This window comes from Paroedura picta, chromosome 2 (assembly GCF_049243985.1).
Source record: "Paroedura picta isolate Pp20150507F chromosome 2, Ppicta_v3.0, whole genome shotgun sequence".
Classification (NCBI taxonomy): Eukaryota; Metazoa; Chordata; class Lepidosauria; order Squamata; family Gekkonidae; genus Paroedura; species Paroedura picta.
This window is the reverse complement of record NC_135370.1, coordinates 147128470-147272648: the sequence shown is the minus strand read 5'-3', so window position 1 is coordinate 147272648 and position 144179 is coordinate 147128470. Positions and strand designations below refer to the sequence as shown.

The 144179-nt window shown below is 43.3% G+C and overlaps 2 protein-coding genes across 5 annotated transcripts; one reads left to right on the top strand and one right to left on the bottom strand.

The window, feature by feature from the left end:
* Positions 1-25592: 25592 nt before the first annotated feature.
* On the bottom strand, positions 25593-121497 carry TTC6 (tetratricopeptide repeat domain 6). Of its 4 annotated transcripts, none has more exons than XM_077323156.1 (35): positions 121340-121497; positions 118974-120003; positions 115218-115283; positions 114989-115078; positions 112033-112104; positions 111167-111256; positions 109674-109832; positions 107010-107149; positions 100461-100670; positions 95824-95983; positions 93934-94038; positions 93203-93301; positions 92362-92424; positions 87208-87656; positions 80387-80852; positions 79479-79608; positions 79131-79306; positions 75739-75875; positions 72638-72807; positions 70198-70318; positions 69295-69445; positions 64431-64513; positions 62880-62956; positions 61121-61281; positions 53576-53710; positions 50408-50557; positions 49274-49414; positions 48083-48196; positions 44551-44670; positions 43506-43579; positions 40565-40775; positions 33135-33287; positions 31892-32062; positions 28794-29019; positions 25593-25871 (listed from the first exon to the last, which is right to left on the bottom strand). In XM_077323156.1, exons 2-35 carry the CDS (start codon positions 119982-119984, stop codon positions 25735-25737), a joined length of 6018 nt encoding a protein of 2005 aa, XP_077179271.1. In that variant the 5' UTR covers positions 119985-120003; positions 121340-121497; the 3' UTR covers positions 25593-25734. The 4 variants fall into 4 exon arrangements, with proteins under 4 accessions (XP_077179271.1, XP_077179272.1, XP_077179273.1 ...); XM_077323157.1 differs by lacking the exon at positions 121340-121497 and adding an exon at positions 121020-121159; XM_077323158.1 differs by lacking the exon at positions 44551-44670.
* A 16706-nt stretch (positions 121498-138203) lies between these two features.
* On the top strand, positions 138204-143335 carry FOXA1 (forkhead box A1). Its single transcript, XM_077323154.1, has 2 exons — positions 138204-138699; positions 140802-143335. Exons 1-2 carry the CDS (start codon positions 138625-138627, stop codon positions 142062-142064), a joined length of 1338 nt encoding a protein of 445 aa, XP_077179269.1. The 5' UTR covers positions 138204-138624; the 3' UTR covers positions 142065-143335.
* The last annotated feature ends 844 nt before the right edge of the window (positions 143336-144179 follow it).

Below are 144179 nucleotides of genomic sequence, written 5' to 3'. Positions count from 1 at the left end.
AATGTTGACAGAGTTTAAATTTGCAAAGAAGTATAAAGCACCAGACTACTTAAAGAATAAAATAGTTTTATTTAGAAGGGAAACAATTTTGTATAGAAAAGTGGAGGAGAGAAAGTCCTAGAAATCTAACTAACTGTTGTCTGCAGCCATTCTGTCTTCCGAGGAAGCAAGCAGAAAGGAAGAATGCTCCAAGGAGCAGGAAGTCTCCAAAGAATTTGAAAAAACATCTAGAAGTTCCTAAGCTAACTATGCTAAATACACATCTAAGATGCCCTCTGCAGGACATTGTTCGTGTTTCTGAATAATGCACACTACAATCTTGCCTGTTCCAACACTTACTATCATCATTGACTAGGTGTCATTTTTGTTTTAATAATTTCCATCAGTTTAGGATTTAGGCCTAGGAAGCCAAAGGTTACTGAGCATGAGCAGTGAGTAAGTTGCTCATATATTAGTGCAAAAGCCCCACCCCTCAGTCAGTCTGGCCCTGCAGCAGGAGAGGGAAGGCCCAGAGCTTGACTGAGGGAACTGCTAATTCTTTTGCAGGTACTTGGTGGGCATAATGGCCAGGGGGGAAGGTTGCACCTTATAATTTCTTCTTTTCAATTGTGTACTGTTTGGAAGTAAGGCTTTTCCCCTCTGAGTCAGTCTGGCCCTGCAGCAGCAGAGAGAAGGCCCAGAGCTTGTCTGAGGGAACTGCTCACTCTTTTGCAGGCCCAAGCCAGGGAGTGAGTCCCTGAGCAGCAGCAGCAGCAAGCCAGCTCCTGAAGTGGAAGATAAGAAGCAGCAGCCATGCACTTCTATAATTTCAAGTTGGACTTTCTCCTTCCAGTGTGTTAGGATTGATTCTGTGCTGAGTGCCGTTTTTGAAGGACACTGAAGATTTTGTTCCCATTAATGTTGCTATGCTCATAGCCATTGTGATTTTGTTATATATCTAGTTTTACAGTTCTGGGGTTGATGATAAATATTGTTATAGTTAAATTTATCCAATGCCTGAAATGGTTTCTTTTCTTTTGAAGTAATTTCTCATTTTGTCAGGCCATAAAGGTGCTGTCTTTTATTGAATTGAACCTTCCCCATTACAAAGGGTTACATAGGCACAGTTTAAGAAACCAAATCAATTTATTAATTGTTGTGGAATGGAGCAGCTTAGCATAAGTCAAAATAAATCTAAAATACTGTTGTTTTGGAGCGCCTAGGAAAACACGGTATCCTTGGAGGTTGCAAGGATTGGAGTTTGAACAAGATTATTCGTACAAATATCTCAGAATGCCTTTTGATGTTCTAATGAAATTGAAAAATCACCTAAGTCCTAAAACATCAGAAGTAGCTTTCAACTTCTGTCCATTTCACTGAAGAAATTTTATTTTACAAAAGGTAATTGCTCAAATTATACAATTCCAAGATTTCACCTGTATCCACAAAATGGGGCAACATTATGGCATTATGTAATAGCTAAAGATCTTGACAGACTGCAAACTAGCTTCTTCTGGACCAACCTGGGGATTCCCAGTTGTGTCCCCAACTCAGTAATGAGATTAGAAATTGGACTCTGCTCCTTACAATCAATCACATGGAAATATGCCATTAAGATGTAGTTAAAAATATTCTTATAGAACCCCTGAGTCAACTAATACATCTAATGAGGCAAGACTTATTTTTTATCATCAAGCGCAAATGTCTTCTTTGACAAATTGTGTGAACTGGAATTTCCATTAGATGTTAACTAATTTAATTACTACTCAGATCACCTTTTGAAAACAATAACAAAATAATTTTCCCCTATGATTGATCTGGTACACAATGATTGAAAACAAAGTAAGTTTATTGAATAAGAGAACAAACTTTTTAGGAAAGAGGAGAGACAGAAGCCTGTCTGTCTGCTCCAGCTGGAGAGAGGAAGAGAACTAACTAACTATTGTAATGAAATTAATAAAACAAGGAATCTTACAACTTTCCTGAGTAGCTGATTTGGAACAGCAGATGTAGTCATAGATCTTATAAATTGGAGATATCCAGGGCCACCAACAGGAGGCCCAAGTCAGATGGAGGGCCCCAGAGTCATGCTGCTTCCAGCAGACAGTCCTTCCATTCCAGCTCCAGCTACTAGGGGCACAGGGAAGCCTCAGCGCAGTAAAGGACTAGACTTCAGAAACACACTATGCCTTTCTCCAGGGTGTAAACTGCACGGAGCTTTTATTCCAACCCCAGATAGATTCAGTCCCTGCCCTCTACACAGAATGCGATTTCCGTTTGAATTTGGGGCGATTTAAAATTTCCTTCTGCAGCAAGAAAGTTTGATCCGGAGTGACCCTACCTTTATTGTGCAATATCAGAGTGCTTTTAATGCTCAATATTTAAAGGCTGTTTTGAATCTGGGCTCTCCTCCGCGGTAGAGGACCCGTGATTGGCCACAGGTGGTCATGTGACAAACTTGCCTTAAAGGAGAAGCCCCTAATTTCTCTCAACTTCTGTCGGTCCTGGATTTTTTCTCCCTTCTCTGCCTTTTCCAATCCTCTCCCACCCCCACCCCCTTCCAAGAAAAGAAATAGGCTCCTTGCTTGGCTTCCCCCCCCCTCCAAGAAAAGAAAGAGGCTCCCTGCTTGGCTTCCCCCCCCCCCTTCAAGAAAAGAAAGAAAGAGGCTTGGCTCCCCCCCCCCTTCTGAACTACCCTAACCATGCGCAGAAGACTTTCCTGTTTCAATGGGGGGGGGAGAGGAAGACTCGAGTTCAAAGCAATCTGAATTCAACAGGATTGACAATGGAACAAAGTAAGTGCAGACTCTGCCCAGCTCATCAAGCAAAACAGCACGGGTGCAAAATAAAACAGCTTGCTGAAAGCTGCTACAGGAATTGCCAGCTCACAGCCTGCTAACAGCCTAGCCTTCCTCTATTCACCCAACCCAATCAGGTCCTGCAAAGCTTCAGTTAGAATGTTATATCTCTCTCTTCTCTTAATCTCTCTCCATCTTTCCCACACTTTTCTCATGCAGTTGCTAGAACAAAGCTTACAGACTGCTATACAATATACAGTTCAGTGTCATTCAAAGTAGATTTACTTCATGAAGTATATTTACTTCAACAAAATGGTGTATCTCAGCTTAGGATGGCAGTTAGTTGTTTTTACTATTAAGGATATTCTAAGTGACTCTTCATTATGGTATGTGAACCCGGAAATATTACCACACATTATTAGTTACAGATGTCCAAGTATGATGCAAATGCTCACATTTTTGCAAGATGCCCAATCTAATACAATGGGTAGCTTCTCAGTAGCTTGATTTACTTACTGAAAATAATTACTGCTTCCTCTCTCTGCAAATCAGACTCCTTGTCTGATGTGTTTCCTTAGAACTCTTGAATAGTAGATCCTTATGTCTCCTAAGCAAACATGATATGAAGAAAGTCTCCATCTGTGCCACCTTCAGTTTCTTTTTTTCCTTGTCAGTGAATCTGTATATCTTGGGTTATCATGAGCCTTCACAGTGGTTGGTGATATCAGGTAATACTAAGATGGATTCCCCACCCCTGCCCCAGAAGCTTCAATATTGCTTTCTTATGCAGAGAGAAAAGGCAAAGGCTGGACTTTCATTAATAAGGTCACCCACAAACAAAACCACCTAGTGCTTATCAGCCAGAACTCATTATCTATTGTCTCAGGATGATGTTTCGATGAATGGGCATAATAATGATATTCTCACACCTCAGGCTTGTTTGTTAAAATGCCAGGTAGTAGGTAATATATAAGGCAGTTCAGAAAAGTAAAGTCCAGTTTTGAAAGTCATTTGATTTGTTTTCTGATTATCATGTAGAATTTTAAAGGAAGTATTTGGATTAAGCATTAAATTGGAGAGGAAATAAAGTACAAAGTATAGTACTGCTCTTCCCTTTTTTCTGTCAGTTTCATAGTAATTTTCTGTTGCTTCATTAAATTGCTCATTTCCTTTAGAATTTAATAAAATAAAAGTCTGCACACTATACACAAGATGAAAACTTTGAAGTAATAATTTCTAACTATGCATCTATCTAAATTCATATGAATAATTATTGCTTACACTTCCAACACTGAATTTGCAGAACTGTAATTTTTGTTCAGTGGTAATTAACTCTTCTTTAAACAGATGGCTCATAATATATCTTGCTACCTTGAAGGTTTCTATTATGCCACTCCTTCAAAAAGGATGGTCTTCATCTGGGTAACATTTTCCAGTTGGTTTATAGCTTTTTTGGATTGCCCTCGGAAATATAAATGCCTTTCATCTGAATTATTCTGTGATATCTTTGCATTGTAGTTGCATTGCTAAAACTAGGGACGTTGATCAGTTAAATGAGATGTTTCAGAAGCAATGCAGTGAAATATGAAGAAGAAGAAGAAGAAGAAGAAGAAGAGTTGGATCTTATATGCTGCTTTTCTCTACCCGAAGGAGTCTCAGATCGGCTTACATTCACCTTCCCTTTCCTCTCCCCACAACAGACACACACAACCCTTTTCACAACCCTTTCATTGTGTTGTGCATACTCAAAAATCTACATTCTTAATCTTCGAATCCACAAATTGTCCATCCATTTTTCCCTTTCCTGTAAAATGCAATAAAAGGTTTCTACTATGTCACAAAAGCAGATGTTTTTTTCTCTAACCAATGTGATAAGCTTAGCCAATTCTAACAATTTAACAATCCAATCTTCTTTTGTTGATAAATTTGTATTTTTCTAGTTCTATGCATATTAGCGGCTAATATTTCCAGAACTAAAATAAACAATAAAGGTGAGTTCCTTTTTCAGTTTTGATTTTCTCTGAAGATCCATTTATTATAATTATTGTATATTGTTTTGAATTTATGTATGTATGTATGTATGTATTATATTTATATAGAAGGAGGTGAAGAAGAGTTGGTTCTTATATGCCGCTTTTCCCTACCCGAAGGAGGATCAAAGCGGCTTACAGTCGCCTTCCCTTTCCTCTCCCCACAACAGACACCCTGTGAGGTGGGTGAGGCTGAGAGAAACCTGATATCACTGCTCGGTCAGAACAGTTTTATCAGTGCCGTGGCGAGCCCAAGGTCACCCAGCTGGCTGCATATGGGGGAGCGCAGAATCGAACCCCACATACCAGATTAGAAGTCCTCACTCCTAACCACTACACCAAACTGACTCTCTAAGAAATCCCTTTAAAATATTAATTTCTGATTAGGTTATAAACTTTATGATTTTTTAATTTATGCTATCCTTCCTGTAAATTCCCTTAGCATTTCTAAACCTGTCTCATCAGAAGTGTGAAGCTATATCCTGTCCCACTTTTTACTGCCTTATAGTTGCCACAATATATTTAGATTCTCTGGTGGTATATACATGTTAGGAGCAGTGCAGCAACAGTTGACTTCCTACCCAGAGCTGGCTTTGTGCAAGTCAGAGATTTTCACTTTTCTGCAAACAAACAGCTGGCAACAAAGAAAAGTTACAAGATCATATATTCCTTCTACAGAGCAATAGCTGTGCTGGCATTTTGCCAAGTTCTGCTTGTTTGAAGTCAAGAAAAAGAAATTCAGCTCAGAAAAAGAACGTCTGGGAACAGACAAAGCCTGCTAGAATGATTTGTATGCACATATCTAAAACTTCCTTTTCTGGCCCTAGACAATTTGGCACCTGAAGGTGGGAGTTTAATTGATTTCCATCCCTCACACTAGGTAATGTCACCAGAGGAGATCCAGGCCCTGCCGGAGTTAGCGTAGTTCCGCAGGGCCCACAAAACGGAGCTCTTCCACCAAGCTTTTGGTTGGGGCCAGTGAGCTAACAACATCTACTGGGCCCTAGAGAACTCCCTCCTGTCACTTATGTCCACTGGACACACCGTGGGGCAATTTGATCTGACCAATCTGATGGGTTATGGTCAAAATGTTAAATGGTTTAGTTAATGATTAAATGTTCAGTGTTGTTGATGGTGATGCAGTTACTGTTGGATTCATGTTCTCTGTGAACTGCCCTGAGCCACTTTTCTGTAACATTAAGAACCCTCTGCACCACCACTCCCACCATGTCGGAACCATTCTATCACTGCCGTGTTTCCCAGGGGCACACATTTTGGAGCCAGAGCAGCTCTGGCACTGAAATGTGTCCCCCATGTGCAGCAATGGAGTGGCAGTGGCTTGATGTGGCCTGCACCGTGCGGAATGGACCTGTGAAGGGCCAGGGTGATGTATTGGTTGGACTAGGACCTAGAACTTTGGGCAGGTCAGCGGAGCAGCAGCACTGAAATGCTCTGAATTAATAAATAGGAGAGCTGGGTTCACTCCCTGTTCAGCTGCAAAGCTCACCAGGTGACTCTCAGTCTAATCCAGTTCACAGAGTTCTCATAAACATAAAGGAAGGGACAATCATGCATACTGGTATAAGCTCCTTGAAAGAATGGGCAGGATTAAAATACTAGGCCAAGATCTGTGGCCACTCCAGTATTGATGCCGTATCACCACCAGTCATAGGGGTGCTCTTCAGGGTCTCAGGATAGGAAAGTAGCAGGCAACTTGCCCTGGTGCTGTTCTTCCCTGGCTGAGAGCATATGTCATCTGCCACAATTCTCACACCTTTTTATCCTCCCTTCCTCTCCCTTGGCTCTACTCACTTCCCTTCAAAACCCACCCTCCAGACCTCCTGTGGCTCTGGCCTCAGCCCCTGCCTAGACTGTCTCCCTGTAGGCTAGGTTCTTCCCAACCTCACTTGCAGCCCTGTTTCCTCTTGCCCGCCTGCCAGCTGTCTCCACTCCCTCTCAGCCTCTGCTGAAGTCATCATTGCTAGGACTGGTTGGGAGGTTGTGCCTTCCCTGTTGTGTGCCTGGGTGTTACTAGAGCAGCCTTGGAGACGGTGTACCTATCTTTCCTCTAGGCTGCTGGAATCAGCCCTGAAATGGAGTCCTGGCTTTCCTCCCCATTGTGGGCTCAAGCACCACCTCCTCTGACCAGGGCGTTGGTTGCTGGGGCCTCTCTCCCACTATGAGTATTGCAGGAAGGCTCCCTGTCAGGGTTCTGGGCATGGTCATTTGCCTACTGGAAAGGCCAGGAGCACAATCCAGGATATGTTACAGACAGGTAGACTGGAAATTTCATAACTGGACCACCACTGTTGCTCCTATAACTGTGATGGCATGGTTTACCCAAAATGTTTCCCTGGAAGAGTACAATACACAGGTAGGCATACATAGAAGGACATGGAAAGCCAGCACAATCTCCATTCCAATTCATTCACTTTGATTTTCAGTCACATGTTTACAAAGGAGTGAATTAATGCTTAATAATTTATGATCTGAGAACTGAATGCAAGAAAAATTTGTGATATGGGAGCATATAGCAACATTGCCATATGTGAAGCACATAATAGTTCTAGATTATTGCTTCAACCCAGGGAATTGGAAACACAGTGGAGAGCTGCATATGCACTAATTGTAGTTAGTAGGGGGGGAAATGCTGTCTTGGGATCTGAATGTTGCCATGCATACAGATCCATAGATATTATAGCATTGCTTAATACAGTAGTTTGTATTCTACTGCTTGGCTCTGCAGTGTTGGAAGTCTTCTTCCTTTAGAAACAGCTCTTCCACCAGAGGAATGAATGTTTTGTTGAAAGAAGACTTTCACAAGGCATCCTGCCTTGTGGCCCCAGATTTCTGGTCACTTTAAAGTATACTGTTATTAGTTACCTTTGTGGATGAGGCACAGATCCAGACTCACAGCGCTTTGAGGTTTAAAATAGAGAATCTTTACTAGGAAAGATTATTTACAAATATATATCATATCCAACTGTTTCAGTCTCCTTACTGGAGAACAGTACAAAAGCTTAAAGAGTAGTTAGAACAGCATTGCAAGCCTCCATTGCTGGACTGAAAGCAGGACATCTTACACATCAGCAGATGGAGAGAGCAGAGAGCCTTAATGGAGGATGTTTGCTTCAGCAAAGCACACACTGAGCTGTTCTTCCTGAAGAAAGAGGAAGTGGAAGGGAGTGCAGGTTAAACAAATGGAATCCCAGCTATGTGCTTGAGATTTCTCCACTGCAACTCCACAGTGACCATTAGGTGTCACTAATGAGCACACAGATACTGCTCAGCTGCTTAAACAGCTTAACAACAGCCCTTCAAGGATGACTTCACCAAATTACTTGCTAATTGCAATTCCAACAGGATTAAATGGAGTAAACCATCCCTCTGGAGGACTATAGAAATGGTATACAAGTTACTTCTTTATAGCAAGGGAGGTACTTGGCTGTCATCAAAGGCGTGGCTGTCACCAAAGATTCAACATCCTATCATGTACTCACAACAAGCTTTGTGCAGGAGTACCAGAAGAATAGTGCTGCACTTTCAACCAAAGCCAACACAGGGAGAAAGATAACTCATGCATTAGAGAGCAATATACTGGGAGGTGCTTGAACACTGAGGAGGGGGCGGGTAGAAAATTGTTTTTGAGCCACAAAGAATCTAAAATGATTTTTGCATGCATCAGATTATGTAGCATCTTTTGTAGCCATAAACCTTTGCCATAGAAATCCATCATGTATATCATTGTAGGAACTAATCCAGATTGGCAGAAATGCTGTGGAACTCCAGGTACCTCCTGGTAACAGCAGCTGATATTTAATATATGCACTTAAATATATCCTTACAGGTACATTAATATAAAAGGATAAATAATGGTAACAGATGAAGAAGTGGATCAAGTGCTGGACTTTGGTCAGAGAAACTCTAGATCAAATTCCTGTTCAGCCTACGCAGTGGCTTAGAAAAGGAGGCCATTTATCACTCTATTGCTGCCTTCCAACAGTTACAATTCTCCCCTTTAGAAATCCACATAAAAACATTTCAGTTCAGTCTCAGGAAGAGAAATAAGGGAAGTGGAAAACAAACCATGCCTCAAGTAACTGCAGAGGTGATTTTGGAACAATACCAATGAAAGCCTCAGAAATAGGTTGCCAGGTAGAAGTGAGGTTCCCCAGCTTTCAGGCTCTGCCCCCCCCCCCCCAAGCTATTGACCAGCTGGTCAGTTAGGGGGAGACTTACTCATGGAAAGATGAAGGCCTAGACCACACTGCTAGCATCACACAGAAAGTGACATCATGCCAGCATTTGGGAGGAAATTCTATTGTAGAATCCAGTTTTACCATAGAGGTTTTGCCAAATACCAGCGCATCAACCAGAAGTCGCTGATATGACATCACTTCCTCTGCAATGCCAGCAATATGCATAGTGTCACAGGAACATTGAAGGGGTAGACCAAGTAACTGCTCTGCAGATGTCATCTAAGGCAGATTGAAGGTAAACGCAGCTGAAGAGGCCTGGGCTGTAGTTGAGTATTTTTATTATTATTATTATTTATTTATTCAATTTATAGACCACCACTCCCAGCAAGCTGGCTCGTGGCAGTTAACAATAAAATGTCATAACAATTTAAACACCCCATAAAACGATAATAAAATCCCCAAAAATTACAATTACAATTTCAATTACCATGAAGATAGCGACAATAGATATAAAACTCCTTTCCCATGACTAATAACTGAGGTCTCTGGTATGGTTAACAATGCTCTGGATGTAAATTGGGTGTTATGATCTAGGTCTGGTCTAGCAACAAGCTCAGGAAGCCAGGGAGAGGGAAGACCCAATCAAATACCTCGGGGCTTCAGCCCAACCTCAATGATAAGCACATCAATTTTTGGCGTTGCTTCTAGAAGGTGTTGTAGGGCTTCATAGAACTGCTCAACTTCCAGATAATAATCATTGTTTATTACGGACAAAATCCAACTATCATTTGTTATTTCTTCCTGAGCATGAATGAAAACTGGCAGAACTTCAGAAATAGTGGAATTCACTTGGGGATGCTTGAATAGGTAAGCACAGCCATCTTCTTTAACTCTATAAAGGTTCTCTAGTTTCTTTGCAGAGACTGGCTTCGAAGCTGGTTTTGGCCACATGGTCAAATCAGTGTTCTGAACTTTTTATACGAAGGCCAGTGCAACTGGAACAGATTCTGGATTGAACAAGACCTCCAAAGTGGGGTCAGTTGACTTTGGGTCAGTGCCTTTACCATCCTTATAATCTATTCAGAGTACATTTTCAGATATTCAGTGGCGAGAGGCACCAAAGGTTCTCCCACTGTTTTGTCTGAGGATAGCATTGAGGTGTCTTCAGATTTGAGCTCTGATACCTTGTTGGTATCAATTCTGAACCATACCACACTGCACTGATGATGGAACAGTGGGACAGATCCCACCTTGATCTCTTCTTGGTGATTAATGCTGAAGGTGGAAACCATGGTGGCATCTGTTGTTTGTCCCAATTACCCCATTGAGGCAGAAACCTCACTGAGGCAGTGGGAATCATGATGTCGAATGATGATCTGGTGAGAGACTCCCTGCTCAGCATCACCGTTTGGGCAGAGGTTTTGGTGCAACTTTGAAGCCATCATTGTCAGATAGACCAGAGGACAACTGGAGGTGTTTTAACACTGATAGCATTCTCCAAACTAGGAATTACCTGGGCTGCCTCATCAATGAAGATCTAGTTCTCCCTCAGAATCAACACTGATGTTGAATGCCAGTGATTTTTGATGCCAAGAATTTGTATGGCTCACATGGGACACACCTCTCAGCATGAAGTGGAGGGTGATTGTCAGTGCTGAGACAATGTTTGACTTTGAGGTGAAATTAAACAGCATGGAATCCAAACCAATACTTCTGCTTGTCTGTATAAGTTTATATTTGGTACTGCAAGTCCTCCCCTTTTTGTCATTTATGGAAAAATTTAAATGTTATCCTTGACTTGTCCTGTTGTTACCATATGTTATCTGTATCTTTTTCCTGTTTCCTATAACCGCCCTGAGCCTTCAGAAAGAGCCAGTTTGGTGTAGTGGTTAGGAGTGCGGACTTCTAATCTGGCATGCCGGGTTCGATTCTGCGCTCCCCCACATGCAACCAGCTGGGTGACCTTGGGCTCGCCACGGCACTGATAAAACTGTTCTGACCAAGCAGTGATATCAGGGCTCTCTCAGCCTCACCCACCTCACAGGGTGTCTGTTGTGGGGAAAGGAATGGGAAAGTGACTGTAAGCCGCTTTGAGCCTCCTTCAGGTAGGGAAAAGCGGCATATAAGAACCAACTCTTCTTCTTCTCCTTCTATATAAATATAATAAATACATACATACATACATACATACATACATACATACATACATACATAAATTCAAAACAATATACAATAATTATAATAAATGGATCTTCAGAGAAAATCAAAACTGAAAAAGGAACTCACCTTTATTGTTTATTTTAGTTCTGGAAATATTAGCCACTAATATGCATAGAACTAGAAAAATACAAATTTATCAACAAAAGAAGATTGGATTGTTAAATTGTTAGAATTGGCTAAGCTTATCACATTGGTTAGAGAAAAAAACATCTGCTTTTGTGACATAGTAGAAACCTTTTATTGCATTTTACAGGAAAGGGAAAAAATGGATGGACAATTTGTGGATTTGAAGATTAAGAATGTAGATTTTTGAGTATGCACAACACAATGAATAGGGATTAATGACTAGCGGGTTGAAAAGATTTAAACTGGTTAGAAGTGAAGTAAGATATTGCAATATCCATCAACTAATTTAATCTTGTATCGTAACATGAAAGATGTAAGATGCCTGTTCTTTTTCTTATAATTTTTTTCGTATGTGTTCTATTTTATATTAAAAATAAAAAAAATTGGGGGAAAATAACTGTTTTTCTGGACAAGCAAGGACACCCCCCCACACACACACACACATTACATTTCTTGAACTCTGGTACTCAGTACCTGATGCGATATAGACAAATGGGACCAACAGCTCAGTGGTATGGCATGATTTCTAAACAGAAGCCAAATAGGTTCAATTTCTGATAACTTCAATGTGTTAGTGAATGCTTGTTTGACCTTCAGACTCTGGAGAGCTGCTATTGGTCAGAAGAGAATACTGAACTGATGGACCAGTAGTCTGATTTGGTATAAGGAAGTTTGGAATGTTCATAGACTCAGTCACTTTTGATATATCTTCCATTTGCTGTTCTTGGTTATTTCTTCTCCCTTGTGCCACAGTGCATCTCAGTTCTCCAAGCTTAATTTCTCTCAGAAATCATAAGCCATAACCGTGTTATTAACAGTATTCCAAAAATATTTCTTCAGAATTCTTTGGTGCTAATAAGAGTTTGAAAGGATGAACACAGGAATTTCTAGTACAGGGAACAAAATGGAAATGTCTTTGTCTGAACATGGAGAATTGTTACCTAAAACTTGATTAAAATACTACAAACCATTGGTTTAATTTTATGTGGATGTAATGTTCTCCATTTGAAATCTTATTAAGTAAATTTATGTGCTCAGAATCACAGGAGCTGGTCAGCCGTGTGAGAGCCTGTACTGCTAATAGCAATGATTGGGCGATGTTCTTTCCAAGCAAGAAATCATCCTTAAGGATCCCAATCAAGGGCATGAAATTCTTTTCAATGGTGTGATTCAGAACTGAAGTAGAAATAATAAATGTCAGAGCCTGGGGAGATGCAGAAATGGGCCATCATGAAATCAGTTCATTGTACATTTGGTACAAGACTGAATTAATGACTCCTGTGGCGGTAAAAAGATCAATGGAGGTAGAACAACAGATTAGAGGCCTTCAAGCAAGGAATTGGCTGGTTTGTTCAAATCTGTCTCACCCACTGCTTCTTGGCTGTGGTTGGCCCCTCACAGTCAGATCTTATGCATGTGCTTAATGGGAGGAGATGAACCCCACTGTGTTTGGTAGAATAGTTGTGCAGGACTGCAGCCTTAGAGTTGCTGAGCAACCTGGGCAGCAATGCTGCAGTGACAATCAAAGCCATAATTACAGAAAACTGCTATCTGGGTCTAGACCAGTAGTACTCACTCCAGTAACAGAGAGCCACGTTCACAATTACCAACAACTAAAGAACCATGTGGGATCACCATGGGTGGGCAGTTGTGAGTTTCTGCATTGTGCAGGGGATTGGACTAGATGACCCTGGAGGACCCTTCCAACTCTATTATTCTATGTGGCATTGTCTCAGTTCTACTTGTTCTTCATTCTTCAGCTCCATGTCTTCTCCACTCAGTGTTCAGGCAATGGACCAATCTCCCACATCCTTTAACCACTGTGCCTGCCCTGGCTAACCTCCCAAGTAATCCTTTATGCCAGAATGAAGTCATTAGTTCTTAAGAGATATTTCTTACCCGGACAAGGCTTAGGTGCTCTTCCCCTTGCAGTGTTGTTCTCTCTAAAAGAAAGGTGATGTGACTTCTAAGTCTTTCCCAGCAACAAAGCTGGAGTGATTTTCATCTCAGTATGAAGTCACCAATGCAACAAAATTCTTTCTAGTAACAATAGAAGGGAGCAATCTCCCAGGAATACTTATCTGGCTGATGGTAAGAGCCAGCTGATCATCCTCCAGATGGACATCAGGGTGGCATGTCCCAGTGGCCCTCCAGTAGATGACAGAGGCCAGAGAAACCTTTGCCTTGGTTTAGCTCATTAGTATTTCCTGTTGTTATCAAGCAGGAGTGACTGTGGAACTTGAGGGAATCTAAAAGACTAAGGCTGCTATATGTAATATTGTTTTTTTATATTATGGCTTGGATCCAATAAATTATTTCCATACAGAGGATGATTTCCTTCTTATCTTCTACCTTTTGCTGCAGCTCAACTTGCAGCAGGAAGGTCAGGCGAGAAAGTAGTGCTCTGTTGGCAGAAATTATTTAGTCTGAAGAACTACTCCATTGGGTCAGAACCAACATATTGTGTTTCCATCGTATTTTCACTATTTAGCTGTTCACACTTCCTTCAGCTCTCTACTGAGACAGTAATCAAATAATTGCATGATGCATGGGAGACTTCTTTGAATTAGTAATGTCTAAAAGACTGTTTATGACATCAGTAATTAAGAGACTGGAGGCCTTATTTCCATCTAATTAGAGTTCTCCCAATCTCCACTCCTACTAAGAAAGTTGCCAGGTAATGAAAAGAAATTGCCGTTTTACAAAAGCACACTGGATACCTAGAAGCTCTACAGAATGAAAAGTAGGAGCAGAAGGAGGGTAATCATTCTTCACACTCATTAGCCTTGCAATTTACATCTCTTTCTTAAAGCCAAAATTGGGCACTGACCAAGCTAATGTGCATCCACTAATTATATTGTAACTGCATGTCAAAACAGGCACTTGCTCCTGTTTTTCTCTCTTCGACCCATTATGCACGGGGGTTTTAGCGCACATTCGGGGTGGAATGGCGGCGACTAAAATCACGGATAACGCACGGAGCCGGCTGCAACCGGCTGCAGCTTCGGTGCATGCCGCCGAAAAAGCCGCGTCAGTGAAACGCGGAAGAAAGCGCAGCTTCCGGGTGAGCGGGGCGCAACCAGAAGCGGCGCCCGGATCGGCGCGTGCATAATCGGTTACTCTGGGTTTTGCCGCCGTCGCGCCCCGCCCCGTGCATAACCGGTATGCGTCGCGTCTTCCCCCTCCGCGTTTTCCACGTGACCCGAAATCGCCGTTTCGGCGGCCGTGCATAATGGGCCATTTTGAGGCATGCTCACTCCAATGAGAAACTGCAAGTGCACATAATGTAACACTGACTCTGTAACATGTCCTTGTTAGACCAGTCTAGGGCCAGTCTGAAGTCTCCTGTCTATATGGAAGTACCATTAGAGAGATAGGGGTTTGGATTCAATGAAGGATTTTCATCTATTCCCATTTCCTATTGCCAAACTCTGATTCCCCTAGCATGTTGCTCCTATCTCCTAGGAGCAGCAGTTGTGGGCATTTTGAGCTGTAGCAGAAGAGCAGAAGCAAGGAAGTTGTACTGTACAGGTTAAAAAAAAAAAGAAACTCCCATACACAGATGTTATCAGTGGATCCAAGCCCCAAACCTCAGCTACTTAAACTAGAACCACAAGGTAATTTTTAATGTGGATGTTAGCAATAATGTTTTGTCATAATTCATGCTCATTCTGGTTCTGGTTCTCCTCAGTTGGACAGGACAATCAGTTTTTTAATAAACCCTTTTTGACTTAACTCTGCTTTTTAGCAATAAGAACATAAGGACACAAGCAGAATCTGCCGGATCTGACCAATGGTCCGTCATCCTATTTCACATAACAGCCAACCAGTTGCCAAAACAGGGCTTAGAGGCTGAGGCCCTTCCCTGATCTTGCCCCTCAGCACTGGTATTCAAGAGGTGTGTTGCTTCTGTAGATGGAAGCTACCTTCAGTCACCATGGCTAGTAGCCATTGATGGACCTTTATTTATTGATGGACCTGCACTTACTAACCAACAGTGTAATTGGGTGCTCATGAGTTCTAGAACTGAGAGGTAGAAAAAGTTTCCTTAATTCAATTTCCCTTCCTCTTGCATAATTTTTAAACCTCTGTTATGTCTCTCCTTAGCCATCCTTTTTCTAGACTGAAAAGACTCATACTCTTCAGCCTTTCCTTATAGGAAAGGGATTCCAACCCCTCCTAGTGCAACCACTATAGAAATACACTTTGCTTTTCATGTTTGTTTCACAGTTTCTCAACCAGGGTTTTGTGAGAAACTATGTTTCTTGGCAGACCTGGAAGGGTTTCCCAAATGAATGGGAGTTAATTATTTTTAATATATTTTTAAAATCTGTTAAAACATTTATCAAGTGATTTGACCATATATGGTCATGTTGACCTGCTCCCTCCTCCCAAAATGGCCAATGATAGGCCTGGATGGGGTGGGAAGGGGAGGGGTCCCCTACACTTCCCAACCATATTCTGCATGATCATGCCACTTCTGGGGTTTCTTAAAGCCTGAAGAATGTTTCAGAGGGTTCTCAATGGTAAAAATGCTGAGAAAGACTCATCTATAGTGTACATAAAGAGCAGACCAGGAAGTGAAAATGGCCCTTTAGCGCTTCAAGCCAACACTACAGCAACCCAGCTCAGCAACACAAACAATGAGTATTAGCTCATCCATTGCTTCCTTACAAAAACTGCTAGCAGTGTACATTTAGATAATCTGACACCAACCAGAATTATTAACAAAACAATATTATTTTTTAAACTAATTTTAATTAATATAAATCTTCCTTTAATGTTAGCTAGGCTCCATGCAGCTGCTTTGGGGTGTGGGTTAGAAATACTGTTCATCAGGATGGATAGTTTTTCAAATGAACTTTTCTCCAAAGAGAAAGAAAAAACAATGATTTGCTAACTCAGTATAATCCACATCTGACTGCATAACCAATTTCTCCTTGGCAACGTCATTATGTCAATAGCATGTCGAATGTACTGCCAAGGAATAATTGGTGTGTCAACACTATTGGCAATGAATTAATATTGGCATCCTTGGCTGCTCTAATGAAGTAATCCATTTGTTGTCATTTTCTATAATTTAGAGAAACTAAGGAAAAGATCGAATAAAATGCTGTTTCTCCAGCTATGAGTTCATTCATTGCAAACCGAGTGTTGAACAGATGATACGTTTTTTTACTTATTTATTACTGTGCTATACCACCCTCTCAAGTAAGCCAGCTCAGAGCAAGGTACATCATATTAAAACCCCATATCATCACAGTAACAACATAAATAGTAATTTATTAAAGTCTCTAAGCATTTAACATTTAAAATTAAATTGAAGCAACAATGTAAGACAGTATCAACACCAGCTCCAGCACCAGCACCAGCAGTCCCGGGTTGGGTCATTGTCAGTGCTCCTGGAACTAGACTAGTTGGGCAAGTAAAGGCGACATGATTGCAATTGTTTCCCTGATATATGCCTAACCAGATTTATACTATTTGAGTATGCCATGTAGACCACGGAGTATAAAACTCTATCATCTTTGAGGATTTCTAATACATTTTGGCCCATGATACCCTTACTACAGAGCCTCTTGTGGTGCAGAGTAGTAAGGCAGCAGACATGCAGTCTGAAAGCTCTGCCCATGAGGCTGGGAGTTTGATCCCAGCAGCCGGCTCATGGTTGACTCAGCCTTCCAGCCTTCCGAGGTTGGTAAAATGAGTACCCAGCTTGCTGGGGGGTAAACGGTAATGACTGGGGAAGGCACTGGCAACCCACCCCGTACTGAGTCTGCCATGAAAACGCTGGAGGGCGTCACCCCAAGGGTCAGACATGACTCGGTGCTTGCACAGGGAATACCTTTACCTTTTTTTTTTTTACCCTTACTACCGAATTCATATGGTATATCCCACAGTTTCTGTAGTCTCCAAAATTCTAAATCACTGTATCTTCTGTTAAATGAATACACTTTTTAACTTTTTAACCAGATGAAATTGGCTATAAATTTACATTTGAGATTGTACTAATTTATGCAAATATATTGTACTAAATTTATTGTACTTAAAAAAAAATCTAGCAGAGCTCTGCATTTGGCAGAAGGATTGTCACAGCAAGGGTACCATTCCCTATTCACACTGATATGCCCAGCTGCTACTTTATATAAATATATAAAAGTAATATGGACATAAAATTTACAACCCATATATTCCCTCTATAGTTTCTTGACATTTCTCTGATAATTCTACGAAAACATTAGAATTTTAGGATTCATTCAAATCAAGATAGTAGGATTTAAAAGAATTTTAATTTTTTTAAACGAGGTAATTATTTTTCAGCTTTCAGATGTGTCTGTCTGGAATGCTTACTTGTTCTTACTGAAATTATGAATCCTGCTGCAATTGTTTTGAGAACTTCATTCATTAGAAGTCCGCACTCCTAACCACTACACCAGACTGAGGGAGGAATGCTCGCCCCTCCCACATTACATGACTTTTGGGCAGGAAAGTCAGCCTCTTCTGTGAGGGAGGGGGCAGAACTCCTGGGATGTAAAAACATCATTTTAAAGCTTGCTAGCTCTTCTCTGCAGCAGGCCCACAAAAGCACAGTCTCCATGGACCCCTGCCAGCCAGTAAGCAGGCCTGACTAGCCTTCCTTATTCTGTGCAATTCAGCTTGACAGAAGCCACTGGTAAAACCTGAACAGCTGCTGCGGCCTCAGCTCAAACTCCACTCTTCCCCCCACCCATTCTATTGTATTCCTGATCAAGTGGCCAGCAGAGCCTTTTTGTTCAAGGGCTTCCTTGCCCAAGCTCCCTGTCTCATACCTATGACTCATTCTAGCCACTCAGCTAGGAAGGAATTGCCCCCCCCCTCTAGATACTAGTTAGTCTCTAGAGGCCCCTGGAAGATTCCCGTTGTTTTTTCTTAATTAACGCACCTCACCTGAACACATCAAGAACCATCTCACTATTGTCTCAATTCTGGGCCAACCCATCTTGTGTACATGCAATTTCCAGCATGCACAACCCTACAACGGGGTCTAAAAATCCCTTCCCTGGCAAGCCAAATTGCTACTCCGGAATCTCTGATTGGTCCAGATTTCCCTTCACATCACTGGTTGCTGTGTCGCTTTGACTGTCTCCATCTCTTTAAGACTGGTAAACATCTCTTCCACCGACCTCCTTCCTCAGGTTCTATTCTTTTCCAAGCTGTTAGCATGTTAGTGTATCTGTTATATGTTGGTCTACACCTATTTTATTGTATTTTCTGTTAAATAAAGACTGCTTATTATTTTATTTAATATCTGTTATCTGCCTCAAGTTCTTAATGGGTCAGCTACCTCGTAAACATAGGCAATTCAATCCTACTCTAAGCTAAGCGACCTCTTGCTAGCTATTCCCCATTTAACACGTGTCTCCTGTAATGCATTTCAGGTAATCTATGTTTTTGTTTTTTGACAAATGAAAACTGGAATTCAATGAAAGCTGGAATGCAGAGAATCAGTCCTATTGTTTCACTGATGTAATGATACTTAATTGCCAATTTAAAAAAAACACACACCCTAAAGCTATGCACTGGTAAGGGGAGGAAATGGCCACCAGGGCAGGAACATTATTGAGACAAATCAAAATAATAACAATGGCATATAAGCTTTTGAGTTCTCCAGAAAACAGAGAAACATATATACAGCAGAACCAAAACCATCAGACAAAATCTGGCTAGGGAAAGCTACAGATTATGGTACAATCAAATGTGTAAATTTTACTACAGCTTTCACAGTGCTGTTTATAAGCCTCCTTATATAGAGATTCCATGCTGCCATCTGCTGGTACGTTATAGGAAATATTGTTTTATAACTGCTTTTAGTTCAGACAGTATATTTTCTCTTATAGAACACAAGAAAACCTCTGTCCTTAAGGTTAATTTTCCTAATTTATTTTCAGCCTCTAAATTCAGGATTGGAATCTACAAACCAACATCTTCCCAGCAGGCTGCTGCTGGAGAGGTCTAGGGCAGGGGTAGTCAACCTGTGGTCCTCCAGATGTTCATGGACTACAATTCACATGAGCCCCTGCCAGCAAATTCTGGCATTGGCTCATGGGAATTGTAGTCCATGAACATCTGGAGGACCACAGGTTGACTACCCCTGGTCTAGGGCATTTCTGCTTTCATTTGGCCGGTGTTATGACTACCCTCCGGGTTGCTCTTTCCTTACTTCTGGTGATTTTTGTCATTTCCTGGTTAAATGGAGACACACATTCTGAGATGCAACTACTATATTTCAGAGTGTTTCTTGGCCAAACCAAATAAATCTGCAAGTATGCATATTGTGGGGGAATTAAATGAATCCTGTTCCTCTGTAATAAATACAAGAGCTGAGATTAGAAGACTGAAAGAGTGTTACTCTCTCCATCTGCCCTTCAAGGGGGATTTCTTATTGATTTACAGAAATGCCACTTTAAGAATCAGCATATAGGCTTCCTCAAACATGTTCAACCTAAGTAGCCATCTTCACTGAGATTGTGATCTCCTTTTAAAAGTCTCTGATGCTATGCACTATTCACTTGGAAGGAAGTTCCAGTTCACATGTGCATGGACACTTCGCAGAATGTATAAATATTGCAGTTTTAAATTATGCAAGTTCACCTGAAAATTTCATCTGTGATAATTGACACAAAAGGTTCATGTATATATGCAAACAGCCACTGATTCTGGCAGTCATCAAGAAATGATATACATATGTGGCCCAGCCAAAGTTTCATAGAAGTCTAAAAGGTAAAGGTAAAGGTATCCCCTGTGCAAGCACCGAGTCATGTCTGACCCTTGGGGTGACGCCCTCCAGCGTTTTCATGGCAGACTCAATACGGGGTGGTTTGCCTTCCCCAGTCATTACCGTTTACCCCCCAGCAAGCTGGGTACTCATTTTACTGACCTTGGAAGGACGGAAGGCTGAGTCAACCTTGAGACAGCTGCTGGGATCGAACTCCCAGCCTCATAGGCAGAGCTTTCAGACAGCATGTCGCTGCCTTACCACTCTGCGCCACAAGAGGCTTTCATAGAAGTCTAGCTATTAACAAAATGTGTGGATCAGCAGGTCATTTATGATCAACTCAAAAAGTGCATTTAAATTATACAAGCATTTCTAATTGGACTTAAACACATCACATTTCCACTCTTATCCATGTACTGACAATGAGATTTGATGTTGCCTCTCCACAGCATGCAATATAACTATACAATTATAAAAATTGTATTTAGTCTTCCGGGGGTGAAATTTCTAGAAGAGTCCATTGTTGATTTCTTAAAATCCAGTTTCTAGTTTCCATTTGTCCCAAGATATTGTTTTGCCTGTATTTCTTCCTGTTCTGAGCTCTGAGAATGAGTGCTCACTGCATCCTTTAGATGTTAGGAGGGTATTGTTATTTTACTTCAAGAGAGGCCCTGGGAGTTCTCCATAAGGATCAGAAATCATGAGGCCAAAAGGGTTGCTACTAGGATCATGTTTGATCTCTCCCTCCTGGTTTTCTCCTTGATAAGGAGCAGGGATGGAGGGGAAGCGTAAAACGGGGCTCACTGCCAGCACAGCTAAAATGCATCCCCTAGGCCAGGGAACCAGCTCCTGCTGCTGCTCAGGAACAGTACCCTACAGCCTTCTCATTTTCTCACATTGCAAAAAGGTCAATGTCTGGAACCCCCAGAGGGTAAAAAGCGGCTCCAGGTAAGTGGTCTTTATGGACTGGCCCACTTGTGAGAGAGTGGGCCAGCCCTGCTCAATCTATTGGTTTCCGTTTGAACCCCCAGTGGTGAGGATAGCTTAAATGGAAACATTGGCCTTCACTGACATGTCCCATTAAAGTGTGACTTCTGGACCCTAGACCCCCCTGGCTTGTTTAAACAAAACATTATAACTGGACAAGAATAGATCCATTCCAAAAAATATCTGAGGAACATAACAAACTATTTGTAATTCTAAAATGTTAAAGGGCAGCAGCAGGGTAGGGGGTACTGCTGCACAGGAGCAACTTTGTGTATTTTTTAACTAAAAATCTCAGTTCCTTTGGCTTTTTGGATTCTTCTGTGTGATTCTGAGGGACCTCACTGCTGTTATCAAGCATTGTCTTCTTATACACTGTCTCTCCCTGGATTTGTGGAGGATTCTTCAGCATGGCCTTCAACTTAGCTGCTGCTGACTAATCCTTTGGAAATGATCTCACCCAATTATACTTACACTCAGCAGCTTGTGTTCCTCCTGCCGTCTGTTATGAATTACCAACCAACTCAGATGGATTCTATTTTAGGTGCTCTCCAAACAAAAATAAGGAAAATGCTATGCTTCCCCCCCCCCTTAATCTGAGGAAATCGATTAAAATATTCACTCTTCTACCAGGCATACGGGGCCCCCTGCCTGAGTTGAAATTCTGATCCACCTGTCCCCAAGTTTGGAGTGTTTTTCCTTTGTTTTAATTGACTGTTTTAAATGTACATTGTTTTATTCTTTGTATGAACCTTTAACTGTTTAGCCACTGCAAGACTGTTGCTGGAGAGGGGTAGCCTAGAAATAAAAATATAATAACAACAAGGCATGCCCAGAACTCTTCAAAGAACTCTGGAATCCACCACAACTGGTCCCATTGAGTGATCTGGACACCATACTTCTTTTAAGACAGCCCAAAATCCTGTTTGCCTTCTTAGCCACCAAGTCACACTGCTGACTCATGTTGTATATGTTCCTACACAGAAACTTTTAAAGCGAAAATGAAGTGCATTCAAGACTCGTACCTGTCCATCTTCTCTGCTACAGAGACCATAGAAACCCAACTGATATCCATCAGGACCTTCAAAGGTTGAATGTCTATATCAATATTAAAATTACGTAACTTTTATTGTGCACAATTTTTAAAAACTTCTACAAAATTGAAAACATATATACAGCCCACAGGCCACTGCAAAACAGTGTGCTATGCACAGATCTAACATGTTTCAGCCGGTATAGGGCCTTTTTCAGAGGTCTCATCATCACACACCAATTAATTACACAAGAAATATATATAGCAGCCAATAAAATCACCAAAGTAACTGGTGCATTACTTTGGATTGTTTATATATATTGTAATATATAACACATAATTCTAAATAATCCAAGGTAATACATAACAGAAGAAATTATAAAGTCACAAAAGTTACTGTAAAATACCAAAGTCAATCAATGAATGATGTCTATTTATCAGCCATTAGCTCTCTATAGAAAATTAATTATGGAAAATTTAATCAAACTGTTAACAACTTATAATGGAAAGGGAAAAAATGGAATGAAAATTACCTTCCAAAGGCTGCCAAAAATTTCAGTGGTGTGTTCTCTTATTAGTGCATTTATTGCAATGAGTGAAGTGGTTAGCCGATGGGGGAGGAAATCTTTAAAAGTTAGAGGTTAATGCAACAGTGGTGATGGAAAGTCATTTCTGACCAGCTGCAACAGGCCAGAGCCAGAAGGATGGGTGGTGGTGGGTGACTTTATATCGTGTATCTGAAAATAGACATCTTCCCATGTATAAATGAATCAAGGAGAAGAAGAAACAGAGAAAGCCACAACAGCATTTTGTGCTTACACACATATCCAGTCAATCGATCTACACATGCTGGTTCCAAAGTCCCAAGGGTGAATATCCAAAAGTTCTTTCTTCTCTTTAGGGCAGATATCAGATATTCCTTGGGCACTGCAATCTTCTCAATGCCATAAAACCAAAGATCTTTCATGATTTGTTGAGTTGTTCTAAAGTGTTGGACCATTGGTACAGAGGTTCAATGATTTTTAAGATTGCTTAAGTGCTCAAAAGAGTCTCTTGTGGTGCAGGGTGGTAAGGTAGCCAACATGCTGAGGCGCTGACCATGAGGCTGGGAGTCTGATCCCAGCAGCCAGCTCAAGGTTCACTCAGCCTTCCATCCTTCCGAGGTCGGTAAAATGAGTACCCAGCTTGTGGGGGGTAAAACGGTAATGACTGGGGAAGGCACTGGCAAACCACCCCGTGTTGAGTCTGCCATGAAAACGCTAGAGGGCGTCATCCCAGGGGTCAGATATGACTCAGTGCTTGCACAGGGGGTAACTTTACCTTTACCTAAGTGCTCAAGGATACGTACTCTTAAAGGTCATAAAACCTATGTATTTCTATGTATTTCATAAAACTTATGTATTTCTTTTATTTACTTTCCACTAAATAGAACACCAGATGTAGCACAATTTATATACTGATTGATAAAAAAAGTTCTATCATTGGAACCCTTAAAGCTTTGCATTTTGTAGCATTATGACCGGCTGTCAGGATCAGTCCCTCTGATCTCTGCCATGATTTGTAATTGACCTGAGAGACTCCATGTTGGTTTGCTGTGTGCTGTTTGAAGTAACCTTTTATAACCCTTTTATAACCCTGAACTATTTTGTCACTGCCCTGTGTGTCTGCTTCATGCTGTACTCCCATCTTGCAAATGTTCCTCTATACTTTGTTATCAGGAAGGGAGGGCTGTTTGTCACCCAAGGTCAGACAGCCTGGCGAGGATCTGGAGGTGCACCCAAGATGGCACCTGTGGGGAGGGGGGAACTTCTCTCCCTGGGAATGGGGGGTGTTTGGGCAGGAATGAACCATTGATAAGTGCTAGCTTTCCATGTATCAATCAGAATCGACTATGAACGTTGGAGTGATCGGAAATGCTATCAATAAAGCTTTCTTTTAATTCAGAAGCCTAGTTGTTAGTCTGTCTGCCTCCGACACCAGCCTTACACTGCTGGCAAGGGGGGGAAAATCTCTTGGAAATCCTTTTCCATTTACAGTGTTTACTGTCAGTTCTTTGTGAGATTGGAGAAGCTGCCGTGAACAAGCATGTCCTTGAGATTTTTCATTCGTTTATGGGCAAACAAAGGAATTGACTTGCACCTTGGAATGTTAGAGAGGAGATGCCAATACTTATAATATTTCTAATTTTATTGTAATGTTTGTTGAATGCAACAGTGGATGGTGTTTGAAGGTGCAATCCCATATTGTAGTTAATCCAGGTAGAGTTAAGAACTAAGGGTATTCAATTCTTTTTTCTTAGTATTTTTCAGTTCAGGTCTACTGGCCCCCCAAATGTTGGGGATTCCTGAAAAAAACTGGATTCCAATAAGGTAAAGTATTTGGGATCCAGGTAAGGTAAAGTATTTGGGATCCAGGAGTTTTCAGAAAACACAATTGGGGGTGGCAATAGAGGTGTCTCAGCTGAGAGGCAGCTCAGTTCAGGCTCTTTTGGATAGTCCATTTAAACTGGACTGCCAAAAAAGCTCACAAAGCAGCTGAACTTGCAGGGAGAATTCTCCCAATGGGCTCAGCTGGACTACCCAACAGATCCTGTAAAGCAGCTGATCCTGCAGGTTCAATTTAAACCAGGCTGGACTCAAACTCAGTTCTCACATTTGTTTGTTAAGTTTTATTTGAATAATATTTTACTGCTACTCATAGATCTTATCAACTACTTTAATTCAACTTCAGCTATAATCACCAAGCTATTTATGCATTTTAACTCTAATTAGCCCTTCCTGTCAACTAACCCCTCCCCGCAATCCAATATCTATATGTAATGGCTGAAGATGTCTTGTTTCACTGAATCTGAAGAAATGTGCATGCACATGAAAGCTTACGCCTTGAAAAAAACTATGCTGGTAATTCTATCTTTCAGTACAGTTTCTCTTAATTTGCTTGGAACGTAAGTCAGGCTGGCTGGTCTGTAATTTCCTGGTTCCCCTCTAGATCCCTTTTTTAAAAACTGGTGTCACAATTGCTATTCTCCAGTCTTTTTACGCAGCAGCTGGATTTAGTGATATCGTAAATCAATGATCTCACATCTGAATTCCTCAGGAATTACCTTGAGACTTGTGATTTTTAATTTCCCTGGTAAGTCTAGAATTTCATCTGGGTTTACCTCAATTTGTCTGTTCTTCAGACTCCCTTCCTGAAAGCAGGTGCAGTGGCATGGGTGCATGCCCCACATTCAAAGAAGCTTTCAAATTGCAACACAAGAAAAATACAGTATTACAACCCAAATATTAAAAACAGTCAACTCCCTCAGGAGAAAATAGATCAAAAACATTCTGTATGAATTCTAACGCACAGTGGTTTTTAATTTCTGCATTATAACATAAACAACATTTATGAACATGAATACAAATTCAACTCAAAAGAATTTCAGGAAATATTGTTCTGAGAATATAAGTACACATTTTTCTGTAATATAGGAAACATGTTTGAGTTGTACACTGTTTATTTCAATAAATACAAAATTATGGCCACAAATTTAATACATTAGTGACAATAATACAGGTAGCGGCAAAAAACAAACAAACCAGAACTAGAGAAATCAGTGTAACATTTCTCACCCTGTGAAGATAAGTTCTTGTATATTGATAGCCTTCTTATAATCAGCAATAGCTTCTTTAATGAAACCCAGTTTGCCACGAATATCAGCTCTAAGTTTGTACATCAGGGGATCATAAGGCTGAATTTCAAGAGCTGTAAAGAGAATTAAGTGTTTTTATGAGGTGATTTAAAAATAATAATAAACGTGTGCTTAGAACTTATCTGAAAACTGAAGTGCATGCATAATTTGGACATGACATGACCTTTGGATGCAATACAGCTAGTTGATGCATATCTTTCTTTCACTCCTACTTACTACACCAACTTCTTGAGACCTGCAAAAAGTTGATACAGGAGCTTGTGGAACCCACATGAACAAAATGTCACATGTCTCTGGAAGATACAGTGAGAAGGGGAAACCAGGGCAGAGTCTGCACTTACTTTGTTTATTCCATTGTCAATTCTGTTGAATTCAGATCGCTTTGAACACGGATCTTCCTCTTCCCCTGCCCCCCATTGAAACAGGATAGTGTTCTCACATGGTTAGAGTAGTTCAGAAGAGGGGGGGGGGAGCCAAGCCTCTTTCTTTCTTTTCTTGAAGGGGGGGGGGGAGAAGCAAAGCAGGGAGCCTCTTTCTTTTCTTGGAGGGGGGTCGGGGGTGGGAGAGGACCGAAAAAGGCAGAGAAGGGAGAAAAAATCCAGGACCGACAGAAGTTGAGAGAAATTAGGGGCAAGTTTGTCACATGACCACCTGTGGCCAATCACAGGTCCTCTACCACGGAGGAGAGCCCAGATTCAAAACCGCCTTTAAATATTGAGGGTTAAAAGCACTCTAGGATATCACACAATAAAGGCAGGGTCACCCCGGATCAATCCTTCTTGCTGCAGAAGGAAATTTTAAATTACCCGAAATCCAAACGGCAATCGCATTCTGTGTAGAGGACAGGGACTGAATCGATCTGGGGTTGGAATAAAAGCTCCGTGCAGTTTACACCCAGGTCTTCTTCCACCACCAATTTGACAACTGTGCAAAGCGTCCTTTGGTGCAAGAGTGAAGTACAAGTAATTTTGCCCAGTTCCCTCTCTTCACTGCAATGCCACTGGCCCCACAGCCTTTTGATTACAAGAACCTGTAACCTTGAATCAGGTTCCTGGTAATCTTATGGTAGGTTCTGGGGAGAAGAGAGAAGAATTCCTCATACTTTATAGGATCCCACTATATAAAACATATGGCTAGATTCAATACTTGTGAAGTGGGTAAATACTTTTTTTTTCATTCCTTCAGTAAATCTGCCATTGGCCCTCCTCCTTTTTATTGTTATATATGTGTTTTATTTGAAATGTTGTTTTGATGTTTATATGTTTTAATATTTCGATTTTTGTTGCACTGGGTAAGTAGAAAAGCAGCCCAGATATGGTCTAAATAAATAAATAAATAAAGTTCACAGAAGCTATATAGGGAGGGAGTGGATCCCACAATCCTATACATGCTTCTCCCAGCAGCCCTGTGAGCCACCCCAAAAGCTGATGTTGAGGATTAGAGGGCACTTTAGAACAAATATGTGGCAGGGAAATGTGTAAAGAAGGAACCATGTCTTGGCAACAAGCCCCTTTCATGAACAAAGTCAAGCAGAGAGGGTGTTGATTACTATTGAATCTTTCTTCCTGCTACAATCCCTCATGCCACATTGTATACTATACTGGAGAGTCCCTAAACCACCACAGTGGCTTTTCATAAGGATGCTGTGTCAGGGGGAAGCCAATAAGCATGGAAACTGTGAACCCACTCTATTCACAGAAGTGTTGAATCCAATGCAGTTTGCACACAAATATTACCTTATTCCTTCTTGATTAACCCAATTAAAGAAGGATTTCTCTATTTTCAGAAGAAACCTGGAATTGCTAATTCTTTCAGGATACTGCACATTGTAATTCAACAGTTGAAACCTTTAAAAGCATCTAAGACAGTGGTCCCCAACCTGCGGGCTGCGGCCCGGTGCGGCCGCGGTTCCCTCTCCCTGCCCCCTCCGCAGCTTCTTACTGCGGGAGGGCGGGGAGAGGGAATCAGGGCCGCGCACGCAAATGCGCAAATGCGTCATGCGCGGCCGAAATCGCACATGCGCGGCACTTTTGCGCATGCGCGAAAGTGATGCGCATGCACGAAAGTGACGCACATGCGCGAAAGTGCCGCGCATGACGCATAACGTGGGCACGGCTCGCTGCCCTGCCGGTCCCCAGCCTCAGAAAGGTTGGGGACCACTGATCTAAGATATCAAGAGATACTTATACATAGCTGCTGGTTTAATAAATGTGGCTAAGTACATGGATCTCCCCAAATGAACAGACATATGGAGCTGTCAACATGAGTGCCAATTATCTATTTGTGAAGGTATAAAAGAGATATTGAGAGCCAATACATACCTTTTATTTGTTTTGTGTTTGTGTGTGTGTGTGAGAGAGAATTGGGGGAGGGGGAGAAGAGATGTGGCTGAAGCTCCATGCTGGGAACTAAGTTCTCAGGCTGACAGGAGACCAATTTAGAATGGCATTACAGTCTGCACAGAGAAGGGGCTTAAGGCTCAGTCCCATTTCTGCGACATGAAACAGCCCCCAAGGGAGAACATATGTGAACTACGTGTAAGCTTTCCCAATACTGATCTCTTCTCTGTTTTTCTGACTGTGCAAAGCTTACGGTCCTTCTACCCTGCACCAATGTCATGATATGAATCAGGCCCTGTGAGGCTGAGAACTCCATTCCCAGCACAGAACTCCAGGTGCACTTCTGTTGACAATCCATGTGTCTACCACATGAACTTTGTGATGTGTGAATTGTTCAAGAGAATGGAGTTCTCAGACATGAAGTATCAACCAGCTGTTCAGTCATGCACAATTAAAGCAAGAGCATCATGTATTGTTGATGAGTCCATCCTTCCCACCTCTTAGGTGTGACTGGAATTTTCTTCTGGCTCAGCAATTTACATCTCTATGTTGGCATCCTGCAATATCTTTTTAAAATAAAGAAGCATAAAGGCAAGCATCAGTAAGTAACTGCAGACTCCCAGGCACTGGGCATACCTTTTGAAATGTCCTCCTCAGCTTGCTCATATTGCTTTAATGTGCTGTAGAGGTTTGCCTTGTTATAATATATAGCTGCAGAGAAAGGGCTGAGACAAATGGCCTTCTCAAAATCTGCTTGTGCTTCCTCAAAGTTTTGCAATAATGTATTTGTAATAGCTCGATTCAAGAATGCAGATTCATTCTTAGCATCAAGTGACAGTGCCTTGGAATAATAGTCTTTTGCCTGTGGAATGAGTTAGATACAAAATTAATGCTACTGTTTTGAACTTTTAAATGTATTTAGTCTTGTTTCAGAAATAATTACTATGTTGAAAAATACCTCTAATGGTGACCTGATCTAAATTACTCTTTGAGAATAATAATAGCACCTCCATTAAACTTACTGTATTGAATTTTCCCCCTTTCAAGTATTTTTTCCATCTACAGTACTAATATACTGTACTAATGTACTATAGAATAATGTACTGTATACTAATGTACTATATAATGTACTATAGTAGAAAAAATACTTGAGGGGAAAAATTCAATACTATAACTTTAACAGAGGTGTGTGAGCTTGGTTAATTATTGACAGCCCTTGTTAGTTCATTTATTTCTGAAAATCCAAATAGTATCTGTCCTCCTCTAATACATTACCATATTCTTCCTTTTGCTACTGTTTCATGCATTTTAAACTCCTACTACAACTGCATTACAGTCCTTTCTGTTTGTTTCTTCAGAACACAAAAAAGTGGTTTTGAGGCATTCTGAAAATGACTACCCAGTCTATTCACAACCCTTTTACAGATTTATTATGCACCACAGTTGCATTACCAACTCTTCTATGTACCCGATTAGATACTTTACAGTGTACTGGTTTCAATGAGATTGTAAAAAATTACTAGTATAGCATGTCATGGGATGCATAAGTGGCGCAAAATAAAAAATGGCACTGGGCAGATTCTAAGTCCATGTTTTTGTTGCTTAAAAAAGAAATCAGTAGATAGAGACTTGCCATAGAAACATGTATTAATAAGCCCATTTCTCCCTTATACAAATGTCACTGTTATTCTTCTGTGTCCCCCCTCCCCTCTTTATTTTCACTTCTTAGTCTCAAGACATTCTCATCCTTATCCTACTTGGGTTCATTCCACAAAAGGCAAAAGACGTTCAGATGTGGTTTGCCATTGCTTGCCTCCACACTGGTCCTGCTTAGATCCTGAGATCTGACAAGATCAGTCTATCCTGGAGTTAATCAGATCAGGGTTAGGTCAAGGTGCAGTCTTGTCTCACGCCTTATTCAACATCTTCATGGTCCCTCTTGTCTGGCTGGTTTGGGGAGTTGGACTTAGGTGCCATCAATATGCTGATGATCCCCAATTCTACATCCTAATGGCTGCCGCCAGACTCACCCCTTGAGACTTTTGCTGCTTGAAGCAGTAATGGAGGACCTCTGGCTGGGTAGGAAGGGGCCAAGCGAAAGGAGGGCCTAGATGGAGCGCAACTGATGGTGACACAATCTGCTGAGAAACTGGGTGTGCTTTTTGATGCAGCCCTACCTATGGCAGCTCAAGTCACCAGAGTACCGCAGCTGGTGTTTTTCCATCTTCACCAAGCTAAGCTACTAGCACCCTACAAGTACCCAGAGCACCTAGCCACAGTGATCCTTGAGATTGTCACCTCCAGGCTGGATTACTGTAACTCACTCTACACTGGCCTACCCTTGACCATGATCTGGAGACTACAACAGGTCCAAAATGCAGTAGTGAGGGTTCTCCTCAGAATATCATGGAGAGCCCACATCCAACCTGTTCTCAGGCAGCTGCAAAGGCTCCTGATTGAATTCTGGATCAACTTCAATGTTCTGGTATTGACCTGTAAGGCCATTCATGGCTTGGGCCCCATGTACCTGAGGGACCACCTAGTTGACTATCCTCCTCCCCCACCAATTCTAACTGGCTGATGGTTCCTGGCCTCCGAGATGTATGTTTGGCTTCAACCAGGGTCAGGGACTTTTTGGTCCAGACTCATGGAATGAGCTCTAGGAAGGCATCCCTCTGGAATAAAAAGAATAATGGGTATGTAATGGAATATTTGCAACAATATTTGCTACATTTGCATTCTCGGAATTCATAGACTTTATAATTTTAACTGTTTTAATTGACTGTTTTATTGTAACTTATATAATGTAAACTACCCTGAGCCGGTATCCGAGAGGGCGGTATATAAATCTAAGTCCAAATGTTCCCAAGGTCATCCAGCAATCTTCCATTGCAAGAGTGGAGATTTGCTCCTGGATTTCCTAGATCCTAGTCCAACACTTAGGCACTGCACCATGCTGCCTCTCATGATGGAATAGCTTGTTGGAATTTGAAATTGTTTTTGCTGGCATATATGTACAAAGTTAAATACAAGACATTTTTCTTTTCTTTTCTTTTCTAGCCACTGCATACAAAGTTTGGATTCAGGGGTACCTGTAAGACCAAACTTTGTTCTGCTGCTTCAGACCAACATGGATATTCACCTGAATCTATTTTCTGGCTGCTATTATTATTCATTTTATTTCATTAATGAGAATAATTTTGTCATTTAGAGGAGGGACCCTGACCTGGATAGCCGCAGCCTAGCCTAATAAGTTAAGCAAGGCTGAGACAGACAATGGCAAACTACCTCTGGAGGTCTTTTGTCTTGAAAACCCTACAGGGTCACCATAAGTCAGCTGTGACTTAATGGCAAAAAATTAATAAACAGAGGATACGTATGTAAAGAATTATCTGCCACAAGCACCAAATAGGCAAGGCATGCCACTGGATCTAACATAACCTTCTCTCCTTTCCCTCCTTCTCTACATATGTATAAGGTCAACTTGGTGGTCTGGGGTTTCCTTGTTCTTGAGCTTTATGTTTTAAGACTGCAGTGAAATCTTTGTTAAAAAAAAAACTAAACATACCCAACTAAAATCAGGCCTTCCTAGTAGGTGTGAATGTGTCTTGATGGTGTGGGTTAATTTTTATTGGGGGGGCCATGGTAGCTCTTTGCAGCCCAAAATGAAATCATTATTAATGCCAAGGGGGAAATGTTCTGGGAACTAGGAAACCACAGAATAAAATACAGACCTGTGAAAATTGCCTGTTAAGAAAGTAAATATTTGCTGCATTGAAATATGCTAAAGCATAGTCAGGATCAATAGTGATTGCCTGCTGATAGTCTTTCATGGCACAGCTTACATATCCCATAAACTGATTAATGACGCCTCGATTTGTAAGCATTTCTGCATTTGTAGTAACCTGCAATGTATTCAGAGAGAAATATTTGATAAAAACGAACTCTAGTTAGTTTCCAATAATGGCCTCAGCCTCAAAATACTTACGTTTGGCACAATGCTACTTGTTTGTTTACATCTAGAAAATCAATTTACATTTGGAAATTCCTCTCCAAGCATAAGTTCTTGGTGAACTGGGCAAGGCAAGCATCACTGACAAGTCTGAAGAATGATACATTTGTAGGTCATCAGCTATGAATAAATACCATTTCCAGGAAATTCTAGTTATTCATTAAAACAGAAAACCTGTTCACAAAATTAAAAGCTGTAATTCAATATGAAAATATGGTGATTTGCATGCAGAAACTTGTTAGGGTACTTCAAAAATGATAGTATGCTAAAATAAAACATTAAAAATATCAAGCAATATCAATAGTATCACAATGCTAAAACGTACCATTTTGCTTTTTTCATACATTTCATTATTCTTCCCTTATTCCCTACCACACAAGTGTATCATAATAGTTCAGGTTTTAATATGAGAATTTGTGCTCTTCTCTGTTTTAAAATAACTAGGGGAGTTAGGAGGAAGTCCTAACCATCTGTGAAGAATATGTAGGTCATACAATTTATTTTCTGTTTCTAATTCCTATTTCTCATTCATTTTTTGCCATTGTGATACATCATAAGCTCTGATACTGATATCGCATGTACATTAAACATGAAGAAAGGTTAGGATGCAACAATGAATCCAGCTTCCTACATGGCCATCAATGGGTCAGAAACCTGATATGGACCGTTTACGCACTGGAGGTTTCGTGCTGGGCTGTAGGCTGGAGTTTTAGTCATGGCAGGTTGCCCTACCTCTTCCTGCACCCACACAGGGGAGCACCTCATCCGCCCCTGATTTGTGTTCCTTCATGGGAACTGGGGCAGTGAAGTTCCCAGTGCATAAACAGTCATGGGGAAAGGGATTAGTAATAGGAAGAAAGAACTGTAACTACTGGGAAAGGATAACTGGAATCAGCAAGGGAGAACACTTTAATCCTGAAGGAAGGAAACAGCTGAACAGTAGCAGAAATATTATAATTCATTACCTTTAGTGCAGTATTTATATCCTGAAAGGCAGCAAACGTATTGCCCATCTGAAGACAAACTATAGCACGCCCATCATAAGCAATGTGACATTCTGGATCGATGTTAATTGCTGCTGAAAACTGGTGCCAAGCTTTTTGAAACTTCCCAAGGCTCTAAAATAAGTTAACATCACCATGAACATAACTGGCTGCTTCACTTTTGTCTAGAATAACTATCTGCACAGAAGGAATTGCCAAAATTAAGTATTAAGCATTCCATCCTAATGAGGAAAACATCTTACATCCAAACTCTTAACTGTAGAACTTCGAGACCATGGGAGGCCAGTAACAAAAGTACCAGGTGTTGATTGGATGGTGGTTTAGAATTGCCTCTGTCTGCTCCAGGATACTGATATTCACTGGATGGCTGACAGACTCCATCATCATCATCATAATTATTATTCAATTTAATTTCTGTACCGCCCCTCCCCACAAGTAGACTCAGGGCAGGTTACAATAACAAAAGCACAGCTGAAAATCCATTCTGCACAGCTGGTAGAAATCCGTGATCAGCACTGAATATTCCAGTGCTATTTTTTGTAGCATCTCATTGTCATTTCACACCTGGCCAAAATCTCCGTTCTTGTAGCACTATCGTTTCTTCTACTTCCGGTTCTTGCCAAGGAGCTACGAAAAATGCCAAGGACTTGCCTGGCTGCCCCAGCTCAAGCATGCCAATCAACTTGACAACCAATCAGCATCGCTCAGCTGCACAGAGCCCATCAGCAACCCCCCCTTTTTTTAAACACCAAATTAATCATTGAAATGCATATTCATTTATTAACAGAGGCATAGGTTATCTGTCACATCTCCATTTCCTAGTGCAGGCTTATTTTTAGACACTAATCACACCCATGTAACACCCAGGGTGGGCGGTCCCGACATTAGATCTGGGCTCCCTGGGTTCAAATGAATGATCTGATTGCCTCACTGCCATATTACAGTACTACCTTTCAACGTTCCGCAGGGCCTGCAAGATGGAGCTCTTCCGCCAGGTCTATGGTTGAGGCTGGGGCTGCTGTGGTACATCGACTGCTCTCCCCTGGGCTTCTTCTTGAACACCATTGATCTCCTTCTCCTCCACCCCCCTTTTTTTTAGGAAGGGGGGTAGGAAGGGGATTTGATTATTGTGCCGCCATGCTGTGATATTTTTAAGTCTTTTAATGGGAGTTTTAATGGGGTTTTTAAGACACTGTAATCCGCCACGAGCCATTTGGGAGTGGTGGGAAACAAATCGAAATAATAATAATAAATAATAATACAGTATTAGCAACCTGATGTCCCTCGGCTAACGTGGGGCAGTTTGGGGGGGCGAGTTAGTGGGGTTAGTTAGTGTTCGCCTGTTGCCTAACATTGATAATGTTAATAGTGTGGATTGGTTTTAATGGTTTTAACTATGGGTTTTATTGCAATTTTTATCTTGTAAACCGTCATGAGCCTAAGGGAACGGTGGTCTAAAAGTTTAATAATAAATAAATATATAGATAAATAAATGAATAAATAAATTTAAAAAAATAAAAGGAGGGGGGAAAGTCCTAAGCTCTCATCAGAATATTTTTAGAGATCAACGTGCCCTGCATTTTCAAGCCATGGGTGGGGGGAGAAAGAGGGGGGGTGCTGATTGATCTCAGTCAAAAACAGAAAGGGCGGCGGAAGATCTCACTTCAGTTTTGCCTCTTATATCACCACTAGTAATAAAGCCTGCTGTATGAGGAATACAGCGGGCGCTAGCAACTTACAGTTTGTCGTGTCCCCCGGCGGCGGCTCTCTGGGGCGGCGGCTCTCTGGGGCGGCAGCTGTGTGTGGCGGCGGCCTGACGCGGCGAGAGGTGCTTTGCGCCTCTCGCCGCGTCAGGCCACTGGGCAGGGAGCCCCCAGCAGCCGCACTCCACGCGACTGCTGGGGGCTCCCTCGGGCAGCAGCCTGACATGGTGAGAGGCGCTTTGCGCCTCTCGCCGCGTCAGGCCACCGGGCAGGGAGCCCCCGGCAGCCGCGCTCTGTGCGACTGCCGGGGGCTCCCTGGGGTGGCGGCCTGACGGGACAAGAGGCGCTTTGTGCCTCTCGCTGCGTCAGGCCGGGAGCAACTACGAGCTGCGAACTGCAAACTGCAAACTGCGGGCTCCCTGGGGGCGGCGGCCTGACGCAGCAAGAGGCGCTTCGCGCCTATCGCCGCATCAGGCCAGGAGCAACTGCGAGCTGTGCTGCACGCGGCTCGCAGTTGCTGGGGCTGGGAATCAGAGGGACCAATCGGCAGGCGCTTTGCATCTGCCGATTGATCCCTCCGATTGTCTGTCCAGAGGAAGGGTCCAATCCGGACCCTTCCTCATCATGGACACATCCCGCCCCAGAACCCCTTAGCGTTTTATTTAGTACGTGGCGCCCGTGGCACCGCAGGCGGCCTTTAGAGGCTGAGATCACAATAAGGAGCTGATTGTTGGTCAAATGTCAAGGAGACTTTGAGCACACGTAACTCAGTCAAACACAGAAGGGGGGGAGACAGGTTTCCATAGGGATCACAATATTGGGCGAGATTCTCAGAGCTCAGACAACTGAGAGCACGTGGAGAGAGCTACTGGGGAGAGTTGCTGCTGACCAGGTGAGGCTATTGTTCTGCCTGGGTGAGGTGATTGCTGGGTAATTGTTGGGAGGCTTAAAAAGGGCTGCTCCTCGCCAGAGGCAGAGCTCAGACAACTGAGAGCACGTGGAGAGAGCTACTGGGGAGAGTTGCTGCTGACCAGGTGAGGCTATTGTTCTGCCTGGCTGAGGTGATTGCTGGGTAATTGTTGGGAGGCTTAAAAAGGGCTGCTCCTCACCAGAGGCGAGAGCCGAAGGGCGAGAGACAAAGGGCTCTTGGCCTGTGGCTCTTAGCCTGGGGTTCTTGGCCGAGCAATTAGAATCAGTAGATTATATCAGTAGATTATATTTCCCTAGTACTTCCACTGCCTAGACATTACAATGGACCTCCAGGACACTCATCCCATCATCTGCAGTGAGTGTGACATGATTGCCTTCCTCCCAGAAGACATGATGGACTACAGCTGCCCCAAGTGTAAGCTGGTAAGACTTTTGGAGGAAAAGATTAGAGGACTAGAAAACAGAATTATTACTCTGACCCAAAGTAAGAAAGGGGAGGAGTTCATAGTCCAGAGCTCTGCAACATGGAATAAAGAGAATACAACCAGTCCTGAAGAGGACAAGGAGATTGACCACAATAGGGAGCCTCTGCAGGCAATTCGGAAAAAGACTGAACGGCGAAGGGCGAGACAGTTCTCAGGGCCTTTGGTGCTCCAGAATAGATTTCAGGCCCTTGCAGAGGAGGTGCAAGGGTCAACAAGGGAAGAGGTCCCAAAACAAACTCTAAGACAAAGGGAAGAGGCCACGGGGACAGAAGGAAATGGAGTTGAGAAGAAGAAAAAAAGGAGAGTACTGGTAATTGGAGACTCCCTGCTAAGAGGAATGGATCGCCATGTGGCTGGGCCCGACCCCCTAACCCGAGAGGTGTGTTGCTTGCCAGGGGCAAAAATTAAAAATGTTTCAGAAAGGCTGCCCAAACTCCTCAAATCTACGGATCGCTACCCATTTGTGATGGTCCATGTGGGAACGAATGACATGTCCCTGAATACCATCGCTCCTATTAAAAAAGACTATCAAGATCTGGGGAGGAAGCTCAAGCAAATGGGGGCACAAGTGGTATTCTCTTCAATCTTGCCTGTCAAGGGAAGAGGAATGCATCGGGAGAGGAAGATAATGGAGGTGAATCACTGGCTGCGTAGTTGGTGCCGGCAGGAGAGATTTGGTTTCTGGGACCATGGGATAGGCTTTCTTGAGGAAGGCCTACTAGCACCTGATGGACTGCACTTATCGAAACTGGGGAAGAATGTGTTTGGCAGGAACCTGGGGAGATTCATCAGGAGAGCTTTAAACTAAAGCCACTAGGGGAAGGAGACGATCAACATAGGGAGTGTATGGAAGGAATACGATCGGAGGCAGCCCAACCGGCAAGGCCAGCTCATAGGGAACCAAAAGTAAAAGGATTCAGTTGTCTTTATACTAACGCCTGAAGCATGGGCAATAAAAAGGAAGAGCTGGAACTTCTCATGCTGATGGAAAGGTATGATCTAGTAGGCATCACAGAAACTTGGTGAAATGATTCTCATGACTGGAATGTAATGGTGGATGGATATGAACTGTTCAGAAAAAACAGAATAGATCGAAGAGGTGGAGGAGTGGCACTGTATGTGAGGAAAGGGCTTACCTGTCAGGAAATGCTAGTAAAGGAGAGCATATCTGCAGTGGAAAGCATCTGGGTGAAAATAAGCGAGGGGAAAACAAACAGTGTGGTGGTTGGTGTCTGCTACCGACCGCCTGACCAACGAGAGGATGTGGATGATGCACTTTGTGAGCAGCTTGAGAAAATATCCAAACGGCAGGACCTTGTCATCATGGGTGACTTCAATTTCCCAGATGTGTGCTGGGAAACTAACTCTGCGAAGCGTCCTCAGTCATGCAAGTTTCTGACCTGCCTGGCTGACAATTTCATTTATCAAATGGTAGATGAACCCACAAGAGGTTCAGCCATACTGGACTTAATACTGACCAACAGGCAAGAGTTGGTGGATGAGGTGAAGGAGGTGGGGACCCTAGGGGGAAGTGACCATGTCCTCATAGAATTCCTTTTGAGATGGGGAGCCAAGGAAGCTTGTAGCCAGACGCAGATGTTGGATTTTCGTAGGGCAAACTTTAATAAACTCAGAGACATGATGAGTGTCATACCATGGACGAGAATGCTGGAAGGGAAGGGAGCATGTGAAGGGTGGGCGCTACTCAAACAAGAGCTATTGCATGCTCAATCAATGACTATTCCAGAAATACGAAAACACTGCAGGAGCTCTAAGAAGCCTATTTGGATGAACAGAGAACTTCAAGAGGAACTAAGAAAGAAAAGGAAAATGTTCAGGAAATGGAAGGAAGGACAGAGCTCTAAAGAAGAGTACCTACAGGTTACTAGGCACTGTAGATCAATCATCAGAAAGGCCAAAGCTGAGAGTGAGCTAAGATTGGCCAGGGAAGCCCATTGTAACAAGAAAAGATTTTTCAGTTATGTGAGGAGCAAACGTAAAGTCAAGGAGGCAATAGGCCCACTGTTGGGTGCAGATGGACAAACTCTAACGAAAGATGCAGAGAAAGCAGAAAGGCTTAGTGCCTATTTTACATCAGTTTTTTCCCACAGGTCAAAGTGTTTAGGCACATCTAGAGATGGCTGTAGCCAAAAGGATAGTGTCTGGGTGGCAGGTTAACATGGATAGAGAGGTTGTCGAGAGGCATTTAGCTGCACTGGATGAGTTCAAATCCCCTGGTCCAGATGAAATGCACCCGAGAGTACTCAAAGAACTTTCCAGAGAACTTGCACAGCCCTTGTCCATCATCTTTGGAACCTCTTTAAGGACTGGAGATGTCCCGGAGGACTGGAAAAGAGCAAACGTTATTTCGATCTACAAAAAAGGGAGGAAGGATGACCCAGGAAACTACAGACCAGTGAGTCTGACCTCTGTTGTGGGGAAGATAATGGAGCAGATATTAAAGAGAGCGATCTGCAAACATCTGGAGGACAATTTGGTGATCCAAGGAAGTCAGCATGGATTTGTCTCCAACAGGTCCTGCCAGACCAACCTAGTTTCTTTTTTTGACCAAGTAACAGGTTTGCAGGATCGGGGAAATTCGGTTGATGTCATTTACTTGGATTTTAGTAAAGCTTTTGACAAGGTTCCCCATGATGTTCTGATGGATAAGTTGAAGGACTGCAATCTGGATTTTCAGATAGTTAGGTGGATAGGGAATTGGTTAGAGAACCGCACTCAAAGAGTTGTTGTGAATGGTGTTTCATCAGACTGGAGAGAGGTGAGTAGCGGGGTACCTCAGGGCTCGGTGCTCGGACCGGTACTTTTTAACATATTTATTAATGATCTAGATGAGGGGGTGGAGGGACTACTCATCAAGTTTGCAGATTACACCAAATTGGGAGGACTGGCAAATACTCCGGAAGATAGAGACAGAGTTCAACGAGATCTGAACACAATGGAAAAATGGGCAAATGAGAACAAGATGCAATTCAATAAAGATAAGTGTAAAATTCTGAATCTGGGTCAGAAAAATGAAAAGCATGCCTACTGGATGGGGGATACGCTTCTAGGTAGCACTGTGTGTGAACGAGACCTTGGGGTACTTGTGGATTGTAAACTAAACATGAGCAGGCAGTGTGATGCAGCAGTAAAAAAGGCAAATGCCATTTTGGGCTGTATCAACAGAGGCATCACATCAAAATCACAAGATGTCATAGTCCCATTGTATACGGCACTGGTCAGACTACACCTGGAGTACTGTGTGCAGTTCTGGAGGCCTCACTTCAAGAAGGACGTAGATAAAATTGAAAGGGTACAGAGGAGAGCGACGAAGATGATCTGGGGCCAAGGGACCAAGACCTATGAAGATAGGTTGAGGGACTTGGGAATGTTCAGCCTGGAGAAAAGGAGGTTGAGAGGGGACATGATAGCCCTCTTTAAGTATTTGAAAGGTTGTCACTTGGAGGAGGGCAGGATGCTGTTTCTGCTGGCTGCAGAGGAGAGGACACGCAGTAATGGGTTTAAACTTCAAGTACAACGATATAGGCTAGATATCAGGAAAAAGTTTTTCACAGTCAGAGTAGTTCAGCAGTGGAATAGGCTGCCTAAGGAGGTGGTGAGCTCCCCCTCACTGGAAGTCTTCAAGCAAAGGTTGGATACACACTTTTCTTGGATGCTTTAGGATGCTTAGGGCTAATCCTGCGTTGAGCAGGGGGTTGGACTAGATGGCCTGTATGGCCCCTTCCAACTCTATGATTCTATGATTCTATTCTGGTGAGACTAGCGAGTCTGTGTTGCTATGTGACGTTTGCCATTTTTAAAAAACAGTCCTGTCCCATCCTGGAAGCCATGGAGGAGGGAGCAGAGGTGGGACATATTCCTAGTGTTAAGAATACTGCTGTCGCCTCTTCACTTTAACTGGGCAGCTGATTGCGGCATCTGTCGGGATTCTGCCCAGGTGAATGCACTTTTCCTGCATATACTGCTATCGCTACAAATCGGCAGATGTAACGACATCAGTGCTGGGAAGGAGGGGGAGGCTGACGGCATCATCTGGAACCCTGAATTTAAAGTGTCAGCATCAGGTGATGATTGTGCTACATTTCCCTTGTGCAAAATGACCCTCAGTTACCCTTCCCCCATCCTCTTAAAAAACCCACTGCCAGCTACCCAGACTTTACCAACAGTTTCCGTCTGATTAATTAATTAATTAATTAATTAGCTTTGCTTTTAATGGTAACATAGTATTATGACATAGGTGTGCATAAATTACCTGTAGGTTGTATCCTAAGCAAATTCTGGCCTTTATGCATAATGGATTCATGTGAATGGCTTTCAAGAAATCCTTTTGGGCTTGTTTTAAACCAGCCAAATGACCATATTCCATGTATGAATTCCCTCGTCCAATATAACCATCCAGAGAAAAAGGATTTAATTTAAGCACTGCAGAAAATGACTTCACAGCTTCTTCATATTTTTGAAGCCTAAAATCAACATGGATCTGATAGTTAATATTTCATTAGCAACACTGTTATTAAATATTATTTTACTTACAACAGAAGACATCATATTAACATAATTCCTTGAAACTAAAATGTAAACTATATAAAATTATAATTAATTTCATGGCCGGTTTCTGAGTCAGTATTGTTTTCAGATAAATGCCACATGAAATGATTTATCAATAGCAGATGTTCATTGACAGTTATCTACTTCCTCTGTTACAATGTGCTCATTTTACAAAGAAGGCAAGCACTAGCGCAGAAATATGGGCCTAAATACAATTTTGACAAGTTTTTGAAAGCAGTTTCATCAAGGAGTGTGTGTACATATGTATGTGTGTATATATGTATATATGTATATGTGTGTGCATGTATATGATGATGATATCTGTTTACGTGTGTCTGTCCCTCAGCGATTATATGTATATGTGTGTGTGTGTGTGTGTGTGTATATATGTATATGTGTGTGTGTGTATGTGTGTGCGCGCGTGTGTATTACTGTCTTCAGTTGTGTTTGCTACCCCTCCCAGTTTAGTATCATCTGCAAATTTAATAAGTATCCCCTCTAATCCCTCATCCAAATAATTTATAAATATGTTGAACAACACAGGCCCAGGACAGGTCCTTGGGGTACTCCATTTGTCACTCTTTTCCAAGAAGATGCTGAACCATTAACAAGTACCCTCTGGGTACGATTTGTCAACCAGTTATTGATCCACCTGTCAGAATTAGAATTCATACCGCATTTTACCAACTTGTCAACAAGAATATCATGTGGAACCTTATCAAAAGCTTTACTGAAATCCAAATAAACTATGTCTACGGCATTCCCCTGATCCAGCAAGGTAGTCATTTCTTGAAAAAAAAGAGATAAGGTTGGTCTGACATGACTTGTTCTTGCGAAACCCATGCTGAATCTTAGAAATCTCAGCTCTCAGTTCCAGCTGCTCAAGGGCTGAGTGTTTGATTATTTGTTCCAAAATGTTGCCAGCTACAGATGTCAAGCTGACGGGTCGATAATTACCCGGATCCTCCTTTTTCCCTTTCTTGAATATGGGGACAATATTTGCCTGCCTCCAATCGTCTGGCGCCTCACCTGTTCTCCAAGAAGTGTCAAAAATAATGGACAGAGATTCAGAGATGACATCTGCAAGTTCTTATAGTATCCTTGGATGCAGTTCATCTGGCCCAGAAGACTTTGTTTCATTTAAAGAAACTAGGTGTTTGAGGACTGCTCCAACAGTGATCCTAGGCCACCATTCCCATCCCCCGTGTTGTGTTACGTTTTTGCCACATTGATCACTATTTCCCTCATAAGAGAAGACTGAGGAGAAATAGTAGTTAAGCAGTTCAGCCCTCTCTTCATCATCTGTTATAATTTCACTTTCTTGTCCTCACAGTTGTCCTTATGTTTAGCATTTCTTGCTAGCCTAAGCTCATATTGAGCTTTAGCTTTTCTGAGGCCCATTATGCACGGCCGCCAAAACGGCGATTTCGGGTCACATGGAAAATACGGAGGGGGAAGAAGCTAAGCAAGCCGCTTATGCATGGGACGGGACGCAATGGCGGCAAAACCCAGAGTAACTAATTATGCATGCGACGACCCCGGCACCACTTCTGGTTGCGCCCCGGTCACCCGGAAGCTGCGCTTTCTTCCGCGTTTCGCTAACGCGGCTTTTTCAGCAGCATGCACCGAATCTGCGGCTGGTTGCAGCCGGCTCCGAAAGTTATGGGTGATTTTAGTCACCGCCATTCCACCCCAAATGTGCGCTATCCCCCCGTGCATAATGGGCCTATCAGTCCCCCTACAATTATTGGTTATTTGTTTATACTCATCCTAGGTAATAAGGCCTTCCTTCCATTTCCTAAATGAATCTTTTTTATTCCTTAAATCTTTTGACAACTGCTTATGGAGCCAACTTGGCTTCCTTAGGCTCCTTCCATCTTTTCTTCTCAAGGGAATTGTTTGTGATTGAGCCTTCAGTATTTCACTTTTAAGAAACTCCCAGCCCTCTTGGACTCCCATCTCTTTAAGTATTTCTGACCACGGGACTCTACGCAACATACCTTTAAGACTGTCAAAATGAGATTTCCTGAAGTCCAGTCTATACATACGACTACGTAAAGGTTTTCTCTTTCCCACAATTGAAAATTCCAAAAGCACATGGTCACTGCTACCAAGTGTGCCCACTACTTCCACCTCATCTACCAGCTCTTCCCTATTGATGAGGATCAAGAAATAGCACAGCCCCTGGTTCCCCTCTCTACTTTCTGGAAAATGAAGCTGTTGGCAAGTTAAGAATTTAACAGAGTTTGCATTTTTAGCAGAGTTGGTCTTCCAACAGATGATTATTATTATTGTTGTTGTTGTTGTTGTTATTTGATATCTGGGTAATTGAAGTCAGCAATGACCACTGTTTTCCCCTTGAACCTGATCTGGGCTACAACCGGTAACCAATGCAGCTGCCTCAGGACTTGTTGGTCCTCCAAAATGTTCCTGTGAGGATCCTAGCAGCTGCATTTTGTGCCAGCTGTAATTTCTGGGTCAGGAACCAGGACAGGCCAGTGTAGAGCGAGCTATAGAAGTTTAGCCTAGAGGTGACTGTTGCATGGATCACTGCAGCCAAGTAGTCCAATAACATCTTCTCTGTAAACTTCACCATATACACATTTCTAAACTCACATCAGTTATCAGTTAGTAATTAATATTACCTGTGATAGCAGATTCCAAGAGCATGGAACAGTTGACTGTCTTTTGGTTTATTCAGTGTTGCATCTGTAAAGTCCTAAAACACATACATATTTTGAATCTGACATTTATTTCACAGGTACCATCAAAAAAAGAACTGTCACACTAGCAGCACCAAGTGTGAGAGTGTTGTATTTTTATCTATTTACAAAATTTATACCACCCTTTTCTGCCATCATTGGGTCCTTAGAAATATCCAAAAGAATAAAAAACATACATAATAAAAACACATCTTAAAAACCATTAAAACAAAAAAAACCATCATAAAAGTAATAAAAACCAAGCCAAAATACACATATAAGAACATTAAAACAACTATTGTGAGATATGATGGGAAGGAGGGATTACTGAGGAAATACCAGACAAAACAAAGAAGCCTTTAAAGGTAAAGGTAAAGGTATCCCCTGTGCAAGCACCAGGTCATGTCTGACCCTTGGGGTGACGCCCTCCAGTATGGGTGGTTTTGCCAGTGCCTTCCCCAGTCATTACCGTTTACCCCCCAGCAAGCTGGGTAGTCATTTTACCAACCTCGGAAGGATGGAAGGCTGAGTCAACCTTGAGCCAGCTGCTGGGATTGAACTCCCAGCCTCATGGGCAGGGCAGAGTTTTCAGATTGCATGTCTGCTGCCTTACCACTCTGCGCCACAAGAGGCCCTTAAAACCAACCAACAAAAGATAGCAACAGAAGGGGAAAGACAAGTCTCTCTGGGAAGAGAGAACACTGCTGGTTCTTTGCTATGCAAGGACTGTCATTTACCTGTAACCTAAGTTAGTGGTTTGGTTTGAGGATTAAATGCTTGTTGGGAAATATTCTCTGATTCAGTAATAGAAGCCCAGACCATATCTAAAAATTATATCTGGAAATCCCATGAGAATGACATACTATTCAACATATTTTCAAATAAACAAGTTATCTAAGGAGGATTACATTGCTTTTTTAGGGTTTTTTCTCTACACAAATGGAAAATCTGGAATTTATCTATTCTATTAGGAAAAAAAGATATATACCTCCAATGAATTAGCATACTGATCCAGTTCAGCATATATCAGAGCCCGGTTAACCAACACTTTCAAGACAATGTCCTTGTTTGGCTCAAGAAGAAGAGTAATACTATAATCTTTCAAAGCCTATAAAAATAAGAGTCACTCAGTAACTAGTGCAGAGTGCAAGATCACACATGCATTTGTGGGAGGAAGGAATTCTCCTATGGGAAAACATTCATCTTCAGGATACTTGATGTGTATTATTAATACACATTAATTAATATTAATACCTCCTCAGTTGGGCGCCGAGCAAATTTTAGCTCGCCCGCGGAGACTTATGGATCCAATAGGATTCCTGAATGCTCTGCAGGAACCAATGCCTCCCGGCACTTCTCTCAATGGCCTGGTCAATGACTGGCATAACAGACTGCTGACTGCCATTTATGAGATAGCTCCCCGACGCCCTCTCCCGCCCCGTCTCAAGCGAGCCCCCTGGTACACCGAGGAGCTTCGCGACAAGAAACGGGAACTGAGACGGCTAGAGCGAGTTTGGAGGAAGACTCATGACGAAGCCTCGAGAACATCTTATAGAATGCAGATGAAAGCCTATGAGATGGCGGTGAAGTCAGTAAAACGCAATTTTTACTCGGCTACCATCGCATCTGCAGACTCACGCCCAGCTCAATTGTTTAAGGTAGTTCGATCCCTCACTGCCCTGATTGAAGGGCAACAAAACAGTAGCCAATTGGACATCAGCTGTGAGGCATTTGCGAGTCATTTTGTGGACAAAATCTCGACACTCCGCCACAACCTCCCTCCAACGTTAGATACAAAAAGTGAACTAGAGGCCCCTTGGCCGTCTTTGGAGAAAACTATGAGTAACTTCAGACGACTCACGCTGACCGAAGTGGACAGGATTCTAGCGACAACAAGACCAACTACATGCCCACTAGATCCTTGCCCATCCTGACTCCTAAAAACAGCTGGCATAAAGATAAAGGGCCCCCTCCGGGAGATAATCAACCTATCCCTCACAACAGGAGAATTCCCGGAGGGTTTGAAAGAGGTTGTGGTACGTCCACTGTTGAAAAAAACATCTCTAAACCCACAAGAGCCTAACAACTACAGGCCCGTTTCGCACTTAGCGTTTCTGGGCAAGATGATAGAAAGGGCAGTCGCAAACCAACTGACGGAATACCTGGAAGAAGCTTCGGTCCTAGACCCATCCCAGTCAGGCTTCCGGCCTGGCCATGGGGTAGAGACAGCACTAGTCGCCCTAACGGACGACCTCCGTCGCCAGTTGGATCGAGGCAGGTCGGCACTGCTGATATTATTAGACCTCTCAGCAGCGTTCGACACAGTCGATCATGAGCTTTTAGCTCACCGCCTCATCGATGCTGGAATACGAGGAACAGCCCTTCAATGGCTGATCTCCTTCCTCCAGGATCGTGGACAGAGGGTTGCAATAGGAGAGAAAATATCAGACCACCAGCAACTTACTTGTGGAGTCCCACAAGGAGCGGTCCTCTCCCCTATCCTATTCAACATCTTCATGCGCCCTCTCGCACAACTGGTACGGAAGTTTGGGCTGGGTTGCCATCAATATGCAGATGACACCCAGCTCTTCCTCCTGATGGATGGCCGCCCTGACTCTCCCCCAGAAGCATTAGCCAGCTGCCTGGAAGCAGTGACGAGATGGCTCAAGCAGTCGCCTGAAGCTCAATCCTTCAAAGACGGAGGTCCTGTGGCTAAGTAGGAAGGGCCCATGCGAGGAAGCGCGCCTGCCCACCCTGGATGGCGTGCAGCTCTCTACGGCTCACTCCGCCAGGAACCTAGGCGTGATTCTGGACGCCTCCCTCACAATGGAGGTCCAGATCACAAAGGTAGCACGGCTGGCATTCTACCATCTCCGCCAAGCCAAACTACTAGCGCCCTACCTGGCTCCGGAACACCTAGCCACAGTGATCCATGCGACGGTCACCTCTAGACTGGACTTTTGTAACTCGCTCTACGCAGGCCTGCCCTTAGCCCTGACCCGGAAACTACAACTAGTTCAAAATGCAGCAGCCAGGATCCTCACAGCAACACCGTGGAGGTCTCATATCCGGCCTATTCTCCATCAGCTGCAATGGTTACCAGTTGAATTCCGGATCAGACTAAAGGTTCTGGTAATTACCTTCAAGGCCATACGCGGTCAGGGCCCAGTGTACCTGAGGGACCGCCTCCCCGCCTATGCCCCCAAAAGAGCTCTGCGCTCTACTGCCTCCAATCAGCTAAGGATCCCTGGCCCTAAAGAAGTCCGCCTGGTCTCGACCAGGGCCAGAGCATTCTCTGTTCTGGCCCCCACCTGGTGGAATGAGCTCCCAGAGGAGATCAGGGCCCTGACGGAGCTTAAACAGTTCCGCAGGGCCTGCAAAAAGGAGCTCCTCCACCAGGCATTTGGCCGAGACCAGACGTAATCAATCAGCGACCAAGGGCCCCTGCTCCCCCCCCCTCAGAATCCCATCAATAAGCCCTGGACCTGTTTGTATTACTATATTGTTTACTGTTATACTGTGTTGTTATTTGGTTACAATTATTAGTTATCAGTTATACATGTTCTACAGACTGTTTTATGTATTGTTTTCTGTTATAATGTAAACCGCCCTGAGCCTCCGGGGAGGGCGGTATAGAAGTATGATAAATAAAAGTATGATAAATAAATAATCTTATCTTAGTAATAATAAATCCACTTTACTGAGTGTAAACTCCAGTGAACAGCATTTTTCAGTACACCATCTTAAGATGGCTCCCTAACACTGCAATACTAGGAACACTTCCCTGGCAGTAAACTAGCTTCAGTGGAGGCTGAGGTCCCCTGCCACCAGACCCTTCCCCCCAGCCATCAATCAACTAGCCAACAGGGAGACTTCACAGGAAAAAAAAAAGAAGGCCTAGGGGCCATGTCATGAGCATCACACCGGAAATGATGTCATCATTGCAGAAATATCTGGGCCAAACTCCAGTATTTGGGCAACAAGTCTATGGTAAAATCCATTATTACCATAGCGCTTTTGCCCAAATACCAAAGCTCCACAGCATGATGATGTCACTTCCTGTGTAACACTGGTGATATGGCCTGGGTCTTTTGGTAAGCATGAGAACTCACATGTACAGTCAGATTTATTGCACTAGTCAAAACAGAAGCATTAAAATTAATCATCTGTTGAACATTTATCTGTCCTGATCACAACTAGCAGACAGTTTGAAAAGCAAATGTTCCTAGTGGTCAAGCATCTCTGCTTTTAAGAAGTTCCTTTCCCAGGCCAAAGTCACAAGCAGATCTCATGGATACTTACTTTCAAAACACTAAATCTGGCTTTTTAACTATCTTTAATATTAATTATTCCCATCTATATTTATACTATGGTAGATTTGCTTTTGATCTTTACTCTCAAAACAAAGGAATGGACATTCATATATTTAAACAGAAGAGACACCATAACTAAAACTATAAGCAGGATGCGAATATTCAGAGATCACATTCATTATATGATATGAAGAAAATGAAACATACATTTTTGTAGTCCTTCATCTGGTGGTAACAGACTCCCCTATTATAATATGCCATGGTGCAAACATTGTCCAGTTCAATGGTTTTATTTAAATCTTCAATGGCATTTGTGTAAGTCTACAGAAAAATGGCATGATGATATTAATCCTCTTTGAAAGAGACATAATTTGACTTGAAAACATATATATATAATTATCAGAGTGGCCATGTTTGTAAGAACGAAATTGTTCTTTATTGTAATTTGGAGTGTAGAGAGATTTCTGCCCTTATTATAACACCTGAAGTTATCCAGTGAAGTTGACTGGGAGTAGAATCAGAAGAGACCAAAAAAGGATGCTATACAAGACTCAGTTACCCAGAGGTGAAACATCTCTGAGTACCAGATGCTGGAGACAAATAAAATGAGGTTGCCATCACCTTTGTACCCTAATTGAATGCTTCCAGAGACATCTGGCTGCTCTTTAGAATGAATGTGTTGAGCTAAATGGTCCTTAACCTGTTCTGTCTTGACTACTCTTTCATAAGCCCCAAAAAAGAAACCAAAGTTTTGTTTGTGTGTGTGTGTCCGCATTTTTAGAACATTTTTGTAAAATGTTTCACATTGTTCAGCACTTCATTCATAAAATAGATTTGAACTAGATATAGTGTCCCATGATTGATTTCATTATTTCCCACTATTTCTATTTTGCCTTTATCTCTCAGAGTAACATGACATAGATTACAAATCAATTAAAACCACACTACTAAAGAATCCTAACAATTTCTTCTATAAACTAAATGAACTAAACCTGAAAAAAAATTCTAAATATACCCATAATATTTAGTGAGTGCACAAATATCCAAGCTTCACACATCTCTACATTCAAAAAGTCTTACCTATTATATTTCATGTCAGATTGTCTTTTAAAACTGCCACTGATATTGTTATTTAACAAGTGCTTAGCACTCATCCAGCTGTGCAGTTTTTTATTTTCCAGTTCATCTTTATTATTTGTATTTGTTATGTACTATAAAAACATTTCAAATGAAATAATATTCTGAAACACTTAGGACATACTATTATATCGATTTATAAACTAGTAGATTTGAATTCTCTGTAACAGTAGGCAGCAAAGCGTACCAGCCATATGTATTAACCAGCCAGTGACAACAGTAGTTTATATATTTTAACAAGTTATCTGCAGTCATGTTTACCCTGTTGTAAAGTTTCAATGCTCCTCTGTAGAGATAGGCTCTCACACTTATAGGATGAATTCTGATGGCCTCAGTACAGTTCATTATTGCTTTGGAGTATCTTCCCTTGCTTCCAAAGAAAGCAGCACGACTTAAATATGCCTTTGGAGAAGAAAAAGAGAACAAAATTTGGTGATTTGTAAAGTGAAATACATAGTGATGCTTATATATATTTGCGCAGGGCCATGGTGGGCGGAGTGTGTCCGAACTCCATTTACGGCCTACACGAAGCGGTTGCGCAGCTGGAAGACTCAGCCTGGCCGCCAAGGGAAGTGGACCTGTGGCATGCTGGTCTGGCCACTGCTTGCCCTGCCCATGCTCGTGGCCCGCTGCCACCATGGCAGCTCCCACCCTCAAGGATGACTGGCCGTGCTGCGGGGTGCATGGCCTGAAGGTTGGCCGGCTGCAGCCGCATCGAGGGGACCATTTCTAGTGCCCACTGCATTCCTGGTTGCAATAGGCTTTCTGGCTAGTTGTACTATAAAGTTTAACATTCTGGCCCTCTTCTAATGATTTGTAAATGTGAGTAAAACCATTCATATTTGTTCATATTAAAACTAAAAGACTACTTTTTACTACCCAAAGAAGCCATGGCTAACAATCAGCTAAAACGCTAACCATGAAGTCCTGGCTTTAGAGGACTGTAACTCTGCTTATGGCTACACAGAAGTGAGGGACTCAGAAGATAACTATAGTGGTCAGTTATGTTCATAAGGGAGTAAATTATCCTTCAGGTATGTTTATCCCAAGTCAAATAGGGCTTTTAAAGGTCAACACCAGAACCCTGAGGAAATGGCAACACAGAAAATTTTGAAGAGGGCAGTTTGCCGGTGGGAAAAGGTGTGAGCTGTGCTAAATTTGTGATGTGTCTGGGATGTTTGGCTGGGTTGCATCTTCCCTTAGTAGTCAATAAGTTAATATTGTTCAAGGGAAAATACATTTACTGATGAGGATTCTTAACCATACATGGAGTGTGACTACATAAAAAGAGAATAAAGCTTTGTGTGAATGTTCAGTCTTCCATTTGCATCACTTAATGCCCAATATCAAGACTGTTAAAATTATATTTCAATAGCTGCAAAAAGTCAGTATTACCTGAAAATGTTTTGGTGAAAGAGCAAGCACTTTGTTGAAATCTAATATACAATTATCTTGCTGAAGTTGCATTCTGCATAGTCCTCGCTCATAAAATGCATCAGCATAACGTGGGCACATCTTGACAGCAGTAGAAAAAGCATCACAGGCCTGAAGATGATGTAGTAAATTTTGCTGAATATTACATTTTGGAAAACAGCTAAAATACCAACACGTAAAGCTCATTTTCCATACTTTTAATCTATTTTAAAATAACGCTGAAACATGGTTTACCAAGGATACACAGACATTGTGGGATAAATTGGTGTTCTTTAATATTCATCCTAACATCATCTTCTATGAAATTAAAAAAGGTAAAGGTATCTCCTGTGCAAGCACCGGGTCATGTCTGACCCTTGGGGTGACGCCCTCTAGCATTTTCATGGCAGATTCAATACGAGATGGTTTGCCAGTGCGTTCCCCAGTCATTACCGTTTACCCCCCAGCAAGCTGGGTACTCATTTTACCGACCTCAGAAGGATGGAAGGCTGAATCAACCTTGAGCCGGCTGCTGGGATTGAACTCCCAGCCTCATGGGCAGACAACTTCAGACAGCATTTCTGCTGCCTTACCACCCTGCACCACAAGAGGCTCTATGAAATTACAGATATATTAATCAGATGTCATTTGTAGTGTTGCCTCTGCTAGCTCCAGTTGACAAGTTCTGCCTGAGCATAGACAAAAGCCAAGCCTCACTGCTGATGTTGTTGACTTTATCTGCAGCCTTTGACACAGAAAGGTGTCAAGCCATCAAGATGTCATGCCATCTTGTTAAGGTGTCTGGAGGCAGGTGGAAGTATTGGGCAAGGTGCGCTGAACTGGTTCAAATAATTCCTCATGGGTCAGACTTGAAGGCTCGGTATTGGGCACAAGTTGTGATCTTGTAGGGTTCCACAGGCTGCAATTCTATCCCCCATGCTTTTCAATCTCTATGTAAAGTCCTTAGGACAAATCATGCATAGCTTTGGGGTTGGCTATCATCAATATGCTGCTGATATTCAGCTCTGGATACCCCTATCCACATCTTCTGGTGCTGTGATAGAGATCCTGAATCGCTACCTAGCCACTGTCATTAAATTAATAAAGTAATAACTCAGGCCTCTTGAAAAAAATATTACATTCAGAACATTTTGGGGGAAGGGGGAAGCGATCAACGGCACAGAATGGTGGGATTAAGAGGCACAATGAAAACAAAGGTGCAAGCAGGCACCATTTTGCAAAAATGCATTTTTGGAAAAGTGGAGGGGAGCAAAGCATGATGGGAGGCTGCCTCTGTCAGACTCATTCTGTAAAGCATATTGAGAATTTCAGCCTGGGAAATAAGGGGAGGAAAGCCCAAATATGGAAGAGCTAGAGTCTACTTGTGGCATCCAAGGGAAATCCAAAGCAAGGCTAAAAGAAGTTAGGTCTCCTAATGTGGAAACAGTCTAGGCTTGGATCCTCTTGCAGCTTGGTTTAAACCAAGCTGCAAGAAAAGACAGACCAGGATCTGCGGGAGAGGCAGGAGCTGAAAGCTCCATGCTGCCTTGGCTATGGATGACTCCTCTTGCAGCTCAGTTATGTGATGCAATCCATTCCACCACTACCCATCTGTGGAAGTGTGGTGATGCTTGAGCACATTCTACAGCATTGGGAGGCAAGTGTGGTGAATGTGACATGCCCAGACCAGCTTGCTCAGCACAGCTGCTGCCTTGCTCCATGCCAAAAGCAGCTTTGTAATTGAGCCACGGAAGCCAGTTGGACTGAATTCCCAATTAGTGCCAGGAGCCCTGCCTCAGTGGTTGGTGCTGCACTGAACAACGTAGCATTGCTGTTCAGACAGAAGCAAGGGGAGAAGGTTGCCCTATACAAATATACCACCACCTTTCTGAATCGCTTTCTGAAGAGGAGAAGCCATTGCTGCTGCTGTCTCCTCCAGTGGAGGTACTCCTGTTAGCAGTAAAATGTATTTGTACATAGCCATAGGCCTTTACAAAATATGAGACAAATTTATAAACAATAAAAAGAAGAAAACCGTAGAAAACATAAAATATTAAACCATAGAACTGTGAAACAGCATGTAAAAATACAGAAATGCAAAAGTGTTAAGAGCCTGGCTTAATGACAGCGTTGGCCCTTATTTTCCTTGCAGTCCAAGTTGCTCCTGTTGCCAGCTTAGTAACTTTTCATGGGAACAGAGTCCAGTAGCACCTTTAAAACCAACAAAGATTTATTCAGGGCATGAGCTTTCGAGTGCAAGCACTCTTCATCGGACTAAGAACTCCTTATATGACCATGGGAATATATAGCAAAAAATAATTCTGTTACATTAGTAAACTGTGTCACACATCCAAATTCTATTGTGCAACTTCAGACCAACACGGCTACCCATTTGAATCTATTTTAATGGGAAATACACTGAAGATTTTTTTTCTTGGGGTTTTATTGCACTCCATGTATTTTTAAAGTTGGACTTGCAAGCCACCTCAAGTTACCCTCATCTCCTCTCTTTTGTTTCATTCTGCACTCAGACCAAAAAGGTAGAAGCTGGAAGTAAAACACGTCCCACGCAGAAGCAAAGAACTCTACAGCTGAAGAGGGTGTTGCCAGAGAAAGTGAGCAGCAACAGCAAGGAGTCTTTTGTATCACTGCAGTAAGTGAAGTCTGCTTGTTTTTATAAGCCCCTCTGCATTATACAAAGGGCAGCAAATTAAAGGTACTTAGAGACCAAGCAGAAAGGAGGAGATGCTCAGGAGGAGACCATAGCTTCATTTGAAGTTTACACATTCCAAGGGAGTTGTGGAGCAAGTTATATCTCCCATCTTCTTTCTTTCCCGGCTATCAAGGATGGAATATGTTACTTGGCCCAAAAGAATTCTGGACTCTGAGCCTAAGACAGAACTATTGTAAGAGACACAGCTGAAGCGCTGTTGCCCCTCACGGACAGCTTTAGGGCTATGTTCTCCCCCCACCCCAGATATCTACTAACATCTTGTGGTTGCTCTCACAACAAAATTAATATGTTTTAGGACTTTTAGCAAACAAAGTTCCTAAAATATTTCAGTTCTGTGTTCATTTCAGTTAATTGATCAAATTTTCAATTGTCAGTGTCTAAAAAGCTACAAAACCAGATTTCTAAGAAATACATACCTCTATTAACGCAACTTGTTCCATGTAGCATCGACCCACAAAATAATACATTTCTGCAGCCTCAAATGTACATGGCACAGTTTTTTCAGTACCCATGAGCAATTTCAATCCCTGTTTAAAACTAGCCACAGCATCCTGTAATAAAAAGCAGCAACACAGACCACATTACCTGTTAGTTACAATCCACCTTGAAAATGTCCCTTTTCTATAAATGCACTCAATTGTTTTTTTTAATTAATTGGTTCCCAAAATATCATTCATTTTTTCATTAATACATTTGCTATTTCCCATTAGTTTCAGTGGGAAATCTATTTCCATCAGTAATATCTTTATTTTTCAATCCTATTGGAATAACATTGTCAGGTGATTGTATTCCTCAGCCAAGCAAACCTTTCTGTCAATTTTCTGGAAAACCTAGTTGCTTATCTGTAACTGCTGTTCATCAGTGTTTTCTGGGCAGACACACATTGGGACTGCATCTGCAGGCTGGCTGCAGAATGTTTTCCAAGCTAAAAACTCCTATAGAGTGTGCCCTGCCCAAAGCTGCTGGCACATACATGACTTTTTGCATCACTTTCTCTATGTGGACAAGCCACCCCTTTCCCTCAGTTCCCTGTACTGCTGAGAGCTCTGCCATAAACCATCCAAACAGGACTACACAAGGATAAATATGTTAATTTATAATTACTTTTTAAAAAGAGCTCACAGTGGAGCAGAAGGGAGGGACTGTGTCTGCACAGAAGGTGCTGATGAACAGTTACAGGTAAGCATATGTTTTCATCTCCCACCTTCTGATGCAGCTCCATAATGGAACCATTAGCAAGCTACTAATTCTTTTAAGAGGAGGGATGAACCTTTCACTCAAAAAGTACATGCAGAGCAGCCCTTCCCGTATCAGCATCCTTCCTTATTTGCTGATCCAGTATGTAGTGTCTTACAAAAGTCTCTTCTCTCAACCAGGTCACAGCCTTATAGATGTCAATCAGAGGGATTCTCCAATGAAACACAACATATGTGGCCATGGCATGGGTGGAACGCACCCGTGAACCACTAGACACCTTTCCCCTGTAGGTGAATAGCAAGAATTTACAGCAGCTACCACCCACCTGGAAATTGTCTGGGCAGAAGCCACCTTCTACTTCTTCAGACCCTAATAGCAAACTAAAAGTGCCTTTTTCTTTCTAAATACTCAGAAGCAATCAGATTAAGAACAATTTACATCTGGATTAGCCAGCACCCCTGGGAGTTGTGCCCTGAGGCACTGGGGAGGGGGAGTAAGGGATGAGGTTCGGTTGTCTTTTTATTTTCTCACCACTGGAATATGGAATATGTTAGGATTTTAACATTTTTAATCTGTGGGTTTTTTATTTTTATTGTAACTTGCCACAAGACAATTTCTAGAGTGGTGAGTAAAAAATCAAATAAATAAATAAATGACTTCATTCTTTTTAAATAATAAAGAATAGATCTCCTAATATCCAGTGTGTGTAGTTCCTTCTCTGCCTAGGAAGAAGGAGAAGGGAAAACTACTGGAGCACCTGTCAGGCTATTACCAACTCTCATGCAGAGTGTTGAAAGGCATGGTACTCTCCCCCATGCTGTTCAACATCTGTATGTGCCCTTTGGCCCAGCTAGCCAGGAGCCTGAGGCTGGGGTGTCATCTATCTCCTAACAGATGGCTGATCCGACTCCCCCCACAGAGACATTTGCCAGATGTTGGGAAACAATGACAGGCTGACTCAAGCAGAGTTGCCTGAAACTCAACCCTTCCAAGACAGAGATCCTGTGGCTAGGTACTAAGGGGCCAGACCAGGAAGCACATCTTCCCTGCCTGTCCAGGTTGCGATTGGAGATCTCGCCATCAGCCAGAAATTTAGGGACGATGTTCAGTGCCTCCTTATTGGTGGAGGTGTAGGTCATGAAGGTGGCCCAATTGGCATTTTCCCATCTTCTCCACACAACAGTCACCTCCAGGTTAGATTTCTGTAACTTGCTCTACTCGGGCTTTCCTTTTTCTCTGACCCAGAAACTGCAGCTGGTACAAAATGCAAGGATTTTCACAGGAACATCTTGGAGAGCCTATATCTAGTCGATGCTGTGGAAGCTGCATCGGTTACCAGTTGTATTCTGGATCAAATTCAAGGCTTTGGTTTTGACCTTCAAGGCCATTTACGGCTTGGGCCTAGTATATCTAACTCCCTATGCCCCTTGCAGGGCTCTTTGCTCTGCGAATTCAAATAGGTTGGTGATCCCTGACCCATGTGAAATACGTCTGGCTTCAACCAGGGCCAGGGCCTTTTTGGTCTTGGCTCCTACCTTGTGGAATCAGCTCCTATAAGAACTAAGTGCCCTGTCAGAGCTATCACAGCTCCACAGGGCCTGTAAGATGGAGCTCTTCTACTAGGTGTTTTGTTGAGGCCAGGACAAGGAAAATCTACTGGGTCCCTCCTCTGTGCACCTGAGCACCTACTCTGGGCCAGAGGGGGTCCATCAAATTAGTTGTGGTGTTATTGAGGGAGGGCTGTTGGATGTTGGTGTTAAGAGAAAATGTTAGGTTATGCAGTGTGAAGTAAACAAAAGAGATCTTAAGTTTTATAGCTCAGAGTAAACAACATACAGACAATATTCCTGAGACAGGGGACAAAAAAATTAGCTATTTGCTTGCTAGCTCAAACCAGAATATAAGGGGAAGTTAGCCTTTAGCTTAGAAGAATCACAACCTTAGAGAGATGCAACTTTAACTAAAAAGTGCCATGCTGGCTGATCAAGTATGGCAACGGGAGGGGTGAAACTTAGAGCAAATGTATACATCATTTTGGGGAAATGTGGGGCTATGGGGGAAGCAGAAACTTAGAATTGTAATGGGATAGGTGAAAGATTGTGAATCCATAGGTCAATTGGCCAATGGAGCAGCACTAGGCGGGGGGGGGCTGTCTTAAATTTGAGCTGTGCTGCGCCACAGACTTTGGAGATATTTGGGTGTGGTCCTGAAGCATCTCCCCATACTTTGCAAACCATGAGAATAAAAATGCTTATTGCTTTCAAAATCTTCCTTGTCAGCGGCATTCATTTGCAGGGCCGAGTTTGTCCGTGACATTGGGCTTTATTGTATTTTTTTTTATTACTGCAAAGCCCCATGAGCCAGCGGGACTGAAAGTGGCGGTCAAGAAATACAACAATAAATAAACAAACTCCTGGAAAAGTTGGAATTCAAATACTACCTTTGACAAAAATTGCATGCAAGTATGAAAGGCTACCTAGTGTCAAATATCTTTAGGAAGTGGGGATCTATTTTCAAAGTGACCAACTTACTTACACATATTGTTAATTTTAAGCAAGAAAGAATTTCAAGTAAGCAAGAAAAAAATTCTTTACTAATATCTCCATATAGATGCATTTTTCTTTGTTGTGAGTATTGAGGGAACCTGCAATGTGGATGGCTCTGAGATACATCTAATGCTAGTTCCCAGACCTATAGGACTTCAAAACAGTGGTTTTCAAGCCCATATCCCCTTGTTTGTTGATGTAATATGTCATGGCTGACAACCCTTTATAATGTCAAGGAAGCATTTGTGGTTAGGGTACAATGTGGCTCCCAGAACTCAAAGTGAACCCCACAAAATAAATTTTCATCCACCAATCATCTTAGATCTTAGAGATAGTACAATCTCCCTTAGAACAGCGGTCCGCTGCAGACCGCTGCTCCAGAGTCCGGGGAGAGGACGGCTCTGGGGCCCGCGCACGCGCGGCAGCCCCAGTGCAAGTGCGCATGCGCGTTTGCGCCGCCGCCATGCCGGCGGCCGCGGCTCCCCCTCCCGGCCCCTCTGGGCCGCCAGCAAATCGGCCGTTTTTCTTCCCTCCCCCCCCCGCTTTGGCGGCCGATTTGCTCGCGGCCTGGTGAGCTTCTCGCTTCGGGGGGGAGGGTAGAAGGAGCCGAGGCCCGGCGCCAAGGCCTTCGTGGCCCGGCACCGGGCTGCGGCCCGCGGGTTGAGGACCACTGCCTTAGAACCAAAAAATAGTTGCCCAGAGAATGAACCATGAGGTTAAACTTCCTAAGTCTTTAACCCCAGTAAACACTTGATATTTTTGTTTTTAGCTTTTTTTATCTTAGAAACTGATTAACTACAGCTCTGTAGGCAGGAATGCCCCCTCCTCTAATGGAATCAAGGATTGCTCCAATGAACTAAATGTCTTGAGAGGAGTCAATGTGATTTCTTCTAATTGATCACCAGATCCAAAATTCTACAGGCGTCAAGTGTTAATCAAATCTGCTCAATCAGCTGCTCCTGAGTTTTAGCAATCAGGAGCCAATCATCAAGGAAAGGCAAGATATAGAAACCTCATTCCGTTAAGTAAGTCACCACTGCTGCCATACATTTGGTGAATACACTAGAAGCTGTAGCAAGACCAAAGGGTAGAGAGGCATAGTAAAAAAACATAGAACCCTGTCTGACACTAAGAAGCTTCCTGTTGTGAAAGATGAATAGAAATATGAAAATAGGCATCCTAAAAATCCAGGACAGCAAACCAATCTCCAACAGACAGAAATTCAATAATGGACATCAGAGAGACAATTGAAATTTCTGAAATCTTCATGAACTTATTCAGGGGTCTCAAATCCAAAATTGGTCAAAGACTTCTATCTTCCTTAGAGACAAGAAAAAATCTTGAGCAAAACCCTGAAACTTTAAGGCACCCCTCCCCACCCTGGAACTTCAACAACTGCCCGTTTATGAATTAGTTCCTACAGCATAGCCACAAGTTCAGGGTAGGGATTATCAGTTGCAGAATGTGCTAAGGAACAGTTCAGAACTGAAATAATCTCTAACAAGTAACCTTCAAAAACAATCTTAATAACTGCTGGTTGCTGGAACTATCATTGGCCCTTTATAAAACGGGGGTGCAAAACTGAGGTTGTTGATCACTCTGAGACCAGTCCCAACAACCCTGGACTGACAACCCCTCACAATGTCAAGGAAGCATTTGTAGTTAGGGTACAATGTGGCTGGAATACCTCAACAACTTTGACATCAGTCAAGGCATAATTAATTGAATATGAAAACAATGTAGTCACTTCAAAAGGTCAGTCCTCAACTTTGCATATTGTCTTGATTGACAATGCCAAATTTCAGAGTCATGAGTGCCTTCTAATCACCATATCAGAGGCCATGGAACAGGCAGCTACCTCTGTTACATTTCCCCCCACATAATTTCTGGCTTTGACAGATGAATGGCTTCAGCCTATATCATCTTGGCCAAAGATTTATGACCATCTGGACGTTTTTCTAAGTAGTGGGTAATACTTTTCCCTAATTGTCTAATGGATGACTATTCTGAAGTTTAGGGCCACTGAGGAATAGACCTTTCAATCCCAAAGAGTCAATCAGATGACCTTTTCAATCTATGAGCAAGTTGTGCAGCTCCGCACATTGTTGAACATGCATGACATTTGTGGCTACAGAGAATGGAAGAGCATGAATCAAAAGAAAGCTCTCAGAATCTTGTCTAACCTTGTATAAGGTCTGAGTTTTTCTTGGTGTCACTTGTACCAGATTGGTACAGTGAGGTACATTAAGCCCTCTAAAACTGGAAAGACTAACAAATCCAATGACCAAGAACATTGCCCCTTGGTTTAATATCTGAGGTTGTAGCATCTGTTTTGAGAGCTTTTGTCATTTCAAATTTGTCCTCCAAAAATCTTAAATCCTTACTTGGAGAAGCAGGTGAAGGGTCCCCAGATGTGTCATTAGGGAATGGCTAAAAAGCCAACTCACAGAGAGAAAAAAGACAGTACATCTCAGGTTCATGATAAGTCTGGAATGCAGGATCAGTAGGTGATCCCAAAAAATGGCCCTGGTATAAGTCCAGACCCCTGAACTGAGGATGATCTTCCCACCTCACCGAATAGGCAGGCAAAATCAAATATCTTTCAGCATGATCCTCTGGATGCCAAGTAGTGGAGGTCTGGTTCCTGCCAAGGATCCTGGCTGTCCTGGCTGTAACCCCTCATCACTAACTTTCAAGAATGATATCAGTCTCTCTAAACGTGATGATTGAGTCCTTCATGGAGTTCACAGTTGCTCTGGGCTCATTTGTGGAGTTTGGGTATAGGAGTTTTAGAATCTGTTTTGTCCTTATGCTTTGCCTAATTGTGACGTTTAGAAGGTAGCTCAGTGTTGTTTCACAGAACTTGGTCCTGGGAAGGAAGATCTTGATGTCTTAGCCTCTGGAACCACTGAAAAGGCTCTTTTCTGTGGTACAAGCAATGGAGCAGATGTAGCTTCCACTGAGACAGACTGTACTGATGAGGGTGCTGGCTTTGGTTTAGGAGCCATTGTGAGCAGAACTGTCAAGGGACTTGAACCAGATGGGACCAACTTGAATGTGCCAAAACAGTTGATTCCCACAATGCCACTTTTAGGCAGGAAGCCCCATCCAAGCATGCTTTTGCCATAAACATTTGCTATATTTCACAAGTGCTCTCCATGTGGGTTTCACCCAAACATAGAAGACATTGAGAATCTCATTTGAAGCAGACATCTCAGTGAAGCAATGAGTGTATTTGTTAAACAAGGCTTTGGCCACTATTAGGGACCACAATCCATCAAACAACACATATTCTCACCTTAAACATCAAGAAGAACACTCCAGAGTAGGAAGAAATTGCTGCCGGCCGAGGTAATCTGAAGCGGGGAGAGGGGGAGGGGCCAGCGGGCATGCCCCCTCCACATGCACTGGTGAGGGCAGGGGGTCGCCCCTGCCAACTCTGTGAGGACAGGGACAGCGCAGGTAGGGGCTGGGCAGGCCAAAAGACCTGGCGCTGGCAATTATGCACAGCACCGGCCTGCCTCAGCCTCTGCCAGCCCCCGGCATACCCAGGAAGCTGCAGAAATTCTCGCATTTGGTTAACGTGGGCCTTCCGTATCCCTGGGCTGGGACACGCCCGCGCTGGCAGCGGTGTTGAGCATTATCGGGGATTTTCCCCAAAGCGCTGCCGCCACCAGCGTGGGCATTATGGCCCATGCATAATGGGCCTAGGAGAGTACATGACAGTAAAAATAGAACTGAGGGAAGGGGACAGCAAACAAATATGCATATGCTGGGGCAGGATACGCCATTTTGCGAGTTTTTGCTAGGAATATTGTCTGCAGCAGCCTGTGCAGGCTGAGTCCCAATGTGGGGCTGCATCAAAAGACAGAAGATTAATATTTATTGACAATTAAAATTATTACTAGCAGAGTGGGCAGAGGAAAACATTGCAATTCTGAATCATAGAACGAAATTTGAGTCCAATGGCACCTATTATTATTGTTGTTGCTGCTGCTGTTGTTGCTGCTGCTGGCTCAAACAAAAGGCCCCAGCAAGTAAGGGGAAAGTCTCCCAAATCAAGGCACAGCCCGCAGTGTTGTTTTTATGAATAATGAAAATACCTGGGAACACTTCCATGAAACCCTAAGTTAACTTACCTGATTTGTCATGGATTCTCTAACTTTGCAACACCCAGTTTTATTCAAAACTATACTAATTTAAGAATTTTTCTCTAACCTTATACTTTTTGGCTTTCATTTGGATTTTTCCAAGAAGAACAAATGTGGAAGACTCAGGTTGCTTCTTCGTAGCTGTAAGTGCACACTCAATGGCCTTATTGTGATTCTGACAAAATGAGTGAACAAATGCTTCCTGAACAATGGAACATTCAAAGGATCCTGTAAAGATATTTAAAGAAAATATATAATGGCTCAAGGTTTGCACTCTGCTGTATCAATGCAGATATAACATATAGAAATAGTAAATGCATAATTTTTGAAAAGTGAACCAAATCTTCATATTACAGTCCTCCTTTACAAACTTCCTCCGCCGGTGCAGAATTTCAACAGCCACTGGAAAACTGTATGCCTGAATTTGATGTCTGCAAACTTCACACAAGTTTGTTTTTAAATATGTGACTTCCTTCTAACAGGTTGGACTTTCCTGAAATGCAAACGCTGATATACTCCAGCTTTCTGGAACTTTATAAGAACTAACAGCATTGAGACCTAACATAACACACCCTTCTCCACATGTCTATTCCCATCTTATTGACCAGATATGTTCTGGAAGTTCCATGCTTGGGTGCATGTGGGTCCAGTGCAGACTCCAACAGTGGTGCATAATGAGAAGGGACCCTTCTCTGCACCATATTTCCAGTCTAAAATGACTGTGGGGATGCACTATTTGTCCGATGGGGGAAAATTCCACATAGCTTGTCCGTACACATAAGTTTCTACAGTGGAGCAAATAGTACCACAAGACATACCTTGGGTGTGCTTAAAGCAGTTCTCTGAATCCCAGTCACCATTTCTAGGGATGTATATTTTTTAATTAACAAATGGGAGGGGATTCCCAAATAAGACTGAGTGACAGAGTAAAGCGGGACTTGAAATGTTTTTCCTGTCTCCTCACTGCTGGTTTGGGAAGGGGTTTCTTGATTCTATGTAGGCGGGTTCCCATCTAGGGTTGCTAACCTTCAGGTGGTGACTGGAGATTTCCTGGGCTTACAACTGATCTCCAGTCAGCAGAAATCAGTTTACCTGGAGAATATGGCCACTTTGGAAGGTGGACTCAGCATTATACCAAATTGAAGCCCCACTCCAAACCCTCCCCACTCCCCCCACCCCAATATTCCCAGGTCCTTCCCAATCCAGAGCTGGCAACCCTATTCCAAGAATCTCTCTTCTTTCAAACTGCAGTCTTTGAGACAACAAGTAATTCCTTTACCTGTTTCCACCAGTATTCATGTTGCTCTTGCACTAATTAATGAAATTTTATTCTATCCCTTGAGGTACCTAAATGCAATCTCTATCACAACACCTATATGCCTTTGATTGCCAAAAGCAATGACTGATCTGTTCTGCTGCCTGCTTGCTTTGAGTAGCTAGATTAAAGATTCTGCTTTCCCACTGCGCCCTAGCGCTTCCTTCAATATCCTCTGTGCACTGTGTAACTCTGCCAGCCAAATGCTACCCCTGTGCCTCCTTTGAAACCTTGCCTGTCGTCTTGGAGTTCAAGGAAGAATTTCATTTGCCTATAAACCTGGTACTCTTTCTCCTAGCTACCTCCTCTCCTAGCAAAGAGATTTGGTCTCTGAGATTTTTCACTGTAGCTGAATGAAAGACAAGACACTGTAGCCAGAAATGTGTTTCTGAAACAAAAAACTGAATGTATAAAATGAAACAAAATCAACAGTTTTTGAAACTCAATACAAACATTCATGTCCAGAAGCATTTCAAAGTTCATCTGTGCCCAAACAGGAAAAAGACTGTACCTTGGCCCATTTCTGCTACTTGGCGGACACAGAAACTTGCCAGTTCATAATTATTCATGTCTAGCAAATATTGTCCCCTGTAATGACACAAAGAACAGAAGTTAATTGTTCAGAATATCTAAAAGTACCTTAATAATAACAGTTACATATTATAGTCAATAAACAACTAAAAACATTTGCACTGTATTCACTGTCATGCATCCACACTAACTATACTGCCAAAATACATGGCACTTTTTCATAAGTAAACATTTTATTTATATATTTATTTATTATATTTATATATTGCACTCCCCGGAGGCTCAGGGTGGTTGATATGATAAATATTGCACCTGATTCTATTGTTCAAACACCTTTCTTTACAATTAAGTAGAAGATCATCTAGCCTAAATCAACCCAAAAAAATCCCATTCCTTTTCATTCACTCAGACTCTTTGAAAAATTGTACCATATATATTTATATACTTAGAAATCTTTGTACATTTTTCACTAGATACCATTTTGGTCAATGATGAGAATGATACTGAAGTAGTGTCCCCCTCCTGCACAAAAGCTAAAAGGATACAAACAGTGATTTCAAGCTAACAATTTACTAGTAAGGTCAGCTTGGTATAGTGGTTAGGAGTGCAGACCTCAAGTCTGGCAAGCCGGGTTTGATTCCCTGCTCCCCCACACGCAGTCAGCTGGGTGACCTTGGGCTCCCCATAGCACTGATAAAGCTGTTCTGACCGAGCAGTAATATCAGGAACCAATGTTTCATCTAGTATAAAAAAATTACTACAGGCTGATAGTGACTGAGGTGCCTGTAAAACAACTGTTGGCAGGAGAAGGGCAGAGGAAAGACAGGGAGATTTTCCTCCATTTCCCCTTCCTCTCCGTGTCTGGCATTCAAGTCACTAAACTGTTTTCAGCACCGAAGGGGGGGGTAAACTTGCTTTCTGCATCCTTAAGGTTCCAACTTCCAAGCCGCTGCAGAAGCTTTAGTTGAGCCTAGAAGATAACTGTGCTGCTCCAGCCCTGGTAAAGGATTAGGAAAAGCAAGCAGCCCCATCTCCATGCCACCAATAGTCACTTGCAGCATGAGGACAGCATGTGTAATGCCAGCATGGTGTAGTGGTTAAGAGTGGTGGCCTCTAATCTAGAACACTGGGTTTGATTCCTCACTCCTCCACATGCAACCATCTGGGTGACCTTGGGCCAGTCACAGCCCCCCACAGCAGTTCTCACAGAGCTCTCCTCCCTCACAGGGTGTCTGTTGTGGGGAGAGGAAGAGAAGGCAATTGTAAGCCTCTTTGAGACTCCTTCACGCAGTGAAAAGTGGGGTATAAAAACCAACTCTTCTTCTAAATCTTAATCCACAAGAGTTGGAGGATTATTTTCATTCCCCCTCTCCCAGATACATACACCCTTCTATGCAGAAGCCTCCTGTTAGTAATTCAAATGAACAGAGGTTTACTGACACGTTATACTAGAAAAATGAGAAAGTGGATTAAAAAAACAGAAAGAAAAGCTGGAGAAATGCACAGCTACAACCTGACAAGAGTTCCATACCTTATTAAGCATAAATGGGGTGAATTCGGCTGGAGATGAATAGCTCTAGTTACATCTCTCAATGCCTCCTTTAACTTATGAATCTGTTATTTGGGAAGGAAAAGAGTTCATTATTCCTAGCTTCCTAGTCCTGTTTTCTGCATTCTCCTACAGAAAGAACTTATTTTTTTAAATATATGGTGCCAAACGAGAGGTAATGCCAAAATATGACCATTATGTAAACATGCAGTAGATGTAAAATGTACATGTGCCTGGCTGCCACATTATTCTAAATTTTTCCACCAACCCTATTGCAATAATGCAGTAGGATATTGTAGATCTGGAAAAAGTACAGAGGAGGACAACAAAGATGAGAAAGGGCTGGAGAGTCTGGAACTTTTCAGTTTAGAAAAGAGATAACTAAGGGGGAACAGGATAGTAATTTATGAAATTATACCTGGGTCAGAGAGAGTTGACAGAGAGAAATTTTCCTCCCTCTCCCAAAATACCAGAAATCAATGAATCATAGAATCATAGAGTTGGAAGGGATCATACAGGCCATCTAGTCCAACCCCCTGCTCTACGCAGGATCAGCCCTAAGCATCCTAATGGCATTCAATGAAGCTGATGGTCAGTTGTTCAGGACTAACAAAAGGAAATACTACTTTATACAGAGTAATTAAAATGTGTAACTTGCTGCCAGAGAATGTAGGCCTGTCATGCACGGGTGTATTCTCTTGCTTTTGCTGTGCATCTCCATTGGGTTTTCTTTTCATTCTACATTAATTTTATTTATTTATTTATTTGTTTGTTTGTTTGTTTGTTTGTTTATTCCGTCCTTCCCTACGGCTCTGGACAGCTCTGGGCAGAAAACATTTCAGAACATTTACATGGAACAGTATAAGTATCAATATAACAATACTGTAACAACGATAACATACCAACTAGAACTAAAACAGTATACTAGAACAATAACTTTGACACTCCCTTGGTAGGTTCGACCTCTCAGTCTGGGGGGGGGGGAGGACCTGTAAATGTTATGGGTCAGTCAGCCTCAAACAAATTCCTGGTAGAAGAGCTCCTTTTTGCAGGCCCTGCAGAACTGTGGAAGTTCCAGCAGGGCCCTGATCTCTTTGGGGAGCTCATTCCACCAGGTGGGGGCCAGGACTGAAAAGGCCCTGGTCCTTGTTGAGATCCGACGTGCCTCTTTAGGGCCAGGGATCCACAGCCAGTTGGAAGTGGCAGAGCGTAGAGCTCTTCTGGGGATATAGGCAGGGAGGCGGTCTCACAGATACACTGGGCCCAGATCATGTACGGCCTTAAAGGTGATTACCAAAACTTTAAGCTTAATCCAGAATTCAACTGGGAGCCAGTCGAGTTCTTGGAGTACCGGCTGGATGTGAGATCTCCATGATTTCTTAGTGAGAATCCTGGCTGCGGTGTTCTGCACCAGTTGTAGTTTCCGGATCAAGGATAAGGGTAGGCCTACGTAGAGCGAGTTGCAGAAGTCCAGTCTGGAGGTGACCATCGCATGGATCACTGTGGCTAGGTGCTCTGGTTCCAGGTAGGGCGCTAGTAGTTTGGCTTGGCGGAGGTGGTAAAATGCCAGCCGTGCTACCTTTGTGACCTGGGTTAGGGTCCATTGTAAGGGAAGCATCCAGAATCACACCCAGGTTCCTAGCAGAGTGAGTCGCTAGGAGCTGCACACCATCCAGGGTGGGCAGGCGCGTTTCCTCCCATGGTCCCTTCCTACCCAACCACAGGACCTCCGTATTTGCAGGGTTGAGCTTCCAATGACTCCGCTTGATCCATTTCATCACTGCTTTCAGGCATCTGGCTAAATATTCTGGGGGGGAGTCAAGGCGGTCAAGGAGGAAGAGCTGGGTGTCATCTACATATTGGTGGCAACCCAGCCCAAACCTCCACATTAGCTGAGCAAGAAGGCGCATGAAGATATTAAATAGGAGAGAGGATTGCTCTTTGTGAGACTCCACATGTGAGCTGGTGATGGCAAGATACTCTCTCTTCTATTGCTAACCTCTGTCCGTGACCCTGGAGGAAGGAGATCAGCCATATCCCAGTGTCAGCAAGGCGGTGAGCTAGGAGCTCATGATTGACTGTGTCAAATGCTGCTCACAGGTCTAGCTGGCGGTGGAGGTCGTCCATCAAGGCGACTAGCACTGTCTCCACCCCATGGCCAGTCCGGAAGCCCGACTGAAATGTGTCAAGGGCTGAAGTTTCCTCCAGGAATGCTGATATTTGGCCCGCAGCAGCCCTTTCAATCAACTTCCCCAGAAACGCCAGATGCAAGATAGGGAGGTAGTTGTCAGGCTCCTGCAGAGCCAAGGAAGTTTTTTTGAGCAACGGGCGTACCACTGCCTCTTTTAATCTTTAAATTTTCCCCCCTTCATCATTCAGTTTGCTTTCCAGGTGTTATTTCCACAGGTTTTGTGCCATTTTCCCCTTCTTTTGCTTCCCAGACTAAGGTAATTAAAAAGTGTACGTAGTCCCACAGATTCCCCCCCCAGACTCCGCTTTACTGGACCTCAAAGGTCATTCTCCTGCCCACACTGAGGTTGTTCCAGCTACTTTGCACCTTCTGATCATTACTCAGTGTGCAAGCTCCATTGATTACTTTTTCCCTCATTGTTTTACATTTTTTAAAAAATTACAAGTGGCATGTCTATCACTATTTGTCAATCACTGTGGGGGAGGACATTTGGGGGGGAACCCTGCTTCTCTGGCAACTCTCTAAGAAGCCTCTCCACAAACTGTGCAACTGACAGTAAGAAGAGGAAAATACCAACAATGGAAGAGGGTATCTTTGGGAAATCAAGTATTTGAAAGGGAATCTGGTCTCTCTTTTTTCCTGTTGGTTAAGAGAGAAAGAAATCCTGAAGCATGGCTCTGGCCACAACCTCCCCATCAGGATTTTAGTCAAGAGCATAAATTATGTCTAAATTTTATTTTTTGTATTTATTTTATGTTGTTACTATCCCTGTTCTCTGTCATTCTTTGCTTTGATTAAAACGTAGAAAGACAATTTGCCCAAGGACCAAATTTATTTTTGTTGGGACGCATATCCTAAATTAATATTCCCTGAGCCCCCGGGTGGGCGGTATATAAATAAAATAAAATAAAATAAAATAAAATAAAATAAAATAAAATAAAATAAAATAAAATAAAATAAAATAAAATAAAATAAAATAAAATAAAATAAAATAAAATAAAATAAAATAAAATAAAATAAAAATACTTTCCTTTGTAGTGAGCCAGTGGCTTACAGCTCACTCAGGTAACCAGACCTTCAGCTAACAGCTGGGTATCTTTAGACTTCACTACTGTACTTCCATGAAAGGGCAAATCTGTGACTAATTTCAATGGTTACTAAATTAACAACAAGTAGTAATGGAGATTACAAATATGCATCTCCATAGGATTCTTCCTCTGACAGTAATGCGAATCTAATATGTTAGCACTATCTCAGGGATACAGCAGAAAGCAGCAGGCTAAGAATTGTGATTTAACCACTAGCTAATAAGCAACAGGGGATTAGCCTCCTTCTGCCACCAGTACAGACATCTGGTGTATCAGATGGAGAATTTACAGAAGATGAAAAGAGACAGGCAAACGGTTAAGGATAAGATCGTATGTAGCATTAGAAATGTTTCTGTTTCCAACTATTAAAAAGATAAAGGGAGATAACAACTGACAGTTATTCTTAATTCATAAGTAAAGGTATTATACTAAGTTTGAATAACTTTCTGAAAACTCAAAAACCTAATTTAACTCACCTTGGTAAAATAAGCAAAAGTGATTAACAGGGAATTTATTTTTTTAACTTTTAAGGAATGACCATCATTTATCTAAACCTGTTTTTCATGGTGATTGTAAAATCCTTTAAAGAATGCATTCAGCATAATCGCCTTGTTTCATTGTTAGATTACTTCTGTTTGATAAATATTTGATATGTCATCATAGTGGTTTTAATGTTAGCATCTTTCTATGATCATGCTTTAAGACTGATCATACTTTTAAGAAGCCATATGTGTGTACATCGTTCTGAACTCTGACTAGATTCCCAATAAATTTGTAATCTATACCTTTTACCATAAACTTCCAATTGCTATCAAGTGCACTCATCATTGAATTCAGTGTTATTTCAGTGTAGCATGCACAGTGATCACATAAAAAGAGATGAAATTTTATTATAAATAACAGAACAATGCTCTTTCCACTCAAATAGAAGTTCCTAGCTTTCTACTATCTAATTAACCCTACAAAAATAACCTTCCGTGTCTATACCACAGATGCATACAATGATGTGATGTGTTTCATATATCCAAATCCATCTGAAACCATTACGATGTGGAACTGAAGGAAACACCTTGGAACACCCAGGAGTGATTTGGTTGGGATTTGAAGCACTACTCTGAGTTATAGTTTAGATATTTTCTAGTAGAGCCTCTTGTGGGTAGAGCCTCTTGTGGCGCAGAGTGGTAAGGCAGCTGACATGCAGTCTAAAATAGGGTTGTGCGAATCGCACAACCCTAGTCTAAAAGCTCTGCCCATGAGGCTGGGAGTTCGATCCCAGCAGCCAGCTCAAGGTTGACTCAGCCTTCCAGCCTTCCAAGGTCGGTAAAATGAGTACACAGCTTGCTGGGGGGTAAACGGTAATGACTGGGGAAGGCACTGGCAAACCACCCCGTATTGAGTCTGCCATGAAAACGCTAGAGAGCGTCACCCCAAGGGTCAGACATGACTCGGTGCTTGCACAGGGGATACCTTTACCATTTACCTAATTGATAGTACTCATAAAGAAGTAATTGGAAGAGTTGTACATAATGGTGCCACCTATTTTGCTGTTTGTCATTTTAGGAAATACCTTATGATATGCTTGAGCTCTGCACATATATGGTCTAGTATCTAAAGGATCAACATGAATGGCATTAGTGAACTGTCCAATAGCTTCAAAATAACGATCCAAATGTAGCAACATGATCAGTCCAATGTTTATATAAGGTAAAGTAAGACACCTAAAATGGAGACAAAAACACATGCACATTTAATCCAACGAACATGAAATAACATGTTTTTAAGCAGACTTACTGCTGATAACATTCTGTAACAGACCCATACACACGCAAACTATGTATCAATGCAAAATTTCTTCTCCTCATCCACCCCCACAGCATCTCATGACTTTGCATGTTTTCCTTCTTTTTCTAAACTTATTGGAAACAAGCCGCAGCAAAAAAGGGGAACATTAGTGATCCCTTGCTGAGGGCCATTGGAGGCCCTACGGCAGGTTGGGGCTGGGAGGGGACAGCGTCATGCATAAGTGGGGATTAGCTCCACTGCCATGCCGCCACCAGCCCAGCCTTTCCTCCTTGTGCATTATCGGCCATAGTTTTCTGGACCATCTGCCTGAACTGAAGTAAAAGAAGTTGCTTTCTGGCAGTCCTCTGAAAGCCAATTCCAGAAGGTGACATTGCCCCACTCCATAAGTTACCTGTGGTATTCTACAAGGTTCAGTACTATCACATATGCAGTTTAACATTTACACACGGTATTAGGAAATGCTATGTGCCCCATGAAACATATTTGCTACCAGACTTTCTTGACAAATAGTAAGTCTTCACTGAAAAAAACTGAACTGGTGAGAGTTGTCTTAATTTTTCATTAAATATATTTTCTGAATTGATCTTCTAAGATTGCCTCAGGGGCTCTTGTGACAAAGGGCAAGAAGTAAACAAAGCATATAACAAAGTAAAGTGAAAAGGCACACCTGTCCAAAGCCACCACATTTTCAAAATCACAAGTTGCCAGCAACCACTGTTTCATTTCTGTATATAAAATGCCACGATGAATGAAACAACTAAGATTCTCATAATCATCATTGAGTAGAACTGGAGTGGGGAAAATCAGATGTTTAGTTTTGTTGGATATGCATGTCACTAACTGCATCTTTTAAAAGAAACACATTTATTTCAAAGTATGTTTATGACTGTATTTTATTACATTTCTTTCCATTATACTTTATTTATTGCTCTGGTACTAATCACAACCTCTTTTCAGAATGTTTCTCATTTGAATAAATCAAGTTCCACTATACTCACCAAATAAATTTGACATGAAGAGGGAAAAAAAACCCTCGAGCATATTTGGGGAAAAAGAGATGGCCTTGAAAAACTGGTATGGGTTTGTAAAGCAACTCACGTTTTAGAAAATAACCTTCTCCGTCATCACATTATTGTGATTTCTATTATGAATAGGTGGATATGCCCAAATCCAACTTTAAAATATCTTAAAGAAAAAATCCTCTTTAACACTGAAGAAGGAGATGGATGGTTATAGAAATAAAAATGCAGTTTTAATTTCACAAAAAACAATAAAATGAAATTGAGGGCTAAAGTACATGTGACAACATACTACAGCACCATTTAGAAGTCATTTTCAAATGCCTCAGTTAGCCCATATAACACAGTGCTCTCCCCCCCCCCATGCCTTTTAAAATGCTGAACCAGTCACATGGGTGTGTAGCCATTTTGGCAATTGATAAGGTGCTTTGTGGAAGGGGGGGAGAGAAGAGCTTCTTAAGCCCAGTGTGCTGTGTGTCTGCAGCATTTTTAAATGACTTCAAAATGGCAGCAGTGTCCCAGTCATCAGAATGCTATGATGTCTGGTTTGGTCACAGAAGGATGGAAAATTATCATGCATTTACATTCTCAGTGGTTGTGGGATGGGCCAGTTTTAATTTGTAGGATGTGTATCCTCTTTGTAACAGGCAAATGTTCTCCTTGCAATGAGGCCACCAAAGGGAGGAGTTTCCTACTAAACCAAGTGTAGAAAAGTACATTCCAAAACTGTACTCCTTAAACACAAATCAGAAATAATAATCTTGTACAATAACTTGACATTCAAGTCACACTGTCAATATTTTACTTTAAATAATGTAATTTTAAGTCTATTGTAATCCACTCTGCGTTTAATTAATTAATTAAAGGAAAATGTGCTTTTGGAGCACTTTGCTCATTCCATCTTTAAAGTATTTCTGGATGGCGCCAGTTGCTGTTGTGAATTGCTGCCACATACAAAGTCTATGATGTTTTGCTACTGCTGCTTTCAGAAGAAAGAGCATTTCCAGCTAGTGTGTAACACCAGGGCACATGGGAAGCCATCTGAAGCTGTATCAGTGCTGGTAGAGACACGGGCAGGTGTCAGCAGACCCATAGTTTGTATCTGGCCAGAAAGTCATTGCCTATGCTGGGGCAGGAGCCAGATTTTTGTGAGAGCCACAGAGGAGAGGAGGCACAGGAGGTTGTGTGGGTCCTCCCCCACAGCTTCCAGATGGTAAGCAGTTGCTGGGTGTCGAATTAAGTTTTCCTGCCTCAGGAACAAAAACATCCCGCTTTATTTGGAAGCTTTCCAAATACTAATTGTGAGGTTGCCAGGGCTTTCCTTTTTAAGTCAGACAAAAAAGAACACCCATTGCTTCAACTTAGGGGGGGGCAGTCATGACTCAGCTGTTGGTAGTGGGGCAGGGTTACCAAGCCATAGAGGAGCCTGGAAAGATTCTCCTCAGGTGACTGCTTTAGTGTTAGTGTACAGTGATAAGAAAGGAGGAGGTGGAAAGGAAAGAGACACACAGGGACAAGGCATGTAGATACCATTTACAGCACACCTCAGCTTTGCTTATTTCTGCTCTCACAGCAGAGATGGCTTTTGCTAACCTTGTGTGGAAATGACCCAGGACCTGTGAGAAGTCTGTCCCCAGAGTTTCATTGCCCAGAAGAGTTTACACTTGCCACAAATCACACTTTCCCTGTCCTAACATTATTGTAGAAGAAGACATAAATACAGCAGAGAGATAAGACAAATACTAAAATCAAAATGATCATGACATACTTGCCAGCTCAGAGTATTAAGTATGGCATTGTCAATATCAGTACAATAACATATTCTAAACAGCTACTGAAAGTTGCCATTATGAATAGAGACCTTTATGCCAATAAAAGATTACTGACTGAATAGAGGCCAGCAGCTAAATTCAGCTTCTAGTGCTAAATACATACTGATCAGATTTCCTGTCACCCATGACAGGACTTTCCAATGTCTGAGGAAAACTGAGGAATACATAATGATTAAGCCTCATTGTGAATGTTCGTTTAAAACTGCAATAATCATAGAAGAAATTTAGACTGTATGTAAAAATCAATGTATAATACCAGAAATACTGAAGTCCTGAAGAGCTTGTTTTGGATCAATCTTTCTCAAAATACAACCTCTGTAGTAAAATGCCAGCCAATTGCAAGGGTCCAAGTGAATTGCAGCAGAGAAATCAACAGCTGCCTTTTTGTATTCCTCTTGTTTAAAATATGCTCTTCCTCGAAAAGTTCTAGAAAGAAAATGCATTTTTAGAAGAATGAATTTGTGTGCCAATGCATGTAAACAGCACTTAAATCAATTCAGGTTTGTAATCCTAAATTAACATTAGTGTGTGTTGTGTTTAGGGTACAGATTCAAAAAACAAAGGTTTATTAGTGGGCTGATGGCTGGGGGGGCAGGGTTGCCTTTCCTGAGTCCCCAACCAGGCCAAGCCAGTCTACAAGGTGAAGAGACTGGCCTAGCTGTGCTCAAGTGCCACTCAGAAAAGAAGCAGGTTTTACAGAATCAAAATCACACAGAGCTAGAAGAGACCACAAAGGGCCATCCAGTCCACTCCCTCACCTTCTAAAAAGGTAAAGGTATCCCCTGTGCAAGCACCGGGTCATGTCTGACCCTTGGGGTGACGCCCTCTAGCGTTTTCATGGCAGACTCAATACAGGGTGGTTTGCCAGTGCCTTCCCCAGTCATTACCATTTACCCCCCCCCCAGCAAGCTGGGTACTCATTTTACCGACCTCGGAAGGATGGAAGGCTGAGTCAACCTTGAGCCGGCTGCTGGGATTGAACTCCCAGCCTCATGGGCAAAGCTTTCAAACTGCATGTATGCTGTCTTACCACTCTGCGCCACAAGAGGCTCTTTTACACCTCACCTTCTACAGAACTTAAAAAACACACACTCCTGACAGGTGCTCATCCAATCTGCTCCTAAGAACTTCCAACCCTCTGAAGCATCCAATCTACTCCTAAAAACACCACCCTCTGTCTGAGGTACCATATTCTATCTACAAACAGCCCTCACTATCAGAAAATCCTTACTAATATTTTCCTGTAATTTGAATCCATTGATCCTAGTCCTTGTCTCTAAAGCTATAGTAAACAAGTTGGCTCCCTCTTCAACATGTCTACCTTTTATGTAATTAAACATAGCTATCATATCAGTCGATGCGAACTTAAATGGACTCCGGGGAATGGTAGAGGACAGAAAGGCCTGGAGGATCATTGCCCATGGGGTTGCGATGGGTCGGATATGACTTCACACCTAACAACAACAACATCATATCACCAGTTGTCTTCCTCTTTTCCAGGGTACACATACCCAACTCTTTCAGTCTTGCCTCATAGGGCAGGGATTCCAATCCCTCAACCATCCTAGTCACCCTTCACTGAACACATTTGAACTTGTCAATATCCTTCTTGAATTGCGGTGCCCAGAACTGGACACAATATTCCAAATGAGGTCTAACCAATGTGGAATAGAGAGGCATTAAACTTCCCTTCGTCTAGATTCTATGGTCCTAGTAATGCAATTTAATGTCATATTAAGATATGAGAGCTAGGTTGATGTACTGGTTAGGACTGCAGACTTCTAATCTGGCAAGCCAGGTTCAATTCTGCACTCCCCCACATGCAGCCAGCTGGGAGACCTTGGGCTCACCATGGCACTGATAAAGCTGTTCTGACCGAGCAGTGATATCAGGTTTCTCTCAGCCTCACCCACCTCACAAGGTGTCTGTTGTGTGGAAAGGAAAGGGAAGACGACTGTAAGCCAGTTTGAGCCTCTTTCAGGTAGAGAAAAGCGGCATATAAGAACCAACTCTTCTTCATATTAGCCTTCTTAGCTGCCATATGCACAGTTGGCTCACATTATTCTCCACCAGAACTCCTAAATTCTGGCTCACATTATTCTCCACCAGAACTCCTGGAGTGTACGCTACTCCCCTATCCTTTCCTCTTCACCTCTTTGATAATTGGGGGAGGGATGGGATTTTTAGCCGTCATGTTAGTAGATGGATGTTTTAATGGGAATTTTAATGGGATTAGTTGTTGTGACTCGCCTTGATCCTGTCGGGAGAGGCGGGAAATAAATCTAATAATAATAATAATAATAATAATAAATCCCTTGTACATGTACTACTATTAAGCCAAGTATCCACCATCTTATATTTATGCAACACATTTTATTACGCAAATGTAAAAAACCCACAGAAATCTACTTGGACCTAGCCTTCCAAAATTTAAACATTAGGTTAAAGCATTTTTTATTCACCCAGACTTTGGATTTATTTTGTTGTATGTATAGATTCAGGTGAGTAGCCATCTTGGTCTGAAACAGCAGAACAAAATTTGAGTCGAATGGTACCTTTAAGACCAACAAAATTATATTTTGGGTATAAGCTTTAATGTGCATGCACATTTTTTCAGACACTTCTTCAGATTGGTATCTGGTATTTGGTATACATGGACACATGTATCTGGTATACATGCACACAAAATCTTATACCCTAATTAATATACTTCAAAAGTCTTAAAGTGCCACTGGGCTCACATTTCGTCTTTTTGTATGCAAGTTTGCTTTGAGTTCTTTATGGATAATTTTCTTTTCCTTCCTCACGCTTCTCTGGATTTAGAGCCAGTGGTTAAGAGTAGCAGCTTCCAGTTGATGAGCTGGGTTTGATTCCCTACTCCTCCACATACAACCAGCTGGGTGACCTTAAACTAGTCACAGTCCTGTGAGAAGCAGTTCTCACAGTTTTTCTCAGAACTCTCTTAGCCCCGCCTGCCTCACAGGTGGGGAGGGGAAAAGAAAGTGTTTGTAAGTCACTTTAAGACTCCTTCAGGCAGTGAAAAGTAGAATATAAAACAAACTTCTTAATTTAGGGCATTTTTCCCTACTGAATTATTATTTATATATATTGATGATATTATTCACTAGAACTTTGTAACAGTACTTTGTTTTTGTTAGCCACCATGGCAACCTTTGGCTGAAAAATAAATACATTTTTAATTTAGAAAAAATATTTATACCCACTCACTAGAGGACAAAGACCTTTTTCTCATTCTCTATAGTCTTTATGACACTGTTAAAAGCAATATTACTACTTAATTATTTAATATAATTTTTGAATGACAATTGCTTCAATTCTAATATAATGTATTTTTACCTTGCCTCTGCATTATCTGGATTTATTTTAATCACATCTGTAAAATTATTAATGGCAATCGACCAATTTGATTTGTTAAAGTAATATAATCCATGCTTCATAAGTGCATCTGTTCTTCGAGGGTTATAGTAAATGCTCTATATTGAAAATAAAGTACAGAAACAGTTATGTTATATTTGTATTTGTAAGAATTATGTAAAAGAACAATACCATTTAAAATAAATCATGTCTTGAAACCAATCTGTATTTAAGTTTTTAAACAGTCCATTAACTATCTGAAGTAATTAAATATATCAGCTTCATTTATATAGTTAAAACATCACAAAAGTGAGACTTTATTTTATTTTCCATTCTGCTACATGAAATAGTCTGTGGGCCCTTAACCCTCTTCCATTTCACCAATAAATGTTGAGCTGGTCAAATCATGCTACCAATTACTATTTCTTCTTGCCATGTTTATTCATGCTGTATCTAAGGCGAAAATATTTCTCTCAGCTAGCTACCAATATAAACCTGTATCCATATTTTTTTTGAGCAGAGTCTCATATGTTCAGGTACTCATTCAGCACTTGAGAATCTAACTTACATTCCAACCCACATCTATATATTAAGGGCCATGTTAGCTGCTTGAAAATGGCACTTTCATGCTAGGTGGATAGCTAAAGCGAATGCTCTCATTCCAAGAGCTATTTTAGATATCCTTGATGACATGAATATGCACAATGTATCTTTTCTTTAAACAAATCACAAACTGCTTTGGAAAGGGAGGAGTTTTCTCCCCACTCAGTAATATTTCATTGTTGTGCAAGCTTCTCCGTATTGGAATATGTAAGATTTGTAGTGTGCATGATTCAAAGGCATATGGAAAATATCCTATAGGATAGCGGTCCACAACCTTTGTCAGGCTGCGGACCGCTGCGCCGGGGTGCGGGGAGAGGGCAACCCGGGGCCCCGCACACGCGCGGAAGCCCTGGTGCAAACACACATCCGCGCATGTGTGTTTGCGTTGCCGGCATGCCGGTGGCCGCGGCTCCCTCTCCCCACCCCTCCAGGCTGCAAGGAAATTGGCCGCCGAAGCAGCCGATTAGCTTGCGGACCGGCAAGCTTCTCTTCCCGCCCCCTCCCAAAGCCAGAAGCTTGCTGGGCTGCAAGCGAATTGGCTGCTTCGGCGACCAATTTGCTCATGGCCTGGTGAGCTTCTCGCTGTGGGGGGCGGGAAGAGGGAGCCGCGGCCCGGCGCCAAGGCCTCTGCGGCCCAGCACTGGGCCATGGCCCGGGGGTTGGGGACCACTGCTATAGGGGACATCAGAGGAGGTATGTAGCTAGCATATTTAGATTAGGAACTTCCTGATGTTTTTTTCAAATAATCTCCTATGCCCTGATTAGCTCAACTGGGGACTTCCTGCTCCTTTGAGCACACTTCCTCCTTGTTTGCCTCCAAACAGACAGAATGAATGCAGAGCAACAGAAGTTAGACAGCTGAGAACCATTCTCTCTATATATAAAGTTGTTCTTCTTCATAACAATTTTTAAGCGGCTTGGTGCATTTGCTCCTCTTTACAATTTAAACAGCACTAATGAAAGGGAAATCAGTGGCCAAATTAATATATTCTTCTCATCCACAGCCCTTTACTTGTTTTCTCTGTGCTCTCATGTAACTGAATTCCCCTGAAAGAAAAAAATAGTTGGCTAATTTTGTCTATAAATTCATCCTCTTCCTCTTGTCAGCCATATAACTGATTAAATTAACAATGCTAATCTTTTTGACACCGACAAAGTCTAGGAATCCTCAGCATCTTTTTGACCCTGAGTCTCTTGCCCTGCTTGGGCTCCCCTCCACAGCAATCCACTCAAGACTGCTTCTTTCTTTCATGATAAAACTGAACCTAAGTGTTCTGAACTTTCTTCCTTTCCTGCTTCTTATACTTCCTTCCACCCTTGCCTCCCTTGGCCCTTGATGAGCTGGTTACCTTGTCACCTGATCACCATATCCTGCACTATTCTCTCCACTTAGCTTACTCCTCTGCTTCTTTCCCTATTGCATTCAAATGAACAATTCTTTTATGCCATATTCAGAAAGTAATACATTGGCTCAGTTTTCCTCTCCCTCCCTCCTATAGGATACTGCCTGTTCTCATTAACTTTATTTTCTATCATCCAACTCATCTCTTAAACCTCTCCAATATGGTTTTCCCCCTCTTCATTTCTTTGTAACTAATCTTACCCAAATCACCAATAACCTCTCAAGCACAATCCTCTTTGCGTGTTTACACCTCAGATTTCTGTGAGTCTTTTCTTCAATCAGTTTGTTCCTTGTCTAATCACTCAATGGCTTATTATGCACCAAGGTTTCCCCTCACTTTCACTGTTCATGTCCATTGCGTTTTGTTGCTCTGCATTGATGGGGGGAACCATTTTGACACTATCTGGAAGCCTAACATAAAAAATAAAATGGTGGCTGTGAGCCATCAAACTTAAGAATCACTGGGGACTGATTTATTTGGAGGAAAAGTACGATCCACACAGGGCAGGCTTTAAAAAACTGCCAAAACTTTTAAAAACTGCCAAGATCATGACCAGTGTGCAGGGTCAAAGAGAAAACCATGCAAATTTGCAAGGAATGGCAGGAAATTAGTGTTTCTGTGTTGCTGCTATAGGGCACCGGCAAAAATACCCCCCCCCCTTTTTTTTCAATTTAGTGGCATAAGATTCATGTGACTCTAACCCATTTTTTCATAGTGGATGATAACACAGTAGAGAAACCCTTAGTGCCTAGCAATATGGAAAATTGGGCTTTGCAGCTGAATGCCAGTTTTAAAAATCTCTTACCAATTTCAACATCAGGTTTTCCCTATTTGCATTCATTCCTTTCTGTTCCCTTTTATTCAAAGAATTAACACTAAAATACATGCGTAAAACCTGACCCATGAGGATTTAAATGGGAGGTGCTGGCAGGACACTTCTGCACAACTGCGTTAGGGTAATGCATAATTTTAAAAAAAAACTTTGGACACACTCCACACATATATCACATTCCATTTTGATTTAGAAAAATGCATTTTTTAAAATTATTGCTGCAGAATAAATACATGGAAGGAAAAGGAATGGTGCACAAAGCAAGCACAGAATCTGAAATCAAGATTAAAGGCTCAGAAAATCTGCAATAAGTTGTTTCTGTATAATAGGCCAATGTTTCCAGGGGAAAGCTCATACCCTCCTTTACATTCCTCTGGGAATGCTAATGACACAACTACCTGCACCCATGCACTTTCCTTTTTCATCTAATCTCACACACCCTGATAATTTTACCCACGTGCCTCATTCCATGTACTCTTCACATTCAGACAATGTCATCATCGCCCCTACTGAATAGGCTGATTTGACACACTTACTTTGGAATAATCATCTATAGCCCTTGCAGTATCACCTTCTTCCTCAAAGATCTCAGCTCTCTTGTAATATATTTCATCATCTGTAGGCCTGCATCTCATTGCAAGAGTATAATTTATAACTGCTAATGAATTATCTCCCTGTTTTTTGTAAATTTCAGCTCTTGACAGATATGCATCTACACAAATGAAATACAAAGAGAAAAAGAATTAGATGGAATTTGCTACATTGAAACATTTGGATGATCATACATTCATTTAAACAGAAGCTTTCTGTATATTGTGCTATTCTGATACGGAGAACACAAACCAGGAGTTTCTGAAATACAAATTTTTAATTGGGATACTTGCCTGCATGATTTTTGTTGTTTTTAATTATAAAACTCAGATCTTCTAATGCTTGGCGAGTTTTGTTTTGATAAAGGAAAAGCAAATGCCTGTGCCAATAAGCATTAACCAACATTGGTTCTAAACTTATTGCCTGTGATGATAATAAAACAAATTAGCATGTAAGTAATTTGCATGAATATTGCTTTTACATCTCAATGTAGTCTTGAAAGATCTTAAATTTTAAAAGGGATTAACTTTTAAAAAAATGTAAAGTACTGTTATTTCAGTGACTTGGCAGTCATTGGCCAACAACATCACTAATATCATTGGTGGTTGCCCATGGGAAATCAAAACGGCTGCTACATTTTTACTTTGAAACTTGAGGAGGGGAAGTGGGCAGTCAGGATGGGAAGAAAAGGAGGAAACCTGGGGAAAGAGGGAGGTAGGAAAGAAAAATAGGATGGAGGGACTAAAAGTAAAGTGGCAAATGGGGGAGAACTAAGGAAGATAAGTAGGTGAGAAGGTGAGAAAGAAGAGTAGGGAAAAGCTAAAGAGGCTGTGAACAGAAGGGAAGGCAAAGATAGCGTGGAGAGGAGGATCAACTGTTAATGTTAATTTTAATTGGGGTTTTATTGTCTGTGGGGTTTGTGTAACCCACAACGAGCTGGCTTGCCGGGAGTGGTGGGAAACAAGTGTAATCAACAACAATAACAACAACAGCAACAGCAACAACAACTTTTCTCCATGAATTCTCATGGGTACCTCCACTTGTACTCTACTATTTCTATAGCTCATGAACTTCCCAACTACATTTTTATTACAGCTTTATTACTTGCTAAATCTGGAAGTGCAAAGTTATTTACAAAGAAATATTTGTAAGAAGTGAAAGATTAAAAGTAAGGTAACATTAATATTTGTTTTAAACAAACCTTTTCCAGGTCATCCATAGCTGTCTTCAGTTTGCCCATTTTCCTGTGTAGTGCTCCACGTCTACAATAGTTATATGCAGGAGCACATCCTTCATTAATCCGTTTAGTCAGCCTATCAATTTCAGACTGAAACTCATCACATTGGCTTGCTTCCCCTTCCATAATGACTGAATCACTTAATACTTTCCCCACTTCTTTGCGTTTTTCTTCAGCAGCCTTTTTGGCAGATGCTGCTTTACTTTCTGCAGATTCACAACTGGGAGGGTAAACACTGTCAAACCATTTATTCCAGATTTCTTTGACCCACGCATAATCATTAAGGTGTTCTGGGATTCCACCGTTCTTTTCTGAAAATGTTTCAAAATTTAAAACACAAGGAAGACTGGGACTCCGATAATATTTAACCGATCGAGATACCTTTATGACATATTTATTGTGTGAAGAAAGTTTTCCAAGAGATGTAGTCCTAAATCAAGGAAAATAACAAAAAACAAAATTATACAAGTAGTCACAATTTGTGTTCTGACACAATAACATTAGAGCCCTGTCAGATCAGACCAATGGTCAATCTAGTCCAGCACCTAGACCAGCCTTTCTTAACTTTTTTACTGTTGAGAAACCTCTGAAACATTCTACAGGCTTCGAGCAATCCCAGAAGAGGCAAAATCACGCAGAATATGGTTGGAAAGCATAGCTGTGTACACACCCACCTGGGCCCCTTCCCACCCCCTACATGACCACTACTGGCCATTTTGGGAGGGGAATTGACATGACCATATATGGTCATATCACCCAATAAGTATTTAACAAATATACATACATACATACATACATACATACATACATACATACATACATACATACATACATACATACATACATACATACATACATACATACACAAATTAATTAACTCCCACTTGTTCGAGAAACCCTAGGGTTTCACAAAACCTTGGTTGAAAAAGCCTGACCAAGACTCAAGCAACAGCTAGCCAGCTTCCCTGGACTCCCAAGAACAGAGCATAGAGGCAGAGGCCTTCCCCTAATGTAGCCATTTTCAATACTGCAGCACACTGGGGTGACACTTTTATTGAGCTATCCCCTATAACTCCAAGATCTTTTTCCCTCTCACACAATTCAGATCCTATTAATCTATACTTGAAGTTTGGGGGGGGGGGGGATTAGTCCTAACGGGCCCATGCAGATTATTTTTAAATGAGGGCGGGGAGTTTACAATACATTCCAGAACCTTCATTCAACTTCTTAATCAGTTCTTTCTCACTTTTTCTTGAATGTTTAAACTCTATTATTTTTATATCTCATAACACTGTTAATAGGTTTTCATTGATTCAATGAGTATTTTTAAAATTTAATTTGGTGGAATGTTAACCCCCACAAAAAATGCCGTTGTGCATGGCCTTGTGCCCAACGTGCATCAGCTTACACTTATCACCTTTATCTACCACTTTGTGGCCCACTCACCCAGTTTGTAGAAGTCCTTTTGGAGCTTTTCACAGTCAGTTTTCACCATCCTGAATAATTCAGCATATTCAGCAAACTTGGCCACTACAAAACATGCTGAGAGGAAATCAGCATGTTTTCTGCAAAGGGAGGTCCTGCCTCATCAACCTTTCGGAGTTCTTTGAGAAACTGAACAAGCATGTAGGCAACAGTGATCTGGTAGACATTATATACTTGAACTGTCAAAATACTGTTTACATGTTATGTCACCAAAGACTCTTAAGTAAACTTAGCAGTCATGGTGTAAGAGGACAGATTCTCTTACTGTTAAATGACAGTAACCATCAGGACTGCCTCTCCCACTATGACCCACAAAGAGTGCTATGGACTAAAATTTGCTCCAGATCTCTAGCCCCAGGTAAGTGAGATTAATCTCAACTAGGGCAAAGTAGAATGCTTTACTGGCTGAGATCAGGGCCCTGTGTAAACTCAATCAGTTCCATAGGGCCTGTAAGACAAAGCTATTCCGCCAGGCCTATGGTTGAAGACAGGAAGATAACATCCTCGCTACCCACCTACTGGCCTCCCTAGAAGAACTAAAGAACTCAACATCCACAGGAACATCATAGGAATATGTATTCCCCAAACAAGAATACCCTCCAATGTGCAATGTTTTCTATGTATAATATTATGGAACAGTAGATATTATATTTTATTTTACATTTAAATTTGCATGACTGCCCCTCCAAAATTCAAGCTCGGGGCAGTTTACAACATATAAGTTTGTTCTTGTTATTAGTTGCGAAGTCGTGTCCGACCCATCGCGACCCCATGGACCATTGTCCCCCAGGCCTTCCTGTCCTCTATCACAGTGGTCCCCCCCCAACCTTTTTATCACCAGGGACCGGTCAAGGCTTGACAATTTTACTGAGGCACGGGGGGGAGGTAGTCTTTTGCCGAGGGACATCACCACCGCCTGAGCCCCTGCTCCACTTGCTTTCCTGCCGGCGCCCCTGACTTCCCGCCGGCCATTGGGGGGTGCTACCAGCAGCAGCTGCACAGTGCCATGCCGAGGGGAGGGCCAGCCATGGTGGCCACTGGAGTGCACTAAAGTTGAGCCGGTGGCAGAGTGGCAGGGCAGCCACCGAGGCAGCAGCTGGGGAGGAAGACGAGGAGGAACCGCAGCCCACTACCAACTGATCCATGGACTAGTACCGGTCCCCGGACCGGGGGTTGGGGACCACTGCTCTATCATACCCCGGAGTCTATTTAAGCTTGCACCAACTGCTTTAGTGACTCCATCCAGCCACCTCATTCTCTGTCGTCCCCTACTTCTTTTGCCCTCAATCACATATAAGTTTACCATAAAACATTATCAATTAATACAAGCAATTAAAAATTTAAAAATATAAGGTGTTGATAAAATACCTAGGAATCTATAACTACTGGTCTCGGATTGGTTGTAAATACTTCATTCTTTCCAGGGAGAGGATTTCTTTGGCTCTTATAGGAGGGAGCCAGTTCGGGGATGTTCTATAATTAATTGGCCCCAACTAAATGCCTGGTGTAAGAGCTCCATTCTGCAAGCCCTTTGGAACTGCAAAAAGCTCCTGAAGGGCCTGCAATTCCTCCAGGAGCTCATTCCACCAGATTGGGGCCAGGACTAAAAAGGCCCTGGCTGAAACAAAATGTATATCTCAAGGGCCGGGGATCACTAGCCAGTTTGAATTAGTAGAATGAAAGCTCTACGGGGAGATATAGTCAGCCAGGTGGTCCCTCATGTTTATGGGGCCCAGGCTGCAGATGGCCTTGAAGGTTAAAACCAAAACCTTGATTGATCCAGAATTCAACCAAGAGCCAATACAGCTGGATGAGAACAGGCTGCATATGGGTTCTCCATGGTGTTCTAGTGAGAACTCTCAGCACTGCATTTTGGACTAGTTGCACTCTCCGGATCAAGAACAAGGGCAGGCCTGCAATGAGTGAGTTGTAGTAATCCAACCTGGAGGTGAAAGTTGCATGTTTGGAGTTTGAAAACTTTTAATCTTTTGTAGTTAGTTTTAGTAATTTTCAATGCTACTATTTTAACTTTTTTTAAGTTGCTGTGTTTATTTTATATTATGTGCTGTGATTTTTCCTGGAAACTACCTCAATCCCACTTGGAAAGAGTACTAGATGAATAAAAGTTCCTGCCAGAGGAATACATTCACTGACTTGCTTTCTACACACTATTTTACAACAACTTTTTAACTTTACAAAATCTGTACCATTTTGCAGAACACACAACCAATATCCAAACCAGTGCACAGCAATAATTCCTTGATGATAGGGCTAAAAACATCTTGAAGCCCAAGGCAGCAAATCCAGAGAGCCAAGATAACATACTAGGAAGTTAAGAGAACTATCCAGTGTCTATGAAAATACAAGTTGCTCATGATTTCCAGCAACCTACTTTCCCTCTTCTTCATTAAGCATATCCACTAGATGTGCTGCCTGCCATTAGCAGGAACAGGAAGACTATACCACCTCCAATATACTCATGCAGCCTGTTTGCTCTGTACATTCTAGAACTTGTGCTCCAAGTATGAGTAGTTTGTATTGGATGAGATGAACACTGCATTGCTATCATGCATGTGCTGAAAGAAGAGATGAAACAGGCTTCTAAAAACAGGTGCTAAAGCTGTAAAGGGGACAAGGTAATTGACGGACATATTAAAATGTCTCAGCCATTGTAGGAAAGACTACCACCACTCCAAAATTGTTCAAAACAAAGTGTACTGCTAAAATTTTCATTTCTTTGTCATTTCACATTCAAAAGTTGATTACAGCTGCTACTTTTCCTCTTCTGAATCCCCAAAATGGATGCTGTGCTCCATGACTCGAGCATTCAAAATACTACCCCATGTGAGTACCAATGTTCATCTTAACCTTTACCTCATATCCCCTCTCTTCATTCAACTCAGAAAGTTTCTTTTAAAGATCAGTCCTCTCCCCCACATCTTTAACTGCTCCTATTAAATAAAAGGGTAAGGCCACCTGGGGAGAAGTTAGGGCGGGCCCTGTCCAGGATAAAATCTCAGAGGGCCCAATCATCTTTAACCGCTCCTATTAAATAAAAGGGTAAGGCCACCTGGGGAGGAGTGTCCATCCAGGGCCAAGCAGCCAATGGGGAGGTGCACAAAGTGCCTTCCTGTTGGCCCCTCACCAGGACAGACCAAAATTCCATTCACCCAGCCCAGTCTGGCTGCCAGTCTGCTCCTGACCACCAAAGGGAGAGGAGGTCAGAAGGGCTGCCAAGGGGGGTGAGAACAGAGGTTTGGACAGGCTGCGCCAGCCCTTTTCACCCCAAGGCTGTCCTAACTGTCATGTCCAACTGTAAATTGCCTCAGAACCCTGACAGAGCTGGAAGGAGGCTGCAGAGTGCTCCCCCCCCTTCAAGCCTGCTGCGAAGGAGCCTCTGACAGCCCCTGACTGAGGGGAGGGAGGTCTTTCCAAGATCAACGCAAGGGAGCCTGAGGGCCTTCCTTTTGAGGAGGGGACTTTCCCCTTCTGCCAAACAGTTGCCTGACAGGGAGGCCACAGAAAAGCCCCTTCTCACTTAAAATACTGCTCTGCCCGGAGGTTAGACACAGCTAAGCCATGTGTCTTTCTTCTTTGCAACTCTCTGCAGATTTGAGGCCACTGCACAGCGTTATTCTGCAGAGGAAACTGGCTCTTTTGTCTCCTGTTTCATCTGCACAACAACCCTGTGCAGTAGGCCTCAAGTCTTTCAATTCAACAACAACCTGTGTGGGAAGCCTTAAATGTTTCTTCTCTACCACAACCCTGTCCAAAGTAGCCCTTTCTGCCTGGGGAGCTGATCTTTATACTCTGCAGGTGAGCTGCAATTCCAGGAGCTCTCCAGGCCACACCTGTAGGTTGGCTACCCCTGGGTTGGAAATATTCCTGGAGGTTTGGAGGTGGGACTTCAAAATCATACAATGCCTCAGAATCCAGCCTTCAAATGAGCCATTTTTGCCTGCAGTTGGTAGGGAGTGGTGCAGGAGTGTCCCTCCTGGCCTATGGGTTATGGCCAGCCCTTACCAGCAACTGTTTGTATTCTGGGGTGCAGACAGGCAGACCAACATCAGTCCTGTGAGTCTGGAAAGTGCAGGGAGATCTAAATAAATATTTACAGCCTGAAACTGTAAATAGAGAACAAGTAAATGTCTGGAGACACAGTGAAAACATGGGAGACAGTAGGAACAGGGTGGACCCCAGTGTAATGTGACTACCCCATGTGTATTAGGGCAGAGGGTCATTTCGGTGAATGTGGCCTAATTCACACAAGAAGGGAAATGACACAGAACTGGGAGGAATTGGTTGCCATGTAATCTTCCCCTAAATGTCAGCTAGCCGGCGGCGCCTGCTTGACCAAGGCCGCATGAATTTCAACACCTCTGGCAGGAAGCCTGGGATGGCACCTGGGAGAGAGGGCACCTCCTCCCATGGGAACACTCAAGTTTTGGGTGGGAGAATTGTATTGATAAGTGCTTGTTATTCTTGTGTTGGGCAGATTTGACTTCTAACATTATAGTGACTAGATCTAGCTTCCATTAAAGCTTTCTTTCCATAGAAGTTTTGTTGTGAGTTTTGTCAGCACTTGACACTAAGAAGAGTCTCCAGTCTGATTTTCCCTTCATATATCTGAGGACGTGGCTCTGGAAAGCTCATCTGTAACCACTGTGCCAAAATTCCCAAAGGTCAGTCCTCTCCCACACTCAACGAACATTCCACACCACAGGTTCTTGACATCCATATCTCCACACCCATGCCCTCATTTGCCACCATGCCACCACAACCTTCCACACATCACACACATTCAACCCCATGCCCTTACAGACTGGACAACTCCTCCCCTTCCTCTTCCCACTGCCAAGCTCTAGCGCCCATTGTATTCTTGGATACAACAGGCTTTGCCCCAAGTATCACTATAATCATGTAACAAAAAATGATATTCCCCATTAAGGCAAAAATGTAATAATAATAAATTAAGTAACTGACAATTTGCTGCTGCTTATTGTATCCCAAAATCTGCCACCTGGTCCGCATCTCCCTTCTGCCAAATTGAAAAGCTGGTCCTAATTTCTAGTCTGGGAAATGGATTTGCTGAATAGACAGCTCCTTGCTGGGAGCTTTTGCAAATGTTCCTCACAACACATGGCAGCATCCTCACTTCTTTGTGCAAATGCCCTGTGGAGGTTCCCATACCCAGGTGCACCTGAAGTTTGCTGCAGTAGGGAAAAGGCAAAATAAGTGAGCTGTGTACCAAACTGAGTACCACTCTATGTGCATGTAAAAAACAGTATAAATAATACAACCTTTCAATGATCCTTGGAGAGTCCTGCAGTTTGACATATAAGGCTTGTAAAAGGTCAGGGGAAAGATATTTTCCTGACTTCTTTCTTTGTTTACTCTTTGGGAAAACAATGTACTTAATCCCAGCTTTTCGTGATTCTTCAAGAAGATAAGCCTTATCCTTTAACTCCTCTTTTAATTCCTCTTTGGCCACAGTGCTTCCTCTTGGTCCCTTTACTGGACTTGAATAAGGATCTGAAATACATTTTTCTGGCTGCATGCTTTTCTCATCCTTGGTTGCTGAAACTTTGGCATCTGGCAATGGAAACTTAACTGGTATGAAAGAATCCTGTTTCTTCATAGCTTTCAACTCTTCCATCGTGGCTTTGAAATTTGCAGAAATCTTGAAAGCTGGTTTGTCTCTGTGCAACAATAATTCTGGTTCACTACCTAATCTTTTATGCAATGTTAACTGCAAGACAGAGAGATACCAATGTACTTTGCTGTATGAAGTTTTTTCTATCTAGACATCTACATAAACAGGGTCTCTGTTAAGAGACATGTAAAGTAAAGTTGTATTCTGGCTCCTTTGCTATTTAAATTCAATGGTACAAACCTTATCCCAGACTTCCATCTGCCCAGACTAGCAAACAGACTGATCCATGCATGATTATATATACAGGACATAGATATTTTATTTTACTCTGTAGGTCTTAGATGAGCCCTGTTGGTCCGTACAATATAATGTAAGGAGCAGCAGCCATGACTAAAATCTTAATTTTTAGCAAGAGATATGTTAAACATAGCAAATTAATGGGCATAATACAGAGCATATGAAGACTTTTAAGTAATTAGATGCAGTCTTCCAGTGGACCGGTTCATAGAGGGCCCAGAGAAACCATGTTATTGCAATCACCTAAAGACAGACTTCTGCCACTCTGAAATTCCTTTTTTGCAAAAAGGGATCAGTATACACTCACATTAGTAAAGTCTTTCATGACAAGCTGACACCTCATCTCCTGTATGATCTAGTGAAGCCAAAGCAAGATGGAGACCTGGCCAGGCTTCCTAGGTTTGTTAAGGGGCCCTAAAGACTCCATATAAGAGCCTCTTGTGGTGCAGAGTGGTAAGGCAGCGACATGCTGTCTGAAGCTATCTGCCCATGAGTTTGGGAGTTCGATCCCAGCAACTGGCTCAAGGTTGACTCAGCCTTCCATCCTTCTGAGGTCAGTAAAATGAGTACCCAGCTTGCTGGGGGGTAAACGGTAATGACTGGAAAGGCACTGGCAAACCACCCCATATTGAGTCTGCCATGAAAACGCTAGAGGGCGTCACCCCAAGGGTCAGACATGACCCAGTGCTTACACAGGGGATACCTTCACAGACTCCATAGTCAGTTTCTGCCAGGATGGCTTCTGTGTGTACCAATCTGCTCAGAATCCAATCATAGGCTTCTGTGCATGAAGGTGTCTCTGTGTGAGGAACCCTTCCATTATGGGCTACCTTTATGGTAACGCTCAGATCAATCTCTAGAAAGACTTCCATCTCCTGGAAGCAATTCACTCTAAATTTCTTAGGTTTATATTTGCTGCATTTCTAACATCCTCCTCAGAACAAAGTTGGGGGTGATATCACAAAGTATGCAATTGCTACTTCAAGCTTCATTTAATTCTGGTTTAAATTAAGCTTTAATCCTCTTGGATTAGCTTCTCTATTTCTTTTAGATAATTTTCATCCAGGCTGGGAGAAAGCCATTCAAAACAAACTGCAAGGGTTTACTCTTCCAGAGCCCATTCCGCACACATAGAATAATGCACTTTCAATGTGCTTTGGCAGCTGGATTTTCCTGTGCGGAACAGGAAAATCTACTTCTAAAGTGCATTATCTATTGTGTGCAGAATAGGCCCAGGTATCTGACATCTTGGGTTTGGGTAAATTAAAGAAACAAACTAAGCATCTGGGACACAGCCCTTTGAGTTGGTAGAGCCTAGGTCCACTGTTACCTAGCAGTAGAGAAATATGACCAAAATTTTGTTCAAGCACATATGCCTTTGAATTTCCTAAATACTAAAGAAACTTTACCTTGACCTATTTCAACATTTTAGCCTCAGTTTTGCTACAAGGAAAATATTTAGGTATCCCTTATATTAATATATATGCTTTTGGCAGCTGAACACAATTGAAACAGTTGAGCATGCATTTAATTAATTCATTCATTCATTTACTGTTCCCTCACAACTGGATGCCTCAAGGTGGTGAACCACACTGGCTGTCATGCCCCCATCGACGCCTCCTCGGCCCTCTGAGGCGTTGCCACAGCAACCAGAGCTAGCTGTTTCACATACATCATCTGGGCAGCCAGTGTCGGCTGAAGATTCCTTCAAACCCAATGCAGATCAAGTAGGGAGTGAAAGGAAGGAGCTGGTCATGTGCCCAGACTCAGTCCAAGCACAGCCAAAGTCAGACGACAGCCCGGATGAGTAGATTGGGCGCTTGAGATGGAGGGGACGAGCAATGGCAACAGAATGATGTAGAAGCACAAGGCTGCTGGCTTGATGTGAGCATAGACCAGACACAGCTGATGCAGTTTGGGAGGAGAGTGATTGATGACCCAGCTGGAATCACTCAGCTCATTAGCAGGGCTGCTTTTAGGCAGGGCTGCAGCAGCGTTTCAGCGTGGATACAATCTATGCAGAAACCCTCCCATCCGGCTTGAATTCCTTTGGCTCTGCAAACTCCTGTGACTCCCTACTGGCTTCCCTGACTTCTGGCATATGGCTCTCGACTATGCTCCCGGTAATTGGACTGGCTTTGACAATTATATGCTTATCTGGATTCTGACCTTGGCTGTCCCTCAATTACTCTTCGCCTCGCCCCTAACTCTGCTTGCTTCAGTATGTAGCAATCCGGACTGGACATTGACCTTGCTCTGGTGTGGACTCAGGCTAGGCTCTACAGCCCAGGTACCTCCTGCCCAGCTGCCACTGGGTGTGGCCGGATAGGGCAGCATACCAGCAATAGAAAAACAATCAATATACAAACCAAGAAATTACAATTTTGATAGAATCATTGAATCATAGAGTTGGAAGGTATCTCTAGGGTCATCCAACCCTGCATCATAGAATCATAGAGTTTGCAGGGACCTCCAGGGCCATCTAGCCCAACTATATAGAAGTCTAGTAAAATATTTAAAATATGATTTAGATTAATATTAAATGGATTAAGATTAAAATGGCTATCCCCATAAAAAGGAGGGAGGGGTGGGGGTGGAAAGAGGGAGGCCATAATAAGATGTTATCATAGTTTGATTCCACTGGCCTCAACCATAAGCTTGGTGGAAGAGCTCCATCTTGACGGCCCTGCAGAACTGCTCACGTTCTGTCAGGGCCCTGATCTCAGGGAGTTCATTCCACCATGTTGGAGCCAAGGTAAAAAAGGTCCTGGCTCTGGTTGAGTCAAGTATACTTCTTTGGGCCTGGAACCACCAGCTGACTAACAGTAGCCATTTGGAGGGTTCTCCGGGGGACATATTCAGATAGGTGGTCCTTTAGATCAGCGGTCCCCAACCCCCGGACTTGGGACCAGTACTGGTCCGTGGATCAGTTGGTAACCGGGCCGTGGCTTCTCCTCATCCTTCTCCCCAGCTGGTTCCCCCGGGGGCTGCCCTGCCACTGCCGCTGGCTCACCTTTGGTGCTCTCCAGCAGCCACCATGGCTGGGGCTCCCCCTCGGTGTGGCACTGCGCAGCTGCTGCTGGCAGCGCCCTCCAGCGGGCAGTGGGATGTCAGGGGCACCAGCGGGAAAGTAAGTGGAACAGGGGCTCTGGCGGCAGTGGTGACACTCCTCGGCAAAAGACTATCCCCCCCCCCCAGGCCTCAGTAAAATTGTCAAGCATTAACCGGTCCCCAGTGACAAAAAGGTTGGGGACCACTGCCTTAGATATTGCCTGTGTACGGTTTACCCCAAACCCTTGAACCAGCTGTGCCACTCATATTTTGAGCCTCCATCGATAAAGATGAATGGGTCAATGACTGGCAACAGCCCCAGAATTATAAATAAACAAGGGGGAAAGCCCATTTTATTTAAAAATAAAATGGGTGCTAGGCCCCCTCCCCAGCGAAGCCTTCGCCTTCCCAGGGCCTGGCAATCCCGCAGCCAGACGTGCCGTGCTCCCCTGCCCCCCCCCCACAGTGGGCGGCGCTTGGTGTGGGGAGAAGACCATGGCTGGTGAGTCGGGGACGCGGCAGCCCCGGTCTTCGTGCTGCGGCAAAGGCCTCGCATCCCCGGCATCACATGGCTGCCCTCCCTGCCCAGGGGCCATGGCTCATGGGTGGGAAAGGAGCCAGCGTGAAGGGCCGCTTGGCCCTGGAGTGACATTCGGAGGGGCCAATTAGGAGCCACTTTGTGGCTCCTGATTAGCCCCTCCAAGTTTTTACCACGGACTCAGACCGCCCTTTCTCTTCGCCTTTACCCCTTAGTCTTTTATTTATACCACTCTGCAGGAGCGGTTTAAAGATATAAATACTTGATATACTTTGTTATTGTTATTATAATGTTATTACTGGTATCACCTGTTACCATATGTTATCTCTATCTTTTTCCTGTTCCCTGTAAACCGCCCTAAGCTTTTGGGGAGGGCAGTATATAAATATAATAAATAAATTAAATAAACAGATAAGTATAACTGGATATCAAATAAAAAGGAACTGCTTATCTCTATGTTCTGAATCAGTATGTCTAGCTTTGTAGTCTCTAGGTATTATACCAGTGCAGTTTTTACAGTGCAAACGTTTTTACAGAGCTTCATGACCCTGAACTTGACATTTTTTTCAAACATATCCTCTTTTTACTTCCTGGATTACAAACATGAGGGAAGAGAGGGATGTGGTCAAGAAGAAAAGCAGAAATATGCATAAATCTCTGTCATTCTCTGAGAATCTGACATAAGCATCAAACCAAATACATAACTTTGTAATGTGTTCATTGTTAATAAATAAATATCTGGACTAGCCCCACAATGAATCAGCAATTATTAAAAATTAACAGTTAATTATCAACTTTGGATGAAACAATATGAAAATATAAATTCTATGTTTTTTTTAAATGCAAAGAGAAATTATTTTCCACACTGAGGATAAAACTGAGTCAGAAATGACAGAAGAAACGATATTACAATACCTCAAATGTTGTGCTTGTCGTAAACGATGGGCAAGAGTAACATCTTCGCTCTACTGAAATATTCTACAACATAAAAACAAAACAAATCTAGATCCACTTTTAGTACAATATCATTTTATCGTTAATAAGGCTGTTAATTTACCCTAATACAGTGAAGACCGGGGTTTTAGTACCGCTTTAAAGACTAACAAGCTTTCTAGGGTATCAGCTTTCAAGAGTCAATGCTCCCTTCACCAATGATTATCTCAAAATGAGAAAAATAAGTTAATGCTACATTCAGGAGACTTAAAGAATGTTGGTGTTGTGTATTTAACATTGAAACAGGCATGAATATGGGTAAGACAAAGAGTACAATACAGTTTTGTTTTTCATTTTTTCTTCCAGATTCATTGCTCAATTGGAAACAGTGTTTGAACAAAGACAAAAAGCTCAATGGCTTTCCCAGATACCCGGCTTTCCCAGATTAACTGCTCCCGCAAAAGGAAGTCCAACCATCAGAATTGGTTACCTCAAGGAATCCAAGGCTGATTAGGATTTTTAGCAAAATAACAGGAAGGAAGGAATTAGGAAACCGAGAAGGTAATGTGTATGGAATTGTAACTGCATTCCATTAACATTTGAAATTGCCTTGAGATTCTTTTAGGCAGTGCAGTAAAATGATTATGATAAGTAACAACAGTCAAATAGCCACATGGGCCCCAAGGAATTACAGTACAAATGCTAATGAACTATCATTAAAAATAAAATAATGATTGACCTTAGTTCTGAATAAAATAAAATTTGTTCTGAATTAAAAGACAATCACAATGTATACTGAAAGTTATGGTACCACAATACATACAGATAGCAAATTGTCAAAGTCATCCTCTGATTCTGTTTCTTCTTCCTCACGGAGATCAAAGGAAAAGTCTTCATAAATAACCCCATTAATCAAATTGCTCTGAAACAATGCAATTGAATTTTGTTACTGTTAATATTAACCAGTCACTACATTATGTTACTTAATCAAATTCATATCCTGCTCCCCCTCCCCCAAACGGGACTCAGGGCAGCTAACTGCATTGAAAATACACCAATAAAAGCAATACAAAAGTATAATAAATAATCTTTAAAATATGAAATAAGAAGAGCAGACTTGCATACCCTCTGGAGCCTAGGGAGGTCCGGCAAAGCGCACACCTCTTTGGGCAGCTGGTTCCAAGGCAGGGGCTACTACTGAGAATGCCACAAGGCCAACAGTTCATGAATCAAGGACCTTCAATATATTCCAAGATGAAGATCAGAGATGGGGTGGATCATGGTGGGAGGGGTCCACTTTCATTGCCAGGGTGATGTCTCTGCTTTTTAGGATGCTGTCTAAATTTGCCATAGCTTTCCTCCCCAGGAGCAAGTGTCTTTTAATTTCTTTGCTGCAGTCCCCATCTGCAGTGATCTTGGAGCCCAGGAAAATAACATCTGTCACTACCTCCATTTCTTCCCCATCTATTTCCCAGGAATTGAGAGGGCCAGATGCCACTATATCTGTACAAATTACAATTTTAATATATTATATTAAACGTTAATAAATGTTACCTCATACTTTGAGAATAAGGTTTGCTTCATAACAGAGGCAGGAGCAGAGAATTTTAGTGGAGCTGGTGTCCAAAACATTTTTAACGTCCCTGGGTGAAGTTTAACCTTCAAATCAATAATAAAGTTATTTAGTACGATCTGTCACTAACCAATGTTCTGGAAAAGTTAGCTATATTTCCATTCAATAACTTTGTAGAACTGTAGCAAATGTTATCCTATTTTTACCCTGCCCTTGTTCTGAGAAGCTCAAAGCATTGTAGAGTGAGGTAGACTCAATAGGCTAAAGAGACTAGAAACCACCGATTGTGATATAAGCACAAACCTGGACAGAGTTTGCATGCCTCCTGCCTAAGAGATTATCATTACTCTGACTCCAAAAGCAGTGTTCCCCAAAATCAATGCATTATAATTTAAATGGTTAATTACTACATGTAGGTTCTATCCCCACCCCAAAATTCCCCAGGCTTCTAAACAACATAAAACTGATTTACATCTAGAAATCTATATTCTTTGGATCAGGACAAATTACCAGCACCCTTATGAATTTACAACACTGGATTAGGAGTAACTGCAAACAGAATTAACCTCGTGGTTAAGAGCAGAGGCTTCTAATCTGGCAAGATGGGTTTGGTTCCCTGTTCCTCCACATGCAGCCAGCTGGGTGACCTTGGGCTTGTCACAGCTCTGATAGTGCTTTCTGACCGAGCAGTCCTATCAGAGCTCTCTCAGCCTTACCCTACCTCACAGGGTGTCTGTTGTGGGGAGAAGAAGGGAAAGGGCTTGTAAGCCACTTTGAGACTCCTTCGGGCAGTGAAAAGCAGGGTATAAAAACCAAATCTTCTTCTTCTATAACATGTTCAAGATTAAGGAGTTAGCAATAATTAGGGGTTGAAACTGCAATCCTATAAAGAGTTAATTCCACAAGGAATGAAAAATAGAAACGGCTGCAGATGATGCAACGACTATGGCAAGAAGGGGTGAGAATCCTAAAAACCCTCTGAATCCAGGGTTCAGTGAGAAGGTATAAAAACAAGTGCCTCTTCCATGGAACATTTGCAGGGGGAGTCATAATTTGGAGTGAGGGGCAAAACAGCCCAGAATTCAAGGTCAGAACAAAGAGCATTACATCACTCAGGTCCAATTTATACCTATCAGAGATTGAAGTGGCAGAATGTTAAGGGTGGTAGAACGGAATGTATCACTGATTTTGATCAAGAACAATTCCTTGCAAACTGAAAACTGGCACAGCACGGGAAACGTTATCACTACAGCATATTCCTTGCTGTCCCGCTTTTCTTTTTTCAAAGTGTTTTTAACGTAGAAGAGTATTCCAAAATATGAACCTTCATGATCTTCCATCTGCGGTCGGAAGTGGTGTAGTCCATTCTACCACTTCAGCATTCTCACTACATTATTTCCTCCACAGTTTCCTGCATGAGGCCCAATACATCATAACTCTAGAAAGGTCAACTTCTGCTAGCGGAAGGATGATGTTGCTAGGGAGATCAACCATCCAATCTCTTTTAATCCTGCGTTAAAAGGTATTGGGTTTTTACAATTCAATATTTTCTCGTCTAGTGACAATAGTCATACCACATCAATCACCAAGGGGTTAAGAATCACAACCTACTATCTGTACCAAAAAAGGCAATTCCAAATATATTTGGGTAGACCTATTATAATTGACTACATTTTTCATAGAATCATGGCTGTAATAATTCAATGGCCAGAATAAACCATTTGTCCTAAAATGGGATATTCAGGGGGGTTCCCCCCATTTTTTTCTGAAAATGCATCAAAAGTGATCCAGAAAGATAATATGTTATATTTCAAAAGATTAGAATTTCACAAAAGAAAAATAATGAGAAATAGGAAATTAAAATGACTTACTTTCTCTCCCAACAATTCTAATTGTGGTTTCTCAATATAATGCTCAGCTTTTCTTTGCCATTCAGCCACACTCTCCAGTGAATGCACAGGTAAAACAGTATGTTTTTCTTTCTGATGGCACTGGGATGCATCTGATACAGGAATTCCTTCATTAAAAACTCTGAAATAAGATGATCTGATTAAGTCCTGGGAAATTTGTAATCTGCACTGAGATATATTATTTTATGAAGTTTTTAAAAAACGATTCTGCACTACATCATAGCTAATTATTGTTGGGTATAATTTCAAATTATGGATGATTTATGAAAAGCAATCAAGCACTAATAGAATATTATGAATAAATGTATTAATATGGTCAGAAACAAAGCAAAGTACATTAGATTATTTTGTTAACATACATCAGATAAAAATGAAAACATCAATGACCCATTTTGTTTAAATAAAGCTTTCCATTTTCTTAATGCTAAGAAGCAAAATTTTGAAACTACATTTGAAACTGCTTTTGTCATGTCATCCGATATTTTAGCAGGCTCCCCTCTGTGTATTTCAGGTAAAATCATCCAAAGGCTTAAAGCGAGAATGGGCAGGCATTATCAGTTTGTTTCTTTCTGCTTCATATAGTGTACAATGAAACAAAATTAAAGTGACCAGATTTTAACATTGGTAAAGCGGGACACCACTGACCTGGGGGGTTCTTGATTAAAAATTTGGTCTATGTATATATATATATATATATATATATATATATATATATATATATATATATATATATATATATATTAATTTCAACATAAGTGGGACAAAAGTGGGACAATTTGGTCACCTTAAATTATGAGAGGTTGTCTCCACTATGTCTGCACAGAAGCAGATGCAGAGGCTGATGATGATACTTCCCATACAATACTACTGTTGGGAAATCAAATATTATTATACCGGAGGTCATAGGATCAATTTGTATAATTCCAGTACACTGAGATACAACTCCCATCTGGCTATGACAGGCTGTCAGGTATTGGCAGGAATGCTTTCCCAAACCTGTTTTACATAAGAGAGTTGCATGGCTCTATCCTACTTGCCCAGCATAGAATGCAGAGTTAAACCTCCATTCAAACCAAGGCAAGTATCAACAGGGCATTATGACTTTGCAATAATAACACTTGCTAATAATGTATTTCAAATAATATATTTATTTTTCTGCTTTAAAATCCACAAAATTCTCTTGATCCTTATGATTGACTTTGGTAATGTTTGATCTCCAGGTATCAAAAAGAAGTAACCAGTGATAAAGATAAAAATGCTAACCAAGATGGTTATGTCCACACTGCAGAAAAAACAGTAGTCTTGAGAACCATATACGTATCAATTTTAGAAATATGAAAAAACTACAAATTATTATTCCTTTCTCATTAGAACATGCTAACAGTGACATCTACTGGTGATTTGTAATCCTTCTCATTAGCGAAAAATGGAAACATTTTTTTTCCACAAGGAGTTTTGTTTGTTTGTTTTGTTTTCCTACCTTGGTTTGCTAATGGAAGCACTTTTTTGGAACTTCCACATGACACCATGGTGTAAATCAACCTGTTTACTGTACTCAGTGTGCTTTTTTCCTCTTTTAGTCCAATTGTTCCACAAATAATGCAGTCCAAGAACATTTGCTCCCTGTCTAGAAGGAACAATACCCACTTTTCTGCCCTAAAGAAGTCCCACTCACATCAGTACAGTTCTCCTGTCATCTGCTTCCATTTTCCCAATATTTTTTCTTGCTGTACCAGAGGGTTTCTGGAAGTTTGTTTTTGCTTTTTTAATTGATACTTACTATTGTACATGCCAGAGCCTCTTGTGGCACAGAGTGGTAAGGCAGCAGTCATGCAGTCTGAAAGCTTTGCCCATGAGGCTGGGAGTTCAATCCCAGCAGCCAGCTCAGGGTTGACTCAGCCTTCCATCCTTCCGAGGTGGGTAAAATGAGTACCCAGCTTGCTGGGGGGTTAACGGTAATGACTGGGGAAGGCACTGGCAAACCACCCCGTATTGAGTCTGCCATGAAAACGCTAGAGGGCGTCACCCCAAGGGTCAGACATGACTTGGTGCTTGCACAGGGGATACCTTTACCTTGTTTTATTGTACATGCATGAAATAAACACAGCAAGAGAAGTCACTGGGGAATACATGTGGAAGGGAAATGTCAGGGGAAAAGCTAAGGAAAATGTGCAGAATACTTCTGTGAATGGATGCTCCATTTTCAATGTGGAGAAATTACCTCCACCTAAGAAGTCAGTCATGCTCCATGTGTTCTCAGAAACCCAGCCGAAAACTGATAGCTGACAGAAACAAAGGAATTTGAAGGAAAATACATCAAGTTCCAAGCACAGAGCACTTAAGTCTGTGATTATATTACTGTCTTGGGCATGGCTTACTGCTCTGCTAGCGAATCATACCCAGAACCCTAAAGCTGGGAAGACTAAAGTGACAGAACAATGACTCTTCCTTTAGGATAAAGGTTAAAGTAAAGGTATCTCCTGTGCAAGCACTAGGTCATGTCTGACCCTTGGGGTGAAGCCCTCTGGCGTTTTCATGACAGACTCAATACAGGATGCTTTGCCAGTGCCTTCCCCAGTCATTACCGTTTACCCCCCAGCAGCAAGTTGGGTACTCATTTTACCGACCTCAGAAGGATGGAAGGCTGAGTCAACCTTCAGCCGGCTGCTGAGATTGAACTTTAGGATAGGAAGGGATAATGAGGTCATCCCAAAGGAGAAGGGAGAAAGAAAGAGGCTATTTAAACTAAAGATTCCTGCATCTTGACTAAGGAAAGCAAGACATGATGGACCAAACTTTCACCTTGGGCTTCCATCTTGTCTATGTGGCAAGGAGCAATGAAGACAAGTCCCAATCAAAAGATCTAAAGTAATAATGAGCTTTAATCTACTGCAAATTTTAAAAAGCCAGTCCTATTTAAACTTCATTAGGATAATGTGCAGGGTTAGAGAAAGGGACTATGCATTTTCACCTTTTCTTTGTCTCTTTCCTCAAATTGAAGTGCTTCAACAAGACAATAAATAAAAATAATGGGGAGGGGCAGCAAGAAAACTCACTATTCATGAGAACGATAGCTTGAAATTGCAGAGCTGCAATATATCATCTCCCACATTAGATCATTAAATGAAGCAGGCAGGCAAATCTTTTAAACCACAACACAGGCACAGAGAGCAGGAGATACTCTCCATGTAATTGGTGGCAGCAAGGGGTACCCAGTTTATTTTTCATAATCATTATTATTAATTTGATTTCTATACCACCCTCCCAGCAGACTGGCTCAGGATGGTGTACAACATATGAATATAGCAACATTATTTTATTATATTGTATGTTTCCCTTGTCTCTCGCTCCCAGCAGAGGGAAAACTCCTTCCTTATTTATATGGTATGCTGGAAATGCTTTTCTTCTCTGCTTGTAAACAGGCGAATAGCTTTCTTTTTCTAAGTAACGTTTCCCCATTTCTTAGGCCGACCCAAAATTACTTTCCTGTACCTCATGTTTCATGCCTTATTTATGCCACTCAGCTACTTTGCTGTTTCCTTATTGAATAAAGAGGTTTTTACCCACTCAAGAAAGAAGTCAACAGGCTTCAAAAAAGCTGAGTAGGTTTTGCTTGATGCTGAGTCAAGATAAACTTCTTGGCTTTTTCTTAGCCTTTATCTGCAATACATGTTGCCAAAGCCATCTTGATTGTACCTGTAAGCTTCAGAGCTTGCCTTTGAGATCTGGTACCACTTTTGTTTAAAATCAGTAGTGAAGACCAATACAAGAACTCTTGGCCAAATAAAATGTTTATTAAAAAAATTGATCCTTACGCCCCACTGAATATTTTGTATTTTAAACTTCTAATCCCTGTAGGCGCAGAAGTAAATATGAAAGCAAGACTTTCTGATGGAATTCTCAGTACCAAACACATTTTCTCTGGAGGAATACAGACAGCACCAACAAGCTTCAGGGCCTTTTTATGAAAGTCAACTCACTGCACTAACACTCATCAGTTCTGACAGGAAAATATTTTTTCAAACTCCTTTTAGTGATTGATGTCTACAGTAGGCCCAGCTACTACAAGACCATACATGATATCACTCTCACACTATAAACACAGTTCCAAATTCCCTCTTAAAAAGAAACAAGTTAACTAATATGTGTGTATGTGCATTACAAGTATATAAGTATACAAGACGTGTAAATTCTAAATTTTCCCTTGAAAGCTTTCAAATATTTAGGAAACAAATGATTAATGATACATAGATAAGAGTTGAACACTGAGAGCATTCCAGGTAACACGTATCCTATTAAAAGAACAATACCCTGTCAAAATTTACAATCAGCTCAAAAAGCACTGGCATTTATGATATAACCAAACAGCCTGTAAACCTAATTTTAATTATTATGAAACCAATTTCTAATAAGTTCCAATGAAAGTCATAGAGGTAAGTTATTGTAATGGTTGTCAAATATGCAGCAACTGTTAAAAACAATGCAATGTTATTTTTGTTGCATGAAGAAGTTGGGTTCCTTTCATTAAATCACAAAGCAAAAGTAAGCAAGGAACTCAGGTCAGAATAAAAATGAAACAGAATATTTGTTATTCATACCTTTCAGGCTCTCTCTGTTTCTCAAGAAGAGTAATTGCAGGAAACAGGTCTTCCGACTCGTAATAACCAGGATTAACTGCTGGTAATGCAACTTTATGGCCCGTTTTATCTGAAGTATGGCTCACTCTAGAAACAAGCTGCATATCAACAGGCAACACACATCGAGGGGAAGCTGTACACAGATGGTGAATAAATGGATAGCACACATCTCTGTTGGGAGAATCAACATTAAATCAACCCTTAGTTGTTTTCTGGATAGAAATATATGTTGATAATGAATACAGGACCTGGTCATATTTGGTCACCACAAGTGGCCAAGCTGTCTCCCCCACTCCAGGTCTTGGAATCCAGAGATATCAAAAGCAAAAGGACATTATGGGCACTCTTACACATACTAAATCATGAACTTTCAATCTACTTTCAATGCACTTTGAAATTGGATATCACTGGGTAAGGCAGCATCATTCACTTATAAATTATTGCTCATGTGCATAGTGAAAAGGAATAGTGATCTGTGGAGCAAAGATTATGAAATCCTAGTGTAAAATGATTATTTTGTCTCTAAATCACACAGATATCCCCATTTTTGCAACAAATGCTGTTTACGACATGCTTCTTCAAACAAAAGATATATTACCTTAAGTTTTCAAAATATGACATAGCTTATCCCACTTTACTTACATAAATAAACATGCTCATCTCATCAGCTGAAAAGATTTAGTTTTAGTTTTACTTTCACCTCTAAGATATAAGAAAATAACAACTGGAGAACGCATTTCAAAGTCCTGTTTCTTTATCCACAAGAGTGATTTAATGGATAAAAAAGTGGAAATACTTCTAACAAGAACTAAACTATTCAGAGCATGTTGCAGGTAAAGGTGTCTGTTTTTACAGTGCACACTTTCCTAAAGCAGTCTATTTATCATCCTTTGAAAGAGAAGACAAGAAAAAACAATACTCTGTGTGTGGCCTACATTACCCTCACTTAAATGCACTCAATAACTTTTCCCCCACAAAATCATGCTTTTTCTGCACCACTGATAATCTGACAGTAACTTTTTATTGAAGTAAAATACTCATTGTCTACTGTCATTATTTGTTTTAATACATAATCTTGCTAACCAAATGAGCTTAAATCAATGCAGATAAGCAATGGCATGCACAGGGTCACTTAAATGCCAATTTGACTGTTTCATAAACTTTGGCATTCTTTCCCTGTGACTCTATTTGTTACTTAATTGAAAGTAATATCCATTTACAAACTTCAGAGCTGCCATAAAAAAGCTCTCTTCCATGTCCAAGAAACCTTTCAGGGCTCAAAGCACAACAAAAGCTAATAATTAAAGCTTCTTCCCCCTCCATCAACAAAGACATAAATGAGCAGCTTTGGATGCTCAAAAATAAGCATGGCTGTAAGATATTATTGCACAGAAAAAGCACAATAATAAATGAAAAGTTCAACATAAAAGAAATGCAACCAAGCAAATCTTATATGGGCAGGCCAATACCTAAAACATTTTTAAAAATTAATTCCATTGTACTGCAACAGGATTTACTCCCAAGTAAACAAACTTCATTTTGTAAGCAGGTGATACCATTAAAAGATATCAAATTACAGCATATCCAAAATGGATAAGGTGTTCTGGGTAGGAAACTCTATATTCAGGCATATCTAAGTGGTTACTTTCATTCATCTACTGTCACAGCCAGTAGAGACCCTGTATTTGTGTAAATTTTGTATATATCCATATGAAATAGCATTGCTAGTATATTTTTAAAAGACTTTATACTCAGATTTAGTTATTTATGTTTGGATTTCTAGACTGCCACTCCTAGAATGCTAGCACACAGAGGTTTACAAAGAAAAATATCATACTCCCCATAAAAAATACACAATAATAACAATTTAAAACCAAACCCCAACAGAACACAAGATGGTGGTTCCAGTAAGACCCAAAAAAACCCTCCTTATGCTCCGGGCATCAGTCTTGTATAGATGGCATAAAATTGGGTTGGCAATTGAGTTCGCAAATGGCTCCTGGTATGGTCTAATACCATACCCAGGAGCGGAGGGGGGGGGCAGGGAAATTTCTGGGTCAGGAAAAGGCTAGGCTCACTTAGAGCAAGTTACAGAAGTCAAACCTGGAAATAACCATTGCATGGATCACAGTGGCCAAACTGATCAAACTAATTTAGTTACCGTAGTTGCCATATTTCAGAGAAATAATTCTCCTCTGGAGAGCCAACTTGCTGGGAGCGGCAGTATATAAATGTAATAAATAAATAAATATAAAATCACAGCAGAAACTCAGCCAGGCCTGGCCAGGAGTGGTACAAACCATGCTATGAAGAAGCAGTGCAGTTAATAAGTAAAGACAAGAAAGCTATGCTAAGACTTGAAGCCCTGAGATCTGGACCAAACAGAAGGATTTTGCAGAAACATAAATTGAGGCTATAAGGAAAGAGGGAAAAGAATTTGAAGAATACATTGCAAAAGGAAACAATAACTCATTTAAATATATCAGAAGCAGACAGCTTCTGTCCTGACCAATGTTTATTTTTTTTTGTGTCTTCTATGTATTTTAACTCTGTTTTTAATTGTTTCAATGTGTGTTGAGGGATTGATTTTAATTATTTTATTAGATTACTAGCTGCCTTGGTAGCCCTTGTCAGAGCAGACAGGCAGGATACAAATTTTGTAAAAATAAATATCAGAAAGGTAAGCTGTTGGAACATTATATGATCAAGGTATTTCATGTATTTATTTGTTATTTATAGTCCACCATTCTCCATGGGACTGTAAGTGGATTATACAGGGATGTTTACCACACTGGCGGCATCATGCTGGGCTGCTGCTGTTTGCAACAGGTTAGTTTGACCCACCACTTCCTGCATCCTCACGGGAAACTGTTTTGGCAGCATTCCATGCTCACCCTGGATTTTTGCCTCCGGACAAGGCAGCCAGAGCAGAAAGGTTCTGCCATGTGGGAGGGGGGGGGGAACTCAGGCCCTTTTTTTCTATTTAGGAACTCAGTAGCAGTATGACATTCCTAAACAACAAAAAAATGCCCCAGAAGGTTCGGTGGTGCTCTTTTTGTCCCTTCTGGGATGCCACAACTTAGGAGAAGAGCCGGGCCTGAACAACCTGCCCCAACCAAGTCCCTGTTAGCACAGGGCAATGAACGACCTGAGTTGGGTTACACCTGGCAACGTCATGCAGGACTGGGAATTAGCTCCACAAGCAGACAAGCAGTAAAGTGGGGCTAATTCCCAGTACGGAAGAGATCCTGGTGTTTTACTCTGATAAAAGACTAGTGTCTGGTGAACATCTGAAGTATACAAGGCTTGTTCTTTGGGACAGAAAGAAAGCAAGAAAAACTTATTGCCAGAGATTAAAATCAAAGATCACATTGAGAAGGACTGTCAAGTCATTTTGAAAATCAACCTTTTTGCATACACAACTCCCTGGCCTATTTGGCTGATACAACAGACATGAGAAGAACTGTCTTGAATGAGAGAAAATGATGATCATAGGCAGTTACAGGCTTATGAGCCGGAAGGGAACCAAGGACAGGCTCCAAGGCAAAACAGATAGATTAGTGGACTAAAACTCAAAATCACTCTGACAAGAGCTGTGAAGAGAAATTAGACATACCTCAACATGACAAAACTAAGAGCAATATGAGCAAGAAATAAAGATATCTAGGCATTACAAATACTATTTGGAATCATTAACGGAAACAGTATAAAGATGTTCAGCAGGGTGTACCCATTTATACTGTGATAAGTATCATAAGCAAAAAAAGAGGGGAACTTGGGGGAGATTGTATCTATAGAGTGAAATTGTTTTATTGTTTTTATAATCCCTAGCTGCAGCAACCTGAAACCTAATTTTTCTGTGCCTGTCAGCAAACTCACCATAAGCTGGCACAAGGAAGTCTTCTTAACACCGCAACCAAAATATGCTTAAAATGTATTTTTTATTTTGTAACATCTGGCCTGATGAAGAGTTCTGGGGTACTCAAAAGCTTCTTTGGTGTTATGTGTCACTGGGTTGGGCCTAATAAAGGTTAAACATGTACTGTGCTATAAGCAAAAACAGTCTTGACTGAAAACTTTTGTTTCTAATCAAAAATTTCTACCTAAACGAGCTTCTTATGTAAACTCATGACATTGTAGTCATTCTTGTTTAATATGTTAGCCATTTCCTCAATTTTTCTAGACCTTCCTTTCCCAAGTCCCCTCTCCCTCTGAAATGGCGGGGGGGGGGGGGGAGATATCAAGCAACTTTGGCAAATTTCAAATTTTCTATTTGGTGGTTTTTATAAAAAAGATACTTGAACACTTATCTCAGGTCTATCATCAGACAACATTATTATACTTTTAAAGCTAACAATACAGGCTATCTGTTGAGAACTTTACACCTGGTTTGCAACCAAGCACTAGGAAACATGAGCACACCCTGACCTCTGTAACCAAGACCTGGAAACATGTACATCCAGGTCCTCTTCCAATATGTGTGGTTGCATAGCTTACTTCACTTCTGTTATCAAAATCTAGGAACTGGGATAAAAACTCAAGGGCATGTTATTTAAGCATAATGAAAAATGAGTGTACTGTTTTATCTAGGTATTTATCAGAACAAATGCATCTTTGTATCTTAGGAACTGTAGATAGACTTCTGCATGGTCACCTTTTACATTTTTTAACTTTAAAAAAACCAAGACATTTGTGTAGTATCCTGTCTAATCAATTCAAATCAATGGTCCGGAGTAACTGCACAGGATTGTAATTAGTATGATGGCTAGAAGATCAACCTAGAAACTAGGAAGTCCCTGGTTCAATTCTCACCTATATGTACACTTAGTAGCGGTAAAACATTATATTCTCTCCAGTCACTCATTTACAACATGGTAGCAATAAGTTATTTATTTATTTTTATTAAATATGTTTTTATACCTACACTCCCAGCACAGCCGGCTCATGGCAGTTTACAAGCAATAAAATAAAATAATAATAATGCTGTTGTAAGAACTCCAACCAGATAATCTTTTTGAAGCACTCCAAACTCTCCAAAGCACTATATGAAGGCTTATTGTTATTGTTATTGTTATTAAAATTAAATTAAATTTAAAATTAAAAGAAATGTGGCTTTCTTTAAACACTAAAACGACAAAAATAATGACAACTGCAAAAAACATACACTTCACAATAACCATTGATGGTGTAGAGATCAAATGCATTCAAGAATTCATTTTTCTTGGACCACAAATTGATCACAGTGGTGATAGCAGTATGGAAATAAAACGTCAAATTGCTCTGGGTCACTCAGCAATGTGCTTGAACCGAACATGGAAAATCAAGGACATAAGCCTAAAATGTAGATTAGTTAGATCTATCTTATTTTCAGTAGCCACTTATGGCTGTCAAAGTTGGATGATGAAAAAATTGGACAAGAGGAGAACTGATTCATTTGAACTCTGGTGTTGGAGAAGGCTTCTGAGAATTCCATGGACAGCAAAAGTCACAAACAAGAAAATACTACAGCACGTTAAGCCTGATATATAATTCGTAGGCAAAATCGCAAAACTCCGTCTCACTTACTTTGGCCATATCATGTAATCCAACTCAGTGGAGAAAGCAGTGATGCTAGAACTGGTCAATGATAAAAGGAAACCAGGCCGGCAAAGAACACGGGGTTAGATATGATCAAAATGAACACTGGCCAGAATATTACACAACTAAAAGAAGTGGTACAGTTGAGCCATAGGATCACCAAGAGTCGGACTCAACTGAATGGCTAACATCATCATCATACTTAATTATGAACTGGTACCCTGTGGATACTTAAATCTGTGAATCAAAGCCAAGTGGGAAAAGGGGGGATTTATCCACCAAGGTTTGCAGAAAAATCTAAAAACTTACCCCATTTGGAGGGGGAATTAAAGCCCTTCCCCCCATACTGCCTCTCCTCAGCAGTAACACTATGTACAGGGGAGCCAGTGATGGCTATGCGGGTAGAGGAGGAGGAAAAAACAGCACTACAAGCTCCGTCATCAGTATCCCCAGGAGGAAGAACTAGCAGCACTGTGGAGGATGAGCAATCACCCATCATGCTTCCAGAAGAGTAACTGCTTCCTGCTATGGTATGCACCATAGTCCTCCTGCCATAGTCACATGAGGGGAAAGTGGCAGTAGAAGCAGGTGGGACCCCAAGTAAATGATTGAAGGAGAAAGAAAGAGAGAGAGAGCAGTGGGGTGAGGGGGCAGAGAAAGAGAGAGAAAGTAATAGAAACAGAATGTTTGACAGTAAAAGTTGAGGGGAAGAAAGAGTGACAGTAGGTTTTGGTGAAGGAAGAAAGAGTGACAATGGCTATTGAAGGGAGAAAGGAGAGAGATAAAGAGAGATGGGAGAGGGAGTGGAGGAGGGAAAGTGAGAGAAGTGAGGAGATGGGAGGAAGCAAGGCTGAGGGAATAGGACAGCTACTCCTGCAAGTTTCTTGAAGGTCCCTGTTTGTTATTTAATAAAATTCAGATGTTTAAGTTTACTTGATCTTTGCAGTCCATGTGGAAAGAAGAGACAGTGGTTGTTGTTGAGCAAGATCTTCTATGCTTTTCTGAGCTTTAACTGGCTCAGCCTTTGGATATGCTTTTCCTCTTATATTTAGACTGCTTGCAGAATCAAGCTCCTATAAGGAATAAAAATGACAACAAAATGAGGGGGTGGGAATTATTTAAACGCCTTTCTATAGTTATTCAGCTGGTTGGATCTATTTGGCTAACAGGCCAAAAAATAATTTGAACGTATTATTTTCCCAGACATTCAAATGTGGATTGTACATTATTTTCAATTGGAGGTTATTTGCTTAGCCCCATTACTAGATAGTCAACATATATCAGGTTGCAAGTGCATGGTCACACTTGTAGTCTGACCTACTTTGGGGAATTTGACTTGAAAAGAGCTCATTTCCTTGGTGCTGAGAGGGAGCATGGTGAAAGGAGAAGGAGGTTTCAGATTGACCGTTTATGCACTGGAGGTTTCATGCCGAGCTGCAGGCTGGAGTTTTAGTTGTGGCAGGTTGCCCCACCTCTTCCTGCACCTACACGGGAGAGCATTTGGCCCAGTGCGCCTCATCTGCCCCCGATTTTTGTTCCTGCACGGGAGCTGGGACAGTGAAGTTCCCAGTGCGTAAATGGTCTTTCTGTCCCACTTTTGGTTGGGACCCCCATAATCCTTTCTACTGGCAAAAACATGGTGAGAATGAAACCAGGAGCTCTCTCTTCTCCCTCATAATGGCAAGCACATTAGTACATTTTAAGGTGAATTCCTTCAACGACTGTCTCTCTGAAAGTCCTATTAGGTATCCATGACCCGACACATGTCAGGCATATGGTGTAGCTTCCGCAATGGCAGCTCTGCATTATCAACATTTTAAAGCCTTCTGATAATGTTTAAAAAAATGAAATAGGCCTCCTGGTTACCTAGCCATCACTAAAATAAACTAATGGTTTCTGCAATGGAGTAGACTGCACAGATCTGTATTGGACCCAGCTGTATTTAACGTATGTATGTATGTACCGTATTTGCCGGCGTATAAGGCGACCGGGCGTATAAGACGACCCCCAACATTTTCACTCAAAATATGGAGTGAGCCCAGTGGGGGGGAGCCGCTCGCCGCCGCCGCTCGCCCAGTGGAGGGGGGAGCTACCGCCGCCGCTGCTCGCCGCCGCCGCTCGCCCAGTGGGGGGGGAGGTACCGCCGCCGCCGCTCGCCCAGTGGGGGGGGGATCTACCGCCGGCGCTGCTCGCCGGCGCTGCTCGCCCAGTGGGGGGGAGCCGCTCGCCGCCGCTCGCCGCCGCCGTGAGCTCAGTGTCGGGGGGGGGAGCCGCCCGCCGCCCGCCGCCCGCCGCCGCCGCATCCAGACTGAAGTGCACCCGGCGTATAAGACGGCCCCCCCACTTGGAGGCATGTTTTTGAGAGGAAAAAAGCCGTCTTATACGCCGGCAAATACGGTATGTATGTATGTATGTATGTATTTAATTCCATTTCTATTCCACCCCTCCCTGTAAGCAGGCTTGTGGCAGTTTACAATAATAATAAAAGCTAAAACCGGTACCCCTCCCCCCTCCCTTTTAAATACCCTCTGCTGGACTAAGCAGACTGGGGAATGGTCTGAAATAAGGTAGAGAAGCCAAGGAGGAGGAGGGAGGCCTGTATCAATTTCAGACAGCCATGGCCTCAACTGTAAGCGGAATAGTACCTTCTTATAGGCCCGCCAGAACTTCATCATTCATAAATAATAATTTGAAACCCGGGGCTAGTCTGAAGAGGCAGTCTACATAGCCAGTCTGCAGAGGGCACCAAATTATTCAGAATGGTAACATTTCAGAGCTTCATTGAAATGATTACTCTGAACAATGGAAATGAACAACAAAACAAATAACATTCACCTTAAGTTAGTTCAGTTCATTTGCTTCAATGTATTTGTTTCAATCATGAGCCACAGCCAAATGCTTTAAACGTAGAAGTTTAAATTGAATACATAGAAGTTCCAAGTGTATAATAATGCAAGTTTGACCTTTTAACCTTAACAGAGAACGAGTCCTTCTTAGGGAGCAGTATCTAAAGGCAACCTGCCATGGGACAAGTTGTTACTATTCTTCCCCAGAAAGAAATTACAGGGGGCTGTAGAGCAATCTCATATTTTAACTGGAAGTGACAGAGGGCATAGAACGTGACTTTCTTGTGCTCTGAGAAGCCAGCAAGGTTAAAAGGAGCATGAGAGTTACTGTTCTGTTCTCTATAGCAACTGCTCCCTATAGCAACCAAGAAGTCTTCCTGAGGTTCCCTTAATGCTACAATAACCTATGGGGCATTATCCTATTTCATACATTCATGAAGAGGCATCAGAGCGGGACTCCTTCTTCAATGCTTCTTTCTAGCAGGCTAAAGAACATAGGCAGTAGTTAGTGCTCAACTCCCTCCAGTACCCTTCCAGCAGAAACAGGCAAGAAACCAGTAGCATCTGGAAAACTGGCTGAAGAAGTGTGCAGTGAGTCATGAAAGCTCATACCCTGTCACAAATTTTGTTAGTCTTTAAGGTGCTACTGAACTTTTGCTCTTTCCAACTGCTACAGACAAATTTACATGGATACTCATAATCGGAAAAGGGAAATGGCAGTCCAGGTAGACTAGAACAGTGATTCTCTTACTTCCAGTTCTGCAGATGTCTCCTCCAAAACTTGTGGCTCCAGAGAAATTGATTCATCTGAAGATGAAAGCTCTTCTTCACTTTTTGGCAAGCTTGGTATATTTTGTGGAATTTCTACTACAGGTTTTTCTGCTGGTACTTCAGGCAATACTTCTTGTGCCTAAAGTGGCATGTTAATCTATATTATTTTCCTAAATTACAGAATGAAAATTCCCACCAGAGTTAATTCAGTTTCTAATACAAGTGACAACAGAAGTATTTATCTCACAGGTGTAAAGGAGCCCAAAGAAGAAACAGACTTAGCTTAAAAATTGCAAATAGCACTTTATGATCTTCAGATCAATTATTTTCATAGGCCACTGTGGCAGCCAACACAGTTGGAATTGTGCAAACATGGCTGCAATCCTAGCCACCATCTAAAATCTTCCTCTGCAGGATTTCACAAATACAGTCGTCATGGTGACCATTAATTTAATCCTAGGAATCAGAATTAGTTCTCAGCAAGAAGCACTCCCTTTTAAAACACTGCCAGAATTTTCCCTATTTCCATATTCAGTAGTTCAAACTGCCAGAAAAGCCTGTTTTATACCACCACACTCTGCAGCCTGTTGATTAATTGACAAAAAGTCACCATTTTTAAATCCCCCTTTTACTCCCTGCTTCCAAGAGCATTCACCTTGCCCACAGATCTCCATCCTGTCTGCCTTTCCCAGTGCTCTCAGTCCCTGTTAACTCACTCCTCATCTCTCCAGGTACTCAAATACCTGTTGCAAACAAAGAGCATGGAGAAAAGGGAATGATAGAGATAAGGCCAACACCTGGTTTCTAAGACAAAGGTGCAGAAATTCAGCCCTTTATGGCATCTGTTGTATAAGACATTTTTCACGAATTTGTTGTGATGGGAACATTGCAGCTGTTCCATGGAAAGTAAAATGCATTCTGTGCCTGCGTGTATAGTAGCACTTTTCACACATCCCTAGTAATAGAAATAATGATTTTGCTATCAGCTCCAGAACAATTTGTAGGCCTTTAGGGTTCCTTCAACCTGAGGACTGTTGAAGCAGGCCCTGCACCTCTCCTTTCTGTTGCATGGATAACGTATGCTTGGTTGAGCCCGCAAGTTCCCTTGTCCAAATCTAGATTAGTTCAAGTACATGATAACAGAACTTCAAAACCCCTGCCTTCTGTCATACACAGCTTGGCTTATGACTGCAGGAAAACTCACTACTATTTCCTAATTTATTTACTATTTTAGGTAAAGCACCTTAACAATTTGGGCTACTATAAGTTAGTGACAGAGATCCAAAATCACTAGACTCACAATTATTACATTTAGATCCAAAATCACTAGACTCACAATTATTACATTTAAAAGAATTCTACCATTTAAAAGAATTATTACATTTAAAAGAATAAGTCACACACAGTGTGCCTTTAAAAAGCATATTGGGAACAAAAATAAGAGTAGGAAACAGAAAAGTTTATAATTTTTACCCTAGCTTTAGGAGTATCTTCTTCTACTTTTACATACTGTTTCTCTATTAGGGGAGAGATATTCTCCAGTTGTGAGCTTTGAAATGTATCCTGGGGAAAATAATCAAGGACAACAAGAAACATACAATTTAAGCATACTTTAAAAATTATAAGAAAAGTAATGAGATACTACTGACACAACTACTGACAAAATTCAACCTATTCTTTTATCCAGATCTCAGGGTTGCTGAACAGTATATTCCAAAAAGCATTCACAGTAAACGTAGTAATGATCATGCTTCAGTTGTGACATTTTTGATGTTCTAAATCCAAACAAGCCATGGCTAATCAGGAAGACAAGAGAGACAAACAACAGCCTCTCTTTCAAATCTTTCACTATAAAATCATAAGGTTAAAAAAATGATATTCACTTTCAGCTTTTCAGATATGATTTCCTTTCAAACTATATAAAATTAAGGGCCTATTACACTGCAGCTTAAAAGAAGCTCTATTGCAGTAATCTTGTATAATCATGACAACCCAATACTACTATAGCTACATAAACAAAATCTTACACTAGACACAGATCAGTAGCTTGCTTGCCTCTAAACAATAAACATCCTCCCAACACCATTTTTTACAGCTGCAAGTTCACACTATCAAGGAGGTCACATTAGAGGTCATGCACAGACAATCCTACTCCCCTCCTTTCTATGCATTGGTCCTACCCACAGAGAAGAGTCTTCTCAGTAGCAGCAGAAAGAGAATGTATCCTCTTATACCAGAAACTTTACAATCTGTTCTATGCTCTGCTACCAGCACACAGCAGGGCATCAGGATCAGGAGTTGAGAAAAAATGCCTTTCATAATAGAGGTTTAAACTGTACCAGTTGTATTTGTTCACTATCTGCTGGTGTTGCTTGTTCAGCTGGAGGCGGAAATTCTTCAATCCAAGATTCCTTTGTAAGGGGTGATGAGTTTTGTTGCCAAAAGACAAAATTAGTAATGAAAACAAAAAGCATATTTTGAAGGCACATTTGTCTTCATAATATTTTGATACCATGTGATATGCTAGTTAATAGATGTTTTTCACCCATTAAAAAACAATGGCTTGAATCCAACCTCTGCTTTTGCTCAGAAGGGCAAGAGAGGTGGCACTGATTACTCTCCCATCAGCTACAGCCTCCTCAGATGCACTGGTGGGTCTCCTGAACTTCTAGTACCATTTTTCAAGATGGAAGATTTTAATGGACTCCAAACAAATGCAAGGCAAATCTACACCACCACCCCTTGCACAACAGGAAGTACTTAGTGCATAGATCCAATAATAAACCAATAATCATAGGTCTCAGGCTACAACTTTTAAAAAAAATTGTATTGGGGAGGGTAACTCAATGGAAATGCATCTGTTTTGCGTGTGGGTCTCAAAATTGATCCCCAGGATCTCCAGTTAACAGGGTCCGGTAGTAGGTGATATGACAGACCTCTGCTTGAAACCATGAAGAGCCATTGCTACTGGTGAGTATAAGGCCTGGCCCATGATTTAAAATATCACCCAGTCTGGATGGGGTTGGATTCTCTTTGAAGGAACAGGGTCACAGTGTGAGGGCACTGTTGAACCCTGGTCTACTGCTGGATAAGTGGGTGGTAATTGTAAGCAGGAGTGCCTTTTACCAGCTTCAAGGAGGTAGCCAGCTGCAGCCTTTCCTGGGCAGAAAAGAGCTGGGCACCATGGTGCATGCCCGGGTTACATCTAGCTTAGATTATGGCAATGGGCTGTACATAGGGCTGTCCCCTGAGAAATATTCTGAAATTTCAGTTGCTACTAGGATGTTGACTGCAGTAAATCATAGGGAACATATTACATTCTTGGCCCATCTACACGGGCTCCCAAATTGTTTCCAGGCTCATTTCAAGATGCTAGTGTTGACCTTTAAAACACTATATGATTTGGCACCATTATATTTGAAAGACTGCCAATTCCCCTATGAACCCACCTGACCATTACAGTCATTTTCAGAAGGCCTGCTTTATCTATCTATCTATCTATCTATCTATCTATCTATCTATCTATCTATCTATCTATCTATCTATCTATCTATCTATCTATCTATCTATCTATCTATCTATCTATCTATCTATCTATCTATCTATCTATCTATCTAGCTATCTAGCTAGCTAGCTAGCTAGCTAGCTAGCTAGCTAGCTAGCTAGCTAGCTAGCTAGCTATTTAGATTTCTGTACTGCTAGCTAGCTATTTAGATTTCTGTACTGCACTTCCATACAGCTCTGGGCAGTTTACATTAAACGTTGTAGAATGGTTACATAGAATATTATAACAATGCAATAAATAACAATCATAACATATATATGGCATAACATAATCATAACATAACATGACAACCCGAACAGTATTTTAACAGAACAATAACAAAATCCCTGGACAGGTCAGATTGTTCAGTCATGGAAGGGCGTCTGGGGGAAGGGGGGGATACCAGCAGATGTTTTTTGCTAGTTGGCCTCATGCAAATGCCTGGTGGCGGAGCTTCCTTTTGCAGGCCCTGTGGAATTTAGGTACCCCTGACGACTGAGAGTAGGGGAGTGATAACCCAAGAGAGGTCTTTCTTGTGGCACTAAATCTATAGAACCCTCCGCATGGAGATTCAACCGCCCTTTTCTGTTGCCACTGTCTGCGACTGTCGGAAGATTTTTTTGGTTTCATTTGCTGTTTCCTCAGTAATCCCTTCTTCCTTACCAATGTTTGATTATTGCTTTAACATTTTTTATATATACTTTCACTCCATTTTTAACTATTTTTAATGAGAAGGGTGTTTTTGGTTGTTTTTCATAGTTTTATAATGTGACTAGCTTCAAAGCCCATTCCTGAGAATGGGCCTTGAAAGGGTCCCCTCCCCTGGCCAGGCAGCTTAAGGTGGCTTTGGGCCACAGCTCGCAGCCAAATCAAGTGGGGCGGGTGGGGGCTGACCAGCTTGTTAGCAGGCACAGGACAGGGCTCCTTAGCAGGTAGGCAGCAGGTCAAGAGGCCTGTGTTAGCAGACCTGCTTAGCAGTTAGCAGGCTCAGGCTAGCAGGACGGGAGGCCCTCATTAGCAGGCCTTCCACCAGGATTCTTTGCCCAGGGCCCTTTCCCCTTAATTGCTGCTGGCTCCAGGCACTGAGGCACATCTGAGAGCAAAGAGGCTAGAGTCCAGGGACAGAGGGTGGGAGCTGCAGGGGCAGGGCCAATCAGGGTACAGCCAGCAAAGCTGCCTGCACCCTGATTGGCCCTGCCCCTGCAGCTCCCACCCTCTGTCCCTGGACTCTATCCTCTTTGCTCTCAGATGCGCCTCAGTGCATCCAACTTGGACAGCCGGACACATTCCACTCCCCAGGCTGTTTCACAAATATATAGAGGAACCATGGATAAGGATTTTATGGTGCATGTTTTCATTTACTAGCCAAATGGGTGGCCCTTGTGAGATCAGAACGGATATAAATTGGGTAAAATTACTAAAAGTAGATAATACCGACCTCAATAGCAAGCATGTGAAAGCCTATATGCTTTAGTACCTGGCAACTCAGCTGCCTGCCTATTTCCAAATAACTTGTGCTGGTGAGGCCATGACATAACTCTTCTCAGCCTCAGATGGCCCAGAGACTTGAGGCCAAGGGTCACAGCCTAGAGCTAGGAGGAAGGGGTTTGTTTTTTTTCCATCTTCTGCTTGTTTGTTTTTGTTATATTTTTATGGTATCCTTTAGGTACCCTTTAGGAGAGCGTGGCATATATTTAAGAAGTCCTTCATAAAAGAAAAACACATCATATTTCTACAATAATGAACTTTACCACTTTTAACTGTTCCATATTCACTGATGCCTCTTCTTTAGATGGTGATTCTAGTATGTCTGGCAGATTTTGAATTTCAATGCCTTGTGGCTTTAAAAAAGAGAAAAATATACAAAATGTAAAAGTGCACATTTCTGATAACACACTAAAGACCTGATATGGGCATAATCTACCAGTGTGTTTAGTACTGTGATATACTCCTCTCATTCCTTGAGAGTGGCGAATGTACCTGTAAAGAGTAGACAGGAATTTCTTCTTTTGCCTCCTCAGCCTTCACTGGAACTTTAACTGGTGACTATTTTTGAGAAAGAAAACACGGTAAGAATAATAACTTGCAATATACATTTGAATTCCGTTTGAGATATGAAAAATAATTTTCCTTCAGTTCTATGGCAAAATTGCATGCTTAAGATCAAGAGTCCCCAGAACAGTGCCCATAGGCACCGTGACACCCACTGATACCATTCTTGGTGTACACTAAGTGTTTTTAGAAAGTGGGTGAAACTTTCTGATTGGCTAAAGGATATTTGATTGCCTGTGCAGATTTTTTAAAAAAACATTGCTTTGGCAGCAGCTGCCACTACAACACAAAAATCTTCACTCTGTGAGTGAAGATAGGCAGCGGCAGCCCTTTTGTGATTGGTTCTGCTTCTGCAACAGACATTTTATGACACCCATCTTATGTCTGCACCTACCATGCTATGCCAGAATCTCAAAGCAACTCACAGGCTCAAAAAGGTTGGGAATCCCTGCTTAAGGCTATTAAGAACCTCAAAAATGATACTTTGATTGCTGAAACTATGCCATATTTTCTTGTCTGAGAATTTCCTACGTTTTAGATCACTTTAATCCTGAGGTACGGAACTCCTTTAGCAAATGTAGTCCTCAATCCATGCCCAAAATAACAGTGATTTTGAGTGAGGTCTTTATCAAGGGATGGAAATCAGTAGGGCTTGCAGCATTTGCTTGGTTATGTCTGTAATAAGAATGTTAAAATCTTACCCCCATTTCCTCAGGACTATAAGACAGTAACAGCTGTCTTTGCAGTTAAGTGAGAACTTAGTGCTTTTCAGTTAAGTCAGAACTCTCTGCAGAGCTTACAATAAAAGCAGATTGCAAGTAAGGCAAAGGTATCCCCTGTGCAAGCTCCAGGTCATGTCTGACCTTTGGGGTGACGCCCTCTAGCGTTTTCATGGCAGACTCAATACGGGGTGGTTTGCCAGTGCCTTCCCCAGTCATTACCGTTTACCCCCCAGCAAGCTGGGTACTCATTTTACTGACTTTGGAAGGATGGAAGGCTGAGTCAACCTTGAGCCGGCTGCTGGGATCGAACTCCCAACCTCATGGGCAGAGCTTTCAGACTGCATGTCGCTGCCTTACCACTCTGCACCACAAGAGGCTCTTCAGATTGCAAGTACAGGTAGCCATCTAGGTATTTCTAACTTCTTAAGTACACTATGTGAAATTGAAATGGTGGAAGAAGTATCTACATTTTGACCAAGACTCCAGGACTAAGGAACAAACTTTCTTCCACTAAAATTGAACAGCTTTCTTCACAGATTACTGGTGAATGAACTGTACCATAACCTAAACAAAGGTTTTGAAGTAGCAAATATAGTATCTGACCAGAATCTCCTTTGGATGCTTACAAAACAAATAAACATGAATCAGAAAATTTCAAGCTGAATAAGATCCAATTCATACCAGAGACTGTATTGCCATTTCAGAAGATTCCATTTATTATAAGAATTGATGCCATTATCAATTTTTCAGATACTGAGTTGTCCACTATGTCAGAAACTCTGACCCACTCAAAACTGACCAGGAGAGAAATGTAACTGCAAGATATTGTGGCGGTCTTAGATCCAGCTCTGTAAGCCAAAGCCAGAGAATTGTTTTAGAAAACGACAAGCATAACAATATTATCTGAAGAATGATGGTATGTCCACAGTAATTAGTCTGTTTTGAAGAAAGCATTTTTTTGGAAGTCACATCATCGATAGTTATTTTTTAAAAAGCTGGATGAACTAATTTGCTGAGAATCAAGATATCAGAAGCAGGAACATTTTTGTAAAAAAACACACGCAAAAAAAAACACAATTTAATCATTACCTCTGTCTTTGGGGAATAATTCTATCCCACTTCCCAGTGTGAGAAATTAGAAAAGACCCATCCACCAAGAAACTTCATGATTCTATGACAACAAACAGGCTGAGAGTTGTCAGTAATGTGGAAAAGAGAGAGATCATTTTGCAAGCTCATGGGGATTATTGCTGTGGGCCTTGTCAATAGCAGAATGATTACATAGATATACAAGCAGAGCTACTTTAGCCAGCATATAGAAAATAGTGTCACAGCAACACAAAAGATACCAAGAAGTTATGCAATTGGTTGGTGGGCTGATGTTCGCTCATACAGACTCCCAGACTCTGACAACCAGGCACTAAACTAATGTGAATGAGAACCAGATACGAAATTTAGGAAATTGTGAACATCTAATTTTGGAAAGCTAGGAAATTATTGTGATGACAAAAGTCTGCAAGAAGGTTTAGTATGTCACATATTGTAGCTCCTGCAGTGGGAAAGGGAACAGTTCAGCATAACGAACTGAGTGAAGCAAATACACAAAGAAGTTTCCTAGTCTCAGAAGCAGTTCTAATTTAAAATTGGATAAAAGATGTCTTTAGCCCAACCCTTCACAAGGTTTTATTATCTCTATGGTTGAGTTAAATTTGGCTACCTTTGACAAATTTTTGCGTCCAAAGTTTTTTTAAAACAAGTATTTGATATAGGAACCAACACAAAAGAAAATGGATGGGATATGTGGTTAAACTTTTGACTATACAAAATAATCAAGTGAATGCTGCAAGTCTACCCTCTATTTCCCATTTTGTATGGTACAAATCCATCAGAAATCTCTATAAGCATTACTACCAATGAAAATAATTTAAATTAAGATTAGACAATTCATGGAAGAAAGGTCTTATGCAGGTTACCACATCTGGTACCAACAAATTGTTCAAATTAAATATATACTGTGTAAAATACATTTAGTTGTTGCCTGTCCTGAATTTATTACTGATCACTGATTAAAGGTAAAGGTAAAGGTAAAGGTATCCCCTGTGCAAGCACCGAGTCATGTCTGACCCTTGGGGTGACGCCCTCTAGCGTTTTCATGGCAGACTCAATACGGGGTGGTTTGCCAGTGCCTTCCCCAGTCATGACCGTTTACCCCCCAGCAAGCTGGGTACTCATTTTACCGACCTCGGAAGGATGGAAGGCTGAGTCAACCTTGAGCTGGCTGCTGGGATTGAACTCCCAGCCTCATGGGCAAAGCTTTCAGACAGCTGCCTTACCACTCTGCGCCACAAGAGGCTCTGATCACTGATTACTGAAGTATAATACTGAGGAAAATTTATCATATTTTGTTGACAGTATGTGTACGTTTATACACTTCTATCATATTCCCTCTTAGTTATCTTTTTTCTAAAGGACATGTCCCAAATGTTTTTTCCTTTCCATGTAGGGAAGGTACTTCAATCCCTTAATCTTTCTCATTGCCTCTTCTGTTCCAACTGAATGAAGCAATCAGAATGGGACACATCATTCTGTTACCCAAATTGCTGGGGATAGCAAGAGGCTGGGTAACACAGGATCCCTATTCCCTAGAGCTCTAGTAAAAACATGTTCCATGAAATATGTTCCAGAAACAGTTAAGGCCTTTTCATTTGATCACTGTAGTATTTTTCAGCATTGTATTTTTTTTGTTTTGTTTTTGGTTGCTCCAGGATATAAACCTAAACATACCAAGAAATAACCCTAAACAAATATATAAATTACTTGGCTGTGAATATTACAGTGTCTTCTGCATACATATAAAACACTTTACTGATATATCAAATATTCTGATTTTGAAAAAGAAGTCCCATTTTCATTTAAAAAAAACACTCATCCCAAAAGACTGAGTCCAGTCTAGTTCACCTACTTCTATTTTTATGTTGTAGTCATGGCCAAGAACACTCTCTAGAAGTTCTTTGATTCTCAGATCTGAAGGCGTAGGGCTCGTAGACTGCAGTGAAGCAATTATTTCATCTATAGACCTTGGAACTACTCCAGGAGGAAATTTTTGAGTGGAATCCTGCATTTGTGACTTACTTGATGGAGAGGACTTTTCATATATTTTTGATCTTTTTATGCCTCTAGTTTCTTGCAAAGATCCCGACATAGATTTTACATTAGATGCCTCACTCATTTTTCTAGTACGCGAGCCATCAAAGTCAAGAAATTGATTTAGTATACTTGGCTTTGAAATTTCTTTTGTAATTTTAGCATGCTTTTCACTTGATTTGGAATCCACAGTATTGAAGTGGTCTGTTTCTCTTGCGACAGAGCTGGTACCTACAGTTCCCGTACTCTGAAACTGAGAATATATTTTTTGCTCTGGTTGTTCAGTATCACAGACTTCTTGTTGAGGAATGACAGGCTTTTCAGACCTCAACTGTACACGAACAAACTTTTTGAATGTGGGTTTTTGTGAGGGCTGTGGTTTCTTTAATATGCTGACTTGTTTAGCAGTACCTACTAAAGAGGCTATTGCTACTGGCCCCTTCTCCTCTTCCTCTAAGAGACTGCCTACCCTACTATTTTCTTTTTTGGATTTCTTTTGTTGCATTTCAAGATGTGTCTGATGTTCCATGACTGATACATCAGAAGAGAGATTTGTTTTCACACTTTTAGAAATATCCCACTCAACAGGAAGATCTGTATTTTCATGAAGGAAAGGACTCTGTGGACTCTGGCCAAAATTAGGTTCTGGCTGATTTGATAGATTTGGTGATGTAACTTCAAATGCTTGTTTGTTCAGAGTTCTTTGAGCATCATCTGCTTTTTGTTTAAACTTCAGAAATTCCTGCCGAGATTCTCTGCGTATATTATCACGTTCCTTAAGCAAAGCCAGTTCTTCCAAATAGCTTAGTCCAAAATGTTTTCTAGCCATTTCCGTGCACTTTCAGGGGCTGAAAAGGAGAAAACAGAAAAAACCAAAATCCCGTGAGTGGTAGAACGGCGCAATAATGAGTGACACCAAAAAGACAGAGCAGTACAATCCTATGCATATTTTCTGCAAAGCAAATCCTACTCTGTCTGGTGGGACTTACTCTCAAGAAAGTGACACAGGGTTGTAGCTCTAGTTCAGAAAATGTAATACTTGTATCATTTAAGTCTCTCATTTCTCAAACAGGACATCTGGCATATACCAAACAACCAATATTATTGATATTTATCAAACCTAACTTGCTTTTCGATTCTTAAAAAAAAATCCCCATTGGTATCTGGGTATTCATTAGAGAAAGTAGAGTAAATTATTCCACTTGGCTTAGACTGGAATAACTCTGCATAAGATTGCATTGTCAGTATATGAATTTGTTAACCAATATGTTTAGGCCAGGTAGAGAAAGGACTGAGATACTGCTGTCAACCCATTCTCCAAGCATGTGTGCATTATATTTTATTCAATATCTGTATTAGTTTTAACTTGATACTTTGGAAACCAATCAATCAAATTTTATTACAGCAACTGCCAGCCATAGCAATACTTTGGAAACCAATTTGGGGCTGAAAGAGACATAAAATTAATCCTAATAATTAGTATATCCTGAGTTAGATGTAAAGGTGGAATAGAAATGTATATTATTAATAAAAGGAATAAAAAGAACTGTGAAATACACACGAATGGTCTTAAATGGCACTTTTAGCAGCAACAGGTCTTCTTCCTTCTCTCTTTGAAGACCCTGCTTCCAAACTTCAAGCTTTATAACACTTGTGTTTTAAAAATAGTGAATCGCTTTTCAAAATCTCCTTCTCAGAGATTCCTAATCAGTCAACTAAAATTCTGCATCAATCAATCTTATTGTTTTGGTGTTTCCGCCTTCTTTTTCATTCCTCCCAACTGCTTGGTCATTTTTTCAACAGCAGGAGGTTTTCCTGACCCAGAGGATGTCTTGAGGAGACCTGCCCCTGTTGCAATTCTTACCACTAACAACAGGGCCTCTCTGACCGGGGAGAGTTTCCGCTTATGCACGTTGAGAAGGGGGTGGCCAACCTTCCGGCGACGGCTGGAGATCCCCCCTGCGATCACACCTAATCTCCAGCTGACAGAGGCCCGTTCAGCTGCAGGAAACGGCCGCTTCCAACGTCCCTCCCCGCTCCAAGCCCCGCCCTCCTCCGGCTCCACCGCCTCCCCCCCCCCCCCCCCGTCTCCAGCGACGTCTCCCCGCAGCATGAAGGGGCCCGCTAGGCGGCAACAGGCCTCCCCCCCCGGCGAGCCCGGCCCAGCTCCAGTCTCTCTCGCACCTCCCTTCTTCGGGCCGGTCCGCAGCGGCGACATTCGAGCGCCGTCCTGCTCGCGGGGCTCGCTCGGCGGCCTCTTTCAGCCTCGGCAGCCTCTGGGCGGGCGCAGGAGCCGAGGGACGCGCGGGCGCCTAGCAACGAGCCCGGACGCGGACTCCCGACGAGGAGCCCGGCGGGCTGAGGTGGACGAGGGCGCCCCCTGCGGCGAGCGAGGGTCGGAGAGGAAGCCGGGCGGGCGGAGACCCAGCGGGACCCGAATCAAGCGGGCGCCGCAGGGGTGATGGCGGGAGAGGGGCAACTCTGCCCACAGACAGAAGCCAGGGCTCCGGGCCTCCCCGGGATTTCAGGCTTAGAAAGGTTTTTCCCTGGCTGCGATCCGGGCGAGGGCAACGCCGTTCTTGGCTGGTGGGGGCAATGATTTCGGCATGAGCTCAACGGAAGGTATAATCGCTCCGACACGTAGTCCTTCCAGTACATCATTTCTTCCCCTTGGTTAGTGAAGAAAAAATGTTTGTGATTTGTGTGGGCTCAGAGACAAGGGCACTGGTAGGAGTTCATTTCGGCTCTTTATTGTGCCAACATGAGGGACCAAGAACCAAAACGAAACCAAAGAAACACAATCAACTGCAGCTTCTTTACAAAAGCCCCACAATAGATCTTTCCAGTGGGCGCTCTTGGTCAGTTTCACTCTAAGATGACGGGGTCAGGAGACGGGATCTAGCTTCGCATTGGTCGATTACAGTGTTGCCTTACAATCTTGCCCCAGACCTCAAGCTGGATCCAGGACTACAGGCACAACACATGGGGCACGCACATGCTGAACATTATTCCCCAAGTACTCAAGACTAGTTTGCAGTGGGAGGAAATTCCTTATCATGATAAATCATACACAAAATTGTGTCAAATATAAAATGTTGTATTTGCATAGTGTCATATGAGATGCACAGAATATATACACAGACCCATCGATAATTTATGGGATAGAGATAGATAGATAGATAGATAGATAGATAGATAGATAGATAGATAGATAGATAGATAGATAGATAGATAGATAGATAGATAGATAGATAGATAGATCGATAGATCGATAGATCGATCGATCGATCGATCCCCAGGATCTCCAGTTAAGAATTGACCAGGTTAGTTAATTTAACCATCACAGTGAGTTCTGGAAGTTTTGGAATCTATGCATTTGTATGTGGAGGTTGTTGTTTCCAGCACAAGGGGACTGCAAGTCTTTTTGCAAAAAAAGTCTGTTCATTTTATTGGATATTAAGGATTGGTAAAGTCTTAAAGTCAGCAGAGTGTCTTGCTGAGGCAAGTAACACAGCGGGGAGGCAGAGTGCATGTGGAATGAAAACAACAAACAAAGAATCACACATTCACAAACGTGGTACTTGACTAATATAACAAACTATTTAATAAAAAATACTACATACTTAGAGGTAAAGATAAGGTTCCCATTCTATTCTAAATAGCTGGATGGAGAGAGATGCTTGAGGCACCTCCCTGCCATCATATTGCTTGCTGGAGAGATGGAGGAGAAAGGGAGTGGAGACTGGGGGAAAAGGAAAGTACCCTCTAGGGACAGATCAGTGAGATCAAAAGTGAGTGGTCAGTGTTCCTCTCTATCTCACTAACTCTATGGTAAGAGAGTTCCTGTTTGCACCCCCACAAGTCAGGAGACATCGCACAGAGAGCTGTTTTCCAACACGTTTCAGTAAGCCTCGAGGTGCAATACTTAATACTATATTTGGGGGTCCAATAGAAATTTACATTTTAAACTATCTGCAATTTATCATGAACTTTTCCCAAAAATTTCTTAACCACATTACAATTCCACCACATGTGGAAAAATACCCTTTAACACCATTACATCTGCATTTCCCCATATGTGGTAACCCAAATTCTGATTTTTTTATCCCTGAACAGTAACAGAATATAGAAACCTTGAGTCAGGCCAAATTTCTCAAGCTTCAGGTCTCTTTTCATTGAATCTTTGATCCAATCTGTAATCCAAGTCAGACCTGCTGCATGGTAATATAATTTGAGGTCTGGAAGACCTAATCCCCCTCTTTTTATCATCTTGTAAAACTTTGAATACAATTCCTGGTCTCTTATTCTTCCAGATAAACTTGTTTATACTGGAAGACCTTCTTATGGCAGATAAGATAGTGTTTCCAAATTTGGACTGTTACACAACTTTAATTAAATATGTAATTTCTTTTTCCATCATCCAGTACTGCCCTCTATAGCTCAGGGTTTTTACTGCATAATTGGTTTTAATTTCCTGCAAAGCAACATCAATTCATGTTAAGTGTATGCTGTGAAATCTCATTATTTCTGCAGAGTGCATAGAAAAGTGGCTCTAAAGCCATATTATCCCCTGCCCAATTATTTCGCTATTGGCATGGTTTGTAAAGCCAGCCCCCAAAATATATGGGCACAAAAATACTCCTGGATGTGAAGAGTTTTTTTGCAGAAAACATGGATTTAGGCAAGCATTTTAAAGTTCTCAAGAAAGATAACAGTCCCTCCTGACAACCTGATTACCTTTCTTGAGAACCTGGAGACTATTTACCTCACCACAGACAGAGATGTTCTTGAATCAGCAAAAATCCTCCAGCTACTAACAACAAAAATAATTTAAGGTGACCAGATTGTCCCACTTTTGGAGGCATCTGGTAAATTATGTTTACTTATGTTGCAAGTAAATATATATATATATTACACTACTATTTTTGTATTCTATGCATGCTATGAAAATTTTTGTTGCTCCATATAGACCAAATTTTTAATCAAGAAATCCCCCCCCCCCGGTCAATGGTGTCCCGCTTTACCAATGTTAAAATCTGGTCACCTTAAAGTAATTACTAAGGCTTGATGTTTTCTGCCACAAGTCAAAGTGTGTTTTCAGGTTCTTAGATGTCTGGATATATTAAAACATGGTACCTTCTGCTCCTTTCCACACATACAAAGCAGAAATGTTTGTGGGAGAAGACACATTGGAATTTGGCTTGGGATATGTATATAGCAATTTGTGAAAGCACTCCTCCACTCCCCAACACATTAGCTCAACTGCTGGCACCTAACTGCTTAATCCCCTAAGAAACTCTCTTCCATAGGTTTTCCATTCAGCCAGGTAGGAATGAGTGTGGGAAAGACCATTCATAATTAAGATAAGAGCAACCCAGTAATCAACGAATACTAAATGAGGCATCAGAATGCCATTTTAGCAGTGACAGCTTTCAGCAGGAGTCACAGCAGGAACTGAATGACAGACAATGAATGTAAAGACATATTAGCATCAGGATATCTCAGGAAGGAAGTACTGAATGGAAAGAGAGGAGTTTGCATCAGGAAGGATCAGGAAGGAAGCAAAGAACACCCCCCACCACCACTACCCCCCTTCCAGGTTGAGATTCTGGCACATTGGTGAAGAGTAGGGTAGAGAAAGCAGCTGTTCTCTGGAAAGAGGGGATAGATTGCCTCCCAAAAATGATACTGACATGGAACCCTCAGTTCCAGAGGAGCTGTTCTGCCAAGCATATGCGTGCCCCATGTGTTGTGCTAGGAAACTAGCATCAAGGAAATGCTGGCTTCCCTGCCTGAGAATCCTACCCACAAAACAATAAATTAGCCCCTCCCCATAAGGTTTTAGAGGGTGGTTTTTAATAATATAATTTTAACACATTCACATAGTAACTGTTTTAACCATGCAAAGCATATTATATTGTATATTTTTTGTTGGTAACCACCCTGACCTAAATGGGAGGGGCAGGGTACTTATAGCGACAGGCATAATGATCTATACACAGTGGTATAAATCACAGTCCCTAACCCAAGGTATCTTCCTGAACTATATCATTGCAGAACAGCCCTATTATCTGTGTAGAAAAGGTCTCAATAATTGAGTTTTGCATAGTTTGTGGAAAGCCAAAGAGGGAGCTTTCTTGGCCTATTCAGGCAGGCCATTCTATAAGATGGGGGTCACAATTTAGAATTCTCATGTATGGTCAGATTTTGCCCATCTGAAAGGTGCTCCAGTTCCTTCTTTTGAGTCCAAAACTACTTTGAAAAGACAACCTAGGGATTCCTGCAGAATGCAGGAAATGGCCCCAAGAGCCAAGCGTTATGTTCCCCAGTAGGATAGGTATAGCTATCAGGGGCAAGTGTTCACCTCTCAAGAACTCACCAACTCCAAGGTCGATGTATAAAGGAAGAGCAGCAAAACTGACTAAACTATAATCTATGATACTACATCCTCTTATAGAGGAAATAAACTCTCCAAGGGGATCAAGACCCAGCCAACCATTCAACATTACTAAAGAAAACTGAATAATCAACTTGAATAGCAGAATTCCTGCTTGGTTGATCTTTTGGTTTCTAGCTCTTTTGAAAAATCAGTAGATAACTCTTTGAGTTTCATCTGAGGGACACACCCTAGAGTTAAAATTCCTTCCTTAATAATTAAAACAACTGGTATGGGCAAGGACAACTGACAGTCAATTTCTAAAACTTTGGTGTCAAGGGAGATAGCTACTAAGTAAGGGTGGACACAAACTGATTCACAAGCTAAACTTCATCATGATCTTGACCCATTGCATAGCCTCCAAACCAGTTTGGGGAAGGCACCTTCCCCCAACATTTACCAAACTATTGCCCAGTTTGGTTCAGTTGAGCAGGAAGGTCTACCCATTAGCTGTTAGGTTTAAATGGCTGTGAGCCTTTTCAGCTTGGTTCATTTTAGGGGCCTCCCCAAACTCTGAACTGAACTTGAATTTGTCCATTGCTACTACAATGCATGCCATCCCAGCTTGCAGTTTCCAGTTCTGCAATATTCTTTTTGAGATATGGCCTCTTATGTCCAGAACCATGGAAAAGAAAATAACCCTGGTAAACACCTTCTTTAGAGGAAACACCACTGCATTTAAACAAAACAAAACAAAACTACATTCCAATTGTAAATTGCCTTGCGTTGATCAACCAGTCCAACTTTTAAAAAATCCCAACCCCAAAGTGTTTTATCAACTGATAAATTACAGATTAGCCAACAGAATAGTGTTCTGTACGCTGACACCAAAAATAAACAGCTTTATGGTCAGATAATGATCTGAAAGCACATGTTGCTAGTCTACCGCCAAAGCTAAATAGGTACAAGCATCACAAATAAACACTTCCCTCTTTTTAATTGGCACTTTAGTTCCAGGCCCATTTAGTTGGAAGCATGTTCCGTGAGTTGAAATACAATTTGCATTAACCAATAGCAAATATTTCTAAGAAGAAAATCCAAATAAAATGTATTTACGATGGGGGTGCTCTTAAACTTAATGTTATCCTCTGTAGACAGCTCAAAGAGAAACTAGGATGGACATAGTTTGATACCTCTAGAAAAAGGAAACTGTCCCTGGTTCACTGAAAGGTACATTTAGTCACCCCTGAAGGGCTGAAGGTTGCAATATACTTTGTTTTTAACCACCTCTTTGCTTCTGTGGCTTGAACAGCTACTTAGTATAGAGTAGGAAAAGTCTAAAACTGCTTCTCATTGTCAGGTCTGAAGATCAAGCAACAATTTCAAGGCATAGATGAAAGTTAAAACGGAAAGTCTCACAATCAAATTCTCTTTAGGATTACCAGCTTTGTAACTATGCAGTTGACAGAAATAAAAGATTTTCCTAATGCTGGTGCAAAAGGGGCAGCCTATAAATTTAAATAATAAAAATAAATTTAAATAAAATAATACAATTAAAAATAATAAGCTGGGTGCAGTGGTTAGGAGCGCTGACTTCTAACCTGGCAAGCTGGGTTTGATTCTCCATTTTCCTCCACATGGAGCCAGCTGGGTGATCTTGGGCTCTCCACTGCACTGATAAAGCTGTTCTGACTGAACAGTAATATCAGGGTTCTCTCAGTCTCCCCTACCTCACAGGGTGGCTCTTGCAGGGAGAGGACAGGGAAGGGGCTTGTAAGCCACTTTGAAACACCTTCTGGTAGAGAAAAGTGGCATATAAAAAACAACTCTTCTTCTTCTTCTAATACATGAAATAATAACATCCACCCTGTATTTCAGAAAAGATGGGATGGAATATAAATCCCATGAATGAATGAATGAATGAATGAATGAATGAATGAATGAATGAATGAATGAATGAATGAATGAATGAATGAATGAATGAAAATGAATGAATGAAAATGAATGAATGAATGAATGAATGAATGAATGAAGGTAAAGTGATGAGTAAGCTTCATCTCTTGATGTCTGGGAATCCCTATATTATGCTGCTGCTTAAGGCACAGAACCTTTGTTAAAAACCAGGTCACCAGACATATTGCACTGCCTTTCTTCATAGCACCATAACTTTTTTGAGATATGCTGGGCTTCTAGTTATTTTTATATGGCACCTTTTGCAACAAATCACTGTGTATTTCCCTGAACCCTTCTGTTATTTGCCAATATAATATTCAGAAATAGATTTGTAGTCAGTGTTCTTCCTTTGGAGTTTCTACTTTGGGTTTTATGTCTTTGCCAATTTAAACAGACACACTTCCTTAACAGCCCAAACTGAAATGCCTATGTTGATTTGAGTGGGTTGGGGGTGGCATTATGTAAAGTCAACAACATCATTAATGGTTTTGATGTTTTGATCCAAGTTAGTTTTGACATTTTACAAGGAATGTTTAGCTGCACTTAACAAACCATAAGTTACAGTTTATTTGTGACATTTATACCCATAAGAACTCATCAACCAGAAACCATTCCCACAAACTCACAAACCAAAACCTAAGAATCTTGCGCAGCTTCCTCAAGTCTATTCCAATGGGACTTAGTCCTACAAAAGTGTTCTTAGTATGACACTGCTAAGTTCACTCTACTTAAAGCACCCCCCCAAAAAAAAATGCTTTGATAATTGTGTATTTAGAATATTGTTGCTTTGTTGGTCCCAGAGAACAGGATTGCCAGCTGACCCAAAAAGAAACAGCAACATCTCTTGTGCTTTTAACAACTTGTTGTTAATTAGCAATCAGCAAAAGAAGCCTTATTTCCTGCTCAAATCTGCATACCAAAGATACAGGGTCTGGCTTGTAACACTACCTGAGAAAGTTGTACATTAAATCATCAAGTAGTGTAGAAGATGCCTGAGTAGTGTAGAAGATGCCCCTCGGGGGTTGCAGCCTATTTAGAATGTATCACAATCACCTGGCCATGGGGGCTGCCAATTGCATAAGGAAAATTGTGATAACTGGTGAGTGTGTGAAGATGTCCTCAGATAAATATTATAGGAATCAAACTCAGCTGCTGAACATGAGGCTCTTTGCAAAGGCTTATGTAGGTCCTCAGCTTTCCTTTTGACAGTGGTAGTCAAACTGTGGCCCTCCAGATGTCCATGGGCTACAATTCCCATGAGCCCCTGCCAGCTAATGCATTCGCTGACAGGGTCTCATGGGAATTGTAGTCCATGGACATCTGGAGGGCCGCAGTTTGACTACCCCTGCCTTTTGACCTTGGATATGTGTTTTATCATTTAAGGCTGCTGTTTGTTGCATTTTTCCTTTCACCTTCAGTTTATTATTCTACTAGGTCTTCTGGATAATCAGATCTGAGTAGGATTGCTAAATCTCTCCCTCCCCCACCACCTTTGCTTTTTTTAATTTCCCCACCCAGTACATAAATACGTGGGGTCTAAACTGATTCCCTTTACAGAGGGCAGTTGGATAGGAAAGTACAGTTTGTGCAGCTTTGTTCAGTCGCTATTATGTGATTACACTGTCTGTCTCACTTTGTAATCCAGTTATGTCCTTAGCATTACACTGATTTTAGTGTGTTGTTCTCTAATTCTGTAATTCCTGGTTCATTACACTGTTTGCTGTACGTTGGTTGTTTAATTAAAACTATTAAAACCAGTCGGGGGGGGATAAATAAGTCCTGCAAATAGAATGCATTTCTTTATTTTTGTTTTCTTGGTGTACATATGCCCAAATACATGTATGTATTCTTCACATGCAATGAAAGGCATGTTGGTGATTAAACATGGACTAAAATCCATGTATGGCTCCACTGTTAAACATACACTAAAGCAGGTTTCCTTTATGAGAGAGAGAGAGGGTGGGGGGATTGTTGAGAGACAAAATCATGTCCTCCTCTTCAGGAAGCCTATAAATGCATCTTTCTTCAAAAGGACTGAATTCTCACTTGATGTCACTGAAGTCCAACCTCAATGAATCTGGTTCGTGCTTCAGCCTGGCAGCCCAATATCAAAGGTTCCCTAGGAATTAAGCCCCTTTCTCATCAACGGGATTTGTCTCCAAGTAATTGCTGCAGTTCAGCATCTCCTGAAATCGATCCCCAAACAGCTATTGATCTGAATGCAGCCAGGTTGTAGTCAACACCCAGCTTCCCTGAAGAACTAGGGCCCGTTCCTTTGCTCCCTCTGGTGTACATTAATATCCCGGCAGAAATTATTTAAGAATCATCTGGAACTTTATATTACCAACAGTGGTGTTCTTAAAGATGGAGTTACCTGAGAGTAAGCCACACTGAAGTCAGTAAGGCTGATTTCTGAGTAGAACTGCATAGGATCAGACCTCATATCAGTAACAAACGACAACAAAAAAGCTGGAGGGACTCCAGCCAGACTGCTATGGGTACCAGTGCTTTAGAAGCTCTCCTCCTCGCTCCCAAATTCATGGAAGCCTGAATAGGCTGGCAGGGGGGAAATGAGCACCAGGTTGCATTGCCTGCAGGTTAATTTTTAAAGCTTCCAGATTTTCTGCACAAGCCAGAATCTCAGGACCATCATCGTGGATTTCCCACGCCAGTGTGGTGCAGTGCTGCCAGTGCTGGAGTAGCAATGGAGAGACCAGAGTACAAATCCCCCCCTTCCCATCCCAGTCTTACCCACCTCACAGAATTGTTATGAGGGTATAATGAAGGAAGGGAGAACCATGTACACTGCCTGGAGCTTCCTGGAGAAAGAAACAGTATGCACACAGACACAAAACCACAAATAATGCACAGAAATCTGTGGGTATAGAATGGAACGATGCATGAACTGTTGGGACATAACCAACTCCCATAGTAAATCCCATAGACTTCAGCGGGGAGTGAAATCTTAGTTGCAGCGGATACCTCAGCAGTGAGTCCCACTGGGTTCAATGAGATTCAAACCCAAATAAACGCACACAGGATTGCATGGTTGGATTGGGCCACCTTCTACAGTAAATATTTCAGGATGGCTTTAAGGGATCCCCGTTACATCCTGTTAAGGGGTAGAAAACAGCAACCCCCAAACTGTGTATGTGTGTGTGTGTGTGTGTGGGGGAGAGCTTAGCCTGGATGCGGATTGCAGGACCTCCTGCTGGGGAGGGGAAGAGTTATCACTACCTTCCTCAAACTCCTTTCTCTGAAGCCCTTCCTTTAAAGGAACTGCTTAAGTGAGATGAATAGAGGAAGGGCTTCAGCATGGGAGGGGGGGGTCATTTCACCAACTTGCACCACTGCTGAATTGCCTCTAGTCCACATGCTCTTGTTCGTCCCCTGTTCACCTAAGCATCTGGGAATGATCTGAGCGTAAGAAGGGAGCCACCACTGTTGTGCTCATAAGTCCTTGGTATGGATACTCCAGCAGTGGTTTTCAAGGGAATCCACACATTGTGTTCTGGACATGTGCAATGCACTTATCTACTTCGAGAATTAGTCTCTCTTTCCTCCCCCATGGAGACCAAAGTGTGCCTTCTTCTGTTTTATCCTCACAACAACCCTATAAGGTAGGCTAGGCTAACCTACTGCACTTCCCTGCCAGACGGGGTATCGGAATGGAGTCTGTAATCAGTATAACAAGGTGTGGTCCAAATGTGTCTGCCAGATGTCCCTGGACTAAAATTACCATGAGCCCCTGTCAATGCTAGCAGGGGTTCATGTAAATGTAATCCATGGACATCTGGAGAGCCACAGTCTCAAGTCTCAGGGCCCGGTCCTGTTTCAATTACACCTACGCAGTTTCAGGTATGCCCCTCTGTTCTCCCCAACGTAGTTTACAGCCGCCTCCCCGCCCAGGCCCCCATCCTTCTTAGGAAGGCCCGGTCACGTGACGCTTAGCTGGTGCCCCTTCTGGATGGTTGGCGGATCTCAACACCTTCGCCAGAGTCAAGGGGGGGGAGGGGGCGGCGACTGAGACCTCTGCATTCGGGTGCAACTCGCATATTTGCATGCGCCAGCGAGGACGCCCGTGTGGGGCGCCGGAATCAGTTGAATCATGTCTACAGAGACTGTTATACCTGGAAAGGCATTCGGGAGAAGAGGGGCGGCGAGCCCTGGTGAAGGTCAAAATCTGTCCTCATCCACAGGAGAGCCAGTTTCATGGAAGGGGGTGGAGAGTTTTGTGGATTGGCAAAGGAAGCCTGTCCAAGGAACTTCCCGGCCGTTTTACGGGACAAACACTCCCTGGAAAGGCGATCAGCCGGATCGAAAAGGCTGGAAGGAGGAAATCAGGATCAGTTCAGAGCTGACCAGGCGGTCAGTACGTGGGCAGAACGGAGAGGAGGCTGCCTGCCCGAACCTGAAAAGTTCTCCCCGATTCTCTTCCTCTCCGGACGGAGACTGCAAACTTAAAAACATTTTCCCAAGCAGTGGGGCCCATTGAATAAAATGAGACTTCCTTCCCCAGACTGCAAACTCTCTCTCTCTCTCTCTCTCTCTCTCTCTCTATGTGTGTGCGTGTATATATATATATCTTCCTTTGTCTTTCCTCCTCCCCCTTCTGTAACTGTCTTCCAAACTGAGCTGAAGACGTTTCTTTCTCCTATTGTATCTGATGAAGTGAACTTTTCTCAGGAAAGTTCATACCAGAATAAATGGTGTTAGTCTGTAAGAGGTCACTGGATTTCTTCTCTACTTTGTCAAAACACTTTCCTGAAGGTCTCTATTAAAGAACATGGGCCTTACTTCCGCCCTATTAATCCCGAGATCCTTTATTAGAGAAAACATCCTTTTTCTTCTCTGCTATCTCTGAGTAGAAGGTTGACCAGGGCTGCATCCCCATCACCAGGATGTGAGCAACTGAAGTTCTTTGGGCAGGAACAGAACATTATCTGCCATGGCGCGTGAAATGTATTCGCGGGGGAGGGGGGGCAGAATCGTAGCTGCAGAGCATAGCAGACGTTTCCGGAGGCCCGGCCAGAGAGTCTCTGCTTGGCTTGTCGGCATCAGCGGCTGACTCCTTCACAGTGTGCCTATGAGGCTGCTTTGAGCACTTTACAGAACACTCGCACATTTTGAGTGTCACCATTCACAGGCATGCCGTCAAGAGCATCTGTCTCTCCCTGGATGAAGGGGACCACCCGTTGAGGCTGAATACGTGCCCCGACTCGCGGACGTCCCGCTAAACTCAGTGAGTCTGCAGTCCACGTAGTCCATGGCCAGAATCCGGCCGCCAACTTCGGCGTCCAGGGACGCTGGCCGTCCTGCCCAAACACTCCCTGCCAACGCCTGCCAGCCAGATCCATGACGCCCCGCTCCTCTCTGTGAAAAGGACGCGGCTGCGTTCGCTCATTCAGGCGGCTCTCCTGGGCACATGGATTTGGGAACCGAGGAAGCGCTGAATAAGCGTGTGTCGAAGGGGACTGCGCACATAGTTCTGAACTCAATTTGAAAAGTTCAGGTGGCGAAAGCCGCTGACCCGTTCAAGGGGCTTTACTTGTCTAGGCAGGTCAACGGAAGACAGCTCTGTCCATCATTGCGCTCAGTCCCAGAGGGATATAGGAGGAAAGTCGGACTTTGCTTTTGCGCTTCCCGGAGAAGAGCCAGGGAGATGGCACAGAATGTTCACTAATATTCCAAAATGCTTGGGTAACAAGGCTGAAAATGTCAGAGGTCCCCTCCCTAGGAGGCAAAGGGAAGTTATTCGTTTGGCTGAGACTGAAACCTCGCATGGACCCTAGGAACAGGAGTGACTTTGTAGGACTCGGGCCGGGGAACTTGGAGCCTCCCTTCCTGGAGGTCCAGAGGCCAGGGATCCCAAAGGCGAGGGATGGAAAGTTCACAATAGGCAGCAGACTGAGAAGACGCGGGAGAAGGACCAGCGAGAGGGGCCGAATGTGACATAGGGGGTCGAATTAGCAAAGCAATTGGCAGCAGGCTTCCAGTTTCTTTTGGAGCTTTCTGCCGCCCGCAGGTGCTTAGTATGGGGGGCTCTGGCAACAACTCCAGCAAGCTTCCAAGCATAGGGAACCTTGTAAAAGAAATGCCTCTCTGTTGACCAGAGGACCTCTCCCCTTTAAAAAAATCCCCCTCCCCCACCGTCCAAACCCGGATAAGCTGCAAGTCGTCAACGGGCTGCCTTTCTCTTTCTTGGGGAGGGACTGCATTTCCTCGTGGGCTGCTCGAGAATCACCGCGCATGGAGGCGGCGGAGGGGGCACAGCGGGGCTTGCTTCTGTACCAGCGCGCCTTTTGCGCGGTTCTTTGGAGGCTCTTGGCCTCATCCTTTCTGCGGGCAACGTGGCAGGCTTCCGTTTCTCCTTTATTCGTGTCTTCACGAGCGAGAGGGCATTTCTGAAGGGGGGGGCGCTTGCAAGAGAGAGAGAGAGATCGTCGAACGCTCCGCTTCAGGAAGAAGGTCGTGTCGAGCGCTAATCAGAGAAACTGACATATTTGGGGGTCGGGGTGGGGGGGAGGAGGAATGAGCTAAAATATCCCTCGATAACTTGCAGTGACAGTTCCCCAGGCATCGCGGGAGAAGAGTGGACCGATCTTTGCTGAGAGCCAGCCCTTCTTACGGCTCCTGTAGACGAGATAAGAAATTCCGGACATCCGGAACTCTACTATCGGGTAAAGCAAACAGTTTAACCGCCCCTACCCCCATCCTTTGCTAAGGAGGCCGTCCTTTTAGGATTGCAACTGAATCCTAAGAAGACTTGTCTAAATCTACAGGTTGTAGGGCTAACTTATTAGTGAGATTTACAGAAAGGAAATATCACTTCCTTTAAAACCTTATGCTAGATAGAAGGCGACTGTCCTCTCTCCCGCCCATGCACTCTTCAGGGCTTTCTGACAGCCTGTGCCAGCCAGCCTGAGTATTCGGCCTCTTCAATGGGGATCTGAAACGCCTGGATAAGAGCAAACCCGTTTCTCCAAGGGAGCTCGCCCTTAGAAGAAAGAAAGAAAGAAAGAAAGAAAGAAAGAAAGAAAGAAAGAAAGAAAGAAAGAAAGAAAGAAAGAAAGAAAGAAAGAAAGAAAGAAAGAAAGAAACCATCTTGGAAAGATTGGACTCCTTGCAAAAGCAGGAGCCAAGCAGAGCCCCCCCCCCCCCCATTCCTCTCAGAGGCCTCTCGGCAGGACTCGGGCGTCTTGGCGGAGAGAGTAAGAGAAAGGAGTAACCGAAGAGGGGGTGACTCGCTCCTGGAAAGGTTGGCTGAAACCTCCTTCCTTTCTTAAGAGGAATTCCACCCACCCCTATTATTCGCCTCTGTTCCCCCTGCAGTTCCTGCAGAGAAGCGATGAAATTCTCACCCCAAACGCATCTCTAGTTCTCCTCCAGAGGAAACCGGACATCCAGAAAGGATCCCGCCGGCCGCCGCCGTGTACGTGAGAGCCAGCAGCACCTCTCACCGGGCGTTAAGGATTTGGGGGGAGGGGAGCTCGACAGTCTCGCCCCCCCCCCAGGCCTTGAGAGGCATCCGAAAGCGCTTAGCGAGCGTGGCGCCCTCCCGCCTCGAGCCGAGGCTCCTTCCTGCTCAGCTGCCTTTGCAAGGGCGGCGAAGGTGCGGCAGGAATGAGCCCCCCTCATCTGCCCCAACAGGTGTGCGGGTGGAACTTCCAAGGGGTCGGCCGGAAGGGCCAAACACCTGGGCGCCATCCGGGCTAATTTGCAGCTCCACATTTCTGTCTCCACCTCCGCTCCCGGGAAACCGCCGCGCAGGCGAGGAGGGGCGTCTCCCAGGCGTTGGGGGAGGGGGGCTCGGAGAGTCGCGGGGTCCGCTGCTCCCCCCCCCGCGCGGAGTCGGCCGCCAACCTGCCCGCGGGGGACTGGCAATGCCCTGCCTGTTTCCCCAGCTGGCATCCTTGGCCGCAGGAGCAGCTGGGCCGGCCGAGACAGGTGTGCGCGCTTTCCGTTGCGGCTGGACGACAGGAGGCGCTGCGACTTTGCACAAGGCAACCACCTCCCCGAGAGCCGCCTGGGATGCATCGGCCAAGGTCTCTCTCCCCCGCCCCCGAATCTCTCGATAGCCTCAATCGCTCGCCTTAAAAAAAATATATCACCTCGAAAAAAGATAACGCTAGTGCTCGCCAGCCCATTTTTACAGGCTCATTGCGGAACACCATTCGCTTTATTTGGCAAATAAATATATTGCTTTGAGTTGAGAGTTTCGGAAATGTGTCTGATAGGAATGGTGTCTATATAGGGAATAAAATGCTGCTGCTGCTGCTCTCCTTTATCATTCATCTCATTCTTATTCGCAGACCTGGGAACGAACCAGAAGTGCCAGGTGTGCTGCCCTAATGCTATAATGCACCCCAAAAAAAGTCACTCCCCATCTTCTCTTTGGTAATTTGACTTTGGTTTGTTGGTTTCAAACTTTGTCCCACTGGAATGAATGGCGCATTCTTCTAAGCAATTGTATTTTCGAATCGATTTGCTAGAATGGCTTTCAAAGAGAACTGGCGCCCGGACTCCTGTGCGCATTTATTTGAAAATCACACTCTTCGATTTCAATAGAATTTAATTCCAAGTGAATTAGCAATCGGAGACCCGGCTTCCGAACAAACAGGATTAAGCGAGGGGAGAAAAGGTGTTTAGGATTCCAGCACCAGGCAGCCCGAAGCCTAAATTAAATCTCTTTCCCAGAAATTGGGGGGACTCGGAGAATGTGCTTGGTTTTGCCCCGGTCCAAGAAGTTAATTTGAATGGAATTTACTTCAGACAATGCGATTCTAATCGAAATCTTCCCTCCAGAATTGCAAACCTTAGCAAATAACTGCAAACCGAATCTATCCGCAGAATACCTCCCATGCTGTAGCTAAAAACGCATTGCAAACCGCCGAGTTTAGTGCTCTGCTCTTCTCCATGTGGCTGTATTCCGTGGCGGCGTCGCTCCATGCGTGCTCCATTGGACAGGGGCCTTTCCTTTACGTGTGGGGCATATTTAGGAATGGTTTGTCCCCGAGTCGCTTTCATCTTTTATTTCCTGAAGGCCACATTTTCATCCCTTGTTCTCTCCTGCTGATTTCAGACCGTTTGTTTGTTTCAAGGATTTAACTTAATTCTGTTGTCAGATTTAAGGAAGGGGGTGGGGGGTGGACGGAACAAAGAAAAGGAGGGATAAGAGATTCCGCCTTGTGCGGGAAAGTGTCTCCTAAAGCCAGGCATGTTAGTTTTGCCTTGCTTCTTTAATCGCAAAATCGTTTAGATGCTTATTATTGAGAATTGCATGCAGACCTATGAATACGTCGGAAGAACCCGAACGGACCTGGAAATGCTCTTGCTGGGCGAATCAGAGAGGCGTCAGGAATGTGGAGGGATCTAAGAAGTAGACCTACAACTCCCGTAAATGGAGGGAGGCGGTCTGGATGGAGGGCTCCGGGCTCAGCGCAGGGACTTGGGGGGGGGGGGGAGGTCCCAGCAGGCTCCTGAGAGGGATCGGACCGGGCACCAGCTGGCTGCGGTCGGCGGAGCTTCTTGCGGGTCCACCTCGGGGAGGGGCTGAGCCCCACAGGGAGCTTGGCTCTGCCGTCCTGCGGGCGATCACCCCGCTTTGTCACCCCCGGGCCGGTTTCACCCTCTAGGGCGAGGCCGAGATTCAGCAGCACCGTTTGCCAAGGGAAGCAGCCACCCCACAACCCTCCTGGGAAGGACCGCGCTTGTGCTGCCCAGGGCCGGAGGTCAGCCCATGGATTGCGCGGGAACGTGTGTGGAGGGGGAGGGCGATCCTAATCCAAGAAGCGCCCCGGGGTGCTATCGGGCCCTGCTGGCCAATGCTTGTCCCCAAGTAAGCGGACGTCGCCTCGCAGCCCCTGGCCCCGCTTCGAAGGCTGACTCGGGACGACCTCCTGCGCCCACCCCGGGCTTCGCGGCGACGGGAAAGGCCGCCTCCCGCCGGGCCGCAAGCCTGCCTTCGGGGACACCCCCGCGGGGAGCGGCGGGCGCCGCTGCCCTTGGGCCTGTCCAGCCCCTGAGCGCTGGATCTTGGCCAGGGGCTGTGGCAGGCGGGGGGCATCTGCTGGGGCTGCCTCGCCCCGGCCCTTCCCAAGGCGGCCCTTCCCAGGCCAGGGGAGGGAGAAAGCCGGCGAGAAAGCAGCGAGCCGGGTCGGCGTGACTCACCGGGGCTGGCTGCCAAGCGGAGGTTTCAGGCCAGGAGGAGATCCGCAGGCAGCCGCCTATTCGCGGGGCCCTGGGCCGGCCGAGCGTCACGCTTGTGACTCATTCACACGGCTGCGGCTCAGGGGTGGCAGAGCAGAAAAGCAGCCGCCGCCGCCGCCTCCGGGAGGAGAGCGCAGGGACTGGCACCGCCGGGGGAGGGGGCATGCCGGGAGGGCTGCGGGGTGCCTGTGGCCTGTTGGCTGGGATCAGGGCCGCCGGCTCTCGGGGTGCAGGGGACGCGCCTCGCCTCGCCTGCTTTCCCCAAGTCGAAAGGACGGCCCCCAGCCCCCTTGGGCTCTGCCCAAGATCTCGGCGGGCCTTCTGGTTAGCCTGCGCGCCCAAGTTGAGCCCCCCCCCCCCCGCGCCGGCCTTTCCAACGGCCTTTGGGAAGAAATAAAGAAAGAATTGGGAGGGTGTTTTCCTGGTCTCTCCCTCCCTCCAGCCTTCCCTCCCTGCCGCCCTCCCTCCCTTTCCCTCCTCCCCGCTCTCTGCTCTCGCCCCCCCTCCCCGCTCGCCCGCCTGCCTGCCTGCCTGCCTGCCTAAACCAATTACACCGCTTTGCAAATAAAGTGCCGCCCCGGGGGAGTTGCGGGCGGCGTGGAGCTGGCGTGTTTGCAGGTGCATCTGCGGGCTTTGTAGGTGCGAGCGCGTCTTTGTGCGGCGGACAAATGAGGAGCGGCGGCGGAGGAGGTGGGCGCTGCTGCGACGTAAGATCCACATCAGCGAACTCCGCTCCCATCCCAGCCGGCACTTCCTCACTTTCTCAAGTGGCCGCTCCCGGCCGCGCACCGCTCGCTGCCGGCCTGCCCGCCTGGCGCCCGCGGCTGCTGGCTCGAGCCCTCCCCGAGGGGCGGCTTCCGGCTAGGCTCGGGGGGGCTCCCTCGCGCGCCACCAGAAGGGGCTGGATGGTTGCACCGGGCGGCCTGGCTCCATGATGTTAGGGGCTGTGAAAATGGAAGGGCATGAGACCAGCGAGTGGAACAGCTACTACGCCGACACGCAGGAGGTGAGTGCGCCGGGGCAGCCCGAGGGGGGCAGGCAGGGCGGGCGAGCGGCCGGGCTGGGGGGTGGGGGGGCAGACAGAAAGGGGATCGTCCTCTCGGGGCAATCCGGTCTTCGCTCCAGATCCTGACGGGGTGAATCTACCGTCTCCCAACGTTACAGCTGTCCTCCAAGCCAGGGAGCAACCCCTCTTAATTTCCAGTAGCCCCCCTGGGGCCGGGGGGAGGCGAGATCGGTAGCCATCGAAGTGATCTGCGGCTGGGAGGGCGAACTATCGATCCCTCCCTGGGACCGCGTCGTCCCCTCCTGCAGGCACACCAGCGTCCCTCTCGAAGCCCTCTCCAGTCCGACCCACCCACCAGCCCTTTTCCCTTCTTCCCATTTGGGGCCTGAATGCCCGAGTTTAAAGCGGGCACTGGATAACCGCCCCCCCCCCCCAATTGTGGAAAGCTGTAGGTTCTGTTGGCCGCTTCCTTGACTCTCTCCCGTGTTATTCCTGATCTGGTAGGTTGGGCAAAATAATAATTCGCGTGTACTTCGCAACACGCTTAGGGTGGGTGGGTGATTTTTTAGAAAACAAACAAATCGGGAGCGATTCCCTCTCTGACAGGAGGGTGGCGCTGGAGAGAGCAGGATCGGACTCTCTACCAGGAACTTGCCCCTTTTCTCCCCATTGTCCATTCATATCCACGTCCCTTATTTTACAATATGCTCCAAAGAACTGAAAGAAAAGATCAAAGACAGCCAAAAGAACAATAATGGGTGGAGGGGCAAGCAAAACCCCGACGGCAGCGTGAATGAGCAGCCTCAGTGAATAGGGAAGGAGGCAGGCAATAAGAATAATAACAAAAAATAAATTTTCAACTCCGCAAAGGTTGCTTTAAAAAAAAACGAAAGGAGAAGCAGCGAGATGAAATGAATAAAAAGGAAGGGACGGAGGGCTGCCAGGACAAAGAGCCGGTATCCTTTAGCGGCTCCTTCCCGGCGTCCACGTCCGGCTTCAGGCGCTGCAAAACACGGCCGGGGGCTCCGGGGCAGCCTCCGTGTTCGAGTGGGCCCCCGTCTTCAGGCCCCTCCTTTTAGACGGCCGGGTCATCAGGGGGCAAAGCAGGGTTCAGATTAAATGGATGCCTCTCGCCGCACTCTTTCGGGGCCCTGGCCTTGAGAAGAACATCAAAATTAAAATATTAAATGGCTGCCGCTCATGATTCATCTCCCGCGTTTGAAATATGAGGCTTGTTTCCCTTTCCCTTTTTGACAAAAGGAAAGCCTCCCGCTAAGTCTCTCGTGCTGCTTCTAATCCCTGCGCCAGAAAGGCGCGGAGGCCGGGCGCGAAGGAGCCTTCCGGGCCCACGTTTTGCCTCCCGGCGGAGGCCGGCCTCGGCTGCGACGATGCGCAAGTAACGGGCAAGGCTCTCCCTGCCCGGGACGGACCCAGACGGGCAGCGGGGAGCTTTAGCCCGCTCGGGGCTTTAGCTGCGGCGCTCGGCCTGGCTGCGGCTGGGTGGGTGGCTTTCGAGGGCAAGGGAGCCGCGGTGCGGCGCAGGAAAGGCCTCGGCTGGGGAGCAGGGGGGCTGCGGTCCCGCCGCTGCCGCGCCAGGCCTTTCCTTGCCCGCCGCCGCCGCCTTCCGGGGTGCCCGAATGGCCGCGGCAGAGCCTTCCGCCGCTTGGGCCGGCCTCCTCCTGCCGCCTGGCCGGGCGGGCGGGCCGGGGAGTCCCGGAGACCTGCGGAGTCAGCCTGCCCGGCGGCGGCGGCGGCTGCTTGCCGGGTCTCGGGGATGCGGCTCCCCCGAAAAAAGAAGGATCTCCTTCCCCGCCAAGATGCCCACGGAGGCCAGGCGGGGTGAGTGGGTGCGTGGGTGGTTCCCTCCCCCGACCCCCAGAACTGATATTGCCGAGAACGTATCCCCTCCGCGGGGACGGCCATATTTCCTACCCGAAACGTTCCAGAGGAAAGGGCGTGTTTTCAGCGGGGCTGGTCGGTCATGCGAATGGAAGCCCTGCGTGCGTCTGTGGGGGCGCCCCGGGGGCTGGGTGTGAGCGCTGGGGGGGAGGGAGGGACAGCGGGCCTTCCTTGGCGGGCTCTAACCCGTGTCCCTTCCGCAGGCCTACTCGACGGTGCCGGTGAGCAACATGAATTCGGGCCTGGGCTCGATGAACTCCATGAACACCTACATGGGCATGAACGCCATGACCACCAGCGGCAACATGACGTCGGGCTCGTTCAACATGTCCTACGCCAACCCCGGCCTGAGCCTGAGCCCCGGCGGGACGGGCGGCGCCATGAACAGCATGTCGGCCATGGGCTCGGCGCTGAGCCCGGGCGGCATGAGCGCCATGGGGGCTCCGCAGGGCTCGCTGAACGGCTTGGGCGCCTACCACGGGGCCATGGCGCCCTGCATGAGCCCCATGGGCTACGCGCCGTCCAACCTGAGCCGCGGCCGAGACGCCAAGAGCTTCAAGCGCAGCTACCCACACGCCAAGCCGCCCTACTCGTACATCTCGCTCATCACCATGGCCATCCAGCAGGCGCCCAGCAAGATGCTGACGCTGAGCGAGATCTACCAGTGGATCATGGACCTGTTCCCCTACTACCGCCAGAACCAGCAGCGCTGGCAGAACTCCATCCGCCACTCGCTCTCCTTCAACGACTGCTTCGTCAAGGTGGCCCGCTCGCCCGACAAGCCCGGCAAGGGCTCCTACTGGACGCTGCACCCAGACTCGGGCAACATGTTCGAGAACGGCTGCTACCTCCGCCGCCAGAAGCGCTTCAAGTGCGACAAGCAGGCCGCCGCCAAGGGAGGCCAGGGAGGCGGCGGCGGTGGTGGTGGCGGCGGCACGGGAGGAGGAGCGGGGGAGGGCAGGAAGGACCCGGCCGGCGCCGCCTCGCCTCTGCACCGCGGCCAGCCCAAGGCGGCCCAGCTCGAGCCTGCCCCGTCGTCCAACCCAGGCGGCACAGGCAGTCCCCAGGCCCTGGACCACAGCGGCGGCGGCGGTGAGCTGAAGGCCTCCGTGGCGGCAGCGGTGGCGGCCTCAGTCCAGACTGGCCCGGCCTTGGCCTCGCTGGGCCACCCGGGCCACCCGCTGAGCCACCACGAGTCTCAGCTGCACCTCAAGGGCGACCCCCACTACTCCTTCAACCACCCCTTCTCCATCAACAACCTCATGTCCTCCTCGGAGCAGCAGCACAAGCTGGACTTCAAGGCCTACGAGCAGGCGCTGCAATACTCCTCCTACGGGGCCGGCCTGCCCGGCGGGCTGCCCCTCGGCGGTGCCTCCATGGGTGGCAGGGGGGGCATCGAGCCCTCGGCCCTGGAGCCCGCCTATTACCAAGGTGTGTATTCCAGACCAGTCCTAAACACCTCCTAGCTGGCAGGGACTCGGTCGGGGGCTGTCGGAGCTGTCTGTCTCCTCTCCAGGGAAGGCCGCACTGGCCTGGCATGTCCCCCAAACACCCGTGCGAACCGGGGGAGGGGAAGAGAAAGGACTGTTACTTTATTATTGTATCCCCAGACGTCGTGTTGATTCTGTTCTGAACTGGAAAGTCCATCCGTTCCCACTCACCCCACCCACCCACCCACCCACCTGCTGTATATATATGTGTATATATATATATATATCAGCCTTGTTCTTCACCCCACCGCATGACCACTGTAGTCTTGAGCAAGAAAGGAAGGAAGAAAGAGTGGATTTCTCCTACTACTTCCCCTTTGGTGTAACCTCACCAGATTTACAGGTTTGTGGCAGTATTTTAACCCGTGGAGATAAAGAACCAAAGCTAGACGTTTAGGTTACAGGAAATTAAGGAAGCGTGCGAGGGACCTGGCCGTGCTAAGCGCAAGAGCCCAGCGCCAAGGGAAGTCTGCTGCCAAAGCACCCCTTCCTTAGCCTCCGGCCCTTCCGGGAGGACGCCCTGGGCAGGTCCCGGGCCCAGGCTCCAGGACTACAGGGGCCGAGGGCGAAACCCCCCTCTTGCTCAGGGCAGTAGCCAGAGACCCGAGCTGGAGGTCTCCCCACAGATCCAGGGATTGGGGCTTTGATGCAGAGTCATACAGGTCACTGAAGCCATTGAAGGGCGTTTTCTTGCCCCCCTCCCCCTAAAAAAGCTGTTACTGAGGAGTCTTCTCCAGCATGAAATGGCTGGAGGACTCAACTCTTCCAAGGCCCCCCAGTCCTTTTCCCTTCGAGAACTCGGTCCCAGGAGGGGAGGGGGGAGCTGTGCTATTTCTAGCCTCCCTGGCAGCCCATTCCAAGCCCGCGGGAGAGTCCCGTCCCCTCCCCTGCAGATCAATCAATAAGGGGGAAGTGATAATGCTGCCCTCCCCTCCCCCGGATTTGTTGTGGCCGCTTAATTATTGCCGTTGTTAGCACGTTCATCCAGTGTTAATGCACTTTCCACTGTTTTTACACGATGTTTTTAGCTTAGGGGTGGTTTTTGTTTTGTTTTGTTTTCAGTTTTCTTTTTATTTCTTCTGTTGACTTTCTCATTGTTCTTAATTTATTTGCATGGTTTATACTCCCCCCCTTTCTTTTCAGCTTGAAATTGCTTTAAATGACGGTTTTAAAATGACTCATACCATTTTAAAGGGAAAAAAAATTAAAATGTTAATTTTATAATAAATGTGATTGTAATGGAGAAAGCCTTTTGATTTTTTAAAATTGTAATTGACAATATCAGCCTTGAATTAGGACCTTTGCCTCTCAGTCATTAGGCATTAAGGACTATAAATCGGATATTATGAGCAAATTATTATTTGGTGGGGGGGAGGTTGTTATTTGTGGGTATCACAACTACTCCCCTGTGGATTTTTTTTTAAACCTAAAGAAGGCAAAGGGAGGGAAAGGTAAATTAAAGATTTCTTTGCATTGCTGGCTAACGAATCGAAAGGGCTTCGAGGCTCTTTGCATTTATTAAGGCGCGGGCCGGCCTTGTAAGAGGCCCATTAAATATTTATTGACTATTTCACTACTGGCGCGGCCTGTGGAACACTGAGGCAGCGCGGTGTGTAGCCCCTGAAACACGCGCTTCGTTTTCTCCCAGTCGACAACTGCTGATTTCAGCCGCGGCGACCAGCGCGGGGTTCAGGCGTCGGGGTGTTTGGGGCTGGGGGAGGGGGCGGCAGGGCCCTCCGCTTCTCTGCAGAACTGAACCTCAGCTTCGTCCCGTGTGGCTGCTGGCGCGGAAATGCTGCTGCGGTCAGCTCGACCAAAGTGTCGCGTGGACTTGGCTCTGCTGGGCCACTTTTTACAAATACATAGACAGGCGTTTCCGAGTTGGTCCCTTCGTCCGGAGGTTCGTGTTCGCTTAGCGGCCTAGAGAGATGGTCTGGAAGGGCATTCCCAGTCACGTTTGGCTTTTGTTTTTATTTTAAAGAGAAGGAAGGAAGGAAGGAAGGAAGGAAGGAAGGAAGGAAGGAAGGAAGGAAGGAAGGAAGGAAGGAAGGCCCAGCGGAGTCCTTTGCCGCCCGGCCCTCTCCCCTGGGG

Excerpts from the sequence above, each read along its gene's own strand:
- FOXA1 (XM_077323154.1), top strand. The coding sequence starts at position 138,625 with ATGATGTTAGGGGCTGTGAAAATGGAAGGGCATGAGACCAGCGAGTGG. Across the intron at positions 138,700-140,801 it reads ACTACGCCGACACGCAGGAG|GCCTACTCGACGGTGCCGGT; the intron begins GTGAGTGCGCCG and ends TCCCTTCCGCAG.
- TTC6 (XM_077323156.1), bottom strand. The coding sequence starts at position 119,984 with ATGGCTAGAAAACATTTTGGACTAAGCTATTTGGAAGAACTGGCTTTG. Across the intron at positions 115,079-115,217 it reads TTCCTGTCTACTCTTTACAG|CCACAAGGCATTGAAATTCA; the intron begins GTACATTCGCCA and ends TCTTTTTTAAAG. Across the intron at positions 50,558-53,575 it reads AACAAGTTGCGTTAATAGAG|GCCTGTGATGCTTTTTCTAC; the intron begins GTATGTATTTCT and ends CATCATCTTCAG.